Source organism: Tenrec ecaudatus, chromosome 7 (genome assembly GCF_050624435.1).
Source record: "Tenrec ecaudatus isolate mTenEca1 chromosome 7, mTenEca1.hap1, whole genome shotgun sequence".
Taxonomy (NCBI): Eukaryota; Metazoa; Chordata; class Mammalia; order Afrosoricida; family Tenrecidae; genus Tenrec; species Tenrec ecaudatus.
Window position 1 is genome coordinate 76,369,206 of NC_134536.1, and position 144,179 is coordinate 76,513,384.

Below are 144,179 nucleotides of genomic sequence, written 5' to 3' on the forward strand. Positions count from 1 at the left end.
GAACAAAAGCTAAATGATCTTAACAATATGAACAATGAGTATCATAGTCCTGTTTACTGAAAGTGGCATCAGTAGGACAAAGGAAGAATAGTAATTCTATTAGACAAATGTTCCAAACGGTTCTGGATCATGTGTTAGGGGAAGAGTAGATGGTGATATGGGTTAAGCAAGCTATAGCAACTGACTGGTAGAAAGAGCCGAGGAGCTGGTAACGATGAGTGGCTTCGTGGGAACGTGCGAAGGGCGCAGTCGGAGGGAAGCAGGAGCTGGTAGCCGTGAGCACGTGAAGGAAGAGAATGTTCTGGAGGTGAATGTGGTCCGTGTACAGTTTTTGTTACAACGATTGAAGTGCATGATGTGTGAATTGTTATGTCAGTGAAACTTTAAAAAGGAAAACGAAAAATGATGCATGGTAAGGGGAAACAGGATGAAGAGAGATTATCTCAGTCTTCGTAGATAAAAGTACCTGATTAAGCCTTGACCTCAACTTCCTTATTTAAAATCAAGATGAATCATTATTATCAAATGGCTTTATCTCCTTCTTCACTCACCGTGTCAGTATTAGTTGCTCACCATCCATCCATGGGCAGTGAGAATGGATAACCTTACAAGGCCTGGCTGTTGGAGCCCACCCTGAGTCCCCTTAGAAGAAAGGTTGTGCAAACATCTGGGGAGACCATGAGTTGGAAGGAACTCAATAGCAACTGGTGCTTACATATACCTAGGACAATTTTAAGGTGCTCTGATGGTGTAAGGGTTACACATTGGGCTGTTAACCACAAGATCGGCAATTGAAAACCACCAGCTGCTTCACCAGAGAAAGATGGGGCTTTCTACTCCTGTAATGAGTTAGCAAAAAACTGCCATCAAGTCACTTCTACCTCAGAGCTACAGGACAGAGTAGACACCTGTGTGCTTCCAACACTAACTCTATGGGTGTAGAAAGCCTCATTTCTCTCCTTTGGAGTGGCTGGTGGTTTTAAACTACAAACCTTGGGGTTAGAGGCCCAACTCATAACCACTACACCACCAGGGCACCTCTGTAAAGAGTTGCCATCTCAGAAGCCCACAGGGAAGTTCTACCCTATAGAATCACTGAATTGGAATTGACTCAATGGCTGAATTTGAGTACTATTTTAGGGGCAGGGAGCATGTCAATGAGCATGCTGATGTCCTTGGTCTCATTGCATCTATAGTACCTTTTAAATTAATTTATATCCTAAGACACTTTAGATCTGGCCACCCAAATCACAAAATACAACCCTCGTAGCCTCTACCATTGACCACCTGAGAATGACTCCTTTTCCAGAGGGCATTGCTTGGTCCACAGCTAATATTTGTGCACAGATAGGCCCTCCTCCATATTAGTTCAATGCCCAATGCCTTAGGCTGGGTTCTCTAGATAAGGAAAACTAGTGACACTTGATATAGATAATATATAATCACGAAAATGACTCACAGTTGTTAAAACAGACAAGCAGATTCTAAGTCTGTGGTTCTGATGCTAAGCTTCGACTTGAATAGCTTCAGGGGTTGATGGACCTCAAGTCATCAGGGAGACCACTGGTTGGTGCCTATAGAGGCAGGTCAGTCCAAGATCAGCAGATCAGGCTTGTGACTAGAGATGAATGAGTCCAAGGTCAGCAACTCAGATGGCAGGCTGCCAGTGGCTCCTTGGACTGGCAGGTAATATGGCTCCAAAGAACTTGAGGTTGATGAGAATGCAGGATTCAGACCTACTGAAAAAATAAGTGAGCTTTCCCATAGCGACCACTTATATACGAAGTAAGTCACATTTCAAGGAAACGTCCATTCAATTTTATCAGGGATGTGACCTAAGTAAGGGGGTTATATTCCAGCATAATCTTGCAACTGATTGGCTGTTCACAGCAGATACCATTATGCTGTATTTGGTCACATCGTGGGGGATTACTAGACTTCACATGCTGAACCATTGAGAATCCTGACCCAGCCAAGTTGACATAAAAGCTTAACGATCCCAATTACTGATCTTCGTTTTAAGGAGTGCTGGTGGTGTAGTGGCTATTAGTTTGGCTGGTGCTAACAGCAAAGACAGCAGCGGAAGCCACCAGCCACTCCGTGGGAGAAAGGCGGGGCTTCCTGCTCCTGTAAAGCTTACAACCTTGAAAACCCGTGCGACCTGCACTGCTCTGTCCTGTGAGTCAGAATGGAGTCAATGGCAGTGAGTGGAACATCCATAGCTGCAAATACAGGGAGCCATTGAGTAAACAGTAATTTCTCAAATAAGCGTCAGGGTATTTGCCATTACCCAAAGGATAATTACTGAGTTTAATGGATCTGTGTTTGGTAAAGGAGCCCTGGTGGCACAGTGATGAAAGGTCCCAGCTACCAAGCAAAAGGGGAGTGAGCCCTGGGCTGTGGGGGGCTTTAGTCCTTTCTGGGGGGATGGTGATGTGCACTCTGCTACTTTGCAGATGACTGCCTGCCTCCAACGCCGGCTTGGTATGTTTGGGAAAATCCCAATTATGGCTAATAGCACTTGAGCAAGTTGCCTTTTTTTTTTTTTTGGTGAGGGGAGGCTTTGTAGCACTTCTACAGGGGACACATCATAACCAAGATTTTCTTTCGCTGTCTTTCTGTATTTCAAGGTAAACACCATATCAATCATGCAATAATTTAACTGAACTGTATAATAAGGGTTCCTAGTTTTATTTCGCAATTAACTATGATTTCCCCTCATTTTTCCAAAGGTGCATTTGTGTGTAACATTTGTATTCTATTTTTGTGTGAGTTAGCCTTTTTCCTCCCAATATATGGTATATATTTATGTAAACAGTATGTGTGTAATAAACAAATGTTACCTTTTAATTGCCCAAGCAAGAAACCACACAAATGCGCCCCTAATTGTTTATATATTCAGATTCTTATTAGCACAGGGAAACCTTTACATTGTATATTCAACTCATATTACCCTTCTGGGTCTTCAACACTTTGGTCACTGTGCGTGCATTGCTCAGTCATCCCGATTAGCCTTCCTGCTGCCGGTGCTGCTCCGAGAGTGTGAGTAGGTGACAGAGAAGGAGTGGAAAAGCACTAGACCCTGGCCTCTAAAGCAGCTGTGATGTAGCCACAGTTAAGACTTGGCTACAAACTGGCATTTGACCCACAGGCCATCTCCACAGGAGAAAGACCATAAGCTCTCTTCTCATAAAGATCACAGCCCAGAAAGCCCCACGAAGCCATTGTGTGCTGTCACACAGAGCCATGAAGATCTGAAACCTATTTTATGGCACCACCAGCCACATTATCTATCCAAGCCTTCTCTGGGATAGCAGCTACTCAGGTTAACAGGCAGTATGATATTTCAATGCAGCTGCTGGAGGAAAAGAAGGGAGGAGGGGCGGAAAGAAAAAAGGAAGGAAAACAGGAAGGAGGGAAGGGGAGAAAACGTTATTGCCTAACACACTCCCAAGAAATACACATCTTCAAAGTAGAAGAGGACTTTTTCCCTCCTTGGTTATTTTTTTGTTATATTTTTCTCTTTTTTTGTTACTGGCTCTGATATTTCTGGTAGAATACCAAAAGTTAAGATTGAAAATGGATCATATTTAAGAGGTCCTAACACCTCAAAACAACATGCTTAATGAGACCTTTAATTATTTAGGTCATCACGTTCTATTTTTAAGAAACCCACTTCTAGGTTGGTTACATTTGTGACCCAAATCTCAACATACATATGGACTTAATAGCTTTAAAAAAAAGTAGCTTTAAAACATTGCATTCAAGCCAAAAAAAAAAAAAAAGGCTAAATAACCTATTTAAAGAAGTTGGCTTTTTAAATCATTTCTTTGGGTCAGTATTATTTACCTACCTATCCATTGACCACATATTTATTTGACCTGCCAGCCACTCTTCTAGATGCTTGGGCTTCAAGATCTGGAGAGTCCAGTGTCTCAGAACTAGTTGCTGTTCAAATGATCCAAGGGAACAAATCTGCCACTGGTGGCTGCAGGGTGAGCAAGGGGACGCTGGCCAGGACACTCAGAGAAGGCCTTGTGCTGACCAGAACTGGAGGAAGTAAGGGGATGAGCCATGTGGATATCAAAGGGAAGCACTTTCCAGCCAGAGGACTCAGGAAGTGCAAAGACCTATTGAACTGCAGCAGCAACATATTTCACTTACGTGAGTTTAATGGATCAGAGTAAGAACTGGTGAGTGGTAAGTGCTGAGGTTGAAAACATTTGTTAGGGAAGGTGGTGGGAAGATGGTATAGGGTAACAGAATCTTTTTCTTTAGTGTAATTCTTGGCATATCATTCACAGATCATACAATTTAATACTTCAGTCATATTCAGAGTTGTGCAGTCATCGCCACAATCCATGTCAGACCATTTCTTCTTTGTCGCCCTCAATGATTTAGCTCCCCGTTCTTCACCAACCTCCCTACCATGCCCTAGGCAATTATTAATCCAGCTTCTATAGATATGCCTCTCCATGGTTTCTTACACAGAAAACCAGACAAGATCAAAACAAGAAACAATTCAAGAGGAATTGAGAAATCATCCTAAAAAAGAATATTTCCATATCAATCTAGAAATATGTTGTCTGTGATAGGATATTACCTATAAGCCTAGAAAGAAATGGCCATCGAGTCAGCGGGCTCCTGTGGGTGTTAGAAACTAACTGTTTACAGGAATAGAAAGCCCAGTCTTTCTCCCTCAGAGCTGCTGATGGTTTCAAACTGCCAACCATGCAGATCACAGCCTAGTGCATAGCCACTATGCCACCAGCGCTCCTTACACCTATAAAGAAGTACAGGTAACACAACTGTTATTCAAAGATATGCACCAACCTCTAAAGTTGTTATTGTTGGGTTGGCTAGACCAGAGCATGTACATGGGTACAGATAAGAGCTGGAAACACAGGGACTACAGGACAGATAACTCCTCAGGACCAATATTGAGAGTAGCTATACCAGGAGGGGAAGGGGAAGGTAGGGGGAGAAAGGGGAAACCAATCCAATGACCTACCTTTAACCCCCTACCAGGGGGATGGACAAAAGATAAGGGAGTAAAGGGAGACACCAGACAGTGCAAGACATGAAATAAAAATAAAAGTTTATAAACTATCAAGGGTTCTTGAGGGAGGGATGGGGAAGGAGAGGGGAAATGAGCAGATAACAAAGACTCAAGTAGGAAGAAAATATTTTGAAAGTGATGATGGCAACAAATGTACAAATATGCTGACACAATAGATGGATGTATGGATTGTGATAAGAGTCGTATGAGTTCCCAATGAAATGATTTATAAAGAAAAAAAAGATCATTATCTGAGGGGCCGGCCCCAATCCGAACTATTACATGAATACCTGCCCTTCCCCCCCGAAAAATTTATTTCAAAGGACAGCATTGAATCTGCAGCTCCAGGAGAGAGACATATCTGATTGGAGCACATGGGAGCAGATGAAGGGGGGTGAGGAGAGAGTGGAGCACATCCTGGCCTACCAGGCCGTGAGGATGATGTTCCCAATTAGAGCAGCCAGTCCACACAGAGGACCACATGACCGGCCCACTATGAGACATGACATCCCTCACTGACCCATAGCCCCACAGGGGACAACACCGGAGACACAGTGTGGGAATTGTACCCGATCTGATCCCACCACACTGAGGCAAAACACTAAGGGGGTGCAACAAAACAGCAAGGGAATGGAGCAGCGAAGTCCCCAGGGAATGTTGAAGGTGCACTTTGGGGCCCGGGCAGATTGGACTGTAAAACACTCCTAAAGGCCAACAAACAGTCCTTGAACTAACTACAAGATTTCTTTCTTGTGGTGTTTTGGTGTGTTTTTTTTTTTTGTCATTGGTTTGTTGTTTTGTTTTATATTGTTGCTTGGTTTTGCTCTGTCTTGCTTTTGCGTATGTTACTATCTCCACAGGTCTGTCTAAATAAGATAGGCTGGATGAACAATCTGGAGGAGAACACAACAGGACCGACAGTTCCGGGGGACATGGGAGAGGGGGAAGTAGGGGGAAAGGTAGTGGTGTTAACAAACCCAGGGACAAGGGAACAGCAAGTGACCCAAATAGGTAGTGAGGAGGTTGTAGGAGGCCTGGTAGGGAGTGAACAAGGGTAATGTAACCAAGAGGAATTACTGAAACCCAAATGAAGACTGAGCATGTAGTGGGGCAAGAGGAAAGTCAAAGGAAATAGAGGAAAGAGCTAGGAGGCAAAGGGCATTTATAGAGGTCTAAATAAAGTCATGTATACATGCAAATATATTTATATATGAGGATGGGGAAATAGATCTATGTGCATATAGGTATAGGTTTAGTATTAAGGTAGCAGAAGGACATTGGGCCTGCTCCACTCAAGTACTCCCTCAATGCAAGAATACTTTCTTCTATTAAATTGGCATTCTATGATGCTCACCTTCCCAACACAAAGCAGGTGAATGAGCAAATGTGAAGAAAACTGATGGTGCCCAGTTATCAACAGATATAGCATCTGGGGTCTTAAAAGCTTGAAGGTAAACAAGCGGCCGTCTAGCCTAGAAGAAACAAAGCCCACATGGAGGAAGCACACCAGCCTGTGTGATCACCAGGTGCTGAAGGGATCAGTTATCAGGCATCAAAGAACAAAAAATCTTATCATTGTGTGCTCACCTCCATGATATGATTGCTGAAGACAAATGGGTGCATAAGTAAATGTGGCAAAGAAAGCTGGTGGTGCCCGGCTATCAAAAGAGATAGCATCTGGGGTCTTAAAGGCTTGAAGGCAAACAAGCAGCCATCTAGAATAGAAGTAACAGCCCACATGGATGAAGTGCACCAGCCTGTGTGATCACAAGGTGTCGAAGGGATCAGGTATCAGGCATCATCAGAACAAAAAATTTTATCATAGTAAATGAGGGGGAGGGAGTGCGGAGTGGAGACCCAAAGCCCATTTGTAGGCCATTGGACATCCCCTTACAGAAGGGTCTCAGGGAGGAGAGGAGCCAGTCAGGGTGTGATGTAGCAACAATGAAACATACAACTTTCCTCTAGTTCCTAAATGCTTCCTCCTCTCCCCACCACCACTATTATGATCCCAATTCTACCTTACAAATCTGCGGAAACACAAGGAATCCAGGATGTACGATCCTTCAGGACCAGTGGTGAGAGTGGTGGTACCTGGAGGGTGGAAGGAGGGTGGGGTAGAGAGGGGGAACCAATTACAAGGATCTACATATAACCTCCTCCCTGGGTCACAGACAACAGAAAAGTGGGTGAAGGGAGACGTTGGAGAGTGTAAGATATGACAAAATAATAATTTATAAATTATCAAGGGTTCATGAGGGAGGGGAGAGTGGGGAGGGAGAGGAAAAATGAGAAGCTGGTGCCAGGAACTTAGGTGGAGCGCAAATGTTTTGAGAATGATGAGGGCAATGACTGTACAAATGTGCTTTACACAATTGATGTATGTATGGATTGTGATAAGTATTGTATGAGCTCCTAATAAAAATTAAAAAAGAAGATAAATTCTAAATATTGACTTGGAGAAGATATTTCCAATAAGGATAAGAACTTCCATGAGGTGTAATGTATATGTAAGGTATAAGAAGAACTTGTATCAGGTATATATTCAGAACTCATAAAATTCAATAAAGAAAAGACAAACAACCTTATTTTTAAAATTAGCAAAAGACTTGCACATGCAGTTCACAAAGAGGATATCTAAAGACTAATCCTATGAAATGAGTTTCAAAAGCATTAACCTTTAGGGAAATGTAAACGAAAACCACAATGAGATACCACTACAATCCCATCAGAGTGACTGAAATTAGAAAGACTGACAATACTAAAGTTGGCAAAGATAGAGATAACTAGGACTTTTTTTTACATTTCTGGTTGGAATGTAAATTTTTGCAATCACACTAGAAAACTGGCAGTATCTATGAAAACAAAACATACTTATTCTATGCCTGCGCAGTACAATGCCTGTATGTATTTCCAAGAGAAATGAATGGCTATGCTAAGTAAATAATATGTTTAACTCTGATTCTGAATATTTTCCTCATATAATTCCAAAACTAAAACATTTCAGATGATCTATCAACATTTCAATAGGTTTATTAATTTTGACTTATTTTTTCAGTAGAATACCTGCACAGTAATAAAAATAATAGACCTGTGGAAAATGAGGTAACGTGTGTGACTCTCACAGAGTTGTTTTTTTTTTAAGTTACAGAAGCTGCACTCAAAGGAATACATACCGTATGGTTTCATTGATATAAATGTTAACACTGAGCAAAATGAATTGCTAGGACAGTTGTTATCTCTGCGTAGGGTAGATGAGAAAGGGTTATGGGAAGTAGTGAAGGTGCTCTGTCTATTAATCTAGTAGACAATGCATTTACATATGTACACAGTAAAGCTTCCATCAAGCTGTGCACATTAAAGCATCCCATGTCCTTTAAGATATTGTAGTGTGTTATTCTTAGATGCCAACTTACAACAGGATGAGCTAACAGCCTGGTGCTGCACCGTATGCATAATTGTTCTTATGTTTGAGCCCAATGTTACGTGTAGTGCGTCAAATAAAAATTTTGAAACTAAAATTCGTCAGCCTGGCCCTCAAACCGTGTTTTGTTCTCCTTCTTTTGGTTACTATGTTTGACAGTGATCCGCTTGTCTCTCAATTATCCAAACCCAAACCCACCCCATTGCTATTGAGTCCATCAGTTCACAAAGGCTTTACAGAGGGTTTCTGGGACTGTACGTCTTTAAGGGACCAGACAGCTTCCTTTTTCCAAGCTAATACTTCTAAGTAGTAGCTGTGGCTTCGAACTTCTGACCTTGAAGATTAACACCTAATGACACCATTAAGATACCTCTGAATCATCTTTAATTCTTTCCCAACCCCCATTTTCTGCCTTCAGTCATGACCCTCAGTAATTCATTTTCTATCAAGCGTGAAGACTAGTTTCCCCCCAAAATGGAAATGTGAAAATGTTGCTCCCCTGTTTTAAATTTTATCCATTACTCTTAGAATAAATCCTAAACTTCTTCACTTGGATTTTAAAGAGCTGCCTGATCTACTTCCTGGTTAACCTCCCCAGACTGTCATGGCTCTCTCAGTGTCAGCTCTTCAATGAAAGTGAATGCCCATTTGAGAGTGGTTGTACTTAAGTAAAGGTTGTTGGAGCGGCTCACACTGGATTGTCTTTCCTTAACGGATCCTTACCATTTTGCACTAGTTTATTTGGATCATTCTTCATTCCTGTCAATCATGTTGCCTTGCTCTTAAATCCCATTGCAGCTAGGAGGCAGCCTTCACCCACTCGAACACTGGATCTCACAAGGGCAAGAGGCTGGAACAGCAAACAACAGGGAGTCCTGGTGAAATTCCATGCACTGGGTTATGTGCAAAGGTCCTGTTCAATTCCAATTTGACTCCATCAAGTCGAATCTCAGGCACAACGCTGCCAGCACGTTGTCATTTACATAAGAAGGAGAAATTCAGATCTTGGTGTAGTATCTCCTGACCAATGGAGCACTGCATCCATGCATGTAAAAGCTGACAAAGAAAGGAAGCCGGGAGGAGCAGTGCATCCCTACGGCGTTGCTGCCCAAGAATACTGAGTGTACTGAAGAGTGGCAGGAGGACAAGCCAGTCAGACTTGGAAGAAGTGCAATCACCGGCCGCTCAGAAACAAGGAGGGCTTCTTTGGGCACCACCAGGAGAGAGCGGCAGCTAGATAGGACACCAAATTTGGTAAAGTCAGAAGAGATGAGGGAACTCCTCATTATCTGACGGAGGACGTTGTGGGTTGGTGTTGGCTTACTGCATTTGTAGATAGAGAAAAATGTGACACCTTGTGTGTTAGTCCAGGTAGACTAGAGAAACAAATTCATAGAAACTCATATGAGTATAAGACAGAGCTTTAAGAATTCACCAGGAGAATAATAAGCGAGTACACGGATTGGGAAAACATCTTTAGAAATGACACATCAGACAAAGGCCTTATTACTAAAATCTAAAATACTCTGCTAGCTTCCAAAAAGAAAAAAAACTAATTGCCCTCTGAGGAGGTGGGCAAAGGACCTGAACAAAAGTTTCACAGGGGCAGAAATCAGAATGGCCAACAAACATATGAGAAAATGTTCCCAATCTCTAGCCATAAGAGAAATGCAAATTAAACAACAATGAGGTACCACCTGACACCCTCAAAGATAGCCCAATTCAAAAAATCAGAAAGCAACAAGTGTTGGAGGGGCTGTGGGGTCACAGGAACTCTCATCCACTGCTGGTGGGCCTGTAAGTATGTATAGCCGAAATCGATCTGGTGATATCTAAAACAGATGGAAATCGAGTTACCATATGACCTAGAAATCCCCCTATTGGTCATATACCCAGAAGAGGCAAGAAACAAACCAAGGCCAGACATCTGTGCTCCAGTGTTCACTGAGGCACAGTTCACAATTGCAAGCAGTTGGAAACAACCCAAATTTCCATCAACTGACGATTGGATTAAAAAACTCTGGTATATACATACAATGAAGTACTATGCATCTCTAAAAAGTAATGATGAACGTATGAAGCACATTGCTGCATGGGAAGAACTGGAGGAAATCATGCTAAGCGAAGTAAGGCAAACACAAAAGGACAAGTCCAACATAAATCTGCTGAGGTAAGCTTTAAAAAAATGCAAAAGGGTCATAGGGAAAAAGCTACTGTATATAACCATTCCTGGGGTGAGGAGCAGGTAATATGGCAGGGACCAGACCAAATGCAGGGATGCACATGGTACACAACTAAAAAGGAGGTGGGGAAAGGGAAAAAATAATAATAAAAAAGAAATGGGTAGCGGGGGCACAGGGCACTAGCCCACCCAAGGGGAGGCTATTGTTTATATCTCCACAGGGAAAGAGGGACCAGACTTCACTTCAACCCAGTGCTCCACGATGTGAATGAAACATTCCGGTGTGGAGTAGGGAACCAGTGGAGAGGTCTGGGGGCTGGCCCCAATCCCAGCTACTAAGTGGACACCTGCCCCTCCCTCCAGAAGAATTTATTTCAAAGGACAGCATTGAATCTGCAGCTCCAGGAGAGGGACATATCTGATTGGAGCACACGGGAGCAGATGAAGGGGGAGGAGGAGAGAGTGGAACACAGCCTGGCCCACCAGGCCCTGAGGACGATGTTCCCAATTTGAGCAGCCAGTCCACAGAGAGAACCGCATGGCCGGCCCCACTATGAGACATGACATCCCTCACTGACCCGTAGCCCTACAGGGGACAACACTGGAGACACAGTGTGGGAATTGCACACGATCTGATCTCGCCACACTGAGGCAAAACACTAAGGGGGTGCAATAGAACAGCAAGGGAATAGAGCGGCAAGGTCCCCAGGGAATGTTGAAGGTGGACTTTGGGGCCCAGGCATGGTGCCCCAACAGACTGGACTGGAAATCACTCCTAAAGGCCAACAAACAGTCCTTGAACTAACTACAAGTTTTCTTTCTTGTTGTGTTTTGTTTTTTTTGTTGTTGTTTTGTTGTATATTGTTGCTTGGTTTTGCGGTGTCTTGTTTTTATGTATGTTATTATCTCTGCAGGTCTGTCTAAATAAGATAGGCTGGATGAACAATCTGGAGCAGAAAACAATGGGACCGACAGTTCCGGGGGAACATGGGAGAGGGAGAGGTGGGGGGAAAGGTAGTGGTGTTAACAAACCCAGGGACAAGGAACCACAAGTGACCCAAATCGGTGGTAAGGAGAATGTAGGAGGCCTGGTAGGGCATGATCAAGGGTAATGTAACCAAGAGGAATTACGGACACTCAAATGAAGGCTGAGCATGATAGTGGGACAGAAGGAAAGTCACAGGAAATAGAGGAAAGAGCTGTAAGGCAAAGGGCATTTATAGAGGTCTAGATAAAGACATGTACATAAAAAAAGAAAGAGCTTTATATAAAAGAGTAATTATATATTAAGAAAATATCCCAGCCCAGGCCAGATCAAGTCCATAAATCTGATATTAACCCATATGTCTGATACCAGTCTTTAAATCCCTCTTCAGACTCATGCAGCACATGCAATGATGCTGAGTGCAGGAAGAGCACAGGCCAGTGGAAAGTCTTTTGGATCCAGTGGCGGTGGAAGCATTTCCGCACTGGCATAGGTCTCCACGTGGCTCCTCCTGCTCCAGGGCTCTGGCTGCCATCAGCATAGCTCCCTGTGACTAGCCAACAGGAATGTCTCACAGGGAGTGAGTGTGCATCCCACCTCTAGCGAGCGGTTTATCTCCTTGGCACCTCCAAAGGAGATCATCCAGCTGCGACCTGGTTGACAGGCTAAACACCACCTCTTCACTCTTAAATCTCAAGTTGACACCAGATTATGTAACTACCACACCTTGTCATCGGCTCTCCCTCTTGATTCAATGTATAATTGTTCCAGTTTTTAATAGCCTCTAAGTTTTTTCTATTGGGGTTTTTCTCTGTTTTATTTTGTCACTGCTGTTGGGCCAGTTGTTTGGGTTCGGTTTTGAGTTTGCAAGTTTGATTTTGTAGGTACAGGTGTAATGTCTGCAACCCAGGCTAGTAAACCTGTAGCACCAGCAACTGGATGACTGGTTTCAAAGGGGCCTGGCAGGCGAGGCGGGTGGGAAACGGAGCTGAGAAGAAAGGTCCTGGGACTGACAGAGGTGGTCGCTTCACACCCTCATGAAGGTGATGGAATGAGTGAAATGTGAGTAGTTGGTAAAACTGTTAAATATAGATAATTTATTTTAAAATATGAGGGATTAATATGATGGATCGTTACAGCCACAGTGTTAGACTCATGATACCTATGATGATGAGGAACCCAAGACCATGCGGCCTTCCATTCCATTCCATACCACGTGGCCCTGAGTCAGAGCCAGCTCAGTGGCAACTGACAGCATTAACATCATCATCTGCGCACAGCAGTTCTAGTCTGAGAGATCGAATTTTTTAAAAATGAGTAAGACTGAAAATTAATGTACATGTAATTCCGTAGTAAACTAATGTACGTATAATTTCCCAGCTGAAATACATAGTTACCGATGTCTAAAATACAAATAATACTTCAGTGGTTTATGGAATGGTGCCTTCGTTCAATTTTGGCTGATGAGTATTGAAAGCAAGCCTCTGAGCAAGGTCCAGGGGTAAAGTTATAATAAGGAGTATACTCGGCCCCTGCTCCAGGTGAAGAGAAATGTACAAATTGTCCCACGACAGGGCCCAATGTAATAGGTGCCCTGTGGAGTATAACCGTAATACAGGGAGCTTTCACGGGAGAGAGGTCAGATGCAGTTACTCAGAGCTTACTTCCCTTAATTAATGCTATTGTCCCAAGGAGAATGCAGCTGCCAGTGAAGGGAAACATCACGTAAACATGATTCCTTCACTGAAGCATGGCAGCTCCCACAGAGCTCAAGCCTTTGTGTGGGTGGTGTGTTGGCATTTGTGCATGCAGCCTTCCACTCCCCACTCCTTGCTTCTTGAGGGGCCACTGAAAGGATTTGTCTTTTGTGAGATTTTGATACTCTTAAACTGAGACATGTTTCCACTTGAACGTTCTCCTCCCTCAGGCCACTGCTTTGGCTGGTTTAGTGTCCGGGGAGCCTCTTGCTGCGGTAGGCACAGTGGAACTTTTGTGACGAGCTCACTATCCTGAGAGATCGCTCCTTCCTGTTGATGGAGAAGCTTGTAGCCTCGGGCCAACTGCCAGAGCCTCACCTTTTCATTAGACGCTTCTTTTAGTTGCCGCCCATACTCTGAAACACAAGGGGTGGACCCTGCTCTGAAACACAAGGGGTGACCCTGCTCTGAAACACAAGGGGTGACCCTGCTCTGAAACACAAGGGGTGACCCTGCTCTGAAACACAAGGGGTGACCCTGCTCTGAAGCACAAGGGGTGACCCTGCGTGGGTATGAAACACCTAAACATTTGGCACATAGTGCTTCTACTTACATACAGAAAAACGAATCTATGCCAGAATTTAGCCACATATAGGTATTTTAGAAAGGATATTATTTGATCATTCCCTTTGTTCATTGTGTAAACATCAGGTTGGCTTAAGCTGCAGTGGGGACTACACATTTCTGTTCATAATCATTAGAACTTCTGCCCATTGAAACATCATGCAGACTGGATGGTATCTCAGTATTTAGTGCAACTCCTTCATTTTGCAGGTTGAAATATGGCCTCTACATCCAGCCAATTAAAGCAGTCTCGAACCCAGGTTGCTGCTCCTAAAATATAAAGTGAGTTGTTTCACCTAGCTTGTGATGTGCTGCTGAAGACGAACCAGAGTTGCTGCAAAAATTTAGACTCACTCTTCTGTCCCCCAAGGAGCTGTGGTGGTGTAGTGGTTATGAATTGGGCTGCGATTTGCATGGTCGGCAGTTCGAAACCACCAGCAGCCCTGAGGGAGAAAGATTGGACTTTCTACTCCCGTAAACAGTTATGCCTCAGAAACCCACAGGGGTCGCTATGAGTCAGCAGTGACTCGGTGACAGTGAGTTTGGTTTGGTGTGTCCTCTAGAATAAAAGTATTGCTAATTGTAGTTTTTGGTTTATGGCTTAAAATTACATTCTCATGCTTTGAAAATATGGTCACAAGGTACACTTTTGGTATTCATCATTTACCAAGCACGATGCTGAGTACTCTAAGTTGCTTATTTCATTTTACCTTCACAGTTACTCTACGAGGCAGTTTCTTAATTATCCCCAGTTTACAGATGAGAAAACTGAATGTTCGCGCTAAGTAGATGACCCAAGGTCATGTTGCAAGTCAGTCGGAGCCGAGCTTTCCCGTGTGCTTCTTGCACAAAGGGCAAGCCTCGACGGGGACAAGCTGCTTCACCTCTAGGACGCTTGCACTGCGCTTCTCATTCGCAGTTTCTAGAAAGCCAGACTCTCACTTTAAGGTTCAAGATGAGTCTGACCAATGCATGCAGCAACGTTTTGCAAAGCTGCAGTGGAAAGGGATGTGACAGGCCACCTCATTCGTGCAAGGGAAGCGATCATTAGCATGGACTTAAATGGGGAGGTAGAAATTCACCTAGAGAGGGTCCGAGCTTAGCAGTGAGGTAGGAAACATGGAAATGGTCAGTAGTTTTTTAACATCTGGGGTAATGGGACGCCTTGCTTTTTTTTTTTTAATTCCTCATCTCTCTGTTGCAGCACCAAGGATTACCTTATACCTTCAGTTTCTTTGGTTCTACAGCCTCGAAGGAATTAAATTATGATGTCTTGCTGGAAGATATCTGCCATGTTTGCTCTCTCAAGATGCTAGGCAGCTTGCTGCTTGTCTCCTCTTTGATGAATCATGCTGGCCTTGAGTTGGGCGCCCACGATTCTTGTGGTACCCTTGGCCGTCAGACACTGATGGAGGCTTTCAGTGCTGATTAATTAGACCTTCCATCCTCAGGCACTACAAGGAAGCAGGGAAGGAAGGCCGGGTCCCTAAATGAGACTCTAAAAGACAGACATCTATTGCTCTCTCCTCCCCACTCTTCTTACTATCCTTTATTGTGGCAGATCAGTTGTTAAGGGTGATATTTAGGGAAAGGGGGCTGAACACATAACGGGCGGTACAGGTATTGCTTTAAGGATGGCAAGGGCAGTTCTGGCATCTTTTTCAAAAGCTCGCGTTCTTTAAATGATCATTGCTACCAGGTCACGTATATCGCTGCTGGTATAAGTTCCACATTCAGTAAATATGACCTACAGATGCTTCAACAGGAAGAAAGGAATGCTGTTCTTGCACAATCCTGTCTTTCCATCCAATTAGCCGCTGCCATCATTTAACCCTCTCCCTGACCCTTAAGACCATGTTCTGAAAGCAACGCTCCTACATCATTCTTCTTCTTTCCTTTGCTACAGTATTTGGTTTTTGAGTTATTTCTCCTGCTCTTACATGTCTGATTAAAATATTTAAGTTGTAATATAATGGGGAAGATATGTACACACACATTCATCCAATTAGGTGATACAGATCATTATCATTCTTCAAGATTCACTTCCAGTGTTATTTGTATTGTTTTTTACTTCAAGAAAGATTAATTCTTATTTACTTCTCACGAGGAGACCCAAGATTGCTGCCAATGTGCCTCCCTCCCCTTGGTAAGAGCTCGGACTGAGTGGCACTCTGGGCCTCTCTGCACTCCAGTTGATTGGCACAGACTGGCTTTTTAAATGAACACCCGGTCAACCAGCCCTTGGAGTCAGTACAGGTCCCCGCTAGACAATTATTAGTAAGAAAAGTGAAGAATAACATTTCTCCAACTTTCTGCTACTTTGGGATTTTATGGGTTTGGCTGACACATAATTCTCGCCTCCATGAGGCTTCAAAGAATACAACAAAACAGTTGGATAAAAGAGGATTAGAAACCTTTTTGGACAAAAGGTGAAGGCAGAGAAGAAAGCTCTTGTATCCTGGTGTCTTCTGAAAATGTTTCTGGCCCATAGTCAGTGAGAAGATAGGAGATCAAATGTCTTTTTGAAAGGGAAAATATGAAAAGCTGCCAAGAATTTTAACTCACTCACTGCCATCCAGTCAATGCGGACTCATAACAACCCACTGTGGGTTTCTGAGACTAACTCAGAATGGGAGTAGAAAGCCCAGTCTTTTCCCCACAGAGCCTGACAGTTGCAAACTGCCGACCATGCAACTTGCAGCCTAATGGGTAACCACTACCCCACCAGGGCTCAAGACTTTTAAAGTGGCTTGAATTGTGTCTTTTCATGGAAAATAGTTATTTATCATCCTAAGAGGAAAAGAGAAGAAAATGATCATTTTCTAAGATGGGATAGTTAGTTAAGAATTATAGTACCAACCTTGCCAGTAAACACATGTGGGGAAATTGAAGGGTAGAGACAAATGGCTCAGTGAGCCTCACCTATCTAGTTTTTGGGTCTCTTACTTTGTGATGGTCCGAACAGGGTGCAGCTGCTTTAGCCAGTTCCCTGCTTCAGCTGGCAAGGCTTACTTCCTGTAGGACATCCCCAAGAAGAAGCCATATGGACCTATCCTGATGAAGCCCTGGGTGCTGGAGCAGCCGTGTGGAGACCCCTTCCAGGGCTGAGATGCTTACACATTCACTGATTCAGCTTTCCTCCTGTAGTCGGCATCATTGCGTGTGTTCTGTGAGATGGAGGAGGACTTCGTGGATTGGTGTCAGACGTATGGGTTAATGTTGGACTTGTGGGCTTGGGCAGCACTGGATTGGGATGCTTTCTTGATGTGCACTTACCGGTCTTACCCTTTATATAAACTCTCTCTTATACATGAGTTTCTGTGGATTTGTTTCTTGAATGTACCCAGACTGACACAATGGGTAAGCTAGAGCTCAAACTACAACTGGAAAAATTCTGAAGTCATGCAAATGTCTCTGACAGCCTTGATTTATTCCTATTGTCATGGCAAAGGGGATGTAGAGAGGAATTAAACTACTCGCCTCCTCTCGCATTCAACTTTCTTTCTCGGCAGCCAGTTTTTGAGAAATCCCAAATTGATGTTTATTTTTTAATGTTGTATGCAACTTATCCAATCAAGTATCGTTATTCATCATCTTGTACATTGAAGGCCTCAGAAAATAAGCACATCTGGTTCTCAGAAGGATTTCAGAAGAAACCAAAGCCACCAGATTTGTTTCCCTGTCTTCTCTCAGAAGAAGACGGCAGAATTGCCTAGGTATTTCTATTTTTACCCTCTCCTGAGGACGTTCCATCTCAAACTGCACGCAGCCTCGAGCTACTCCACTCTGGTCCAGCTAAGCCTGAACAAAGGATGAAGAGTTTCCGCAGTCAGACTGGGCAAAGCAGGCTTCAAGGCAGTGCCTGGCTTGTTACCGTCAGACTTCAGTGTTTATTTCCCATTGTAATGAGAAGAGCCTTCTGGCTGCCTCGCCAGCTGCATTTTTTCACCAGTTCTGAATAAACAGTTCCGAACACAATGAGTCCTTGTAGAGTTTGATGAGACCACGGAATCCTGGACAGAGTCAGTTACATCTGTGCGGACCACCCAGTAAAACTTTGCAACAAATGTGGATGAAGCAAGATCTTGTAAGGCAAAAAAGAAAGCTGTGATTTTTTTTTTCAAAGAAAAATAGCTGGAAAAGATGGCTGTCTGGGTACGTGATATCCAAATCGACTTCTCTGGGAAAGGAACAGATGAGCTTCAGTCCTGGCTGGGATGGTTGACTTGTTTGTGTTTGCACAACCTATGCAGCAACAAGAACCCCTTCCAGAGAGATGAAGCTGGAGCCCCAGAGAGAAACCAGTCAACCATTTGCCTGAGTCAGTTCCGACTCCTGATTCTGGTGACCTGTGAGTCTCAGAGTAAAACTGCATTTTTTCGTAAGACTTCCTGTGGCTCATCTTTCAGGAGCCGATCACCGTGTTTTTCTTCAGAAGCACCTCTTGATGGATTGGAACCTGGTACCTCTTGTTGGTAACCTAGCACTTAGTTCTTGGAACCCGCCAGGGGTCATGGAGGCAGGCCCTACCTATACAAAGTAGGAGTTGATTTCTATGGATTCATGCCTGTACTATGTTCCAGCAGCCTTCCCACCTTGAGGATTTGTCCATCTGGCCTTGAACGAGGGAAAGTGGAGCATGGCTAGTCCAGGATCAAAGAAGCCTGGGTCAGCACCCTTCCTCCAGGTGCAGCGTCCCAGGAGTCCCAGGAAATGCTGCCCCGGTGGGTGAGAGACTCCTTTGCAGAGCACCACAAATGCAGGACACTCCTGGGTGGTCCGAAGAATCCCTCTCTGGACCCAACCTTTCCTTCCTGGACACTTGCTGGGTCCCAGCCTGTCTCTCCGAGTTGCCCTTAAATCACAGGATTCATTTCTTGTTAATAATTACGGGAACATTCCACCTATGAGACAAGATGAGTCACGTTCTACAACCCTAGGGAAGACAAATTAAGCTTTTGCGCCTTGTCTGTGCCTTCAAAGTTCTGACAGTGGCACCCCTGAGCATGCCGTGTGTGTGTGTAATTGTATATTGGAGAGTGGAACTGGGGGCAAGGCTGAGGATCCTTGGTGTGGTCAGCGATGGCACAGGCCAGTGGACTGCCCCGAGGACAGATGGAGGAGAGGGGACTGGGCCTCCCTTCTGAGTGAGTGGGTGGGTTGGTAGGTGCCATGACCTCGCTCAGGAGCAGCTTGCGGCCTCAGAGCTTCCAGGTTCCCCTCGGCCTCCCTGCCCTCACAGAGATGGAGGACACAATTGGGCTTGGTTTTATATTCACTGTACGAATGTCTTTTAAACCCAGCTACATAGCAGAGCTGCAGTCTTAACGTAAATGGAGATGTTGTTAGCAACTGATTATTTAAATGAGTTTTCACTTTCCCAGGCTGCAAATCTTTCAGGGGGTTTTGTTTCCGAAGAACATTAGAAAATATTAGCATAGATCTTTTATTAAACAGCGAGGCAAGGGATAGCACTGAATCTTTTTCAAAATGACAGATTGTAAATCATTGGGTAAACCCATGGTTTATGTCTGTCAAGATTGTGCTTGGAAACCTCTTCCCGCTGCCGAAGCTGCGCTTGGTAGTGCTATTAGTTCATGTCCATTGCCACTTCCGGAAGGCAGGGATATGCACATGGTTTCTTTTTTATTAAATCAAGGCATACTTGTCATGCAGTGAAATGCTCCAAATGTAAACACACAGATATACGCAGGTGTATACGCATGTGCAACCACTACTGAGATCAAACTAGACCATTCCCACCATTCCAGAAAATTCCTTATACTCCTTCCACTTCAACAGTCAGAAATGTCCCAAATCTCCACTCCGATTTTAAACTCAACCCCATTGCTGACGGCAGCTGTTAGAAACCCCATGGTTTCAGAGTAGAATGGTACTCTCTAGAGCAGAGGTTCTCAGCCTGTGGGTTGCGACCCCTTTGGGGGTTGAACGACCTTTCACAGGAGTCGCCAGATTCATAACAGTAGCAAAATGACGGTTATGAAGCAGCAATGAAAATAATTTTATGGTTGGGGGGGTCACCACAACATGAGGAACTGTATTAAAGGGTCGCAGCATGAGGAAGGTTGAGAACCACTGCTCTAGAGGGCTTCCAATCGCTGTAATACTCCGGAAGCAAATTGTTCAACCTTTCTTCTCAGGCTCTGTTGAGTGGATTTGAACTAATGACCTTTTGGTTAGTAACTGTACTGCCCATGGGATTCTGCTCCCACCACAGTAGCTACTCTTTTGACTTCTACCGAATAGATTATTCTTGCTTGTTCTTGATATTCATATTAACGAAATCATTCAGTGTTTACGTTTTTGCCCAATGTATGTTTGAGGTTTTTTGTGTTATTGGGTGTACTAGTAGCTTGCCTTTTAAATTATTATATCAAATCCTATTGTATGAATATTCCATTTTCTTTTTATGGATATTTAGACACCACCCCCCACCCCCCAGTTACATCAGCTAGTATGAAAAGGCTGACATTAACATGCCCTTTTGTGGACATGAACTCATTTCTAGGACTGTCCTTCTCGGTCATGGAATGGGCATAGGCTTTGCTTTCATAGAAATTGCCTAGTGGTTATTGAAGTGGCTATAACATTTTACTCTCTCACCGTAAGAAAGCTGAAGCTGCTCTCCTGCCTTGCCTGGCATGGTCAGCAACTTTAGTCTTCTGGGTGGGGACGTAATTCTACTCCCATAAAGAGTTACAGTCTGAGGAAGTCACAGGGGCGGTGCTACCCTCTCCTATAGGGACACTACGGGTTGGCATCAACTTTGATTGTGTTGTGTTTGTTGTTGTTTTGATAATGCTGTTGTAATTTGTGTGTCCTTGATAAGTAGCGATTGCTGAACACCAATATTTTTATTTATTGGCCAATTGGATATCTTTTGCCAAGTATATTAATGTTTTGCACATTTTGCAAATCAGAGTGCCCTGTCTTCTCTATTACTTAGTCATGTTACTTTTTAAATTCCCAGTGCTCAGCATGGTGCCTAGCAATTAACACATATCTTAAAAGGTGTATTTTTAATACCACAGTGAAAGGAGTAAATAAAACTAGCTTTATATGCAATTTCTTTCTTACGCTGGCCACAGGAAATGGGTTGTGGAAGTAATTAGCCCCTTTGATACACTTAAATTAGTTCGTTTTTTGAAAATACCAAGACAGACGTTTTAAACACAGCTGGTTATACTTTTGAGAGACGCACTTGTAAAGTTGCTTATATTCTGGTTCATTCATGCTCTTTCAGTAGTCGTCGTCGCCGTCGTGTCTGGAAACCCAGAACAATTTTAGACGAGCATACAAATTGTAGCATTCCTCTCAGATCTTACTCTATTAGTTGCACCCGCTATCCGAGTTCTAGAATGTGCGTGCATCTTCGTTCATTGCTGACTGTCCTTTGAGCTGTGTAGGTCTTAAAACAAGTGGAAAACAAGAAACGTAGTCGAGTGAAGCCCATTTTATACAGTAACAGCTGCTTTCTACTTACAGAGGCAACAGCCGCCTCGTTTTGAACCTTTAGAAACCACGGAAATATGAAGAAGGTGACAGTCTTCGTCTGACCAGCTACACATTTCCCCTTCGAACATCTGGGCTTCTTCCTGTGTTTTGGATGTAAACCTGTGTGTGCGCATGCTGCTTGTACACAATCAACGGGTCTGTATGTTTATTTCTGCAGTTCAACTAATTTTGTCTACTGGTAGAATGGAGGACCATCTGCATCTGTACTTGTATAAAGAGAGAAGTTCGTGATATTAGGTACCTGGTGTCTTTTATATGGAGATCTTTGGGTCATGTGATGGGTGAATGTACTTGCTATTAACATCCAGGCTGATAGGGTCTCTTTAGGAAGAAAATTCTGGTGATTGACTTGATTAAAAAAAAATCAGCTGTTGAAAACTCTGCAGTCCACTCTGAGAAGGTTGCCATGAATCAGAATTGATTAGACCACTACCGCTATCTTTTGTATAATTCTGAGGTTTTTTTGCAGAAAAATAGGCTCGATGGTTGTGTTTGGCTGAGTTTTCTACAAATGAAAAGCCAGTGATGCTTGTACATGTATCTCCATATAGAAAGGACATTATATTCGGAAATGGTTCAACTGCTGTCAAAGTGGGCAAGTCTAGTCTGGCTCAGGTCTGTGGGTCTGATGTAAGGTGAGGCCTCTCCTGATCCGCATACCTGCAGGAATGGACAGACAGGAAGCAGGACAGTCTCCTGGTAGCTCCTGGGGCTGGAAAGGTGATACAGTAGGAGGCCCATGAACCAGATGAAGGAGCCTGCTCCAGCGGAAGGTGTGAGATAGCTTCTGCACGCCGTTACTCTAAACTAAGGGTAGTTACCATCCTCAATTGCACCGCAGCTGTGACCAGATAAGGAGGCGGTTCTGTGCCTATTCTTCCTGCAAACATTGGGTTGCTTCACGAAGGAGCCCGTCATGGAGCTGACTAAACTCTGTTGGATCATATCATGGGAGAGTCCTGTTCCCGTCAAGCTCACATGAAACCTAACTATCACAGCGATCCTTGCTTACTGTGCATGCTTCTTCCGTGTGGGCACTGTACCTATTTGTCCTACTCCCTAGCTCCTAACGCTGTATTTTGTGAACATAACAGCTACCCATAACCGGTTAATTTATTAATAGGTTCTGTTAGAGGCTTCCTATTGTGAGTAAGAGGCCAGATTGGAAGCAGGAACTCATATGTCTTAGGTTCTCGGGGAGCAGGGAAAGGTCCTTAAGCATCCATCTCATGCAAATATCTGCATCCAAGCAAATTATGGAACCAGTAATTCTCTCGAAGCTTTTAAAAGATGGAAACTGTTCAAATATTTTGTTCATCAAACACTATTTTGTGAGTAGGCTTAATCAGTGATTCAGTTATGTTTAAAACGGATCAACTTCAACTTCCACTTTCCCAGACTTCAAAGAGATAATTAAATTCCGTATGTAGATTGTGAGTAGGGAATTATCGCAGAAAACACTATGCTGAATGTACCCAGCAAGGAGATTCATGCTCTACTTTTAAATCTTAAGTATGTAAAATCATAGCCTTACAAATTAATGACCCACAATTATAGTTATAATAAAATAAGCAGATTAAGTGTGATTTTATATACTCTCATAGAGAAATAAACAAAAGACAGCTACATATAAAGATTATGATCTAAGTTTAAGACACGTTTTGGACATTTTAATATCAAGAAGTTCTTTGTGCTGAATGAAGAGGGAAGTGCAGAGTGGAGACCCAAAGCCCATTTGTCGGCCACTGGAGATCCCCTTACAGAGGGGTTTAGGGGAGGAGATGAGTCAGTCAGGGTGTGATATAGTACCGATGAAGAATACAGCTTTCCCCCAGATCCTGGATGCTTCCTTCCCCCAACTACCATGATCCGAATTCTACCTTGCAAGAATGGATAGAGCAGAGGTTGTACACTGGTGCATATAGGAGCTGGAGGCACAGGGAATCCAGGGTGGATGATACCTTCAGGACCAGGGCTGTGAGGGGCGATACTGGGAGGGTAGAGGGTGAGTGGGTTGGAAAGAGGGAACCGATTACAAGGATCTACATGTGACCTCCTCCCTGGGAGACAGACAACAGAGAAGGGGGTGAAGGGAGACGCCGGACAGGGCAAGATATGACAAAATAATAATCTATAAATTATCAAGGGCTCATGAGGGAGGGGGAAACGGGGAGGGAGGGGAAAATAAGAAAGAGGACCTCATGCAAAGGGCTTAAGTGGAGAGCAAATGCTTTGAAAATGATTAGGGCAAAGAATGTAGGGATGTGCTTTATAAAATTGATGTATGTATATATATGGATTGTGATAAGAGTTGTATGAGCCCCTCATAAAATGTTAAAAATAAAAAAGAAGTTCTTCGTGCATCATGGGGAGAAAGATGAGGCTTTCTACAGCCATTAAAACATTACGGTGTCATACACGGGCTCTACTCTGTCCCACAGGATCATTATGGGTCAGATTTGCCTCCACGGCAGTGAGTGAGCTGTGAATAATGTACCTTAACTTTTCCTTTTGAAAACGCATTTTCAGGAAATAATATACAATTCATATTGATTACTGATGGAAACTTACCTGAATGTATCATGTTGATTTTAAAATAAGATTTCAGAATTTTAATTATTATAAATGAAAATACATCCTGACCCCAGAGTTACCTTCATTAAAAGGGTGGTGTCGGGTGTGTAGAAGACGCCTCTATCTATATAATTATCTCCCACGAGTTTTTTACTAAGGGGGACTTATTCAAATCCTTTCATAGGCCAGCAAGGCTCTGAAGTTGCGCATATAACTGTTTCTGTTTTAGAGTTTACTGGGCATTATAATGATCAGACTATGGGGTTTGGGGGTGGGGTGGGGGCTACAATGGTAAGAATGCTCCCGCTATGCCTGTCTACTGACCCTGCTTTTTCTTTCAGTCTCCTCCCAACTCCCTAGCCCAGGCTCCATAAAGGTATCATTCTTTCATGGGAAAAAATTAATCTTCGGTGTATAAGAGATTGCATCTCTTAACATTTTTATTGATTGATAATTATGCAAATCCTTAGTCAGTTCCTAATAGAGGTGCTGGCATGCTGCTCTGGGAGAAGCTGCTGTGGACTTAGTTATTTCTACATCTGAAACTTCAATTCAACCATTTGCTGTACAGGAAAATTTAAAAAGTGAACGAATTCAGTGTGAAACGGAATGTGCATATTCCTGCTACCCATCACCACCTCGCCCAAGAGTAGAGACCATGATTGGATCTCTTTGTAAGTCCCTTAGTCAGATGCCCTGAGAAGGTGGTGGGTAAAGACTTTAAGAAACCACCTCAACAATTCATCTAAGGCAGCAGCTCGCTCCTCTCAGGCTCACAGAAGAAGGAAGGGGGTGCAAAAGAAGGGGGGCCCAGGATACCTTTTGTGGGGCACTGACGTTGAGCTGCCCCCAAAGTACTTACAGGTCTTGGTGTTTATATTCCTGCTGATTATAGCTCCCTGACATGCATGCTATTTTTAGAGTCTAGATCTTAGGTCCCCCAACTTGTGATCATTGGAAGCCCCTGAGGATCAGGTGAAATGGATCTGGGATCCATTTGCAATATAATGACCCAGAACACAAGGATCTGTATTTTCACCAGATCCCCAGGGGATTCCAGTGTTCACACAAGTTTGGGAACCCGGGGTCTAGATTGTAGACCGGCATCTTTCTCTTTTTTGAGAAAACAACATCAAGGCTTTTATAAGTCAACTGAAACTATGTGGTGAATTCACTTCCCTCCATTCCCCTGGTTGATTTTAAGAAAAGGCAAGTTACAGTAATTTTCACTGACATTGAGACAATTCCAACTCATCCCAAACTATAACTCTTTATGGGAGTAGCAAGCCTCACCTTTTTCCCACTAAGGAGTGACCCTTGATTTCTAACTACTCCCTTTGAGATTGATACACCCAACCTCGTAAAACACTATACCACTACGGCTCTTAGTTAGATTAAATCTTATCGACCCTTACAAATGAACTTAATTCCCCCAAACAGTTCCACCTTAACACACTTGGTAGGGTTAAAATATTGTTATAAGCCATATGTTCCATCCTATTCCATATTAACTACAGAGCATTAAAATTAGTGTGTGATTAGCCTGTGAGGTCATGAGGTATCAAAGGGATCAGGTATCAGGCTTCAAAGACCAGAAAAAACCAACTCAAAACACCAACATAGCATTGTGAATAAGGGGGAGTGTGGAGTGGGGACCCAGGGCCTATCTGTGGGAAACTGGACATCCCCTTGCAGAAGGGCTGCCATAGAGGAGATGAGCCAATCAAGGTGCAGTGTAGCAACGATGAAACATACAACTTTCCTCTAGTTCTTAAATGCTTCCTCCCCCCACTAACATGATCCCAATTCTACCTTACAAATCTGGCTAGACCAGAGGATGTACACTGGTACAGATAGGAACTGGAAACATAGGGGAATCCAGGACAGATGAACCCGTCAGGACCAGTTGTGAGAGTGGCAATCCTGGGAGGGGGGAGGGAAGGTGGGGGAAAAAGGGGGAGCAGATTACAAGGATCTACATGTAACCTCCTCCATGGGGGATGGACAGCGGAGAAGTGGGTGAAGGGAGACGTCAGATGGTGTAAGATATGACAAACTAATAATAATTTATAAATTATCAAGGGTTCATGGGAGCGAGGGGAGGCAGGGAAAAATGAGGACCTGATACCAAGGGCTCAAGTAGAAAGTAAATGTTTTGAGAATGATGATGGCAACAAATGTACAAATGTGCTTGAACCAATGGATGTATGTATTGATTGTGATTAAAGTTGTATGAGCCCCCAATAAGTGTTTTTTAAAAATTAGTGTGTAAACAAGAAGAGATCTTTATGTGGTTTATGTTTTAAATGCATCCTTATTTAAATATATCAAGTAGACACATTCTTTTATTAATCCCCAATGTTCCCTTTCTTGATCTACATCAGGTTCTGTTTATCACGCTCAGGAGACCTTTCTGGCCCCACGTGGCTTTAAAATTGCCAATTAGCAACATTACCCAGGTGCAGCTTGTTACCAGGGACAAAGGAGGAACACTTTGCAAAAAAAATCCAGGCAACTCATTTCTTCCATGATTGGGCCCAAAACATGGAAGTAGGGCAATATGAACAAAAGGACAGTTTTGAGGGTGCTGAAACGATCCTGGAGCTGAGAACGGTCTGCAAACATTGTCTCTGAGCTCCAGTACCGCTCTCCTCTGAGTATAAGTCCCTGGAGCTCAGAGACGTTGTTTTGCTTCACACAGGGCAAACTGCTTTGAGACTCTCTGACATCATTAAGCCAAATCTTAGCTCAGACAGTTTGTTCAGCCCTAAACTCGGAAGGACACTTAACTTGGGTTGGCTAAGAGGGAGCTACAAGACCTGGGAACTGCTTAAGATGTGATTATAATTTGGGGTTTTGCTTTTGGGAGCTTAAATATATTTGTGACTATACACGCATACATATGTGTGTTAGCTGTCACTGTTTTATTCTGCTGTGAAGGCTTTCTTCTGATCATTTTGTTCTGTGTTTATTAGTGGTTGTAGAGCTGTCCCCCAACTCGTGGTGACTCCACGCACAAGGGGACATTGTCCAGTTTTACATCATCGCCCAGAGTGTTGGGGGTTGGGTCATTCGGATTCACGGGCTCTTCACTGGCTGCCTTAAGGAAGTGGATTTTGACAGGCCCATCTCTTAGTCCACCGTAGTCTGGAAACTCTGTACGGAAACCTGTTTAGCGTCACAGCAACGTGCACCTCTCCACTGGCAGAAGGGTGGTAAATGACACGAGGGGCATTGCCCAGGGCTCCTGCATGGAAGACAAGACTTCTACATCTGACCCCCATTGCCCCTCCTGTCCCATTTCTGGCCTGGCTAATGGTGTCTCTGGGAACCCTACTGGAACAATGGTCAAAAGCTCAGCTGAGAAGCGTCGTGAGAGAAAGACCTAAAAATGTTCTCATTAAAATGATAGTTTAGAAAACCCAATAGAACAGTCCTACTCTGTTGGATGGGTCACTATGAGTCAAAATAGACTCAGTGGCACCTAACAAAATTAACAGTAATGATGTCTTTGAGTACTGGGTGTCTTCTGCTTCTCCCTCGTGTATGTACTCTCCCATGAAGAAGAATCGGACATGAGGATGGGAGAATGACTCATGTACAGTTTAAGAAATGCAGATGACACACCTGTCCTGTGAAAAGTGGAGAGGACTTTCAGCACTGACTGATACAGATCAAAGATGATGGCTTTCAGGATGGTCGACACCGGACTATGAAGTAAACCGCAGTCCTCCCCACTGGGCCAGCAAGCATCATCAAGGTAAGAGAAAAGATGGAAGTCGACAATATTTCATTTTGCTTGGATCCACAACCAATGCCCACAGAAGCAACAGTTAAAAAATCAAACAATGTCGTGTGTTGGACAGACCTGTACAAAGATCTCTCGACAATGATGAAAAGCAAAAACAGCACTTTGAGGCTTACGGTGTGCTCGACCGAAGCCATAGTCTTTCCAGTCATCTCATTTTCATTCAGGAGCTGGACAGGAAGGGAAGGCCGATTCTTCTGGATTGTGGCGTTGTTGAAGAACATGACAGAAACCACAAATTGATGATCGAATTAGCACATTGGTCTTGAAAAGAAGTAAGCCGTAATGTTTTCCTTAGAAACAAGGATGGACACGCTTGATCTCATGCACGTGGGGAATAGGGCCCTGGAGAAAGACATCAGGCTTGGTAAAGGGTCATCTAAAACCCTCAAGCAGATGCATTGGTCCAGAGGCGGCAACATTGGCTCAAACATAATGGCAGTCTTGAGGATGGACCACAGGACCAGGAAGTGTTTTGTTGGGCGGTGTGCAGAGTGGCCATGCGTTGGAACCATGCTCAGGGCAGCTAACAACAGCTTCCACCTGACTGTCTATTCTCCACGTAATGTGTCTTCTACGTTTCAAACGTTATGCTTCAGTAGTGGATATTGTGAATTTGCGTATGAACCTATACCAAAAATGAAAAGGCAACAGTAGAGTCATTTAGCCATTATCTGAAGCAGACAACAGAGGGACAAACAATGGCATCTAAACCTAGAGATTCATGTGGAAACAAGTGTTATACATTTAATTGTCTTTAAGGGACATATATTTATAAGTGAAATAATATCAACAAATAATAATGTTAATGTTTATTGCAATTTTATCTTGTGGCAAGCAGGCTGTAAAGTACAGCACACGCAGAATATTGATGATAAAATTCTAGGACCTTCATTTTTTAAATGAAGAAGCCAAAGCCTAGAAAGGTGCAATATACAGCCCCCAGTTGAGCAGGACAATTGGGATGATCCAGGTAAGGTCGCTTTGGACGGATCTGTCTTACTCACAGCTGGCGTGTGCTGTTGGTGGTGGAACAGTTTCCATTGAGTTAACTTCACCTTATGGAAATCCCGCCTGCATCAGAACGAGACACTGCCTGGTCCCAAACCAGCTTCCTGATTGTTGGAGTGCTAGAGTCTGATGTGGTCACTTTGTAGTTTGAGTGTCTTCCAACCCTGGGGACTCATATTCCAGCACTATGTCAGACAATAGTCTACTGCGATACAGAGTTTTCGATGGCTAATTTTTGAGAGTGGATCAGTAGGCCACCTAGGTTGGTGATTTGACTGGCATTTGAAATACCAGTGGCATAGCTTTCCCACCTTAGTAGAAATGCAGGAATATTATTAGCCTAAACATCAAACATCACAGTTCTGCTTAAGGTAATTATATCTCTATGGTGAAATATCTGTAGGCATTTAAAATATGATGCCAAGGAATGTTTGACCACATGAGTTTAATCATTTAATTAATACCCTAAACAGTTATTTTAATGCCTTTATTTTCATTTTACTTACCTTGTTTGGTCAGTAAATTTTAAAAACTTAAAAATGACAAAGAAAGTTTTGTTTTCAGTCTATTAAGTTGGATATTCCTTAGGGCATATTACAAACCATTGAACTTAAACTTAACTGTACACATTTTTCTGGTGATCATTAAATTCAGGTGATCACAAGATTTTACGATAACTGTTCACATTATTGCATGTTTGAGAGTTCACATAAGGTACGTGGAAGAATCTAAGAAAAGGGAGGACCATTGGAGACAGGAATGGCCAGGGAATATTTTCTGGAAAAGGCAAGTCCTCTTAAGAGTTTCCGAGTTGGCAATGTGAAGGGGGCTTCAAGAGCACTTGGTGAAAAATTTACATCGTATGCAAACCTGTGCAGGCTGCGTCTCATCGTGTCTGTCTGTGCTCCAGGTCCCAATGGTTTTGCCAATATCGTCAGGCAACCCGTGGGCCGGTGCCATCTGTGTCCCAGCAGCCATGCCCCTCGCTGGTCGTCTATGTTCAAAACCACTGACTTAAGAGTCCTTCGGTTCAACTAAGCAATCGTGTGCTTTGCCACATCTTTTACTGTTTACTTACCCTTTTCATGAAAATGATCTTATTTTGATCTTACCAAAGTAAAGTGGAGCTCAGAAAGCATTTTGTAAAGAAATGGAAGCTCAGAAAGCCTTTATTATACACTCTTATTTTTCCTAATTAATGAATCAGCATATTACTAAATTTCCTTAGCATCATTATTTCAAACACCTGCAAATATTTCATCAGGTAGGCCTAACATAATTGCAGGACTTTCTTGTTAGATGTTTTGGTTAATAATGTTCCCATCTTACGGTGTCGGGGAAAAGTCTCGATAGGTTGTGTCTGTGGTGGTTAACAATATCCGTGACAATGAAGATTGTGCATTCTTCCTGAACGAAGGACTTCCTTTTGGAATCACACACATACAACACACACTGAGACATGCCCAGCATCCGCGGCGTGAGCATTGTTTATATTTTCAGATGCATTAAGAGCAACTTAAATGTTCATCAATTACAGAGGAGCGAAGCTGTGATATAATTGACCCACTGCCATTGAGTCCATGACCACTCATAGCGCCCCTGTAGGACAGGGCAGAACTAACTGCCTCTGTGGGTTTCTGAGACTGTAACTCTTTACAGGAGGAGAAGCCTCATCTTTCTCCCACAGAGCTACTGGCAGTTTCAAACTGCTGACCTTGTGGTTAGCAGCCCAATGTGTAACCCACTAGGATATAGTCATGCAAATGACCCAAATGTGCTGCCATGGAAAACAAGTCAACATATGTATTGAATTAAAAACAAACAAACAACAACAACACTGGTGCAGGTAGGAGCTTGAGGCACAGGGAATCCAGGGCGGATGATCCCTTCAGGACCAGTGGTGTGAGTGGTAATGCTGGGAGGGTAGAGGGTGAGTGGGTTGGAAAGAGGGAACCAATTACAAGGATCTATATGTGACCTCCTCTCTGGGAGATGGACTACAGAAAAGGGGGTGAAGGGAGACGTCGGACAGGGCAAGATATGACAAAATAATAATTTATAAATTATCAAGGGCTCATGAGGGAGGTGGGAGCAGGGAGGGAGGGAGGGGGAAAAAAGAGGACCTGATGCAAAGGGCTTAAGTGGAGAGGAAATGCTTTGAAAATGATGAGGGCAAAGAATGTACAGATGTGCTTTACACAATTGATGTATGTATGGATTGTGATAAGAGTTGTATGAGTCCCTAATAAAATGTTTTTAAAAACCCAATAATGAAATAATAATCTTAATACATGCAGAACGGGAAATTTACAGATGCACAAAAGATGTCTGGAGTACTATCAACCAGGCCTTCCTTCACGGTCTTGGGCAAGTGTGCACTTGGGTGTGCACATGCATGCATTGGGCCAGGAGTTGGAAGGGGCTTTCTGTGTATTTTATGCATTTCTGGTTTTTCTTTAACTTTAATATTATCCGTGGGAGAAAATAAAAGAAAAAAGAAATGTTGTAATTTGACCTGGGCGTCCCTTGCTTTCCTACTAACCTCTCTCAATGTTAGTTGCCACTGGGCCAGCTCTGACCTGCAGGGACTTTATCGATCTATATACCAGACACTGTGGCAGTGTGTTATACCTCTTAACACAGCTCCGTCCAAGTCCTGCTGGTTTGCAGCCGCACGCCATTGCTGGCTCTTTGCTCAGTAGAGCTGCCCGTACCTTGATTCTTGCTTCCCCACAAACAGGTGCAAGGCAGGTGCCTGTCCCAGCCTGAGCCTACGAAGGCTGCTCTCCTCCTGCTGACCAAGAAGGACCAGGAGAGGCATAGTTTTCACACAAGCGATGTTCCATTAGAGAAAAAACCAGCGGGCAGCGATGAGGAGAACCCTCATCTCACCCTCCTCACTGAAGCTAGGGGGATTCAGGGTTAAATGTGCTCATGGAAATTTGAGGACATTTCTGGAGTAGGCTGGATTATGCTATCATCGTGCACACTCATTTGTTTCTCTGAGAGGAATCCTCCTTACGGGTGGTGAGTATGGGGTACCAGGCATGATTGCTGTAGTGTTTGGTGGGCAGGACCCCTCTTCACTGCACAACAGCACAGGGCCAGAGAAGCATTTCCTGTAAAAAACAAAACCTTTCAGAGGGGGTTGAGTACCCAAAGTACCCAGAGTACCCAGCTGCTCTGTGGGAGGCAAACGAAGCTTCCTCCTCCTGGAAAGAGTTACAATCTCCAAAGCTTATGGGGACAGTTCTACCCTGTCCTATAGGGTCACTATGAGTTGCAATCCACTCCATGGCACTGGGATTTTTTATTTCCCCTTTTGGCGTCGCTTTTAGCTACCTCAGAACTGGCTCGATGGCAGTGAGTTTGTTTTCAGCAACGTTGCATTTTGCTTTTTCAGTGGGGCTTCATTGCAGGCTCTGCCTATCTGCCATCCTTCCCCAAATAATTCCTAAGGTGATTTGATTTAGTGGCCCTTGGCATCTGTCTGGATGTTTCCATAAGGGATTCCTGGGTCCCTGCAATGATTAAGGGATCCTGGGATGCCTTCCTGTGCCACCACCCTCCCTTATCTTCCAACCCTGGGAGCAAAGCAGAGGGCCCCGTCCCTCTCACCCGCCCATCTCACTGGCAGCCTGCCTTTGCCCAGCACAAAGAGCTGTTTATGAGCCGCAGGAACTTTTTTCTACTTAATTTCCTGAGAGATCATGATGTTTCCTTGGTGTGATGAGTTGTGCATCCTCAATCTGGTCCCATTTGTCTGCTCTGCATCCAACAGACATCTCCTGAAACGTCTGGTAATTCCATGGCTCATTTCCCCAGCTTCCCCTACTGATGTCTCCATTCTGACATTTCCTTAATTGCTTTGGTCTGGATCAGAAAGGGGGCGTTCACTGTCTATGTTGCCAGTTTCACTCAGAAGTCACAGAGCCACAGATTGGAGGCCGGTGCCAGAAGGGTTGTGCCGGCAGAGGGACAAGCGTGGACAAGAAACAGAGGGCAAGAGAGGCGGGTCATCGGGCCTGGCTTGATTCAGCTGACAGAAATGTGGGATCTGGACTCCTAGCCTAAAGCTAGCCCTTCTTCATTTTCACAGAATCAGCTATTGTTTCTTTGGCAGGCATTACTGACACATTTTGGCAAGATTCTCAGAATCCTTTTCCACGGAGCCCTCCCTCCCCCAGGCACCTGGCATAGGAATCGGAATGTAACAGGAAAGTCATGTTTTCCATTTTGGCAGTAAAGGGTATGTATGAGCTTCCCTGAGGACCTGGATAAAGTTGATCCCTGGCAATTGCATGCTGACCATATTCCATAGTTGGTATTCATTCCAATGGGCTTTGTGAGTGAGTTTTTGTACTAGCCACTCTGATCCTCCTGGGAGGGCTGATGGCTGTCCCAGGACGTGACGCTTGCTTGGGGATCTGGAACTGCACGGCGCTGTGGCTGAAGCGGAAGCACGGGGCTAGGGGGTGAGCAAGTGAGAGCGAGCCAGCCAGTTTCCTCTCCTTATGTATGAATTGTCTCTTCCAGGTTTCCCAGTTTCCATTGGATTGATATTTCTTATTTTATTTACTGGAAAGAAAAGTATGATTCATGACGTGGAAATTCAGGCCATTAAAAATAAATGTTTTCATGTTAATATTTGAGATTCAAAGATATTTATTTTTTATGTCTGAAGCAATTTGGGATACATTGGGCTTTGTCTAGAAGTCCACTCTTTTTTATTATTAATCATTTTATTGGGGGCTCATACAGCTCTTTTCAAAATATATCCATCCGTTGTGAAAAACACATTTATACACATGTTGCCTTCCTTATTTTAAAAACTTTTTTCTTTCTACTTGAGCCCTCGGTATCAGCTCTTCATTTTTCCTCTCCTTCCCTCACAAACCCTTGATAATTTATACATTATTATTTTTTTCATGTCTTACAGTGTCTGTTGTTTCCCTTCACCCACTTTTCTGTTGTCCACGCAGGGGGATATATGTAGATCATTGTAATCGGTTCCCCCTTTCTCCTCCCACCTTCCCCTTCCCCTCCTGGTATCTCTATGCTCCTTGTTGGCCCTGAGGGGTTTATCTGTCCTGGATTCCCTGTGTTTCTGGCTATTATCTGTACCAGTGTACATGTTCTGATCTAGCTGGATTTGTAAGGTAGAACTGGGATCATGATAGTGGGGGTGCGGGGGAGGAGGGAGCATTAAAGAACGAGAACAGCGGTTCTCAACCTGTGGGTTGCAACCCTTTTGGGGATCAAATGACCCTTTCACAGGGGTCATCTGATTCATAAAAGTAGCAAAATGACAGTTATGAAGTAGCAGCAAAAATAACTTTATGGTTTGGGGTCACCACAACATGAGGAACTGTGTTAAAGGGTCATGGCATTAGGAAGTTTGAGAACCACTGAACTAGAAGAAAGTTGTATGTTTCATTGTTGCTGTACTGCACTCTGACTGGCTCATCTCCTCCTTGTGACCTTTCTGGAAGGGGATGTCCAATTGTCTACAGAAGGGCTTTGGGCCTCCACTCCGAGCTCTCCCTCATTCACATTGCTAGGACTTTTTGTTCTTTGATGCGTGAGACCTGATCCCATCGACACCTCGTGATCACACAGGCTGGTGTGCTTCTTCCACGGGGCAGTCCACTCTCAGAATGTTAGAATTTTGCAGGACTTTGCAGCCTGCAGAGCCATGCAACTATAGGCTGCGTCCAAATGTTAACCAGGCTCCTTTTTGTACCCTTCAAGTTCTTTCTGGTTTCATTTAGAAAGACTTTTAATGGTCACCACTGAAATGTCTACAGTTAAAGCTAAACTCAGTTATTTGTAACAACATGCCTTAAGCAACATTAACATACATACCCCCAAAACTATACTTTCCTAATCATTGTTATGGCTTTGAAATTTATAGACCAACAAGATAAATAAAAGCATCCTCTCCCAAGCTTAACTACCATCAAGTCGGCCCCCAACTCATGGCCACCTCTTTCATAAGGGAAGGAAATGCCACCCAGTCCCGCACGATCCCCAGGTTTGGTTGCAGGTCAGATCGAGATGATTCCCGGCTACTCTTTAGAAGTAGATTGCCAGCCCTTGCTTCCTACTTCACCGTAGTCTGGAAGTTCCACTGAACATGCAAGTCTCCATAGGCAGAGTGTCCCACAGCAGAGATGGATCAGCTGGGAGCCAGTCAGGTCTTCCACAGGAAGGTGAAAGCTGTGACCCTGAACTCCCACTACCGCCTCGCAAACTTATCTTCTTATCTTCCGACATATCTAACGGTCTTTATAAGAAAATAAAAATAATGATTCTGCCACATAGAAAAACAGGTTCATTATTTTGATATTAGGGCTTCAATCTTACTTATTGTGACCAAGCTACAAGTATTTATAAATGTCAACCCTTGTCATGGTTTCATATTTTCTCACCTTGAGATTTCTTGGATTCTTTACAAACTCATTTTTCTTTTTCCTTTTTCTGTTTTGTTTTTTCTCACTGAGTTTATATGTTCCATGGTCTCATCACTTATGAAAAGACTCCTCTATTAATAGTATGTCATAAAAGGCAAGGGAGTGATCAAATCCTTAATTGGTTGGCTTTTTGATAAATAGCAGTGGTCAGAACTTCCTCTTGCTCAATGCTGCAACCTGATAATAACTGAATTTTTGTTTTTAAAACATGACATTTATACCTTTCCCAGATATATATAATATATATATTATATATATATAAATGCTGACTGAAATTGAAATTGTCAAGGCCATCGGCACAGCAGATCCATGTTAGCTAAGGCAGAATGGGGTGAGGAGAAGTAGGTGTGTAATAGTTGGCTACAGAACCGGGCTATTGAGGTCAGGGACTTGGGTGATTCAGTGAAGAGGATGCTACAAGGAACTGCTCCTCCAGAAAGCCCGACACCAACGTACATTTGTTTCTTTAAAACACATTGACCTTGAAGACAGGACAAGCCTTTTTTATTGCCCCCTCCCCAGATACCACTGTTTGTTAATCATTAACAAAAAAAATTGGTATGATTACCATTTTTAGGCTTTCCACCAAGAAACATGGGAAAGAACATTTTTAGCTTTAAAATCAAGATTGAAATTGTTTTCTCTACTGCCAGGGCTTTAAATTTTCCTTACCTTTGTCACAATTGCATTGATTTTAGGAGATAAAGAATAACAATAAATAGTATCACCAAGAGCTTACTGTGCACAAGGTAATTGTCTAAAGATTTTTCAGTTAATTTAGTTGATCCTCATAAAGCCAAACAAAAAAGTCCTCCCTGTCTTAGATTTGATGCCAACTCATAGACTCTGTAGGACAGGGTAGAACTGCCCCTGTACATTTCTGAGACTGTAACTATTTTTGGCAGTAGAAAATTTCTACTGTCTCCCGTGGAGTGGCTGGTGGTTTTGAAATGTGGACTTTGCAGTTAGCAGTCCAATGTCTAACCACTGCACCCTAGAGCTCCTTGATCCTCATAGAGCCCCCTGTGAATTAGGCCCTGCCGTCATCCTCACTTTTCAGATGAGTTGACTGAGTGTAAGTACCTTGCTCACACTGAGTAGGGTCATCAGATGATGAATCCATGTGGTCCCACTCTTGAACTTACCATCCTGACCTTATAAATCACCTATAGCATGGCACAGGGTGAGAAAAGACTGTATGTTCCCAAGTCAGGAAATATTTGTTTTTAAAAATAAGCCTACAGCTACATTAAAAGGAAATGGATATAAAAAACATGTGATGTTTATTAATTTTGAACGCTTTAGAAAGTGTATTGAGTTTCACATTCCTTGTGAAATATAGTAAGACTTGCCTATTTTGTATCCCCCTTGTTGTTAGGCGCTGTTGGCTTGGCCATCACATATTGAGGTAGTTAGTTTATTGCACCAACCTGGCTGATAAACACATGTGGGGTTAATTGAAGGGCAGAGGGATAAATAGCTCGATGAGCCTCTCCTTTTGAGTTCTCCGGTCTCTTGCTTTCTGATGGACAGACTAGGGTGCAGCTGCCTTAGCCAGTTCCCTGCTTCAGCTGGCAAGGCTCACTTCCTACAAGATATCCCTGAGTAGAAGCCACATGGACCTACCCCGATGCAGCCCTGGGTGCTGGAGCAGGTGTGTGGAGACCCCTGCCAGCACTGAGATGCTTACACGTTCACTGACTTGGCTATCCTCCTGCAGTCGGCATCATTGCGTGTGTTTTGTGAGATGGAGGAGGACTTTGTGGATTGGTGTCGGACATATGGGCTAGTGTTGGGCTTGTGGGCTTGGGCAGCACTGGGTTGGGATGTTTTCTTGATGTGCACTTACCCTTTATATAAAACTCTCTCTTATACATATGAGTTTCTGTGGATTTGTTTCTCTACTGTACCCAGAGTATCAAAGTATATATTTTTGTTTTAAGTTCTCATTTTTCCAATGGTTTTTTATATAAAAATCAACATAATATACACGTCAGTAATTAAGACACTTTTAATGGGTTGTGTATATATATATATATATATATATCATCATAATCAGTTCTAGTGCATCCTTTCTCTCCCTATTGATTATTCCCCATTTCCCCTCAAAATCTCTCTCCCCACCACTATCCCTGATAAACTATTACATAAGATTGTTTGTTCTTTTGGCACTCCTAGAGAATTTGAAAATTTTTCACCAGCACCATAATTCAGTGAACCTTCTTTGATCTTCCTGATCCAATGCCCAACATCCACATGCATATGAGGCAGTGGAAAAGGCCAGGGCTTGGATCAGACACACCTTAGTCCTCAAAGTGACATCCTTGTTCTCCAACATCGGAAAGGGATCTCACGCAGCACATTTTCCCAATGCAATGAGCCTTTGGCTTTTTTGACTGCTCCTTCTATGAGCATCGATTGTGGATCCAAGCAAGGTGAAATCCTGGACAACTTCAAGCTTTCCTCCATTTATCTGATGGTCCTGTGGTGAGGGCTGTGAGGATTTTGGTTTTCTTTACGTGGAGTTTAATCCATTCTGAGGGCTGCAGTCCTTGATCTTTATCAGCAAGTACGTCAAGCCCTCCTTCCTTTCGGCAAAGAAAGTTGTGTCATCAGAAGGTTGTTAATAAGCCTTCAATCCTGATGCCACACTCATTTTCCCACAGCCCAGCTTCTCAAATTACTTGCTCAGCAAAAATATTGAGGAAATATGATGAGAGGATGCAACCAGGACACACAACTTTCCTGCTTTTAAACCATGCAGTATTTGAACAAACCACACACAGGTTCCACATAAGCACAATGAAGTGTTTGTAATTCACATGAAGTGTTCTGAATCCCCTTTCTTTTCAATGCTATACATGCTTGGTTATGATCCACACAGTCGAGTGCTTTTGCATAAGAAATATAACACTAGTAAGTATATTTTTTGGTATTCCCTGCTTTGAGTGAAGATCCATCTGTCATCAGCAATGACATCCTTTATTTCACATCCTCTTCTGACTAAGACCTGAATTGCTGGCAGTTCCTTGTCAATGCACTGCTACAACTTTTGTTGGATGATTTTCAGCAAAAGTTTACTTGCATGTGACAGTAATGATATTGTTTGATAAGGTCTACATTCTGTGGGGTTACCTGTCTCTGGAATATGCCCCAACAACAACATGGTGCTTTCCCCTTAGTTGGCCAGGTAACTGTCCTCCAAATTCCGTGGCCTAGACTAGTGCATGCCTCCAATGTTCCATTCGTGCACTGCAACATTCCAGTGGCATTTCATCCGTTCCTGGAGCTGTGCCTTTCACTAGTGCCCCAAGGGCCATGTGAACCTCTTCCTTCAGTGCCCTTGGTTTTTGGTCATATGCACTCTCTGGAAATGGCTGAATGTCAACTAATTCTTTTGAATGCAGTGACAGTGTATTCCTTCCATCCTCTTTTGCCGATTCCTGCATTGTTCAATAATTTGTCCATAGAATCTTTTAATGTTGAAATTTTGAATATTAAAATTTTCTTGAATTCTTTCAGTTCAAAAAATGCTGCGTGTGTCCTTCTAAATTTTTGATCTTCTAATTCCAAGCCTTTGAATATTTCATTATAATACTTTATTTTGTCTTCCTCACCTGCCCTTTGAAATTTTCTGTTCAACTCATTTACTTCATCATTTCGTCCATTTGATTTAGATACTCTATGATTAAGAGTGAGTTTCAAAGTCTCTTCTGATATTCAGTTTGATCTCTTCTTCCGCTCCTGTATTTTCAGTGACCTTTTGCTTTCCTCGTGTATTATGTTCTCGACATTATCCCACAGCTCATCAGTGTTCTGGCATTAGTGTTTAATGAATCAAATTGATTCTTGAGATATTCTCAAAATTCAGGTGGAATATACCCAAAGTTATAGTTTGGTTGTCATGTACTTAAACATTTTTTCTTCAACTTCAACTTGAACTTACATCTGAGCAGTTGATGATCTGTTCCACAGTCGTCCCTGGTATCCATATGGATAGTGATATTGAGCTTCTCTCTCTCTCTCTTTTATTTTTCAGGGGAGAGTGTGAACGCAGTCCCCCACTACCACATATTATGCAGTCGAGTTTCCCACATTTGGGAAAATCGCAGGGGTCAGCACACCCGGAGTGCAATGGGTGAGCCTTGTCCTGGGAAAACCACCTACATGATCATGGTATCTCCCCTGCCAGGTAAGTATGATATTGCCTCTTCCCACATATATAGTCAATTTGATTTCTGTGCATTCCATATGGAGAATCCACATGTATAATCATCATTTATGTTGTTGAAAAAAGATATCTGCGATGAAGAAGTTGTTAGTCTTGCAAAATTCTATCATGAGATATTCAGCTTTGTCTCTATCACCAAGAATGTATTTTACAACTACAGTGCCTTCCTCTTCATTTCCTACTTTTGCATTCCAATCACCAAGAATTGTCAATGCATCCTGACTGCGTGTGTGACAAATTCCAAACTGAAGGCACTGGTAAAATTTAGCATCATTACCGTTAGTGTTTGGTGCATAAATTCAAATAATAGTTGTACTGGCTGGATTCCCTTGCAGTAGATAGGTGATACTCTGTCACTAACAGCATTGTACTTCAGAATAGAACCTGACCTGTTTGTTTAGATGATGAATGCCATTCCTCTTGATAGTGTCATTCCAGCATAGTAAACCCTATGATTTTCTGATTCAAAATAGCCAATACCAGCCAATTTCAGCTCACCAATGCCTATATTATCAATCTTTATGGAGTCCATTTAATTAAAAAATCATTTTAATGGGGGCTCATACAACTCTGATCACAATCCATACATACATTAATTGTGTAAAGCACATTTGTACATTTGTTACCTTCATCATTCTCAAAACATTTGCTCTTCACTTAAGGTCTTGGCATCAGTTCCTCATTTTCCCCCCTCCCTCCCTGTTCCCCCATCCCTCAAGAACCCTTGATAATTTATAAATTATTATTTTGTCATATCTTACACTCTCCGATGTCTCCCTTCACCCACTTTTCTGTAGTCCATCCCCCAGGGAGGAGGTTATATATAGATCCTTATCATCGGTTCCCCCTTTCTACCCCACCCTCACTCTACCATTCCTGGTGTTGCCACTCTCACCATTCATCCTGAAGGGATCATGTGGATTCCCTGTGTTTCCAGTTCCTATCTGTACCAGTGTACATCTTCTGGTTCAGCTGGATTTTTAAGGTCGGATTGGGATCATGATAGTGGGGGTGGGGTGGTTGGGTGGAAGACACATTTAGGAACTAGAGGAAAAGTATGTGTTTCATCATTGCTAGACTACCCACTGATTGGCCCATCTCTTCCCTGTGATCCTCTGTAAGGGGATGTCCAGTTGCCTACAGATGGGTCTTGGGTCCTCAATCGGCACTCCCCCTCATTCACAATGATCTGATTTTTTTGTTCTTTGATGCCTAATACCTGATCTCTTCAACACCTCGTGACCACACAGGCTGGTGTGCTTCTGAGCTAGATGGCCGCTTGTTTATCTTCAAGCCTTTAAGACCCCAGAGGCTATATCTTTTGATAGCTGGGCACCATCAGCTTTCTTTACCACATTTGCTTATTCACCCGTTTGTCTTCAGTGATCATGTTGGGAAGGTGAGCATCATGTAATGCCAATTTAATAGAAGAAAGTAGTATTGCATTGAGGGAGTACTTGAGTGGAGGCCCAATGTCCTTCTCCTACTTTAATACTAAATCTATAAATATATGCACATAGATCTATTTCTCCATCCTCATATATAAATATGTTTACATATGTACATGCCTTTATTTATACCTTTGTAAATACCCTTTGTCTCCTAGTTCTTTTCTCTGTTTCCTTTTACTTTCCTCTTGTCCCACTATCCATCTGGAGAAGAAAACAATGGGACTGACTTTTTGGAGAGGACATGGGAGAGAGGGCAGTGGGGGGGGAAAGGAAGTAGTGTTGACAAACCCAGTGACACGGGAACAAGAAGTGATCCAAATCGGTGGTAAGGAGGGTGTAGGAGGCCTGGTAAGGCATGATCAAGGGTAATGTAACCGAGAGGAATTACTGAAACCTAAAGGAAGGCTGTCCATTTAATTTTTGATGATTTCTAATTTTCCCAGGTTCCTACCTCTACATTCCAAGTTCCAATTATTAATAGATGTCTGCAACGACTTCTTATTTGGAGTTGTGCTCCATCAACACATGATGCTCCTGCAAGCTTTATCCCACTCACATTCCTATGGTCCACTTGGCTTTGAGCGGCAACTCTGCCTCACTCATTCTCAACACCTTTCAACGTGAGGGATTCATCCCTGGCACTATCTTGGCCAATTCATGAGGTTTTCAGTATCTGACAGTGTTTTGATGCTGTTCACGGCTTCTCAGTGGCTACTTCCTCTGAGGTGAAGAGCTTATTCCTCCTTCTTCATGGTCTGGAAGCTCTGCAGAAATCTGTTCACTGTGGATCACCCTGCAGATATTTGAAATACAGTGACATAGCTTCCAGAATGACAGCCATACACAATCCAGCACATCCAGACAAAGTGACAGACAGGTGGTGCTTGCCTCTCTTCATGGGGATATTTTTATTTGCTTCACATGCATGTGAATAATGGACATTGAATAAGGAAGACCTAAGGAATATAGGCATTTGAATTAGGGTACTGGCAAAGAACATTAAAAGTACCATGGGCTGCCAAACAATTATCTTATGGTAGTTAGATTTTATGTCAACTGGCACCTATGTGAAAGTGAAGGGGTGGAGCCTGACCTATCAAGCAGGCCACTGCCTGATGAGGCCTCCTTTGGCTTGTGGCCATTTTATAAGAGAAACAGGGGGAACTTCTTTCCTTTCTGGTCATTTGCCTGCCTCCTTGCTGGGACTCTGTGTCTGCCTCCAAGGGTGACCTCATGAAGGCCACTGACCCTGGGAGCCCACCCTTGAGCTATTGGCTCCCTGCCATGTTCTCATCAACCCTGACTCCAGGCTACTCTGCACTCCCAGCCTGTGGTCTCCCTGCCTCCAGTTCCTCTTCTGCATCACAGAACTGCTGCCACCTGAGTCTGAAGAAACCCCGACTAGCATGCGGCCCATGGATTTGAGCTGGCCTGAGTTAAGGTGTCTTATTGATATTACATTACTTTTTGATATAAAGTTCTTTCCTATACATATGTAAATGTCACTTGTTTTCTTTCTCTAAACAATCCAGCTTAACACATCTATCCTGGAAAAAAATATATATATATATCCAGAATGCTCCTTAGACAAAAGGCAAGACTTCATTTCATGTATTTTGGGCATGTTATCAGGAGAGATCAGTCCCTGGCAAAGGACATCAAGTTTAGTTGAGTTGATGAGCAGCGAAAAAGGTGACCTTGAAGGAGAAGGAGGTGGATTGACCCAGTGGCTTCAATAATGGCCTCAGACATACCAACAATTATGAAGGCACTGGAGGGCCAGGCAGTGTTTCATATGTCATACACAGGGTCGGTGTAAGTCAGAACCAACAACTACAACGTAGGATGGAAAGAAGCTGCATGGGAGTGCTACTTTCACCGTGGAAGCAGCAGTGCATCTTATGACATTGAAGCTGCCTTCAGAGGTTGGGTAGAAGTCCTTTCAGGCTGCATTTTAACCTTGGATTCCAGATCACGCTGTGGGTGTCTTCACATAGGAGTGAGACCCAAAATGCTCCCCCTTGTTTTTCTTTCAACATAAATCATCTTCCGTTGTCTTTTCCTTCAATTAAGGATCATGACGTAATGCACAGCCTCATTTTCATGCTACTTGCCAACGCCTAGGCTTTAGCAGTTTGCCTGGAGCTCGCTCAGTCCAAGAAGAGCTCATCAGGATCCGGAGGAGGTCCATTTGAATCCCAGGCTCCTAAGCAAATTTCATGTTGTGAAGTTGTGTGTCAAAGAAACAAAGAGAGTCTAGCAGCAGAGTGCCTAAGTGTGGGGACGAAGCGAGCTCTTCAGGTTCTGCCCCAGGCCTGAGCAAGCCGCTCCCTCCCGCCAGGATTCCTGGCTTCTTCCTCCTCACTTGGCAAGAGCAGGGAGGGAGGAGTCCTGGTTTCCATGATGATATGGCTTTCCTCTGGGTCAGCGGATTGGGCTTCTTGAATCAAACCAGAGATGAATACCAAAGCTATACGCCAGCCTGTCTGGTTACGGCTATTTCACTTCTTGATGCCCTTCAGTGATGATGATGTCAGTCATCATCCTTGAAACCATGATGGTTTTCTTTACGGTCTGTGGAAGAAACAACTCCAAAACCATTGCTGCTGCAGTTGAGTTCATTTATATTATTTAAAACATCATCATAGGTGCTTGTCTCTATTTCCTTGGCACACCGAGGAGAGTTTGGAGGAGGAGGAGGAGAGGATCTGGAATGTGTGGCTAATGGCCTCCAGGAACTACTGCCTCCTTTGCATGAGAAAGAAGAACTAGATTCTGCTTGGTTTTCATGGCTGAATCTTTCCATCAAATATTCCATAAGAGAATTCTGTAGAAGAATATTTTATCAAAAAGCAAAAAAAACATGGAACAGAACTTCAAATTCTCACGGACACCAGGCTTTCCGGAATCATGGGAGAGGGTGAACCCCTAAAATGATTGCTCTGGAAAAATAATTAAACCTTAAACCAAAAATAAACCCTGAACTATTCTTAAAATAAAGCAACTACTAAACTCACAAATAAAACAAGCAAAAAAACACCTTGAGCACTGTGCTCTTTCAGAATAACTCAATCACTTAGGGAGGGAGCTTAGGAGTCAGTGAGTTTATGTCAATAATGAGGACCTCAGAAAAGGAGTCCGGGTATGGCCACACAAGTCAGAAACTAGAGTTACTATCATGGAACGCACGTGTAGGACACACAAGTCAGAAACTAGAGTTATTATCATGGAATTCACATGTAGGCCCAGTGCAATTGGTGCGTGCTTTGTTGAGCATACTCTTACCAATGGCAACTAAAGAGCAAATAAATAAATAAATAAAAATGGAATAACTAATTTAAGATCCAAAATTCAGCATCTTACTGGTCCCATTAGACTGAATACTTCTGATTAATGTGAAATATAAACAAAATTCTTTTTAATAGCTTATTTGATCTTGCTAGTAACCACAATGACACACATAAAAAAATAGGAGCAAAACCTCTCTCCTGTAAATTGGGGATGCTCCACGTTGGGGCTTGGGTTGGCTAATGGAAAAGTGAAAACCCACCTGGTACCAAGAGGGAAGAAGTCAGCAGAGGCCCTGACAAGAGCCAAGAATGCAAAGAGAGGATCTGAGTGTGTGCTGGCTCTTGGTGGGTGTTTTTTGTTATGTGCAGGCAGCATTGTTTTCATAGGAATGATCAATAATAGGAAAACCTGAGAGTCTTCAACATGCAATTTCAGGGCGGGGCCTTGTGCGGAATGAAGAGGATTGGTGCCACTCACCTACTGAGCTTTGCTAGCCTTTGTGGTTCCCCAGAGACTGGCCTCCTGGGGACGTAGAGCTGCTACTCCAAGTTCAGGTCAACCTGTCCCCCCTGAGGGGGACAGTAATCTCAGGGCAGGGAGGGCAGAGAGTCTCCAGAGGAAGGCATTGTCTTCTCAGGTGAGAGAAGGCACACACGTCTCATATTTATTTAGTCCTACTGGTAATTTTGACTCATAGAATTAATAACCTGTGCACAATAGAAAACCACTGGGGCTTCTGTATCTGGGATGTAGATATTGATGGGAAAAATCATCCCCACTGTATCTCTCACCCTAACAAGTGTTTTTACGTCCTTAAGATGCTCAAAAGAAAACAAAACCCAAATCCCAAACTAGTTACAATGGAGTCAGTACCGACTCACGGAGACCCGTCTGTGCGGACGAGAACTGAACTCCCGTGGGTTTTCCGGGCTGTGACCTGTCAGGAGCAGATCGCCAGGCCTTTCTTTCAAGGTGCCTCCTGGTGGATTTGAACTGGTAACCTTTCAGAGAGCAGCCAGGTGCTTAACTGTTTGTGCCACACTGGAGCTCCAAAGAAACCAAACAATTCAAACCAGATTCACTGTCATCGAATGAATGCTGACCATAGCTACACTACAGGACAGGGGAGAAGTGCCCTGTGTGTTTTCAAGACTACAACTCTACTCGGGGAGTAGAAAGCCCCTCTTTCTCCTGTGGAGCAGCTGGCAATTCGAATTACTGATCTTGTGGCTAGCAGCTCTTGTAATCTCTAGACTTCCTCCAAAGAAACCAGGAAGCAGGAGGAAATGGCTGGAGCAGAATAAAAATTTTAGAATAACGTGAAAGGAAACCGTGAAAGAGTTACAGGGGTGCGATGGAAAGGAATAGCTCTTGAAGTTGCTTGAGCTAGTCAACAGAGAAGGGGCGTGAAATTGTATGCCCTTTAGGCAGCTGAAAATGGTTGATGAAAGGAGTTCAGAAACAGAATGTGTAGATGTCGAATGGGAGGCGATTGTGCTTGTGAGGCACATATCTATTCAGTGCCGGGAAGGAAAACATGGACCGATCGGGATGTGAATGCGCAGTTGTTCCACTTAGATGCTGCTTTTTCCCCCCTTCTTCTTGATTCCTTATAAATACAAATGGCAACAATTCTCTCTTCAGGTGACTAGTGAGCTTTCATATTTTTACTGGTCACATATATTTTCTCTTCCATAGATATGTCTTTTGCATGCTTGACTGTTGAGTGTGTTCTTAGTACCTTGTATGACCTTGTTGTACAATGAAGTAATTAGTCTATTTTTATATTTGTTATATACATCATCAATTATGTGACAGATAGGTAGCTCGTTATCAAGAGAACTAAGTCTTTGTCTTTGTTGAGATGTATTTTCACTGTGAATATCTACCCTCTTTAGGTCCAGGTCAAATCCCATTTTGTCCTAAAAGTTTCCCAGGAACACTGAGGTGACATAAGCCTTCTCCCCTTCCACAAGACCACTACCCTGAGTTACCTTAGTCTGATTTAGAAAGCATTGCCTTCTTTAAAGAGCAATGGCTTGTTGCACTCAGCATTCAGCACAGTCCTTTGTACAAAACAGATGCCCAGCAAGGGCTTGTGGTGTTAAATAAAATAAAACTGGAATGATTGTAGCTTTACTTTTAGGGCCATAGATCCCTACCGTCCTGTAATTACATGGAGGGTGGATGTGAGAAAATCAGATACAAACTGGATGAATGATAAAACCTCACCTTAAAATTCTCCCCACAATCCAAGCTTTTTAGCAGTCTGCAGGCATTTATGGCTCTCATAGTAGTTTGGCTGAAGTTACTCACTCATATGAGCTTTTCTTAAATCCTTGAACCCATATAATTGAATTTCAGTGGGAAAAGTATATCAGAACAGCACTCTAAGTGACACACTTATAAAAAAGAGAAATAGATGCTAGAGATGTACATTTAATCACAACTTCTAATGGGGCTAGAAATATGAACACAACAGCTGTAACAGCAAAACGTCTCAGAATGCTGAGTTAAAATTTCCAGGAATGAGTGAATGGCACAATTTTGTTTTATTGGTACCTGGGACTTTTAAAGACACAGAGCAGAGTAGTAAACATAGCCAATAAATGGAACCGTGCCTACTACAGTAGCAGACAATGCACCAGGAATATAGGTATAAAAGGCTTTAATCATTGTGCTTTAAAACCAGTTGTATTGGCACAAAATCTACAGCTCGTGCAATGCAGTAGTTCAATCATATTAGGAAGAGTTGCACACTCATTATCACTATCAATTGTAGAACATTTCCTTCTTTCTTGCACTTGTTATTATACCCTCCCCATTTTACCTTAACCTTTCCTGCTACACCCACAAGAAGCAAGCAATCCGATGACTGTTTCCATAGATTTACCTTTTTGGACTTCATATATCAAAGAACATACAAAAACAAACAAAAATCCCCAAAATAACGACAGCAAAGTTAGAGCAAAACCTCAATCAAAATGAAAGTGAAAAATATTTTAAAATATATTAAAAACTAGAACAGCTTTAAAATGGGTCAAAAGGAAGCTCAAAATGACAAGGTGTTAGGTTTTAACCTATAACTACTTTTGCTGCCGTCCACTGTCCAATGCCCCCTGCAGGATGTAAGGCTGTTCACATCTCTAGTCGATGGCCACAGAGGTCTCACCAGAGGCTTACTCTGTACGTATTGTCCCTTCATTTTTTTTTACTTGCTTAAAAAAAATTAAACTTTAAACATCTTTTAAATGGGTCAAATGGGAGATCAAATAAGATATTGCATTTTAACCTAATGACATCTACCATGATCGTCTTTTCAATGCTTTCTGTCTGAAAGCAAGGCTGTTCACATCCCTAGACTATGCCAGAGGGAATGTACCGCCCCCCAGAACCACACAAATCATTCTATATCCAACCATTTCAGGAACGAATGAAGAGGTCCAGCTGCACAGAAGGTATTGGCATAAAACAAGGCGCAAGGAATTGATGGAATACCAAATGTAACTTTCAACAAATGGATATCACATCAGAATTGTTTACTCATTTGTGCCAAGAAATTTGGAAGACGGTCACCAGGTTAAATGACTAGAAAAGGTCTATGTATATGTTTATTCCAAAGAAAAATGATCCAACAGAACACATAGGCTATCAAACAACATCGTTAATATGACACACAAGTAAACTTTTGCTGAAGATTAGTAACAGAGGGCAGCAGCGATGCATATAAGAGGAACTGTCAGAGATCCCTACGAGAGTCAAAAGGACACAGAATGAGGAATGTCACGACTTAGGTCAGTTATAACCAAGAATAAGGGGACTCTGCATGTTTTAAAACTGCTACCTGAATGTCTGGATATTTGAACTCATGTGGGCACTACATAGGAGAAAGGCCTCATAAGACGTGTTCTTATAAAGATTACAGACTTGAAAATCCTAAGGGCATTTCTACAGCTTCACACGGGGTTGCTATGACCTAAAATAGACCAGATCGCTCCTAACAACAACAGCAGTGAGAAAGATTTGTTGTGGTTGTCTGTCTTTTTCATATCAACTTTCATGCAATACCTAACTGCATTACATGTTCATTGTCCTAGCACATTTTTGACCATTCCTTTTTTATTTTTAGAAGACTTTGAGTATTACTTGTTGCAGATAGTATATCCAAAGTTTTCTGGACCCACTTGCTCTTCCAGAACCTTGCCATTCTTGAACCTGTTTTTTCTCTTGCAGCTGGGTTGGCCTTTGAACCTGCTTCGAGGACTAGAGTACAGTGGAAATGGTGCTGCACACTATCAGTGTGTCTCTTCAAAGGGACCAACTTCTGCCTGACTCTTTCATTCTTGGTGCCGGTAAACGATCTAAAGAGAGATGCTCACTCACACACCAGACATGAGAAATAAGGGTCTTCAGATCATGGCAGGATCTGATGGTAACTACATGAAAGACTTCAGCAAGCATGCCCAGCGGAGCCTGGTCAATTGTACTATGAAAGATAATGCACAATGTTACTGTGTTAAACTACTAATTATCTTTTTATATATTCAAAATTTTTTCTCAAAATAAGATACTTTTTCTGAGATTTGTCTTTTGACTGTCTGCCACAGAATATATTTTATTTATTTTTAATAGTTTTAGGTTTATAGAAAAATGGAGATGCTAATGGAGAGAGCTCCTTATACCCAGCTTTCTCTGTCATTAACATCTTATATCAGTATGGTACATTTGTCACAACGAATGGACCAATAGCTATGCATTATTATTATTAACTAGGTCCTTAGCTTATTCAGATTTCCTTAGTTTTTACCGAATGACCCTTTTCTGCTCCAGGATCCCATCTAGAATACCACATTACAGTTAGTCGACATGTTTCCTTAGGTTCCTCTTGGCTGTGATAGTGTCCCACACTTTGCTTGTTTTTGAAAACTTTAGTCACTTTGAGATGTACCTCTCAGTTATTTTGTAGGCTGTCCTTCCATTGGAATTTGTCTGATTTTTTCCACCATCATGCCTACATTAGCATCATGGGTTTGTGGGGGAGTATCAAAGAAGTAAAGGGTGATGTCATAACATCCTAACAAGGGTACATACTGCCAATATGACTTACCACCATTGATGTTAATGTGGAGCGGCATGGCTTATACTGCTCTAGAGTTAGTGCCCTGTTCCCTTCCCATCCTGAGCTCTTTGGAAGGAAATCACTGTGTGTAGCTCACGCTTAAGCACTGGGCACTTATGCTCCCCATGGACTTTGACTTGATGTAAGCATTTTTCTTTATGGCATTCATAGTTCCCTTCTAAGAAGGCCTCCTCACCAATGCGATGTGACCATGGTCCTAAAATTTCTTCTAACACCTCTATGGTGTTCCTTTCATATTTAGATTTTTGTCCATTTGAAATTTATTTTTATGTTGGTATTCATTTCATGGTTAGACTTTTAAAGGTGCACCTTGTAAACAGGCCTACTCAATCCAAGTGAGGAATTCTCTCACATTTGTATTGCCTTAGACGCACCAGTCGGCTAGGAAGTGATGCGTGCACTGTATGTTATAAACCAGAAGTCTTGCTGTAGCTGATAAGAGAAAGGAGGAGGAGAAGGAGGACCTGTAAATGAAGGGTGAAAATTTCTGTTCACCAGCTTTCAATAGACCCCATGAAGGTGCAAGGGGTGTGATTGTCATGCCTTTAGAGTTCTGAGTGCTTCATGGAGTGTTTTTGTCTGTTAAAATCTTTGTGTATAGATGAACCTGAAATAGGAGTCTTAGTCTTACCACACAGATACAAATGAATAGTTAATTTTAAAACAGATTTTGTTTCAGTTTAAAATTAGGTTTTTCCCAGTTTCTCAAGATTCACCATGTCACAGCATGTCTCAGAACTTAATTTCTCCTAGGGCTGAATAATAGATTACTGTTTATGCGTTCATTTTGGGTTGCTTTCACCTTTGGGATTATTGTGAATAACACTGCAATGCACATTCGTAGAGGAGTGTGTTTGGGTCTTTGCTTTCAATTCTTATGATATATATAAAATTTCTGGATTATAAGGTAATTAATTCTAAAGTGTCATGCTGGTGCTGTGTGGATATAGTCATTGGTCGAGTAACTGCAAGGTTCAAACACAGCAGCCACCCCAGAGAGAAAAGATAAGGCTGTCTGTTCCCATAATGATGTACAGTCTTGGACACCTTGAAAGCTTGACTTGACAGTGCACTTGGGTTTCAGATAATTCCCTAGTGACGTTTTTGGTGAAGGGAGCCACCACATTTTCACTCTCAGTAACTACAACCTTCTATTTTCCCACCAGCAATGCACTTGTTAGTTTCTGTCTTCCCTGCATTCCTGGGATAAATTTCACTTGCTCCTGGTGTCAAAGCTTTTTATTATAGTGTTGAATTTGCTTTGTTAGTATATATATCTAATTTTTCTTCTGTATTGACTTCTAGTTTCATTCCACTGGGGTTGGAAGAGGGTTGTTGTTTGGTTGCATCCAGTTGGTCCCAAACCCTGTCAGCCTGTGCACAGCAGCAGGAAACAACACTGCCCGGCGGCCCCATCCTCATGACTGGTCCCAGCTTGAGCCCTCTGTGGCAGTCACTGTGTCAATCCATCTCAGTGGGGTCCTCCTCTTTTTGGTGCCCCTCCACTTTGCCAAGCATGATGTCTTTCCCCAGGAACTGGCTTCTCCTGATATTGTGCCCAAAATATATCAGACAAACCAAACTTTGGTAGGATATTTATCTTTTAAAATCTATTCACACTTGCTTTATCATCTAAAATGCATTCTATCCTGAGATCACAGGCACTAGAGAGGGAAGTGGATTCTATTTTTATTGGATGGGATTTTCTATATATGTTTTTATTTCTAACTGCTTTAAAGTCTCAGTCTACTCTGTTCTTGAGGGAACAATTCAAGACCATACTTTTTGAAGGTGAAAATTAAGTAGGATAAGATGCCCCCCACCATAAGATTTTTATTATTCTGTTTCTCAATTTCTTTTCTTCTTTTCTGTTTTCTTGGTATTGGGGTTGAAACAAACAAACAGACAAAAAGTCACGCAGCTGACAAGGTATTAATAGCTGTGACATTTACTATTGAAACCTAGAAGCAAATCCACTGCCGATCGAATCGATTCTGATTCCTAGCCACTGCGGGACAGAGAGGAACTGCTCCTCAGGGTTTCTGAGTCTGCTAATTGATGCTTTTCCCATAAACTGTGTGCACACGGACGCAGCTGAGGAGCGCCATCCCCTGAGGGAATGTGGAGTCCCCAGACGGTTGACAATAGCGCTATCTTCGTAAATATATAACTGGCTGTCAGTGAACGAACCATGAACGAACACCAGATGCTTTAAGACTACCCACGCAGTTAATTTATCCCTTATAATACATACTCCAAATCAATATATTTTTCAGGTATTTTATTGCTATCTTCAATTTTTTTAATTTCACAGCTATTCAGAAACAAATGTCTTCTGTAATGTCTTCAGAAAATAAAACAGTATATATGCGCCACAAGTTTTTTGACAGTTCTAATTTTGTTGTGAATTATTTAAATGTTGATATCTTGTACATGTACACTGACTGTTCTCTATGCTTCAAGCGGAAGGATGAGTCGGAAGTGTTGTTAGCATGCGATTTCCCCCAAGTCCCACCACTCATCCCTTTTGCCTCCGGGAGTTTCTTTGTTGCTAGTACAATATGTAGAGACAGGGTCAGAAACACACACTAAGTTCAACTATATGACCTAGGAGCTCAGGCTCTGCTTAGTGCTTGAATTGGACACGTCTGGGCTCCCGAGCGTCTCTCGCTGACTGCCAGGAAAGGACAGCGAAGTCAGCAAAGGAGACCATTCACTTCTGACTGGTCCACAGCCTATGATTGGATGACCATTACCCACCCCTACCCCCACCCCTGCCATCAAGTCGATTCTAATTCATAGTGACCCTGTGTAGGGTTTGTGAGGCTGTCACTGTGTATGGGAGCATCTTTCCCCCATGGAGAGAAGAGTGGGTGTGAACCATTGACCTTGTGCCACCCGGGCGCCACCGACAGTGGAGAAGTGTATTTTCTGGACACAGAGACAGAACCTGAAAGGCAGGAGTGGTTTCTTCCTTCCTGGAATGCTAGACCAGTGTGCGCGTTCGTTCATTGTGGCAGAAAGGGGGGTGAGCCATCCCGCAGGTATTTCCTGAGGATACCTCATGAGATTCCCAGATGGCTTTCACAAGCTAGAAGGACCTTTCTGAAAACTTGTGCTCCGAATCACGGGTGGCGCCCAGGGCCGAGCGGTGTGGCTGGGCAAGGTTGAGACGTGCTGCAGATCACAACGCAACCGGCTTCCTCTGGGCGGGCTTCTTTGAGCTCTTCAGATGCAGGAGGCGTTGGATTCTCCCATGGAGGCGGAGAAGGTGCTTCTCCTTTGCTTCCCTCACTGCCTATCTCATGACCAAACATTCGGAATTCACGACACCCGCGAACAATCAACTCGAGCGTTAACATTGCACATCTGGCAGCAATGAACTCTGAAGCGTGACAAGAGAGTATCGCTCTCGGGATGGTTAAAGGCAGTGTCAACGGGGCTGAGCCACGAATCTCCGGGCTTGGCAGTGATGCAATGATGTGCTCAATGATCTGATGTGCTGATTCTCCATTTTTCCATAACACCAGTGTTCGCGTAACTGCCTGGATTTTGTAACTTAATAGTATTGATTGAGCAGGGAGTGGGTACATTTCCCAAATGGAGTGAGCAAAGGCTTAACGTTTCACGGGCATAGTTTTTAAGATGCACGGAGCCACCTCTTCCACGGTCTCTTCTCTTCCTCTGCACTGGCCACCTAGATCCCGCAGTTCTTTGACTATTCCCGGATGGGAGAGTTCCTCCTTGCCTTCCTCCTGCCTGGAACAGGGTGGTCAAGGGAGTATACTTTCCTGTAACTTTTTTCTCTCTCGCTCTCTCAAAGGTTAGGGAGCACAAGTTCCAAAAGAGACGATACATATGATGCACTTCGATAAGAAAAATGGACATCCCATCACGATCTTAGGTTCATCTTCCATGCTCTTTTAGGATTCATTTATTACAGAAATCCATTCTTGACAAGAGTCCTGGGAACCTGAAACCTATTCCTCCACTTCACATTAAATGCTTGTAATTAAATGATAGTCAAATGGAACAATTCAACAGTGCTTATAATAATAAGCATAACGTTTATGCTTATGATACACATGCATAGCACAACAAAGCTAACTTGTTATGAAAATAACAGAATTAGAAAAACAGAACATGATACCATTCATGTTAGGCGAAAATCTTTTGAAAAAGTATGAAAGTTTGTGTCTAGCTTTTCTCATCTTTGAATTTTAAGAAGCGTTTGGTGTGAATGTAAAGTTTCCAGTTGGATTGGAACAATCTTTTAGGAACCCTTTCATTGAGGAAATTTTCACATCTAGTCCCCTCGGCACTTCCCGTTCCACGCTGCCAGCACCGCCAGTGCCTGTATGTCTGCCGAAGCCTCTTTCTAGCCTCTGCAGTTAGTTCGTGCCCAACACAGAGTAGGCCAGATATGGAAGAAAATTAGTGCTTTCCAAGAGCAATCCTCTAGGAACAGATGGGAGTTGCGGATGAACACCGGGCTCCCTCACTCCTGGGCAGGATAACTTGATGGTACTACCCCCCATCCCACTGGCCCAGACTTGTTCAGCAGCATCTAATTCCAGTTGCGTGCATTTGCACAGTTGATAGCAAACTCCTCAGTGGCTTGCTCGCCTTCCCACTCCCTGTTTCCGCCTCGTGTATTAGCTGCTTGCTCTCAAATCCTTGTCTCAGGACCTGCCTCGCAGGGAACTAGTCCCTTCAAGTGCCTTAGATTCCTCAACCACACAAAGTGAAGGTGCTGTGTGAAGGTATTTCAGATAACTGTGGTTTTCTATAAGCTTCTGGAAAATGTAAACCAGACATCAACTGATGCCTTCTTGCTCCTTATGAGCCAGATAAAATGAACTCAATCAGCTCGTGTCCAGCTTCATGGCCACGGAATGCCAAATCCTCAGGATTTCTGAAGAATTTATGCTTTTCTGATCATAACTGGACAGATACTCATGTCTGCTCTGTATAATCTCAACCAGACATCTCAACTTAAAAAAATCTTTACCTAAAACAAACAAAACAACTTTCTGAAAGCATATGTGGCGTTGGTCAAATTTAAATGAATTTCAGACGAGAAGCTGGAAAAGTGGGCTGGATTACAGTCGCACAAAACCTGAAGGAGAACAGCTCTGCTCGTGGGTCTGACAACGTCCTTTAGGGCCCCATGACTGAAGCTCCCTGAGGGCTGATCTTCCTTCTTGTCTGGGTGTGGGCTCCCCTCCTCCCTGGCTTCATCCCTTTGACTCTCCACGGTCCCGCTCTCGTGGTACTGTCAGGAGCGATGGCATCAGGCTCTCCCCCGTGCATGCATGCATTCTGTAAGGTGTTGCTTTACGTCTCAGTCTTAATAACGTGTTTCTATCAAGCGGCCTCATCAGTTTGTGCTCCTAGACAATGGCACCTTCTTCCTGACGGATCATTCTGACAAGCAAGAGATATATGTAATATATACATTTTCTTTCTCTTCCTCTTGTGGCCATGGGCATTATCTCTTTAACTTACTGAAACAGGCATCTTGGATTAGTTTTTACCTTTTCTGCTTCATACTCTTCCCAAACAAATGAAAAAGCTCACTGCCGTCTCTAAATAAGCATTAGTTATAGCAGCTGTTCTCAGCCTGTGGGTCGTGACCCCTTTTGGGGGTCGAACGATCGTTTCACAGGGGTTACCTGATTCATAACAGTCGCAAAATTACAGTTATGAAGTCTCAATGAAAATAATTTTATGGTTGGGGGTCACCGCAACACGAGGAACTGTATTAAAAGGTCGTGACATTAGGAAGGTTGACAACCACTGATTAATAGCATCTATGTCATCTATACATACCTGAATGTATTTCTTCATTTTTCTCTGTCCATATGGCTCACAGGAAGCCCAGGTGGAACTGTGGGCCTTATAAGCATTGAGCAGCTAACCACAAGGTCAGAGGTTCAAACACACCAGTTCCACTGCAGGAGAAAGATGAGGCTCCCTGCTCTCATAAGCACTCTGGGAAACCCTCACGGGGCAGTTCTGCTTTCTCCTATAGGCTGGCTGTGAGATGGGGTTGACATGAGGGCAGTGTTGGGGGTGGGGGGCCTCATGCCTTTAGTCCTCTCTTCCAGGCAGTTGTTGCTGCTGGTGCCTGCCTTGTTACACTTAAGGTTGCAGTTAGCTTTTTCACCCTTCCACACAAATGGTACATTTCAGTCCTTTAAAAAAAGTCTTTCTGTATAGAAAAAAGAAGTACACACGATCTACCTGGAGTGCCCCTAGACCGCGAATGTTTTACAATCTATCTATTGTCTCTAATCAAACGTCAACTACACTCTTATCATGGTTTCCTAGTTGTCAAGTTCAGAGGGTTAGTTTGTCTGGGCACACCAAGCAGGAGACACCAACATGGGATGAGTCCTGAGAGAAAGATATTGGTGGAAGTGTCTGTGAAAGATAAAAAGGAGAAATGAAGGAGAGTGGGGAGGGAGGAGGATGGACAAAGTTCTCACCCAACAGCGCAGTTCTAGGAGACTCTGGTTCTGCTGATGAGCCCCTGATGTCTGTGAAATGGGTCAAGCATCCTGGCTCAGCAGTCCTCTATGGACAGCGCGGAGCAGGGCACTGTGGCCTCGGTGCACCCTGGTGATGGTGGGTCCTCAGGGCAAGATGGAGGTTCCTGGAAGCCAGAAAGCAGTGGTCCTGCTTACGGACCTCACTCTGGGTTCGTACAGGATTCAATACCTTTCTTATGATTGCTATACTAATTTATGATTTTTTCCCATTACCTATGTAGCCATTTAAGATGAGCAGACACTTTTTGGAACATGGATATTATCTGTCAAATCTATCTATGATAAGAAACTAGAAGGATAATTTTACATAGTCACTTTGAAAACAATAAATTTTTTTCTAAAGTGGGGTGATTTTGACATATGACATTCAAGAATGCCAAACAATTGAACGAAATATATTCAAATTTAAATAAATGTTTCCCCACGATCTTACTTTAAAACTGCCCAAATCACCATGACTTTTTGATTTGTCAATAGTTTTTTTTAATACTCCTGAAGTAATGCCTTTTTAAGGGTAAGTTAGTTGTTTTCCAAATCTGTAGATCATATGTAAAACAAGTGAGTGCAAAAGAGATAATAAATGATAAAACTTACTCTCAGATGTGTGGGAACCACTTCACTTGGGAAATATTTCTGCCATTGGTGATAATAATAACAACCAATATTGTTAGTTGAATTGCTTGGTGGAAAGGAAGATGGTCAGAATTTCAAGTACTCAAATGTTTACATCAGCTCCCTTGATTCTACAACTTTCTAAAAGGGAGTTGGTTAAAAGAACATGCTGGAAAAACACAGACTCTGTGAATTAGTGACACTAACATATTAGTGATACTAACTATTAATAATCAATGAATGGACCAGGAGCCCTGGTCGCTTAGTGACGGCATGTTGGGCTACTGGCCACAAGGTCAGCAGATGGAGACCAGGAGCAACCCTGCAGGACAAAGACCGGGCTTTCTACTCCTGCGGAGAGACCGCCTTGGAAAGCCACAGGGGCAGTGGCATCTGCCCTGTCGGGTCGCTCACAGTGGGAAACGACTGGGTGACAGTGAATGCACGCACATGGATAGACATTTGTTTTCTCAGGGAATGTGTTAGGTGCATGTCTTATTCGATCCGCACAACACTGGTTTTCCTTTGTAGACGAGGAAACATCTTTAGGAGGTTAAATAACCACCTAGCTATGTTAGTCTGGTTACTTTAGAGAAACAAATCCACAGAAACCCATGTATAAGGGCGAGTTTTATATAAAGGTTGAGTGCACATCAAGAAAACATCCCAACCCAGTGCTGCCCAAGCCCACAAGTCCAACATTAACCCGTTAACCCATATGTCTAACACCAATCCACAAAGTCCTCCTCCATCTCACAAAACAGACGCAATGATGCCGGCTGCAGAAGGAAAGCCGAATCAGTGAACGTGCAAGCATCTACGCACTGGCTGGGGTCTACACACGGGTGCTCCAGCACCCAGGGCTGCATCCGGGTAGGTCCATGCAACTTCTTCTTGGGGATGTCTTGCCAGAAGTGAGCCTTACCAGCTAAAACAGGGAACTGGCTAAGGCAGCTGCACCCTGGTCGGACCATCAGAAAGCAAGAAACCCGAGAACTAGAAAGGTGAGACTCACCAAGCCATTTATCTCTCCGCTCTTCAATTAACCCCACATGTGTTTATCGGTCAGCTTGGCAAAATAAACTTTAACTCTCTCACTAGGTTATGGCAGAGCTAGCAGGAGAACTTGTGATGGTCAAATATGGAAGCATTTACTTAGCTACTTCACGATCATGCATTTTGAGTTAAGCCCCAGGTCAATAGACTTGTAGGGTGTGAGCTATGAGCCTCTTCCTTCTTGTATTAGTCATATTTTTATTCATTTAATATTTGTTAAAAATTAATTTGTTCTTACAAACCTATTCTTGTCCTAAGAAATAGTATCCATGAATTGGTGATGTTGATATGCCGGTCTATTTTCTTTTAAGTGGCTGCATATATGTCTTGTTGATGTCCACTGGCTGCTATAGGGGCTGCTCATGGTGACGTATGTATAATGAAGCAGTGCCTGGTCCTGGTTCAGCCTTAAAAGATTAGGAATGTTTGAGCCATTGTCGCAGATGTTGTTTCAATCAAGCTCTCAGTGTGGGAGAAACACTGCATTTAGAGATGAGCAGGTTGAGTGGCTGCTCTTCGGTCCCTTTTCTTAGTCGTGATATCCTGGACCTTATCGCTATCATGTCTATTTGGTGTGTGGCTAAGCGGCTGTGTGTGTGTGTGTGTGTGTGTGTGTGTGTGCCCATGTCCTCTTATGCTGAGGGATGGGAGAGAGTGTGATGGGGTAACATTTTAGAGGACAGAAGATCATGTCTCCTCTAAGGTTTACAAAAAAGATGGAAGTATCAAACTGGTTGGGTTTTTTTTGTTTGTTTTTGTTTTTCAAACTGGTTGTTTCCTATAGACTTGCCTGTAGACTTTGACAGGGACATGATAAATCAGGGAAAGTTAGCCCAAGCTAGTAATTTGACACCATTAATATGAGAAGAATCCCAACATGGAACTATTTGGAGAGAAGGTCGCTGCATCTGTGTGGGGTGGCCCTGTGCTCTCCTACAGAGACATTTAATGACACTTATTGACCACTCTGCTGACCCAATCCGTCATTACTGAGGCTCCTTAGAAAAAACTAACAAAGCTTTGTCCTCAGAGTCCAGTGAGTTGACAGATACCTTGAACTTTCCAGAGGTTACTGAATGTGACCATTGGTAAATATTGGTGTAAAAATGTTATAATTAAAGACTTTTAAGCCAACAAGGTTGTTTTTAAAGGTATTTATAAATGCAATCAGGATCAGACAAAATCAAGCTATGAATTTTAATAAAACTTAACTCAATATCAAGTAGAAGATTAAAACAAACCAAAAGAACCTTTGACATGGAGCTTCCCAAATATACGCAGTAGAATGACGAACCCTCACCTAACCATCCTGTAGCTTCATAAGCTATCAGTCTTTCTTCAGTCTATCCTTTCTTCCTTCCATTTATTTATTTATTTTAATGGAATGATACAATTCTCCATTATGCACCTGTCATAACACTTTGGTCTTCTCTTTAACTGCCACGCCATCCACTATCACATCTAACAAATGCAGTATCGCTGGTAGGCGCTCTTCCCGAGACCATATGCTGATTTCCTGTTTGTTTCGGGATTTTTGCACAGGTGGCTTATTCCAAATAGGACTTAGTTGACACATTGCATTTCATTATTGTGTTTTTGAAATTTCTTTGCAATCTGCCTTGTTGGTTTTTTTTATTTTTTCAAGCTCTTGGTATATTTGGTAGAGAAATGAGGTCATTTTCCTAATTGAATGGTCCACATTCTGGATTTGACTGGGGTAGTTTTCAAATTCATCCTCCATCCCTTGCATTTCCTTTGAAATCTAGAGTAGATTCAGATTTGCCTTCTTACACACGAAGACATCAGAGTACTTCTGGGACTTCTCATTTTGTCATCTCTTGAAGCACATAGTGTCAAATTGTCACACTTTTTTTTCCTTCTCCCTGTCTTAGTCACGCTCTCTCTTTGGGAAGATTCAAAATTATGCTACCTTTATTATGTTTCTCCAGTAGAAGTCTGGATTTACTAAGATGAAATGGACAAATATGCAAATTATCACATACATGTAAGAGGGATTCCAAACAGACTAACTCCCATGCCTGGGTGTTCATCCTGACTCCCAGTCCACTATAGGACATGGTGGACTGCCTCCTAGCATTTCCACGGCTGTACTCTGTACAGAAGAGGACTGCCTCATCTTTTTACTGTGGAGCTATTTGGTGGCTTTGAACCATTGACCTTTCAGCTTAACTACTGTGCCCATGGGCATACTCATAGCAGGGATGACTGTACTCAAAATTACAAAAAAGCTCATCACTAGTTACTATATTTAGAAGCCACACTATTACAAGTCAGGAAGAAAATAGCTGATATTTAATGAGTCATTTGCTAATTATTCAGTTTATAGATTTCTATTGCCATTTGTTCTGGTTTTTTCCCTTTTCCTTAGAGAGTTTTCAGTGGTGTTTTACTGCTTTTTAAAACCTCCAGGAACTACTGCATGCTGATCACTGATGGTATGTTGTACACGTGGAAAGACACATAGGAGACGATGACTCAGGATCTGTGTTGTGTTTCTGGTGGAGCTGAACTATGAGCAGTCTGTAACACCACTGAAGATTTTTCAGGCAGTGCAAAGCAATGCAGAGGCAAAAGTACCTAGACTTCATCTGTCCACCTAGCATGCTACCTACTGCTTGGCTAAGAAGTAGAAGCATAAATCATGAAGGTCAATGTGGCTTAGACACAGTATGTCACCAAGTCGCTCAGGTACTGTGTAACCCAGGCGTCCTCAGCCATGATGCCCTTCTGATGCTCAGACTGCACCCCAGAATCTGGGTCTCTGGGGGGTGGCCCTAGCCACTGGTATTTTAACAAGTTCTTTAGCAGATTCTAATGTGTAGACAGGAGTTGAAAGTTTTCCAATGTAATCAGCAAATTAGAGGTATGATTTATAGGCCTACCTATGTTTCAATCACCTCCAAAACATGTGAAAGTTGGACCTTGAATAAGGAAGGCCGAGGAAGAATCAATGGATGTGGATGAGGGTCCTGATGAAAAATCTTGAAAGGACACGGACTGCCAAAACGACTAACCAACCTGTCTTGGAGGAAATATGGCCAGAGTGCTCCTAGGAGACAAGACTCTTTGAATCTGAGGAGCTGCTGGGGGGGTTCCAACTGCTGTCCCTGCGGATCACAGCCCAGTGTCTGACCACGAGACCACCAGGGTTCCTCACAGGACAGTGTGGTGCATGAAGAAGCAAAGACACTGATACCAAGAGTACTGAACTGTTGGGAGGAGGACTAATAGATACTTAGTACTGCAATGCGCTACTTGCTGTTTGAAGATATGCATTATTCAGGCAGACCCATGACTGACACTGTCAGTGAATACTATTGTACGTTTTGCCTGACCACCAACTCCCATTGATTGTGCAAGTAGTACCCAATCTGTACAAGTGAATAATCCATGTATTGCAACTTGTAGCTAGCCCACACTTGTTCAATCTCCCTTTCTCAATAGTGTTTTATATTTACTATCATGGACTAATCAGTGCCACTATAAACAGAAGATCCTTATGCTCAAGGGAGATGATCAAGAAGATTCTATACCATAAATAACAAGCAAGACTCTAAGTTGAACCAGAGGCAGATAAAAAACAGATTCAGAAAGGGATCTGAGGCTCACATTTAATCCGAGCTCCAATATAAGAACAATCCGTTCTTACAGCATGGCCCTGCTCAATACGCATCCTCATGAAGGAAACAGAGAAGATATGGATGTGATAGGAAAGTGTGGCTAAGAAATTAGTTGATGCCTGGCTGTAAGAAAGAATTGCGTCTGGGGTCTTAAAAGCTTGTTTTCAAACAAGCAGCCATGTAAATGAGACATCCATTAAGCCTACATAGAGGAAGCACACCAGCATCCATGATCCAAGGATTATAAATTATATAATCCAAACCGAAGGGGGGAATAGTATCAGAGCTTAAAGTGTGAGATTCTGGTGTGCAGAAGGCTTAGGATGGTAGCAGAGGCCCACAATATGTTTGCAGGACCTACCCCCGGAATAAGCCTCGGGTGAGTTCCCTCTCGCCAGGATCGAGGGACAAGAATAGCCTGGTTATCAGACAAGGAGTATTGGACCGACGACTCTAGTAGATTAAAACGACAAATCTGACCTGAACGGTTAAAATTTTGTCACTTGATCTCCCTTCTGATACACTTCGGGCTTGATCTGGTTTTTAATATCTGTGAAGTTATTATTATTATTTTTCCCCCAAATGGGGTTTTCTCTGTTGTATTTTTGTCATTGTTGATAGCCTTCTTGACTCTGTTCTGTACTTTTCTATGTTTTTTGGTACAGATGGAACTATAGCGACAATAACTAGAATAAGGTTTTCTGGAGGGTGGGGGAGGGGGTAAGGTGGAGCTGATTTCAAGGAGTTCGAGAAGGAAGAAAATGTTTACAGACTGTGGTAGTGATGAACAACACTGCTTGTTATGATTGACTATGGAATGGTATGATGTCTGGGTTAGCTCCTTATAAGATGGTTTGTTAAAAGAAAAAAAAGAAGTTGAACTTTGTATTATTTGGATGCAGAAATGTTTGTTGATCCGAAAATGTTTTCAGGATGAACAGATGTACAAAGGGGCTTCAAAAAGTTCATGGAAACATTCCTTATCTTTTGATTCAATTTTCCAGGAAGTTTTTGAAGCCCCCTCACAGATGTAACAAGGAATTTTCATAGATGCCTAGCAAGTTGCACCTGTTACACAAATCATAGGCGTGGCGGGGTGGGGGTGGTATGGGCAGATTTACAAGATTTAAAGGAAAAACAATGAATGCAATGAAGTTTTAGGTACTTTTTGGCAAATGGTTTCTTAAACATTATGGAGAACCTTTCCAGTGGCTTCCGAGGCCAATGGATGTGGCCGGCTTGAGTTATGCAGCCACTAGAATCCTGCAGCCATCGACTGTCTCTTGATCTTGAGGGTACGGGCAAAAGGGGGAGCGAATGGTGAGTCCCTTTGGTGTGGTAGGGCGAGGACACTGCAGCTGGTACCCAAGGTCTTCATCCACTCCACAGCCCTTCCCCGCTCCTTTTCAGCGCTTCCATTTCCCTTTGGGTGGCTCATGTCCCCCACTTCGTCCATGGACTTTGCAAGGAAGGCACTCCTGCTGCCAGAGGTAAGCAAAATGGCCCCAGACTGGCAATGTGTATATATCCATTCTGATTGGTTAGTTCAGAGATCAGTATAGGATCCAAGTGGATCATTTCCCAGTCTGCTCCCCAGCAGATGGCCTGAGGGGCTCAGGTGGCTGGATGTAAGCCTGAAATTGCAGGTGGCCGAATTGCCCCAGCCTAGAGAAAATAAAACCAGTACAAAGGAAAGCACTGTTCAGATATGGAGAGAAACACCTCGGATACGCTTTGAGAATATGGAGAAAAAAACAAACAAACTCATATGTCTGTTTTTAGGTTTATTCTTAAGATTTATATGCATACAATACATAAATTCCAAACCCTTCTCCCACTGATTTTCTTAAGTCAGCTTGAGTGGAATGCCTGTCAAATACAGCAATCCCGATCAAAGGAGAGTTTATAAAAATTCAGAATAGCTGCAGTTCCCCCCCCCCCCCGCCCCCCTCACTGCTGACTTCCTCTCCTCTTCATTTCTGCTCCAGAAAGGACCGTCTTCTGTGTTTGTGGCATCCAGGGCTCAGGGTCTCTCTGGTAACAGAAGTTGCTCACACTTGTGTGTGTTTTATCCCCGACTACCTCCTCCAGAAGTTCAGTGTGTGCTTACTGCATGGCTGGGGTTAGCAGGGGGCAGAACTAAGCTGTTCGGGTCTAGTCTCAGGCAACTGCTGACACATGCAGATGTCTTTGAATTAGAGCGTGGCATTCCCTCTGAACAGATGTAGTCCTGGGGAGGCATGTGTTGGAGCCCATGCTGAACCTCAAGTTCAGATTGCCTGTTTATCTTCCCCTAACAGTAGGATTCTAATAACAAACAGCAAAAAGCAACTCTAGGCCCAGAACCATTAAGAAGGAAGGGCTGGAGTCATAAGATAGAGAAAGGGGTAGCAGGCACTCTGTGGCCCCCTCATCACTGGGACTGGTAAAGCGATCTTAGTTCTTGGTGCTTTGTGACTCTAGGGCATCTTCAGGATTCTGGTTGTGGGCTCAGCCAAGAACACAAATACTGGGGAGAGCTGGAAAACAATGTGAGGTTCCTTTTCTATTTGTTAATCCAAAGCAACATTTGTCAATATCCTTCCGACCTTCAAAGGGATCAGGTATCAGGCATCAAAGAACAAAAAAAAACATAACATTGTGAATGAGGGGGAGTGGGGAGTGGGGACTCAAAGCCCATCTGTAGGAAACTGGACATCCCTTTACAGAAGGTTGGCAGGGAGAAATTGAGCCCGTCAGTGTGCAGGGTAGCAACGATGAAACATAGAACTTTCCTCTGGTTCTTTAATGCTTCCTCCCTCCCCCACTATTATGATCCCAATTCTACGTAACAAATCCGACTAGACCAGATAGGAACTGGAAACACAGGGTATCCAGGGCAGATGAACCCCTCAGGACCAGTGGTGAGAGTGGTGATATCGGGAGGGTGGAGCGAAGGTGGGGTAGAAAGGGGGAACTGATTATAAAGATCTACATATAACCTCCCTGGGGGATGGACAACAGAAAAATGGACGAAGGGAGACATGGGACAGTGTAAGACATGACAAAATAATAATAATTTATAAATTATCAAGGATTCATGGGGGGAGGGAGGGGAAAATGAGTAGCCAATAGCAAGGGCTCAAGTAGAAAGCAAATATTTTGAGAATGATGATGGCAACAAATGTACAAATGTGCTTGACACAATGGATGGATGTATGGATTGCGATGAGTTGTATGAGCCCCCAATAAAATGATTAAAAATATATAGCCTTCCGACCGTAAGTCAGTATCTTTTCCGGGGGACCTCCTTCAGTCCAGTTTGGCCATTTCGATGACAATGGAAAGAACCTACACTTTATGGACTAGTCCGTCAAGTCCAGGGGGAGCCCGGCTGGCAGTCTGCCAGTGCAAGACTGCCCAGCCCGGGCTAACGCTGGGCTCTGGCAAGTCCGCTGGGCCACACATCCATGACTGTTTCGGGGGCTCAGTCTAGGGCCCCGGTCGGACTTTGGGTGTTTATCTCACGGGGTGAGACCCACATTCCTGTGGAGGGGGTAGAAGGGGCCTGGGATTAGGGAGGAAACACCAGCAGCCCTGGGGTGCACAATTTCCCTGGGCAGCCCGCAGCGCGGCGCTTAGACTCTGGGGGTGTCCTGCGAGGGTGGTGCCGCAGTGGGGACAGGGAGCCGAGACGCCAGAAGGGATGCGGGCTGGGAAGCAGAGGAGTGAGGTTCCGGGGACCACGCACGGGCGGAGGTCGCCCGCGAGGGCGGCCCCCCTTGCAGGCTCCGGCACTCGCTCTCCCCTCGGTGCCGCTGCGCGGGCGGCGGGGGCCGGCGAGGCCGTTCCGGGCTGCGCGCCCCCGGCCTCCCCGCATCTCTCTGCGCCTCTCCCCTCCCCGCTCCCCTCTCCCTCGGTCCCAAACGCGCGCGGGCGCCTTTAAGAGGCAGCTTCGGTGCTCGGGGGCGGGCACCCCTCGGCAGTTCGCGGGGGAGGGAGGGCGGCGGCGCGGGTCCGCGATGCTCCGCTCCGCACTTTCGGCTCCAGCTCCCGCCCCCCGGCCGCCGCCGCCGCGCTTCCTGCTCGCGCTCGGAAGCACTGCTTCCCGCGGCGGGGAAGAGGAGTGCCATGCCAGGAAAGTTCCGGGAGGCGCCGGAGCGGGCCGCGCTCCCGGGGCTCCCCGTCCCCGCCGCCGCCCGCGCGTCGCCCTTGGTACGAGGTGAGATCCGGGGTCCCCTGCGCCCCGGCCGGCAGCCGCGCGGCGCGGACCGGGTGCGGGCAGCGAAGTTGGGCGGCCGGGCTCGGCTCCTCCCGCAGCGGCGGCGCTTCCCTCCGCGGCCCCGGCTCGCCCGCCCGGCGCCGGGCCTTCTAGGAAACGGGTCCGCCGCTGGGCGGCCGGGCGCCTCGGGCGGTGTCCCCGGATTTCCCGCCTGGGCGCGGGCGCGGGGCGCGGGCGCCGAGGGCACGCGCTTGAACTTTTGCTGGGTGGGCTGGGCACCCCCGGGGGACGCCGCCCGCCCGCGTGCGGGGCTCCCTGTCCGCGCGGCGCAGCCTGCCCGCCGTGTGGCTTTCCCTGCGTTGGTCAGTTTCTGGCCGTCGCCTGGGTTTTAGTCCTTTGGGGAAATTATGTATTTAAGAAACCAAACCAAACCTCTAGGCTTGGGCTGCCTGTAAACAAACACCTCTTCCTCGGTGGGATTCCCCCTCGGCCCCAAGTGTGGCAGGCGGTCGTGTTCGTCGCTGAAGAAATATGTAGACTCCGCCAGTGCAGGTGGGATGCACATTCCCAGTGGGTAGGATGGGATTTTTAACCATCCTCTCGGTAAGACTTACCTGTAGGTTTGCGTTTGTACTTACTGAGTAGTGAGTTTAGCTTTCGTTGATCTTAGATTAACAATAAGGCTCCAACGAATTGTGGGAGTGGCATTTCTAAGAACCATCACGTCTGGGTTTTTTATGTAATCTAGCGCTGCTTGTGGACAGTCATCCTCGGATGAAGTATGCAGTATATGTGCCCATTCAACGAAACCCAATTTATTAATACTCTAATGAGCAACTTTTCACTTTTCAGGTGCCCTCTGGGTACAGAACGAGGAACCCTGGTGGCATAGTGTTTAGGAGTTGGGCTGCTGACCACAAGGTCAGCAGTTTGAAACCTCCAGCCGCTCCTCGGGAGAAAGAGGAGGCTTTCTACTCCCGAAAAATGTTACAACCTCCGGAACCCACAGAGGCAGTTCTACCCTGCCCTTTAGGGTCGCTGTGAGTCAGTGGGTTTGGGATTGTATTTGTTTGTTTGTGGGTCTAGTGCCCCCCCTTTTTTCCAGCCGCAGATGTCTTCCACACCTGTCTCACTTATCTGTAGCCTCAACTCAATGCGTACATCTGATGTCAGCTACAAATCAACGGCTGATGAAATGTCACTACATTTTGTGAGGCATTTTTAGGCAAAGTGACACGATTGATTGTATTGTCCAGATAATTTTGAACAGTATAACTAGAAAGCAGGGTCTTATTTAAAGCGTGCTGTGTAGTATTTAGGCGCCATGGTGGCGCAGTGATTAGGACTCGGGCGGCAGTGCACCCTCTCTGCGGGCAAGACTGGGCTTTCTACTCTGCTAAGGAGTTACAGCCTGAGAAGCTCATAGGGGGCACTTCTACTCTGTCCTGTAGGGGGCTATTGAATGTGATATTGACTTCATTTCAGTTTTGAAATATAATATAAATAGAATTTTGTGTGCGACAAAAGAACTATGTTTGCAAAGCGGACAGGGAATGTTGTAGGTAAGAGCACATTAGGAATAGGGACGCTCTGAAAGAAAAACATTCCCGAATAGCTATTCATCTTGTCAAATTTTGCTTCCCAGATAGCTTTTCCTGTCTGAGCATTCTGCTGTCACATATGTCAGAAGCGGATGTTTATTAGAGAATTCAACAGCTAGGCATGTTCTGGACGCTACAGAAAGGAGGACATTCTCAGAAAAATACTGCTTAGAAATATCACCTACTTGAACCTCTAGCAGCACTTTTAACTTAGCTGGGCTTCAGGCAAGAAAGGACTGCAGTCAGTTGGACTTTGGACTGTTAGGGTGGGTGTTAATTAGCTCCTAGAATGATATTGATTAATGTGTGTGTATGCTGAGTGTGTGTATATAGCTTATTTGGTTGGGCTGCTTGTTATGTGCATCATTCTTTCTGAAACAAGCTGTTTTACATATATGTAACCACCGTAGGGACAACCATTCAGTGACGATAATATAGAAGCGCTAAGAACAGTAGGTCTACACAGACCAGAAGTTAAAAATAGCTCATGTTAAGGGCTGATCCTCTCTTGAGCATTTTGAGTTCGTATCACTTGACACTGAGAAACACGGTTTATCATCTCTTTCTTCTTCTGTCACAAGGCTTGGATGAGAGAGCCATCTGCTGGGGTCCTAACCAAATATATATCCACTAAGATGGACTGAAATACCCCACCAAGGATAGATGAACAAGGCAGTCTGAATTTGCTTCAGCGGCACCGTGGGTTTGCAGTAGTGCGCTCGGTGCCTGCTGTTTTTATGGGAGATCAAGGTGATTCCCACTCACTCTTGAGACGCAGTGTCACAGTAGACCGCAACACTGCCCGACCCTGCACCAGCCTCGCAAGCATGAGGTCCTTTTGGACAGGAGACCAGCTCTCACCTTCCTGGCTTCCAAGTTGAGCTTCATCCGAGGCAGATTGATTTGCTTGTTCTTCTGGCCGTTCATGCTACTTTCAATATTCTTCCCCCATACCATAATTCAAATGCGTCCATTCTTCATCGGTCTTTCTTACTCACCGTCCAACTTTCAAATCCACGTGAAGCAAAGGAACACACCATGGCTACTGATCACACAGTTGGAGGTGGCAGTGCACCCCGAGGTGCCCCTACTGTTTCCATGAGTTGGATCAGCTCAGTGGTAACTGGTAACTGATGGCGGAACCCACAGGTAACATGCGCTGCCAATAGCATGTTTCTTTTATTAAACACTTAGAACATTATCCTCAGGACACTCTCCATAGCTCTGGGATCGGACAGCAGACCTGTAAGGTAACGCAGGCAAATCTTGGGAGAGTTTTGTGACTTGGTTTTGTCAAACAATGTCTTAAATTGATTTGAGAGAGCCAGCCATTAAAACTTTGACAAATAATACCGATAGTGCAATTCTCCAGTCACTGTAAGCAAAAATTCTCCAGTCACTGTAAGCAAAGCTGTCTGCCTGCCTTTGAAATATTTCTTTGTATGCTCCATACTGATGCTGCTACATTTCAGCAGATAGATGACAATGCCAAATGAAATGAAGTAACCTTTCAAATTAGCTTTTGCTTTTATGTGTGAGGCATTGACCAGAAATGTGCTTATATTTGGCATACCTACCCTTTATTTATTTATTTAGCATTTTCTTGGGAGCCTATACAGCTCTCATCACAATCCATCCATCCATACATCATGTCAAGCACGCTTGTACATTTTTTGCCATCATCATTTTCAAAACATTTTCTTTCTACTTGAGCCCTTGGTATTGGCTCCACATTTTTTGTTCCCTCCCTCTTCTACCTTCCCTCCCTCATGGATCCTTGATTATAAATTATTAGTATTTTTTCATGTCTTACACTGACCGATGTCTCCCTTCACCCACTTTTCTGGGGTGATATGTAGATTGTTGTGATCAGTTCCCCCTCCCCCCCCCACTCCCTTTACCCTCCCTGTCTGACTACTCTCATTATTGGCCCTGAGGGGTTGATCTGTCCTAGATTTCCCGTGTTTCCAGCTCTTATCTGTACCTGTGTACATCCTCTGGTCTAGCCAGATTCGTAAGGTAGAACTGGGATCATAATAGTGGGGGGTAGGAAGCATTACAGAACTCGAGGAAAGTTGTATATTTCATCGGCACAATACTGCACCCTGACTGGCTTGTTTCTTACTTGTGACCCACCTATAAAGGATGTCCAGTTATCTACAGATGGGCTTTGGGTCTCTACTCTGCACTCCACTCTCATTCACACTGATAAGATTTTTTGTTCTTAGTCTTTGAAGCCTGATACCTGTTCCCATCAACACCTCGTGATCACATAGGCTGGTGTACTTCTTCCATGTGGGCTTTGTTGCTTCTCAGCTAAATGTCCACTTATTTATCTTCAAGCATTTAAGACCCCAGATGCTATATCTTTTTATAGCTGGGCACCATCAGCTTTCTTCACCACATTTGCTTATGCACCCGCTTTGTCTTCAGGGATCATGAGGAGGGCATATGTACCCTTTACTTTAATGCATTTTCTTCTTTTAGCCATTCTGGCAGGAATGTGTATAGGGTGAGTACTTAATGTGCACTTACAAATGATAATACTTCATATAGTCCGCATTGTGTCTCTTCAGCTTTCAAAATATAACTTCTTTTTATGTTTGACTGGGAGCCTGAAATCATAGACTTCAACAGCGGACAGGATTTTGGTCAATTATAGTTTCTGTTCCATGGGAATCTTGTGCTTAAGATCGATTGTGTCCCTAATTTTAACCAAATGATCTTCAAAATAGATATTTTTGCAACCACAAAACATAGAGAACATACCAAATAATTTGCAGTGTGGGCAGCCCGACATGTTTTGGTGTGTAGTTGGCTTGAGGCAGTGTGCCATACTTAAAAAAAAAAAAGTTTTCTGAAGCTGACAGCAAGCTTTGTGTTTGATCCATAGTATACAATGCTTTCAGTCTATCTGCCAGTAAATAGGGACAGGATTGGAAAACGCAATTTGTTTTCACTTCTTTCTATGTGACAGAAGATTAAGGAACTGAAGCGTGAAAACACAGCATTAAATATTAGACTGATAATTCATGTTCACTAAAGCCTACTAAAAAGTTAGATCCATGGGGTTTCAAGAGTGTTTCTGTATTTGCAATTAAGAGGGTACTTTTGTCACGTGGTGGTGCTCTTGGGTAAGTGATGAACTGCAAGGTCAGTGGTTCAAACTTACCAGCCATACCATGGGAGGAAGTGGGGGGCGGGATGGTGGCATCTGCTTTAGTAAAGATTTACAGCCTAGGGAGCCAACTAGGCTTGCTGGAAGTTGGAATGACTTGATGGCTGTGGGTTTGGGCTGTAGGTTTTGGGATTTAAAACCACTATTCTTATCAGTATTCTCTCTAGTTGATGTTGCTCAGAAATTCTCTCTCTTAGGCTCCGTTAGGAGCCCTGGTGGCACAGTGGTTAAGCTCTTGGCAGCTCACTGGATGGTGAATGGCAAGAGCCCACCAGCAGCTCTGGAAGAGAACGGCCCTTGCCATTTCCTGTACCGATTAGCGCATAAGGGAGCCCCATGGAGCAGTGCATCTCTGTCCTACAGGGTAGCCATGAGTCTGCATCCGCTCGGCGACACGCAGCAAGAGATATAACTTAGGTTGAAACACACTCCCAGGTAGGCACCGTGCCCATCACCTGGCACGTATGTTGTTTGATCTTAGGTATTTTTGGTTAAAATCATCTCAGTCATTACAGTCATAGACTTGGCATACTTTTTGAAGTATTTTTACTAAAGCGACTTCGTTTTATTTTTTTTCTCTCTTTTTATTTGACTTAGTCATATAATTAAAACACTTGAAACATGTTTTTAGGCAATTCTTCTGTGTGGATGCTTTTTAAGGCCCTGCCTTGAGGAGGTGGTGCAGAAGGGACACAGGAGTCTACCCTTCTACACGATGGCGGTTACTTTGCAAAGAGAAGCGTTTTTTTTTCAATTTGTTTTGTTTTTTTAAATATACACAAAAATGCATAAGTAACTTTAGAGAAAGAATATTCGCAGGCATTGAAGCTTGGATCAGAAGAGTTTCATCTAAAAATAGTTAAGACTCAGCTAAGCATATGTGCCAGGTGATTGATTGGTAAGGGGTCTGCTTTAGGTTACTGTTGTAAAGTCCGAGTTGGGTCCAGGAAGTGCACATATCAGTGGGACTTGTGGTGGAAAGGGGGATATTGCCGTCCAGAGGGGCCAAATGCTTGCTGAAGTGTGTACATGTCATAAAGTGCATTGCTTTCATCCTTTTAGCTTTTTAGGCCCGTCTCCTCTAGCATTCGGAGAAAGTGTCTTCTTGCGTCCTTCCAGCTCATTCCTACTTATTACAATTTCAAAATTTTCCCTTCTTTAAAAAAATGTCAAGCTCTTTAATGATACATTATGACTTGTGAATTTAAGATTCCCATGTTTCCCCTAATAAGTATTGGGTGCATTTGCTCTCACTTAAAGGTATAATTATGTTGGGAACTTCTCATTTTTGCTTCTAGTGTTATGTACTGTTTCTATTGTAATATTCACATTTTGTTATATTCTAAAGCTATGAAATGCCATTTTTCTTGTTCTGGTGTTCACACATTGTAGAAATCAGTGTAGAAGCAATCTTACCATGCAAACTCATCTGACACTAGTCTAAATTAATTACTTTAATCTTTAAAATGGACACATTTCAATTTTTAAAAAGCTGTGACACTTTTTTCCAATGCATATGTTATTACTGTTGAGTCTTTGAGCCCTAGCCTGTTTTTCCTTCTCATAAATTAGACATTTCTGTTTTCATATACTTATATTTAAACACATTTATCATTTTTTATTACTGCTTCTTCTAAAATATCCAGATCTTCTGCTTGGAATCATTTACTTCCGACAATCAGATTCTTGGCTTTTTTATTACTAAAAAGAGGCAAAGAAGGAAGAAGGAAGGGGCAGCGATGGAAAGACACTGTATCATTGTTTGGGCTGACAGTCCCTTTACTTCACCTTTATTTCGTAAAAGAGCAATTCCCAGATTCTGAATTCTAGTCTTCAGCCCAACAAAGAATATCATTCCGTTGTCTTCTACGTTGTATTGCTGCCCTTGAGAATTAATCAATTGACTGAATTTGTTATCCTGTGTAGGTGATCTCTCTTTTCCTTTTGGTTGCTTTTAAGATCTTAAGAATTTTATGATTTTCTTCTAAACTCCAACTTTATGTTTGCTAGACCTTCTGAAATTGTTTTCCTTGTCTCTTTTATCACTTATCTTTTCTCATTGTTTTTTAATTTTCTGGAGAATGCCTTCTCTTATAACTGGTAGTTTAATAATTTAGCTATGTTTGATGTACAACGTTGGTGAATTAGTTTTCAATACTATTTATATTTTCAGTGTTAGATATGTATTTGGTTCCTCATCAATTGTGTTTTTCACTGCATGTTATTTGAACCTTCTTAATTAAAAAAGTATTTTATGTTCTTTGAGTAATAATTTCAGTCAGTGAAGATTTTTCTACACCTGTTTCTGCCCCCCTTTCCCATTGACCCAAGCTATTGCTGTTTAGCTTACTTTTTGGTTTTGAGATTTTCTCCTCTGAGCTGGTCATTTTCTGTAAAATTGATCTGTGCTTGCTCACAGGCCTGGTTGAAGGTGATTTCCCCTGAGGGGAAACACATTTGCTTCTGCTGTTATGAGTGTGCAGAGCCACTGTTCCAAACAGAATAGGGGTCGTTCAACTATTTCAAGAGGTAGCATGGGATCCAGAGCCATTGGTCTTGAAGGAAGAAGGCCACGATGCACAGGAAATATTGAAGAAAAGCAAGGCTTCAAGAGTTGACGAAAGGTCAGCTGAAGCACTCAGGGGTCTATGCCAAGAAACTTGGAAGACAGCCACCTGGCCGAATGACTGGAAAAGATCCATATCAGCGCCAATTCTTAGGGTGCTCCAGTGGAATGTTCAAAATATCAAACAGTATCACTAACACCACATGTAAGTAAACTTTTGCTGAAGATAATTTTAAAACGGTGGTAGCAATGAACCAGCAAAGCTGTCAGAAATGTAAGCATCATTCAGAAGAGGGTATGGCACACGGAATATCACTGCTGATGGCAGGTGGATCTTGGCTGCAAGCTGAGGATGCCAGTGTGCTAGGCAGGTTCTCTAGGGAAGCGAAACCAACGATGCTCACGTGTGTATGTAAAGAAATAAATGCGCATTAGTAACATGGCGCACACAGTTGCAGAAGCAGCTAAGTCCAGTCTGGTTCAGTCTGCAGGTCAGATGCTAAACTGGAGGTTTGTTTCGGAACTATGGAGCTGCTGGAGATGATGAACCCGGAAGCCGGAAAACAATCAGGGAGCAAGCAGGGAAACCACAGGTTGGAGAAGGCAGAGATAGAGGGATGTGAGGTCAGCAGGTCAGGCTCCTGGTCGCACAGTTGAATGAATACAACATCTTTAGAGCCAAAGTAGATGAAACAAATGCAGGATCCAGACCAGAAAGGAGGGAAAGTATCTATATGTATGAAGTAGGCCACACCCCTGAGAAAGCATCAGCAGGTCTGTCTTGAAGGGGTTTGATTGTACTCCGCATTAATCTTCCTCAGACTACTGGGCTGCACACAGCAGATCCCATCATGAAGGCCGTCTCAACTGCCAGGCCACTGAGACCCTGGCCTAGCCGAGTTCACACAAAACCTAGCTCTTATAATTAGATATATATTTACTTGTGTTTTATTGAGCATGTAAAGGCATTAAACTATGTGGATCATAGCAAACTAGGGATCACATCGAGAAGAATGGGAAGTCCTGAATACTTAACTGTGCTCATGTGGAAACTGTACACATGAGTGCCAAGAGGCACTCCTTTGTACAGAACACTGAAATACTATTCGGTTCAAATCAGGAAAGATGTGCCTCTGGGTTTGAGTTCGTTTATTGTGCCAACCTGGCCGATAAACAAATGTGGGGTTAATTGGATGTCGGAGAGATAAATGGCTCTGTGAGCCTCACCTTTCGGGTTCTCAAGTCTCTTGCTTTGTGATGGTCGGACTGGGGTGCTGCTACCTTAGCCAGTTCCCTGTTTTATCTGGCAAGGCTCACTTTCTGCAAGACATCCTCAAGGAGAAGACATGTGGACCTACCCTGATGCAGCCCTGGGTGCTGGAGCAGCCTTGTACAGACCCATGCCAGCACTGAGATGCTTACACACTCACTGACTCTGCTTTCCTCTTGCAGTTGACGTCATTGCGTGTGTTTTGTGAGATGGAGGAGGACTTTTTTGATTGGTGTTGGACATATGGGTTAATGTTGGACTTGTGGGAATGGGTAGCACTAGGTTGGGACGTTTTCTTGATGTGCACTTACCATTTATAAGTGAGTTTCTGTTGATTTGTTTCTCTAAAGTACCCAGACTGTCACAGGGTTGTAGCCTTTCATCATACTTATTCGATCTGTATGTTATGCAAACATTCCAAGAAGCTGGTCTCTATGAAGAAGAATGTGGCATCAGAATTGGAGGAAAGCATATTAAGCGCTTGTAGTGTGCAGATGACACATCCTTGGCTGCTGAAGGTGAAGAGGGTTTGAAGCGCTTGCTGATGGAAATAAAAGATGGCAGCCTTCAATATTGATGGCAACTCAATGTAAAGAAAACCCAAAGTCTCCCAATGGGACCAGTAGACTGTCATAAGAAACAGAGAAGAAATTGGAGTTGTTGAGGGCGTCATTTTGTTTGGCTCTACGTTTATCAATGCCTGTGAAAGTAGCAATCAAGAAATCGAAAGCCTTCCTGCATTGAGTAAATCTGCTGCTTAAGAATTCTTTAAAGTGTTGAAGAGCAGGGGTGTTCTCTTGGAGGGCTCACGTGTGCCCGATCCAAGCCATGGCATTTCCATCCACCTCCTATAGATGGGAAAGTTGGGCAGTCTTAGAATAAGGAAGAAAGAAGAGGGATCGGTGCATGTGAATTTTGGTGTTGCGGAAGACTATTGAAAGTACCATGGGCCCCAGAACAGAAAACATCTGTCTTGGAAGAAGGACAACCAGAATGCTTAAGAGCATGCAGATGGCAAGACTCCATCTCATGGCCGCTGGACCCTCTTATCAGGAGAGCCCACTCCCTGAAAGAGACCGTCATGCTTGGAGAGGTAGAAGGCTCTGGGCCACAATAGCTGCAGCGCTGGCCACAGACAATTGTGGGGGTGACACAGACACAGGCAGTGCTTAGTTCTGTTGCAAATAGGGTTGCTGTGAGTTGGAAGTAAACTGACAGCACCTAACAATAACAACAGTTTTTATTTCTAGTTCTCCATTGACTTGAGTATGTTTTAAATTTTACTTCTGCTTGAGCTTTTAAAATTTCTAGACATATTTGCATAGATCCATAGTTATTGACTTTAGATTGCTCGATTTTAGCTGATTTTACTCCCATAAATGTCTAGCAGTATTCAATAGTAAAATGGGATGGGAGAGTTTGAATTACTGAGTTTTTATTTTTATTTATTATTTTTTTTCTGAGTCTCGCATTATTTATTTTTTTCCTCTTTGAAAAGAGCATTGAATCAAAAGTATTTTGAGTTTTTACTTCATTTGGTTTTGGGTTTGTTTTTTTTTAACATGTTGGTATTTTACATTGCTAGATGTACAAACTTTATATAGAAGCACAACCCTATGATTTTTAAATAAACAGGGAAATGATTTAATGAACCTAGGGTGGTTTTCCCTAAGTCATTGCCTTTCAAAAAAATGGTTTTCCTGCACGTGACTGACCTACGGAAGACAAGGAACATCAAGAATGTGGTTTGATACTGAATGCAAAGGCTGGTGCACAGTGCTAACAGATCCCATTTCTACAAGACGCGTGGAAGATGTGGTTTACTTGGGTTTCATACTCTGAATTACTTCATCCATCAGTTTTTTCACTTCTTTGTGTCTTGTAACTGCTCGGGTCAGGCAGTCCTGCAGTTTAGTGCCAGTCAGTCCACTCCCACCTGGTTTGTGCAGACTGCACAGTTTGCCCTCCTCATCCATCACTATCGTTAAGGCTCCGGTGGCCAGATGTTCCTCTTCTCCAGTTGGGTCAACTATAAGTAAAGTGTCATCAAATATGGCAAAGGAAGTTGCAACTGGATAATGTCTAATATTTAAATGGCTCCTCTTCTTTAAATTAACTTTGGCTAAGGCAGTTTCTTCACTTATGGTGACTTCCGGCAGCTGTACATTTTTTAAAGCAGCTAACAAAGCAAACGTGCAGGCGTCCAAAATGTTCCCATCATAGTCCAGACAAAGGAGATCGCAGTACAGAACCCAAGCCAGCTTTCCTTGAGAAATGCATAAGTCCTCTTTCTGAATTATCTGTGAATTTTCAATGACATCTGCAATGAACTGGCTAGCCACTTGGGCGTCTTCCCCAGGAGGTCCAGACCGAAACCTCGGTGAGCACAGGGGTGGCAGATCCACGTTAGGAACTACATATCCTTTATCAGGGGCATCTGTTGGTGGTGCTGCAAATTCTGCTTTAATTCCACAAATAACTGTAGTATTTCCTAGCTTCACCAAAGCCGAACCATCTGCAGTACTAATTGAACCTATGTTGACAGTGGTGGTCCTAAATTCACCAAGTTCTCTTCCATCAGGGCGGCAGTTCTCCTTCAAAAACCTCCTGTAGTACTCCAGCGGCTCCACAGTTTTGAACCCGGCCGCCATCTTCCCGCGCGCATGCGCTGTCCCCCCGAATTACTGAGTTTTTAAAACCTCCCCCCTGTACAATTGACTGGTAATCATGAAGTGTATATTTCTAAATAGGCTTAGGGACAGGTTTTAGACAGTCATAAAGCATCTTTTCACATAATTGTATATGTGTGCATATATATTTATTACTTTTTCCTTTTTCAGGACTAGCTTGTAGTTATAGGTTCTCTGAAAATCTATATAACACCACAATCAAGGATTGTAATTTTATTACTATCCCTTCCTACATGGTCCATATTTTTTTGTTCACTTTTAATACATAAAATATAACCTTTCTAAGCCCTTGGTTGCAGTTGGGGTTTTTGGACAGAGGTAATTTTATAATTCCAATCTATTATTTAAAATTGTACTAAATGAAATGTTTTGTGGACAGTAAATTAATAAGCATATCTTAACCAGGAACTATAGGTTGTTTGCTTTTGTCAAGAGAAAGCAAACATTTATGTGTCAAGGTATGATACAAGATGCTTTCTTTTATCTCCTCAGTACTCATTTCATCATTTGTCATTTGCCTCTGCTGATAAGAGTTTAAGTTTCTGTACAGGATGTTGCCATCAGTACTCTCTTCCCTTAAGCCCCAAACTTCATCTTATTTATAGTCTTCGGTTTTTAGTTTTGCATTTTTGTTCTTTAGTGTTTTCGTGTACACATTTCATTTTCAGCCGTTGGTCTTCAACTTTGACCATGAAAGACATGGCCAGCAACATGTAGTTTCTGTTACATCCATTACTTCAAATGGAATTAGTAGTCATCGTTGCCTTTAGGTAGAGTGCAGGAGCAAGTTAAAGATGACCAACTGGGAGGCTCTTCATGTTTGTTACTATTGAAAGGAGAATTTTTCTATGCTTATTTAAGAGTTATTTAAAAAAAACCACACCCTGCTTTTTATGGTGAATTACATGAAGATTTACTGAGCAGATCATCATTTTTGTTTGCATTCAACAATTCATATACCCTTTGCTTTGTCTTATTCATTGGAATCTCATCAACGTAACCACGTATTGCACTCTCTCCCTGACGCTCCTGCTCCCGTTCCTCCTTCCAGACCCTTCTGAACTTTGTCCTTGGACGAATGCTGCCCTCTGGCCCTCAGTTGGTGGATTACTCAAAGGCATGCTTGCCTCACTCATGTTTCCCCGTCTGTTATACTTTGGGTGGAAATTGAGCCATAAAGTGAGTTCTGTTTCAGACTTGCCAAGGGACTAGAAGCCATAGTCTTGGAGGTTATGTCGGCCTCCATCCAATTGGGAATCCTGGTCACATTTATGGATTAGAGTCTTTTTATTTTTACACCTCAATTTGCCAAGCATGAAAGGATTTTATTCCACCCTAGAATCTAAGTATAAGCAAAGAACTCAACAGAATGAGATTCTCGAGCAGAAATTCCCAAATTTATTTTGGCTACCACCCCTTTTTCAAGAAAGAAAACACGACTCCGTGCAAGCCTAGCGATCGAAAGCTCTTGCAGGCTAGCTCAGAATCCCGGTTCTCGGGGAGCCTCTACCTCGGCGGTCCTCCTGGATCGCTCCACCTCCCAGGGCGGCATGGCCCACTCTGGGAAACGTGCATGGCTCTAGAGTGGAAGCTTCAGAGATTGTTTCTATTCTTCTGGAAGATGAGGACAAATTAGTAAAACAAAAAAGCTGACCAAGAGGTCAGCAGTTTGAAACCACCAGCAGCCCCATGGGAGGAAGGTGAGGCTTTCTACTCCGGGAAAGAGTTTCAGTCCTACCCTGCCCTGCATGGTTGCTGTGAATCTGAATGGGCTTGGCGGCAGTGAGTGCGTGTTATATAAAGCATTGACTTATTTTACAGGAGGACATTTTCTTATTCAAGTATAATATAAACTTGAGACCTGAGTGAAGATTTCACTACACACTGTGCTTTGCAAACTAAATAAAATTCATTTTCTACTTAATTCCAGCATAAGCAATATTCCACATATAAAAAGTATTTCTACATTCTTTTCCTTAACCATTAAGCAGATCTGAAATTTGGGTCATGTAGTTTAGTGTACTATTATGGAATATGTAATGAACCCCCCCCCCACTTTCTGGTGTCAGTCATTCTCTCATAAACAAACAGATAGAGAGACCCCGCATCCGTTGCTGATGAGTTGATTCTGACTTACACTGGCCACAGACTAGAAATTTCCCATAAATTTCCAAGGCTACTGGTGGTGTAGTGGTTCCTCATGGAGCTGCGATCAGCAAGGTTAGAAGTTGGAAACCAGCAGCTGCTCCAAGTGGGAAAGAAGGCCCCCCCCCCCCCCATATAAACAGCTACAGTCTTGGAAACTCCTGCGCTCTCTACCCGGCTCTGTAGGGTCGCTGTGAGTCATCATAGGCTTGATGGCGGTGCTTTTGTTTTTAAACTTCTGTCTGAAGCAAACTACCTCCTCTTCTTTCTCCCATTGGGCACTTTGGGGATAGCTGCCAGAGGTGCTTTCCTCTCATAACAACAACAACAGAGTCGCTGCCTGCCGTCAGTGCGGCCTCAGAGCCTCTCCCTGTGGCTTTCCCAGACCGTAACTGGCCCAGCGCACTGCTGATGGTTTCAAACTGCTGACCTAGGACGCTATGCGGGTCGGAGCCACTCTCAGAGTCCTATCTCTTAGGAGAAATGGACTGGCAGTGGAATGAGTGAACTATTCTTTAAGACTGACAAACCTCCACAAAATGTGAGTAGTGTTGATTATCCGCCTGTGTTCAGTGTTTCTCTTGCCCCCTTTTTGGACAAATGCAAATCCAGGAATTGCCATTCTGATTCTTACCCGACAGCAGGCCAATAACCCCCCAAGGATCCCTGGTTGTTAGTCGCGGGCCAGTTGCATCAGCGCTTTGTGAACTGCAGCGCTCTTGTGATGCCTTCTTCTTTGAGCTGAGGGCCAACCGATTGCAGGCGCCTCACTGTGACACTGTCAGTGGGAAGCTCATTAATGAGCCAAGCACCACCAGGGCCGCTCCCCCCCCCCCCCGCCCCTGCATCCCTGGGGATTTTGTGAGAGGCGGTGAGAAATTATTCTTCGGCATATAGCAAAGGGCCATTTCATCACCTTGATTTTTTCCCCTAATATTTCAAAATGAGTAGTCCATATTTTCTGTAACAAAATTCTTTTTAAAGGTATTTTTAAGGGGGATAGGGTGGATCATGGGAGATGTTTTGCAGTCCTTTGGATTGACATATGTGGAATTCTTTCCACTTGGTTGGTTGCCCAGTAAACTTGATTTAAAATTGAGATACATAAAAGAAATGGAGTTGGGTTATATGACATAGGCAGTTTATAGGTGAATCCTGTTTTATATCATGATTAAGTAGAGGTTCCTTCAACTTGGGAGGTTTCAAGAAACAGGAAATTTTACTGAATTTAAAGTAATTAATGAATCCTTTGACTTTTATCCATTTTTGTAACGAAATATCTTTCATTTCCTCCCAATTGGTTACTCTCGCCCACCTGTCCCCACCCAAAAATACAAGTTAAAAAACAACAGCAACCTATAACTTGAAAACCAGAGCACACTAGTTTCCAGTCTAGGACATTTTGGATTCCTCTTAACGGATAATACCCCGGGACAGGGCATGAGGGCTAGAGGAGGCTGCACTAAAATACGGACACATAAATGCGAATTCTGCCTTTCATTCTCAGAGCATCTTGCAGTTTCCTTGCAAGCACATGCCACTCAGTCTATCCCATTGCTTATTTTTGCCTTTGATATTCAGAGCCTTTCTACTAGAAGTGTAAGTTCCTCAAGGCCAGGGAGCATCACAGAAAACAAACCCAACCACTCACTGCCATCAAGTCAATGCTGACTCGTAGCGACCCGTGGTGGGTTTCCCAACCTGTTCCAGTCTTTCTCACTTGGAGCCGGGGCGTTTCGAACTGCTGATCCTGCAGATCACAGCCCACCGTGTACCCGCTACAGCACCAGGGCGCTGTTCGTCATTTTATATGGTATTTTATCAGAAGCTGGCTTATGGTCGATGCTTAATAACATAGTTGTTAAAGAAGAGGAGGAAGGGACTGGATTTAAGGAAGATTATAAATCAAGTCCAAAAGTTAGGTCAAAATTAGTTCCATAAAGTGCACATGAATGCCAATGTGAGAAACTAAGCATTAGGGTTTGCAAACTATGTAAGATCCCTTCAGCTGGTAGCTGACGAGTCTGGCTTGACATTTTGTCTTCATGTGGTGGCCATTTGGAATGCCAAAACCAAAGTCCTACTTCATCTATTTTGAGTCCTCAATATTTTAAGTATGACCTTTAAATTTTTCACAGCCTTCCCAAGTGAACCGGGAGTATTTTGGTCGTGGCAGTGATTCAAGGTCAAACATATTTGCCATGAGTTCTGAGGGTGAGTCAGCACTGCTCTCCTGCAGTGCTGTTTACAGTGGTGCACTGAGGACAGGATGCACTTTAATGTAGTTCTGGTTCTCATCCACTATTTTTTAACTTCCCACTCTAGAAAAAATTCAGGAAATCCATATTTCACCCCATGCTTGTTACTGGAATTTGCTATGGTAATGACTTAGGGTCATTACAGTGGAGCCACGGACTTGGACGTCTCTGACTTTCTTTAAAAAGAGCTGGATGCGTGGTTGACTGTTGTGCATATAGTCATTGAGGATTTTGTGATGGTACAGATTCTCATGGTTCCATATTCCGTGGAATTCCTATACCACGAGAGACGATATCTCAGGCGGTGGCAGTGAGGTGGGTTGATGGGGTAAGGAATATGGAAGAATTTTCTCTCAGGCAATGGCTAACTGAAACGTTACACTTCGACTCTACTCTGCAGCCTCAGGACAGAAAGACCTGGGGGTGGAGCTCCCCCTGCAGAGAGGAGAGCCTAAGAAACCCTCTGTGGAGCAGTTTCACTCTGTCACATTAGGTTGTTAGCGTTGTGTGCTAATCACAAGGTCAGAAGTGCCACCCAAGGGTTCCTAGCAGAGAAACTAATAGTAGAGAATTTGAGTTACTTTTAACAGTAGAGGTAGGGAAAACACATTTAAATTTTGTGCATTTAGGGATAATCAAACTTTATTTTACTCAAAAGTCAGTATGCCCCGTATTGCTGAGATTCTCTTTCTTGCATAATAGCAACGGTGACTTAAAGGATGAGGTCGATTTGAGTAGTTCCTCCTGCTACAACTTGGCAAACTTAAATACACCCATGGGTAATGGAACTGGAAAATGTTTAATTTTGCTTCCTTAACCATTCTCCTAAGCAGCCCAGGAGGTGTAATGGGTTAGTGATTTGCTGCTCATGGAAAGGGTGGTAGTTTGATCCCACCCCATGGCTTTTTCTGGGAGAAAAATCTGGTTATCTGCTTCCATCCATACTACAGCCTGGAAAACCTATGGGTCCGCTCTGCGCCCTCACATGGGGTGAGTTTGAATCAGAAGCGTCAACAGCAACCTCTAAGGAAGGGGGTTAAAACTATTAAGATATTTTCTCAAAAATAATGTTCTTTTATTGAAGGTAAGAGAACACTGCACTAAAATAAGATTAGAAAAATACAGAAAAAAAAGAAAGAGGTGTCCCTTACACTGCTGATGATCAGAAACATCTGTGAATATGCTACAATGCATTTCACTTTGAACCTTGCAAAGTGAAGCACACACTGTGCATGCAGCCTCGGCGTCATAATATGCAGAAGCGGTGTTGATGCTTGTGCAACATGCTTTAGTCATGTCATTAATCTTTTCCCTTACTTTGAACATTTAACTTGATTTTAATTCCTTGTTGCCATGAACTGGAACATTTTGTATCATCTTATTGAAATATATTTTATATACTTTTATATTCTATATAGTAGAAGAATGTACCCATCTCGAGTATGTAATTCAGCTATTAAAGTTTTTTTCACTTACCATGCAACCACAAATCGGCCGTAGAGCACCTAAATTCATTCAGCAAAGTCCCTCGGGACCACTCACCTCCTTGAATCCTCATTCCTGCCCTCACACTCTCACTGCCACCGAGTGGATTCCAACTCATAGAGACCCTGAGGACAGTGTAGAACCGACCCTGTGGGTTTCCAAGATTGTAATTGCTTACAGGAATAGGAAGCCTCATCTTTCCCCTTTACAGTGGCTGGTGGCTCCAAACTGCTGACATTGCAGTTAGCAGCCCAATCACTCGTTTCCTCTTGGCCCATAAACTGGCTGTTTCACATAGTTCTGCATTGCAGACTTGCACCTGACTTTTGGTGCACATGTGTGAGTATATACCCACCTAGATGTAGGCTTAGTGTGCCACCGAGTAGGCATGTCTGTTATTCATAGAAAGGTACAAATTTCCATTCCCATTTGTTCCACATTTTCATCAGCACTTGGTAATTCTTTTTTAAATCATTTTATTGGGGCTTATACAATTCTTATCACAATCCATACATACATCCATTGTGTCAAGAACATATGTACATTTGTTGCCATCATCATTCTCAAAACATTTGCCTTCTACTTGAGCCCTTAAAATCTGCTGCTCATTTTCCCCCTCACTCCCCACTGCCCCCTACCTCATGAACCCTTCATCATTTATATTATTATTATTTTGTCATATATTACACTGTCTGACGTCTCCCCCTGCCCTATTCTCTGCTGTCCCTTCCCCAGGGAGGAGGCTATATGTAGATTCCTGTAATCAGTTCCCCCTTTCTACCCCACATTCTCTCCACCCTCCAGGCATCGCCACTCTCATCACTGGTTCTGGAGGCGTCATCTGTCCTGGATTCCCTGTGTTTCCAGTTGCTATCTGTACCAATGTACATCCTCTGGTCTAGCCAGATTTGCAAGGTAGAATTGGGATCATGATAGTGGGGCGGGGGGAAGTTATTTAAGAACTAGAGGAAAGTTATATGTTTCTTCGTTGATACCCTGCACCCTGCCTGGTTCATCTCCTCCCCACAACTCCTCAGCAAGGGGTGTCTGGTTGGCTGCCATTGGGCTTTGAATCTCCACTCTGCACTCACCCACATTTTAAATGGTATGATTTTTTTGTTCCTTTATGCTTGATACCTAATCCCTTCGAAAGCTCATGGTCACACAGGCTGGTGTGTTTCTTCCATGTGGGCTTTTTTGCTTCTGAGCTAGATGGCCACTTGTTTATCTTCGAGCCTTTAAGACCCCAGATGCTATTTTTTTGGATAGCTGGGCACCATCAGCTTTCTTCACCACATTTGCAGATGCACACGTTTGTCTTCAGTGGTTGTGTCAGGAAGGTGGGCACCCTTTGATTTGGTTTTTAGCTCTTTGATGTCTGATAACTGGTCCCTTCTACACCTCGTGGTCAGCCAAGCTGGTGTGCTTCTTCGATGTGGGCTTTGATGCTTCTCAGCTAGATGGCCTCTTGTTTATCTTCAAGCCTTTAAGACCCCAGATGCTATATCTTTTGGTAGCCGGGCACTGTCAACTTTCTTCACCACATTTGCTTATGCACACATTTTTCTTCAGCGATCATGTCGGGAAGGTTTGCATCCTGGAATGCCAATTTATTAGAACAAAGTGGTATTGCATTGAGTAAGCACTTGGTAGTTATTTTTGAAATTTTAGTCACTCTGTTGGTTTTGTTTGTCATTTAGGTTTTTATTTGCATTTCCCCTATGAGTTTGGTGAATAATGAGATCTTCCCCTGTGAAATTTTTATTTCTTTCTTTTGCTCATCTTTCAATTGAGTTGTCTTTTTCTTAGACCTTTATTGGCATTGACATATATGTATGTGTGCACATGATGTGGACTCTTGGTCAGTTAGATGATTGGAAATAGCTGCTGTCTGCTGTTTATGCATGCCGTTTTAGTCTCATTTTGGTCAGCTTATCAATCTTTCCTTTATAGCTAGTACTTTCAGGGTCCTGCCTGTATCTCAAAAATAATTTGAACTGGAAGCTTACACCCCTCTGGGGGGAAGAACAACAGAAACCATGGGGGAAGGGAGACAGTGGTCGGTGTGAGATATGAAAATAATAATAATTTATAATCTATCAAGGGGCCACGAGGTTGGGAGGGAGTGGAGGGGAGGAAAAAAAGAGGAGATGATACCAAGGGCTCGATATAAAGTAAAAGTCTAGAAAAAAACAATGGCAACATATGTACAAATATGCCTGATGCAATTGATGTATGGATTATAATAAAATGATGTTTTAATAAAAAAAAGACCAAGGACTTTAAACTTGAGCTGATTGGAAGGTGGCCTTTGGTTCTTCTGTGAACTCCCCTGTTTCGTCTGCAACCACATTCCTGGCGTGAAGTCCTTCAGAAGTTGTGCTAGCACCTGGCCCTCTTGCTTCCCCTCCTCTGCCATGGTGGGCTCCGGACTCTAGCGTCCAGTTCTTTTGAGACTGCTGGAGATTCTGTGCCACTTCTCAGCATCCCGGGTGCCTATTTTACTCCGTGTTGAAGTGTCTCAGTTGTCTGTAAGCCGCTTGGCTGCCACTTTTCAGACTCTCAGCTTCTCAGCTGCCTTGAGGCAACCTCAGAGCTGCTATTTTGGAATTGGCACATGTCTCCAGGGGAAAAGTATAACCAAATGTTGAGTTCACCTTTCCATAATTTCATTCTGTCTGAGATCTTGCCTGCTCAAGTGCTCCCTGCCTTGGTAGCTTTTAGGTGTCATCAGAAATATTAAAAAAAAAAAAGATCCAGGTTTCCTGGTTGTTCTAGAAGGAAGGGTTTGTATGCCATAAGCAGCCAGGAGAGGATGTCCCTAGTAAAAATTTTAAATGTCAATAACTGGCTGTATTTCCATCAGCGGAGTATCAGTGTGCTAGTATTATGTTCATCTTTGAAAATTTGGTATGCCAAAATTAACATTGTGTTATAATTTCTACTCTACTGAGAATGAACACTTGTTTCAAGGATGATGGATTTTTTTGTGTCGTCTATGATTTCTCTGTTAATATCTATAACTTTAAATTGAAGTGTAAGAACTATGTAACATTGTACTAAATAAGAATTTTTTCCTTCCAAGGTAAAGGGTTCTTTCCTTAGTTGACTTTAAATAATTGGTCTTCCCTGTTGATCCGAGTAAGGTTGTAAGACTTTTTGAAGACACAGACTGTTGGCTGTGCGTTTTTTATTCTTGCTTGGAATTTGGTGCCTGGCACAGTACAAATGACACCGACTGTTAACAGCCTTTGAAAACCCCATGGAGTCCCATTCTACTCTGCTACACTGTGGGTCACTGTGGGTTGGAACAGACTCAATGACAACTGGGAGGCCTCTTTTCATGTAGCATCTTAAAATGCCAAATGATGGCCTTACCAGTTGTATCTTGCAGGAATTTAGAGCAAGGCTGATTTGACAATTCTAAAGCTTGCACCAACCTTATGTTTCAAATGAAAAGCGCTTTCAGTGTTTGCATGTCATGAAATCCTACAGACCAAGGTGAGCATCATGTCAGCAAGGTGATAATTGAAGACAAAGTGGGTGCATAAGCAAATGTGAAGAAAGCTGATGGTGCCCGGCTATCAAAAGATATAGCATCTGGGGTCTTAAAGGCTCGAAGATAAACAAGGAGCCATCTAGCTCAGAAGCAATAAAACCCACATGGAAGCAGCACACCAGCCTGTGTGATCATGAGGTGTTGATGGGATTAGGTATTAGGCATCTAAGACCCAAAATAAAACCATACCCAAGATGAATGGAAGGGGGGCATGGACTGGAGACCCAATGCCCATCTGTAGACAATTGGACATCCCCTCACAGAGGGTTCACAGGGAAGAGATGAGCCAGTCAGGGTGCAGTGTAGCACCGATGAAACACTACTTTCCTTTAGTTCTTTGATGCTTCCTTTACCTCACTATCATGACCTCAATTCTACCTTAAAAATCAGATTAGAGCAGAGCATGCACACTGCTACAGATAAGAGCCTGCAACACAAGGAATCCAGGATAGAGAAACCCCCCAGGGCCAACAAAGAGAATCCAGATACCAGGAGGATTAGGGGAGGGGAGGGGGAGAAAAGGGGATTGATCACAAGGATCAATCTAGAACAACCCCCTCCCAGGGGGAGGAATAATGGAAAAGTGGGTGAGGGGTGACGGAGGACGATGTAAGATATGGAAATAATAATCTATAACTTATCAAGGGTTCATGAGGGAGGGCGATGGGGGAGGGAGGGGGAAGAAATGGGTAGCTGATATTAGAGCCTCAAGTGGGAAGAGAATGCTTTGAAAATGATGATGGTGACATGTGCAAATGTGCTTGACACACTGGATGAATGTATGGATTGTGATAAGAGATGTAAGAGCCCCCAATAAAAGTATTTTTAAAAAAAGAAAGTAAAGGTTTAGAAAAGAATGGTGACGTAAGTACAAATATGCTTGATGTATGGATTGTTGTAATGTCTGTAAGAGCTCCCAATAAAGTGATCTTAAAAACAAAACAAACAAAAAAGGAAATCCTACAGACGAATTAAATTTTTACCAGGACTATGAAAACTGTCTGAGGACAAGGAATGGTTATAGTTTTCCTTACTGCGTGAGACGTACTTTTTCTTTTAATCGCGGGAGTATAATTTTAGTCACAGAAGTGTCCTTGTTGCAGTCATTGCCCTACTTTCCTGTATGTGCAGGGGTAATTTCAGTGACTGTGCGTAAAACATGATGTCTGTTCTCCTGCAGCCTGTGGCCCTCAGGGAATAGTAGTGCTCTGAAGAAAAATCCCCTTGGGGATGACTGGGCTAAAAATAAAATCCTCAAGGCATGGACCAGATCTAGGGACAGTATCTTTAACTTTACCAGTTGGTATACAAAATAAAATAGAAGTCACTCTTTTCTAAGATGATGAGAGCGGCAGCATAGCTTTGATAAAGAACAGACTTCCTACCAGTGACATGGCTGGAGGCGTGTCACTGAGCCTAGTTATGAGTTCAGCTGCGAACTGCAAGATCAGCAGTTCAAAACCACCAGCCGATTCGCAGGCGAAAGATGAGGCTTTCTACTCCTGTAAAGAGTTACAGTTTTGCACACCCACAGAGGCAGTTCATAGGGTCTCATAGAGATCCTATGTGTCCAAATAACTCAATGGCAGTGAGTTTGGTTTTTGGTTTCAGTGCCAGCTATGGGCCAAGAAGCATGACACAGCCTCGATTTCCTTATCTTAGAAAAAATACGCTCCCTTGTCAAGAGCAGCACTAGACCTACCCTTCACTTATCCATAAAGTTAGGTTTCAAAGAGCAGGTTATGAAATTGGCATTACACCAGTGCTGGGGCCATCTTTGGTGCTAGTGTTGATAATCACTGTTGCCCTGACCCTGGGGCTCACCACTCCATTGAGTGCTTCTGGGGCATCTTAGGAGGCATGTGGAACAATAGGTCCTCTACTCTCCTACCCTAACTTCTTCGCTACTGTGGAGCCCCCAGGTTGTGAGAAGTGGTGGTGGTAAGATGCCCATCACCTGTTACTACCTGGCACCTGCAATGACAAGAAACCCCACTAATCCGCCTGACACCCATCCGGTGTGGGAACCTTGCTCACCCTCTTGACTATGTCAACCCTGCAGCCCTGCATGAGCCAGCACTTTCGGGTTCTCATCTGGCTTCCCCTTGCCTGTGTGTGACTTCTCATCATCCCATAACTTGGATGAACCAAGAGATTGTGGATGAACAGGAGAAGGTGTCTCACAGCTGGTCTGTCACTGGCCATCCTGCAACCTGGGCCTCTGATGTATCACGTGGGTTGGTGTGCAAAGGGTACCGTGGGCCTGGCCAGGACACCTTATTGGACCTGGACCATCAGACCAACTGTCTGAGAGTTTTTTGAACATTGCATTAATGTCAGTGTTGGATGAGATAATAGATAAATGATGAGCAAGTACAATATACGAGGGAAATACCCCTCAAAATGAATTTTATTTTCCCAAAGCTATGTATTTGACTTTTTTTTTTTTTTTTTACAAAACAGCCATATAACCTTCAAAATGTTCTCCATTACACTTAATACACTTGTCAAATCTATGCTTCTGTTCTTGGAAACGTTTTTCAAACTCATCTGTTTGGATGGCAGGTAACATTCCCTTCCTTGTTTTTTTCTTCATCTCTTCTGTGTCCTCAAATTGCTGGCCTTTGATGTCCCTCTGCATTTGCAGAAACAAAAAGAAGTCAAACGGAGCAAGGCCAGGTGAGCAAGGTACATGGGGTAAGAGAGGCATGCTGTTTTTAGCCCCATACTGAGATGCACTGAGATGGCTGCATGAGCAGGAGCATGGTCATGGTGGCAAAACCAGTCCCCATCTGCCACAACCAGGCCTTTTTTGGTCGCATACTGTTATGCAATCTTTTCAGAATATCTAAATAGAAAGTTTGATTAACAGTCTGACCTTGTGGAAAGAACTGCAAATGCTTTATGAGTCAACATTTTTGTCCGTTGGGAAGTTGACAGGCATCTGGAACAAGGTTTGTCATCAATCGATATTTCACCTTTTCTGAAATGAAAAAACAAGTTGTACACATCAGTTTTTCCCATAGCACTGTTCTTGTAAGCTATGTTCAACATCACAGCAGTTTCTGTGGCATTTTTCGTAAGCAGGAAAACAAAATTTCACAGCCCCATGCTTTTCTCTAAAATCAGCCATCATGAAAAAGGAGGTTTTAGCGAAATTGCTTTTATGAAAAAATTCACTATGTCCAGAGAGAACCTTCCCAGGTGATGCCACTGAGTGCACTAACTCAGAGCGAGTTGGTTGATGCTTGTCTAGTGGGAAAAATGCTTACTGTAAAAGTTCCACCCAGCGGAGTATTTTTCTGTTTGTGCAGGGGTACTCCCTTGTATTTCAATGTCTGGCCCATGGTGGGTGGTTAAGACATATCTGTAATTGCACATGTTATTTTTCTCATATTCTAAAATATGACTTTTAATCCCTACCCCTAATTGAGGATGATTCACAGACAGAGCCAGGTTACTTGTGTCTTAATCCTTATCCTACTCTTACTACCTAATACAGTTTGGGCAAAGCCAAAAAGGCAAACCCATTTCTATGAGTAGGTATAATATGCGATTCCAATATTCCAGTTCCTGGAGACCCTGTAGAACAATGTAGAACTGCTCCTGGTCAGGAAAAGCCCTAGACCCACCCCTCACCTATTCATCATGTTAGGTTTCAGAGACCAAGTTATTACATGAAAGTTTCATTAAACCAGAGTTGGGGCCAATGGATTTACAAGTAGCTCCTGTGGGTTTCTGAGACTGAAACTCTTTAAAAGAGTAGAAAGCCTTCTTTCTCCCATGGAGCAGGTGGTGGTTCAAACAACTGACCTTGCGATTATAGCCCAATGTGAAACTACTACACTACTAGGGCTTTTGGACCTTGGCAAGTTAAGTAGACCCTTTGTGCCTTAGAGTCTTCATCTGAAAATGAAGGTAGTAAAGATGAGTACATTCTAAAGTTGTTAATTGTGTTAATACCATAACATTCTCAGAATAGTGTCTCACTCATATATGTACTAGGTGAGCATTTGATAAATAAGAATAAACATTAGAAGTGGTACAAGAAAAGGAAATAGAGGAAAGAACTAGGAGGCAAAGGACATATATAAAGATCTAAATATAGGCATGTACATATGTAAATATGTTTATACATAACTATAGGGGAATAGATCTATGTACACATATTTATATGTTAAGGATCAAGGTAGCAGACAGGCATTAGGCCTCTACTTAAGTACACCCTCAACTCAAGAACGCTTTGCTCTAATAACCTGGCATTCGTGATGCTCACCAAAGATATTATGTCTGGGCTCTTAAAGGCTTGAAGATAAACAAGCAGCCATCTAACTCAGAAGCAACAAAGCCCACATGGAAGAAGCACACCAGCCTATGTGATCATGAGGTATCAATGGAATCAGGCATCAAAGACCCAGAGCAGAAAATCATGTGAATGTGGGCGGGGGCGGGGTGGGGGGAGTGCTGAGTGGAGGCCCAAAGCCAATCTGTAAGTAATTGGACATCCCCTTACAGAAGGGTTGTGGGGAGAAGACGGGTTTCATTTCTTGACTGCTGCTTCTATAAGCATTTATTGTGATCCAAGTATAATGCAATTCTTGACAATTTCAACCTTTCCTCTGTTTATCACGATGTAGTCTATTGGTCCAGTTGTGAGGATTTGTGTTTTGTTTGCATTGAGTTGCAACCTGTACTGAAGGCTGAGGTTTTGATCACCATCAGTAAGCGCTTCAAGTCTTGTTGACTTTCAGTGAGCAAGGTTGTACTATCTAGGTAACGAAGGTTAGTAAGCCTTCCTCCAATCTTGATGCTTTGTTCTTTATACAATCGAGTTTCTTGTATTATTCGTTCATCATGCCGATCACAAATGTGTGGTTAGCTTGTGGGTTGGAATGAACACAACGAGGTGCTCTGTAATTCTCATTCTTTGTAACGTTCTTTATAGTTTGTTATGATCCACACAGTTGAGTGCCTTTGCGTAGTCAGTGAAGCACAAGTAAACTCTGGGTGCTGTCTGCTTTCAGTCAAGCTCTGTCTGGTGCCATCGATGGTATAATCCCTGTCGTTCAACAACTTCTTCTGAATCCAACATGACTCTTGTCAATTTAGTGCTGCAGCTGTTTTTGAAATATGTTCAGCAAAAATTTCCTTGCATGGGATATTCGTTGTCTGCTTGATGATTTATTTCTATATTCTGTTAGATTACCTTCCTTTGGAATGGGCATAGATATGGATCACTTCTATTCATTTGCCTGGTAGCTGTACTCCAAAATTTTTGGCATAGATTACTGAGTACATCAGTTTGTTGAAACATTTCAATTAGTATTCCATCAATTCCTGGAGCCTTGTTTTTTTGCTAATGTCTTCTATAAAACTTAGAATTTTTTCTTTCATACTGTCTGTGCTTGATCATCTGTTGCCTCTTGAAATCACTGAACATCAACCAATTCTTTTTAGTATAGTGACTGTGTTTTGCTTCCATATTTTTTTCGATGTTTCCTGAATCTATCAATATTTTGTCCATAGAATGCTTCAACTTCCTTCAATATTTCAACTTAAGGCTTGACTTTTTTCCTTCGTTGCTTTCAGTTTGATGTATGTTGATTGTGTTTTTCCTTTGGAGGGAACTCCAGGCCTTTGTATATTTTATAGTAATACTTGTATATTTTAAAATATATACAATTATATATTCTTCTTTATCTTCTTTAGCTACTTTGCTTTTCTCTTCTTTATGTTACAATTTCTTCCTTCACTTTAGCTACATTCAATAACAAGTTTCAGAGTACCCACATCCATTCTGATCATTTCTTTCTTTCCTATCTTTTGGTTTCTATGTGTTCTCAATGTAGGATGTTCTTGGTACTATTCCAGAATTCGAGATGAGTGTCCAGTGCATCAACCTCATTTATGAGATGTTCTCTAAATTCAGATGGGACATACTCATGTTTCCCATCTGATGGACTTGTTTGTTTGTGTGTGTGTGTATGTGTGTTTATATTTTTTTTCACTTTACAACATATTTGGAAAATCATGGGCATTGACTTATTAAAATCTTGATTTTTTTTGAAAAAGTTCCATAATATTATTGCAGTGTGGATTAAAAATTTCACTCAGTCTCCTAAATAGGCATGTAGGTTTTTTTGAATTGCCTTTGCATTCATTGTTTGCAATGTATAAACCTTGTGTGTATGTCATTTTATGTTTATGAAGGCATTTTTAGGGTAAAATTTTGGAAGTAGATTTCCTGGATGAGAGAATAAATGCGTATAGTGTTTAGTTAGATACTGCCAAATTACTCTTTGTACAGGCTTTATAAATTTTTACTTGCACAAAAATATATAGAAGACCTGCACCTTTATTAGTTTTTTATTTGCCTTTCTCTTATTAAAAATGTAGTTGAACATTTTTATATGTTAAGTCGTGTGTCTCTTTTTGTGAAGTCTGTTCACGTGTTTTGTCTATTTTGTCTTTCTCATTCTTTTTAACATATGAAGATACTTCTTTTGTAAACTTTTAAAATATATAACATGTTCCTGCATTAAAATGCACAAATAATTGAGTTATAGAGCTTGATAATTGTTTTAAATATACCCAGGTAACTACCAGCAGATTAAGGCAGAAAACAGTACCAGCCTCCCAGAAGTCTTCTCTGAACGTCTTCTCATCTTTACTTCACCCCTCTACAAAGGTATCTGATTTTATGAAAAGCCCAGTGATGAGATATTGTGCTCACTTAAATACAAACAACAGCAGGACGCACCTGGCTTCATATTCAAGACCTATCATTTCAAATGCAAGCGTGGGAGAAATGGTGGGAGACGGAAGGCAGCGGCAGAAATGAGGGGGGTGGAGGAGTGAGTAACAGAGTTCAGGGAGAAGTGCTTCGGGGGCATCAGACTGCTCTGTGGGAGTGGAGTGCCCCAGTGAGGGAGGAAGCTGAAGACAAAGCATGGGGAGCACCTGGGGGACAGAAGTCGGGATAGGTCTGCTGGGCGGATAGGCCGAGTGATAGGCTAGCTGCTATTCTCTTCCGATTGTGCCTATTAAAGCGTAGGCAGTGGGGACCTCCTTAAGACGTGCAACAGGATTTGGGCTTCCCATGTATTTCATTAACTCCCAGAGGCAACCATAGGTGACCTTGGGCAGAGCCAGCCATTCATCTGTAGGAAGTCATTTGTACAGTACAGATTGTCTTACACAGCTCTTTGTCTCTTTCCGCTCATCGCCGCGTAGGCAAAGCGGCCAGGGAAGTGAGGACCACTTAGTGGACTACACCCGCCAGTCACTAGCTCGAGGGTTAGCCTGCGCCACTCAGCTTCAAAACATAGTTCTTCTAGATTGAAGTTTTGCCATATTAGATTTAATGAGGCCTGATTTTACACTTCTAAATATATTGAAAATGTTCTTGTAGCTTCAAGTTACTATTATTTTCTCATAAAAATGATGAAAGTCAATATAATGGTAAAAAAAATGGACACATATTTTCAGCATTTGTGTGATTATTTTCCTTGAGTTACACGAGTGCTTGCAACAGTGTTAGGGTTTTACTAGAAATGTTATGTTGCATTCTACTTTTTATTACATCACATTACAAGATGACAAGCCTTTACCGTGTTTTTCCAGTCTTCATAATTAAATAGGTACCTGAATTGTACCTTATCAAGGTGTTTCACTGGGCCTCTAAGAATCGGTCATTTAGGATGAAATGTCTAAAGAACTTCCAGCATTTGGAACATATTCATGTGTGGGGAAATGTGGAATGGAGGAAAAAGACGTGATGGAAGGAAATGACTTTCCTTGTTTTAGTTTTTGCTCCATGTTTAAAATTATCCCTAAATTCTGAGAAGTATGAGACGGTTATGTTACTTCATTAAAGGGATTCATGCTAATGAGTATTTTACTGGATTGGTAGTTATATTTAACAGAATATATTTAAACCAGAGGAATTCCAGCTTGCTGAGCTCGTTTTAAAATCAGTCATCCCCTGTTTCTTGGTCTTAGTTAAAGACCGAATAAAAAACTTCCCAACAGGTGCTTTGTTCTTGAGAAGACAATGTTCATGGAACACAGGGCTTACCTGAGAAGGCACTTGGAGAGCACTAGCCTGCTTATTCAAACTGTAGGCTTCCTGGGAAGAATTATGCCTGAATCAGAATGAGAGTGTAAGAGTAGCCTGCTGGAGAAGGATCAGTAGACATTGTGAGAAAATAAATTCTGATTCTCTAAAGTGCTATACTTAATAGTGAAGCATTAATATAGTGGTTGAAATTTATTCAATGTGTAAATTGCACATTGGGGCAACATTTTTTTATGAGACAGTAAAAAAATGCTTCAAAGAAGATCCTATACTGATCATTACACCCCAGAGCTTCTGAATTCATTGGCATGGAAACAGGCTAAAATGAAGATTACAAAATAACTTGTGGACATACTGAATTTCAGACAGAATTTCCTTGAAGAACAATTCAAATAATTACTGGTGGACTTTAAAGCGTGCTTTCTAGCGTGACCTTTGAAATTGCTTTGGCCACAACTGATCACGGTTTGCTAATTCACTGACAGAGCTTCGTGCTCCATGTGTCGTAGGTGCTTGGCTAATTACCCGCAGAGCGTTGTTGGACTTCAGGAAAGGGCTTGTCACTCACAGGTGAAGGCTCTCAGAGTGCTCCAGGGCAGTGGTTTTCAGTGGGCCACGTTGACCTCAGAGGCTCCGGAAAGCCAAGATTTCAGGAGGATTAGAATTTCTATTCCTTTTCAGACACCCACTTGTGGTACTTTTTGCTGGGGCACCACTGGAAAACTAAGACAGTGAGCATCTCTTTTCCAGTGCCTTTTCGCTTTCTTAGTTTGGGTTCCCTAGAAACCATGCTCAATGCAAATCTATTATCTAATGCCATATTGGGAGCTACACTCTCAGCACATCAAAATCCCCCCAAAACTCCCACTAAACTCACTGCCATCTGTTCAGTGCTGACTCGCAGCGAGTACTGTGGCTTTGGGGCAGTAGAAAGCCCAGGCTTTCTCCGGTAGGGCTGCTGGTGTTTTCAGACCGTGCACCATGCAAACTGCAGCCTAAGGAACACTGCTGAACCACCAGGGCTCCTTTAAAAGGCCGAGAGGGAGAAGACACGAGCACAAGGCTGTGCTACTGACCTGGCCGCAACTTACCATATGGGATGTCTTCCAGACAGGCTTTAAAGAATTCTTCATCCATCTGGGGAGTCCATGGGTGCTGCAGATGGTTAATGAGCTCTGCTGCTAATTTAACAATTAAAAGTTTGAGTCTATCCAGAGGCGCTGTGGAGGGAAGGCATATATAAAACTTCCTGTGTTACTCTGGGTGGATGAGAAAAACAAATTCATAGACATGCATATGTGTATAAGAAAGAACTTTATATTCAAGAGCAGTTGAATATTAAGAAAACATCCCAGCTCAATTCAGATCAAGCCCATAAGTCCACTAGGTAGAAAGTCTTTGGACCCAGTGGCGTTGTAAGCATCTCAGTGCTGGCAGGGGTCTGCATGTGGCTTTTCCAGTTCCCAGGGCATGGGGTCTATCAGCGTATTGCCATGTGTCTCATCAGTAGAGCATCTCTCAGGGAGTCAGCAGTGAGAGAGAATGGCTCCTGCCTCCAAGGAGGAAAAATACAGGAGTTCCCAGAATTCTCAGGAGAAAGCCATGCCCACAGAGAGGCATCATTGGATATGACCCGATTGACAGACTAGACTCCATCCCTTCACTCTTAATCCTTCAAGTCCCAAATTGACACCAGATGATGTAACTACCACCCTTCCTTCCTTCCTTCCTTCCTTTCTTCCTTCCTTCCTTCCTTCCTTCCTTCCTTCCTTCCTTCCTTCCTTCCTTCCTTCCTTCCTTCCTTCCTTCCTTCCTTCCTTCCTTCTTTCCGTATTCCACGGAAAGCCCTAGAGAGCACAGCTCTGTTCTGACACAGCTTGCCATGGATGGGAGTTCATTTCTCAACTGATTTTCATCAACTTGCTGGGCAATCAGGGGAGGAAGGGAGGCCCATGTATGTGCCAGTTCTCTTCTGTTTCTCACACAGGTCGGCCTCTAGGGTATTAGTTGATCCTTTCTTTGGAAATGGGTCAAACAGCCACTCCAGGCTACCACCGCGAAGGCAGCGCCCGTGCCCCACAGTGAGGAATAAGAGAAGTGAGTTGAAAGGAGATTAGAGACATCGACCTTTGTGGGTTCCTCGGGTCAGGCTTGGGCAGGCAGCTCTGGCCTGGGTGGCAGGTGGGATGAGTGAGCAGACAGGGCAACATCTGAATGAGTCCAAAGCACGTTTTCAACTTCCTTCAACCCAACTCTCTTTTTCTTGGTTGTCCACTTATAGTTTATAAGAGTTTTCTAATGCACTGATTTATATGCTACTGTTTCCTTCTTACTGATTTATATGATTCAATATAATAAAGACTCCAAGATACTGAAACAACGTTTATTCTAAGCAATTATTCATAAACCTATAGGGAGGTCATTCAGATTCCACAAGCAAAACAAATCATATGAAGCAGGCTAGTTACAATGAGGCTTATAAAGAGAAGAGGCAAGAGAATGCAAGAACCGTGAACGAATCTTAACATGACTGATTAAGCTGTGCCTGCCCCCTTTTACGGAGATAACCAGGTCGTCTCTGACCTGGCAGCTGAAAATTTGGTTGTGGGGTTAACAAAAGCTTTAATATCGCAGTAAGATGTCCGTTACTAATTTTTCTATTTAATAGTTTTCGTTTGAGAGCAATAGCCCTCTAGATCAGGAGATATACTGGGTAAGTGCTTGGCTGCCAACTGAAAGGCCAGTTCAAATCTGTCAGTGACTATGTGGGACGAATGATCCCATGATCGCTTCCCCAAAAGGTTACAGGCTAGGAAACCCCAAGGGGCAGCTCTACTTTGTTATGCAGCGTAACTGTCAGTTGGAAACACCACTGTGTCAGTTAGTCATGCCGTGGTACTTTGCGTGTTGCTGTGATGCTGGAAGCGATGTCACTGCTATTTCCCATGCCAGCACAGCCACACAAATGGAACGTGTTGAATTCAGCAGGGCGGAAGAGACTACAAAGAAGGAATACGCTGCCCACTTCAGAGGAACTAGCCATTGAAAGCCTTATAGATAGCATTGAAACTTTGTCAGATACTGAAAACCTCATGGATAGAAGCAGAGCACTGTCAGAGATAATGCCGAAAGATGGGTTGCTCAGGCCAGAAGACACTCAAAATCTGAGTGAGGAAGAGCTGCCTTCTCCAAGTGGAGCTGACCAGAATGATGCGGATGGAGGAAAGCCTATGGGAGGAAAGCCTATGGGAGGAAAGCCTTCAGCAGCTCCATTTCCTGATGTGACCTGACCCAAAATGACAAGCAGCTTCAAGCATCAATTAACCATTGGAACTGGGCATGTAGGCAGTATGAATCAAGGGAACTTGAGATTTAACAAATGAAATGGCACACATAAAGATCAATGTTCTGTCATTAGTGAGCTGAGCTGGGCTGTTAGGGCCACCACGAATCAGAAAAGCATATAGTTTATTATGCCAGGAAGGACAGGGTCAAGAGGAATGGGATTGCATTCATCAACAGAAAGAACATATCGATCTATATCTGGTGTCAGTACAGGTATTATTCAAATGTATGCACCAGCGACTACAGCTAGTGATGAAGAAAATGGAAGAATCTTAGCAACTTCTTCAGTCTAAAATTGACCAAGCGTGCAGTAAAGATGCATTGATCACTATTGTTTATTGGAACGCACACGTTGGAAACAAAGGCGAAGGAACCATAGTTGGAAAATATGGTCTGGTGACAGAAATAAAGATGGAGATCACATGACAGAATTTTGCAAGACCAATGATTTTTTCATAGCAAATACCCCTTTTCGACACTTCAAATGGCAGCTATACATGTGAACTTCTCTAGGTGGAATTGAAAGAAATCCAGTTGTGTGTGTCTGTGGGAAGAGACGATGGACAAGCTCAGGATCAGCAGCTAAAATGAGGCCAGAGGCCAGCTGGAACAGACCATCAGTTGCTCATATGTTAGTTTAATTAAAGCTGGAAAGAATGAAGACAATCCCACAGGAGCCAAAGAATGACTGTGATGGTCCAGGTGGACTAGAGAAACAAACCCATAGAACGCATATGTGTATAGAGAGGTTTTATATGAAGGGTAAGTGTACATTAAGAAAGCATCCCAACCCAGTCCAGTCCAACCCCAAAAGTCCGATATTAGCCCATATGTCCGATACCAATCTATAAAGTCCTCTTCTAACTCAAAAAACTCATGCAATGACGCCGAATGCAGGACGATAAGAGGCCAGTGGGTAGAAAGTCTTTGGATCCAGTGGCGTTGTAAGCATCTCGGTGCTGGCAGGGGTCTCCACGTGGCTTCTCCAGTTCCCAGGGGATGGGGTCTATCACCATAGTGCCGTGTGTCTTGTCAATAGAGTGTCTCTAAGGGAGTGAGCAGAGTGAAAATATTTCCCATCTCCAAGGAGGAAAATAGGAGTTCCCAGAATTCTCAGGAGAAGGCCATGTCTACACAGAGGCCTCATTGGTTATATCTTGATTGACAGGCCAGACTCCATCCCTTCACTCATAATCCTTTTAAATTGACACCAGATTAGGTAACTACCCCATGACCATGAGTTTATCCCACCTGAATTTTGAGAACATCTCAAGAACATAATTGATGCATTTAGCACTAGCAACAGAAGACAGTCATTCTGTGAGCTGGGGAATGACATCCAGAACATCATCCATGAAGAAAACAAAGTCATTAAAAATAAAAAAAGATCAAAGTAGGTGTCCGAAGAGACTCCAAAACTTGCTCTTGATTATAGAGTGGCTGAAGCAAATGGAAGAAATTATGAAGTCAGTGAGCTTAACAGTAAAATATTTCAAAAGGCATTTTCAAAAGAAAAGTTAAAGTATTATAATGAAACGTGCAAAGACCTAGAGTTAGAAATCCAAAAAAGGAAGAACACATTCAGCATATCTTGAACTGAAAGAACTCAAGAAAAATTCAAGCCTCAAGTTGCAATAGTGAAAAAGATAAACTATTGAATTATGCAGGGTACATCAAAAGAAGACAGAAGGAATACACCATCACTGTATCAAAAAGAACTAAGTAGTCAGCATCCAGCCATTTCAAGAGGTAGCATATGATCAAGAAACAATGGAACTGAAGGAAGAAGTTCCAATTGCACCAAAGACATTAGCCAAAAACCATGCTCTCAGAATTGGTGGAACATCAGTCAAAAGGTTTCAAAGGGCTGATGAAGCACTCACTGGTCTACACCAAGAAATTTGGAAGACAGCTACTTGGCCAATTGACTGGAAGATAGCTATATTTGTACATAATCCAAAGAAAAGTGACCCAACAGAGTGCTCAAATTATAGAACAATATCATTGATATCACATGCAAATACAGTTTTGCTGAAGATCATCTAATAATGGTTGTAACGGGGAGTTGCCAGAGGTTCAGGCTAGTTTCAAAGAGCTATCATTAGTGATTTCAGATGGATCTTGGGGCTGAAAGTAGCGGATACCAGAAAGATGTCTGCTTGTCTTTTATTGACTATGCTAAGTCCTTCTACTGTGTGGACCTAAAGAAACTATGAATGGCCTTGAGAAAAATGGAATTCCAGTACATTTAGGTGTGTTCATGTGGAACCTGTACATGGACCAACAGGCAGTTGTGCAAATAGAATAAGGACATACTACATAGTTTAATATCAGAAAAGATGTGCATGGGTTGTATCCTGTCACCAAACTTATTCAAACTATAGGTTGTACAGATAATCAGAGAGGCTGACTATATATATATATATATATATATATATATATATAAGCTTTTTTATTAAATACTTTTATTGGGGGGTCTTACATTTCTTATCACAATCCATACGTTCATCCATTGTGTCAAGCACATTTGTACATAGGTTCCATCATCATTTTCAAAGCATTTTTGTTCTACTTGAGTTCTTGATATCAGCTCCTCATTTTTCCTCTCCCTCCCTCATGAACCCTTGATAAGTTGTAGATTATTATTTTCATATCTTATATCGTCCTATGTTACCCTTCACCCACTTTTATGTTGTTAATCCCCCTGGGAGGGAATTATATATGTTGATCCTTGTGATCGATTCTCCTTTTCTCCCCCCACCTTCCCGTATCCTCCTGGTGTCTCTAATCTCATGGTTGGCCCTGAGGGGTTTATCTCTCCTGGATTCCCTGTGTTGCAGGTTCTTATCTGTAACAATGTGCATGTTCTGGTCTAGTCCGATTTGTAAGGTAGAATTGAGATCATGATGGGGGCAGTGGGGAAAGCACTAAAGAACTCGAGGAAAAATTGTGTGTTTCATTGGTGCCATTCTGCATCCTGACTGGCTCATCTCTTCCATGTGACCCTTCTGTAAGGGGATGTCCAACTGGAGCCTGCCTTATATTAAGAGGAGTGTAGTGTTGGGATTGGAGGGAGCCTTGTTAACAAATATGCAGATAACAACTGTGCTTGCTTAAAGTGCATAGGATTTGAAGCACTTGCTGATGAAGGTAGAGGATTACAGCCTCAGTATGGATTGCAACTCAGTGTAAAGAAAACCAAAATTCTCAAACTGTGTCATTAGGGAACATCATGATAAATGAAGAAAAGATTGAGGTTTTCAAATATTTCACCATGGCAAAGCAAGCTAACTCTCCCCCCACTATTATCAATTATAGGACTTGTCAGCAGTCATCTTACAACTATCCTATCATTCCTGGATTTATACCCAACCCCAGCACACCTTGACTATAGAATAAACTCCAAGGAATCAGAAACGTGACTGCTAAAATATTTTTGACATGCAGACTCAACTAAATGCTACTCAGTCATTAATTTAAAAATCCAAAGGTATTCATTTAGAACTTTACCTTCAGAAATTCTAATGTTCTGATTTCTATTGGTCTTCAATAGCGTTTTATTTTAACATTTGGTGACTCTTCTTCCATGTGGGAGGCATGAACACAGAGGTTAGCTTGGTAATAACCAAGGAACAATGAAGTAAGTACCCAGAGATCTGTCCAACCTTCAGGGCAGTTTTCTGTCCAACCTTCAGGGCAGTTTTCTGTCCAACCTTCAGGGCAGTTTTCTGTCCTCTACCTAATGAGCAAGAGAGTAAGCAGAACACAATGACATTGAACTCACATTGGTTTTGATTTTTGGTGCACTTAAGTCTTTACTGACTCATAATGACACTGTGTGCAGCAGAACAAACACTCCTGGATCCAGTACTGTCCTCGAATCCATCGATGTCTTTCAGCCATGTGTTGCAGCCACAGTGAAATCCAACTCTGCAGAGGGCTTCCTCTTTTTATTGACCTTCTGCTTAGCAAGCTTGATGTTCTTCTCCATGGATAAAATGTCCTTCCCGATAAAATGCCCAAGGCAAATGAAATGAAGCCCCCATCCTCATGTTAAGGGGCACGTTGGCAGTACTTCTTCCATGAAATTATATTAACCTGCATTTTCCGCAGTACAGTTTGAAGTCAGGTAGAGGTTTGAATTCTCGGTGAAGTAGTGAGCAGAGGAAGGCGAGCTAAAAACAAGAAGCCGGAGACTAAGAATATGAAGAAAACGAATCACCCATGAAGCTCATCGTTGTTTGTGCTTTTCATTTCTCGGGAGGTTCCCGAGAGGTAATGTTCTATTAGTGATTTTAAAATGATTTTTTCTAGTTGTAATTATAATAAACTTACTGTTCTGTTCAACACTAGCCTTTCTTGCCACTCAAGTTTCCCTTTTAATTGTCATCAGAAGTCACTTGTAGAATAGCCTCCCCTGAAACAGAATTAAATGTTTCTTGAGATATTAATGAGAATATTCCTTCTTTTTTTGCAGTGAATGTTCTGATTGGAATTTGAAATGTATTAGGAATGGAACAGTGTTATAAATGGAACATTGCTATGGTTCATATTTAAAATATGCACACAGTATTTTTCCCATTAACTTTATTGCTTATAGGTTTTAAGTTATATATTCTTGAAAGTAATGATTTTTAAAAGCAATTATAATTTTATCTTCATTAAAAATAGCATCAGTAAACCCTCACTCACCTCTACTCTATTCCACCTCACTGAATCCTTGAAAGTCCTCTTTCATTCATTCCCCTCCCCCCAATTCTTTTACTCTGTTTACAAACAAGCCAAAGAATAACAGGATTCAGCAAAATCCAAGCAAGAGTAGATGTTGCTTTATCAATGTGGACTACAAACTGGGTTGTAAAAACTTATTTTTAGTTATTAAGTACGATAAAGTTGAATTTTGGTGAAAGGCTGTTTATGAACTTATGCTTCCACACTCCCCATTTTTCAAAAAAGAAGGACACTCACAAGGGTGTTCTTGTTTCCATTCTGATATGCCCCGTGACTACTATTTCCCTCTGTCAGTCGGACCTCCATATTCTGGTGACCCTGTGGGTTACTTACCTACTGGGTGGCTCCAAGGGGGAGGATGAGGATTCCTATTCTTGTAAAGATCAATAGGCTCGGAAACCCAGAGTGGCAGCTCAGCTCTGTCTTCTAGGGTCACTGTGAGTTGGAATTGACTAGATAGCCATGAGATAGAAAGTCCAGTGGGTTCTCATTAGATAGTTCCTGCAGTACAGAGTTGAACTGCGCCATAAAGTTTCTTCCAAGTCTGTAAATCTTGATGAAGCCAGACAGTCTCATCTTTCTCCTGTAGAGCAGTCAATGTGTTTGACCCTCCCACCTTTTGGTTCGCAGATCTATGTGTAATCCACGGTGCCTCCAAGGCTCCTAGTGACCTAATAGGGACACGGAATGTGGATATATGTGTGATGATCTCCCTCCTGTGTTAGTTTGAATTTTGTTCCTTTCCTGAAAGACAAGAAAGATAAGGATGAAGTGAAATTCTTCAAAGGACCCCTCGTGGTACGGTGGTTAAGCACCCCACTGCTAACTAAAAGGTCGATGGTTTGAATCCACCGGCTGCTTTCCTGGAGAAAGATGTGGCAGACTGCTTTTGTAAAGATGACAGTCTTGGAAATCTTAAGAAAAGCTTCTTCCCTGTGGTCGCGTGCAATGAATTGACTTGATGGCAATGGACTCGGTTTGGTTGGGGAATTCTTCTTGGCTAAGAATGTGACAACTGGCCGTAAGGATGGTGTGTGACACCCATACTCCTTATGCATAGTCTGCAGAGCCCGGGACGGAAGCGAATACCCAATTAGGCAACATCAGAACTCTTCTTCCCTCTTGGGCATGTACTGGGGCTTCAGAAAGGCTGTAGAAAACTTCCATTATCTTTCAATTCCATTTCCCCATGAGCTTTTGGAAGCCATTTTTGTAGATACTTTGTTTAAAACAGATGCAGCCTGTCTCCATCATTTGCAGATTCTGTGTTTGTGAACGTGCTCTTTGCTGAACTGTATTCGGAAACCAGAATCCAGATTCTGGGTGGGAACGTGTTCCTTCGTGGCTCGAAGCTGAGTGGTATCAACGTGGAGCCATGCAACATGCACGTTTCCAGCGGAGCCTGGAGCCTTCTTCGTTCGGCTCTTGAATGAAAAACCATTGTCCTTGGTAGGCTCTGTGGGGAGCCCTGTGTATGTTCCCCTGTGCTGTCTGTGGTAATCTGCTTTGAAGTGCTGCTTAGCGTGACCCGGAGCCCGTGTTTCTTCGTGTGAGAAGGTGGTGCTCATCCGCCTGGGGAACCCACATGTGAGATCAAACGAGCGCAGGCTTGAGTCACGCTGCTGCTGGTCCTGAGGTCACTGTACAACAATCAACAGTCCACATGAAAAAAAACGTATCTTCAAACCAAAACACACATAAGCCCAGTGTTTTATTGATGGTTGATGAAAATGTGACCCTCAACCCCAGGCTTCTCTCGTTGCCACCATTCAGTCGTCGCTGAGTCAGTGTGCACCATGGCTTTGTAGAACCCAGCGACCACCAAGAACGAGAATCTCCTGGAGTTCAAATTCCAGTTAAGGGTATTCCGCCATGTCGGTTCTGTCTTCGTGGACAGGCGTTGCCGTGCTTACTTTGCTTCTGAAGGCAGGGGAGAGATCTAGAGCTGCTGCCATTTTAATCCTTCCCGCTAGCCTGTGACCAGTGGCATCAAGGACAACCGATAGTGCTTGTGCAGTGAACATAGTGGGGCTGGGAGCTCTGAGACGGGGCCCTTCCAGAGCCCGAGGCCTTTGCTGAGCCCTGCTGTAGACAGGCTCCTCTGTGATTGGCTCCTCAGGCGATGAAGGGGTGGGATGGCTGGCTGCCTGTTAACCTGGCATCACTAGAGTACGCAGCTCTGTGATCGGCGTGGCAGATTACAAATAAGATGGGTGGGGGCTTGCATCCTCGAGGACTTTCATACAGGAAAGAGGTCAAGAGCAGCGTGGCAGTACTTAAATAACCAACATGGGCTTCGTATCAAAATGCTCTACAAAAGCTAGAAGGCAAAGAGGAAAACATATTCCCCCTCTTGATTCCCCGTCAGAGAGGAAACCCTTGTTGTCAGTTTGGTGTGTTGCCTGCCTATGTACGTATATTCGGGGTAGGTGGGTGGGTGAGGTGGGATTGGTTCCTCAAAAGTTAGTGGGGAAAATTCCATGATGCTTTCATTCCATTTTCCCCCATGAACATTTTGAAGCCCCCTCACGTGTGTGAGTACATGTGTAACACAGTATATACACACAGACAGACATTTGCACACACAGTCAACAGTGGGACCGTGGGCATGTTATTCTCCCTGTGTTGATTTTATCTCTCAGCATATAATCAACATGATTTGGTATCTTGACTACAGATTGGCTTATTGCTGTGATAATTTAGTGGTTGATAGTTCCAAGTATGTATGCAGCACAATTCATTAACTGTTACCGTGTTGTTGTGTAAATAGACAGGGCCTAGGTTTTACGATTAAATGATGCTCTAGTGAACATCTTTATCTGCATGTTTGGGCCATTATTTCTGTTGTACAGAATTCTCAACAAGATTTAAAATGTTCTTTTTCATTTCAAAAATGTTATCTTGTTATCCACCCCCCCAAAGAAAGCTATCTATTCATCTATAAGGATATGCACACAAAAATAGATTTTGCTTACTTAGAAAATGTATTAAGAGTTTCCACTAAATGCCAACTAAAGACAATTTTAAATGAGGATCCAATGTCAGGCTGTTATGTAAATATTACCAACTAAGTGGATGGTCTGTCATGCTGTTACTGTGCCCAAAGTTGGGAATTAAAATGATAAACACAAGACTTTTATTTAGTTTTATTTAAAATTCAAAGGACATTCAAGTCGCAAGCCTGTTTGATGATGATAATTTCGGAGAGGAAAGACTCTTTTGACCTAGTTACTATGACAATCCAAAAGCACTGCTTTGATCATTACACGGCCTGTTATGAAGAGGGAGCCAGGACGAGAGCACTGACGTTCTGATGAGCGGGAGTGTAGCAGTCAAGGGCACTGTACAGATGTTGGGACAAAGGCGTTGTTAAGTCTCTGCATGCCATGCTGTGTTGCCTGCGATCACAACTCCTAGCTTTTTAGTGCTTAACTGCAAGCCTGCCATTGTTTAATCCCGCTGTAAACTGTGTACATGAGGAGGCTTCAAAAAGTATATGGATAAATGTGATGATCCTGTAATTGCATCTCCCCATGAGCTTTTTGAAGTTCCCTTATAGCAGAGAAACTGATCATTCATATTTGTAGGCACTGCAAAACTAACTCGATCCTCTGTGTGCATGGTCTTGGCTTGACAGTGGGTGGGTATCAGTACAAGGTGACCAATCTGGCCTTTTCTTGGGGTAGTCACAAATGTCAGTGTGTAGAATGTGTTCATCCAGGGCTGTTCCCCAGATGCAACTTGGCCTTTCTCTACATATTGTATGTCTCGCTCTGGGAGTTGGGAATCTTGTGGTGGGGGGGGCGGATAGGTTCTTATGTTGACTATGCTCACATTCCTTGAGGCCCCTCTATTTTCAGCCCCGCACTGATGTGCTCAAGTTGATGATTCTCAGAGAAAGTTGTATCCCCAAATTGGGCTAGTAGGATGGGGGTATATGCTTTCATATGGCTTTATGTCCTAGGGAAGGGGGCCTTGCGGGGATTGGTGTCCCAGCAGCTCTGTATCGAAGTTCCTAGTCAGTTTATCACATGCGCGTTCTGTGGTAACTAGTGCCTCCCCATGCAAAGACTGTAGCTTTAGAGCTGTTCCGCTCCTTGTAAGCATCTTCCCCTGGCACTATGGAGGACAGCGTTCTCTGTTCTGCTCTGTTCAGCTAGTTGCTACAATACCATCTGCTTACTGCCTTTAAAAGTTCTTGTTGTAAGTTGATTATTTATTGGTGTTTCTTTCAGCCCTATCCCCCCCCCCCCTTTGGGGTTGATACACTTTGTTAACAACAACAACAACAACAAGTACTTTATGGCTAGTTCAGTGAGCTCATGATGAAGTGTCTGAGGGCCATCTACTTTGTTTAACCCGAAACCCGGGAACGGTTTGTTCAACATTTTCTCTCTAGTTCTTGTCACCTCGTACATTCTTACATACATATTCAATGAATGAATAATTGGATGGATTGAATTTGAAGTTTTTGTGGTAAACAGAGCTTTGGGAGAACAATAAAATGCGAGGACTAAACATACAACAACTTCAAAACCATCTTTAAAATTATGGTTGCCTTTGGACCCCACTCCACATTCTACTTTCTTTCCTCAAACGTGATCAGGACAGTTAACTATTGTTTGTTTATTGTTCTTGGGGTATATTTGTTTATTTATTCAAATACAATTATAATGGTTACATTTGGCTTATGATATGCATTGCCCTGTTACACATTTTCTCTGGAGGTGTACTTGTGGCTCCGTTTTCCTTAATGATATGTGTTACATAGGTATTTTTTTTTGGAGGGAGGCAAGTCTATATTTAAAATCATTTTATTGGGGGCTCATACAACTCATCACAGTCCATACATACACCAGTTGTATAAAGCATATTTGTACATTCGTTGCCCTCAACATTCTCAAAGCATGTGCTCTCCACGTGCTGACAACATGGAGGCCACTGCCCATCCCTGCTCACCTTCGGCACTTATTAATGTTTGCTATTGCGGTAAAGTGAAATTTCTTAATATATCGCTTCTATCCATGTCTCTGTAGCTCCCACGGACTGATTGGGGGCCACACAAATAGGGTGTGTCAAACACTAAGAGGCGATTGGTTAGTTTTAGTTGCCATTCCTTGTGTATGTAAGAGTCGTCTCAGAAGCAGGAGCAGAGAGGAATCCTGTCACCATCAGAGAAGAAGAACCACAGGTGGAGCACATTCCAAATGCCTGCCAGTCTGGGACCAGAGGCTGAGGCGAGAAGACCTGGCAACAGAGCAGAGGAACAGTGCAGAGACTGGGACAGTGAGGCAGAGGACAGAGGCAGAGGCCAGGGGGCCACGGGGCCAGGTGGCTGTTGAGCTATAGACCAGAGAGAGAGACTTAGCTGCTGCCTAAAGAGGGGTTTCTGGGGACCGGGAACTCTATTTATAATGCTTTCTGATCCTCGTGTGTGGTATCCTGATAGCCTCCCTCCTACCCTCCATCACCGTTTTCCGGGTGTTCCGCGTGACCATTGCAGTGAGTTATCAAACAGCAGGAACGTGTCATAACATGAGAGACGTGGTTGGTGTCAGAATCGGGTCAGGAAAGAGGGAGCGCGGAGGCATGTCTGACCTCTGCCTAGTGGCAGTTGGCCTCAGGTTGGTGTGGAAATGGACACTGCTTCTCCCTTGCGCTGGGAAAGGAGGTCAAATGTGGCCCTATGTCATTTTCTCTGCCACCCTGTGACTTAGGGTGACCTCCCATCCAGTGTGGTTTTCATCTTAAAAGCACCTCGAGGCGGCTAGCATCTAATGGGTTCATAGAAATTACAATGTAAAGGTAAGAATAGCGAGATTAATATTTTGAATATTATTTGAATAATTTTGAATAATATTTTGAACAACAAAAATGTGTATTCTCTTTATTCACAGAGACAGCCTTTGGCACGAGAGGTTTTGTAAACAGTTACAAGCATGAAAGAGAGCCTCTGATTAGATTAGTGGTGGATCATGGGATATCCCCCATACCTCCTGTACTCTAGAAATGAATAAAGGAACCTTAGTAGTGTCTCTATAAACGCTGACTAATTCTAAGGACAAATAATGTACTACGTTGCTGTTTGTAAGCTTTTGGATATTCCGCACTCCAAATTAAAAAGGATTTTTCTAAAGAAAGGTATCAGATTTCTAGAGTTCTTTCCAATTAGAGAGGTTGCATCTCCAAGAATGATCTTTTGAAGGATGAACTCACACCATGTAGTGGTTTAATAAAATAGATTTAGAAAGGCTTCCCCAGAAAACTCAATGGATTTAAAAATTGGTAAGACAATGAGGGCAAAGGTGAGAGAAAGGTGCAAAAGAGTTTTTTTTTTTTTTGAGGAAAATGACTAAATAGCTTTCAATTTTTCTAAAGCCAATTTTCCAACAACTGAATATATTTGTCTTTCAGTCCCCCTCAACATCCGTATCTTTGTTGTGTGGTTGATGTCTTCTATTAAGATATTAACACAAATAAGATAGGTTCTAGTGAGAAGAAATAGAAAGGATAGAAATTCACATGTCAGAAAAGAACAAAAATGAGGGAAAAGAGAACATGTAAAGCGAAGAGGGCTTCAGAAAAATGGAAAAAGTCTTCAAAATATAACTAATGCTATATTTATGTATGGAGTTATATGTTACGGCACCTAACAACAACAAATGTTTCTTCAATATGGCTGGTGGTGGGATTTCTGGAAGGAAAAAGGTACGAAACAAGAATATCAGCCAACTTCCCAAACTTCGTCAACCGTATCCTCTTGGAAGAGAGTTAGAATGAGAATGAGAAGGTTGTGATTATCTGGTGTTAAGCAGAAAGGTGCTCAAGTTTCTTCTTCGCAAATCAGATTTACCTTAGCCTAAAAATGGCAGAGGAATCAATATTAAATAGGTATTTCCAAAAAAAAAGTAAAACTTGGGAAAAGCAGATAAAATCTATATTAATCTCACAACCATTGAGTCAATTCTGGCTCATATTAATAGTGACTGTAAACAGGGAATCCAGGACAGTAAACCCCTTGGGACCAATAATGAGAGTAGAGATACCAGGAGGGTCGGGGTAAGGTGAGGTTTGAAAGGGGGAACTGATCACAAGGATCTACATATAACCCCCTCCCTGGGAGATGGACAACAGAAAAGTGGGTGAAGGGAGACGTTGGACAATATAAGACATGGCAAAATAATAATAATTTATAAATGATCAAGGGTTCATGCGGGAGGGTGTGCGGGAGGGAGGGTGAAAAATGAGCTGAATCCCAAGGGCTCAGGTAGAAAGCAAATGTTTTGAGAATGATGATGACAACATATGTACAATGTGCGTGACACAATGTGTGGATATATGAATTGTGATAAGAGTTGTATGAGCCCCCAATAAAATGATTTAAAAAGAATCTGTGATGTTGAAAAAATAACCAAATGAGAAACGCCGACTAAATGATCAGTCTGTCTTTGGGATGGTCATGCACTCGAGGATCCTTTTCGCTTTCAGTTTCCATAAGAATGTCACGCTGCCATCACGATTGATTAGAAATAACAAAAGCAGATTTTAGCATTGACGGGGTCAGACAGGAAAGTCTTCTTAAAGGTTAGGAAGAGAAGTCTGATCCTCCAAGGCAAAGGAGTCTCATGTGATTCACAACACACTTCTCAGTGGCTCTTTCTGTTTGGCCTCGTTTCCAGGTCTCGGACGCCTGTGGATGATGGAACTCTCTGTCGATTTCCCGGAGTGTGCTTCCAGGCCCCCCAAGGGAACATGATCCTCCTGCTCTGTGTTGACATGCTAGAAGAACGTCCACCCCTCAGCCTGTGCCTCCCAGCCCAGCCTCACCATGGTCCTCTCAGCAGTGTGGACTGCGTCCCGCACCGCGGCCCCCAACACCACAGTGGTGGTCTGTGAAAATGCCTACCTGAATGTGACGGCTCCTCCACCGTTGCAACACCCTGGCTTCGGGCCAGTGCTTAGACACAGTCTCGAATCCATGGCTCCCACTGGGCTCAGCTGGACGGCGAACAGCACTGTGGGACCCTCCACCCCACCAGTCTCTAAGAGCCTAAACTTGCCTCTCCAGATCTTTTTGTCCGCTGTCATGATGTTTATCCTGGTGGTGTCTTTTCTGGGGAACCTGGTGGTTTGCCTCATGGTTTACCAAAAAGCCGCCATGCGATCTGCAATTAACATCCTCCTTGCCAGCCTGGCTTTTGCAGACATGTTGCTTGCAGCACTGAACATGCCCTTCGCCCTGGTCTCTATTCTCGCCACCAGATGGGTTTTTGGGAAGTTCTTCTGTCGGTTGTCTGCTATGTTCTTCTGGCTGTTTGTGATCGAGGGCGTCGCCATCCTGCTCATCATTAGCATCGATCGCTTCCTTATTATAGTGCAGAGGCAGGATAAGCTCAGTCCGCACAGGGCGAAGGTTCTCATCGCTGTTTCTTGGGCCACTTCCTTTTGCATAGCTTTCCCTTTGGCTGTAGGAAGCCCTGACCTCCAGATACCCCCCCGAGCCCCCCAGTGCATATTTGGATTCACAACGAATCCTGGATACCAAGCTTATGTGATCTTGATTGCCCTCATTTCCTTCTTTATACCATTTCTGGTGATCCTGTATTCATTCATGGGCATATTCAACACCCTTCGGCACAACGCCCTGAGGATCCACAGCTATCCCGAGGGCATATGCCTCAGCCAGGCCAGCAAACTGGGTCTGATGAGTCTCCAGAGACCTTTCCAGGTGAGCATCGACATGGGCTTTAAAACACGTGCCTTCACCACCATCTTGATTCTCTTCGCTGTCTTCATCGTCTGCTGGGCACCGTTCACCGCGTACAGCCTGGTGGCCACGTTCAATGAGCACTTTTACTACAAGCACACCTTTTTTGAGATCAGCACCTGGTTTCTCTGGCTCTGCTACCTCAAGTCTGCCTTGAACCCGCTGATTTACTACTGGAGGATTAAGAAATTCCATGATGCCTGCCTGGACATGATGCCCAAGTCTTTCAAGTGTTTGCCTCGTCTGCCTGGTCACACACGGCGACGAATACGCCCCAGTGCCGTCTACGTGTGTGAGCACCGGACCGTGGTGTGACTGTTGGAACAGTTGGACCTTTCGGGTGATGGTTGTCATTGGTTTGACCTTGAATTTTCTTTCACATGGCTTTCTCACGTAGACTCTATTGTTTCCATATATTTGTGGGGTGTGCGCGCGCGTGAGTGTGTGCGGTGTGAAAAGGGATGCTGATCCTTCTAATTCTGTGACCAAGAATAGGTGTCAGGTTTGTGGAGTTGATTCCCACTCCTGGCCCCTCACTGTGTGGTGAGTACACAGTGGTTTCGATGGCTGTGACCTCTCCGAGGCACATCTCCAGGCCTGCCCTCCAAGACACCGCTGCACGGGTTTTGGGCTGCCAGCCTCGGGGCTCGCGGTCCAGCATTTAATCGTTTGTGCCGCCCAAGCGTCCCTGTTCCACAGGGGACACACTAGGAAAGGGACCACAAATTTTACCTCCCGAGTTGAAGAGAAAGCCGTGCTTTAAGGTGGACAGTCATTTCTTTGCTTGATTTTATTTTTGAAACGAGAATCAAGATTACACGTTCTTGAGCCTGAGATTGCGTTACATTGTAGGTGTTTTTATATGCTGCTAAAGTGTGCTTAACAGTTGAATTTATCAGTTTTTTTCTTTCTCCTGGAAGACACTGCTGCTTTTTGCCATCACATTGGAGCCAAAACCCCATAATATTAATAGGTTAGTCTTCAGTTTTATTAAAGAAATAACTCAAGGGGGTTAGTGACATTTCAAAGGTCATTAATATTTACTTTGGTGCACTTTAAGAAACAATGTACAAAATAATTCAGTCATATTTTGGAGAATTGTTTTTGTACCTAACCTGTGCTTTGAGAAACCTGTGCATTATCAGTTTTAGGTTGATAGTTCCTTTAAATTTTTTTTATCTGCATGTACAACTTTAAAGGAGAGAACTTATAAATTTAACCATTTTCCTAAGCACAATAGTGACTCTTTAGAGCAATAGGGGAAAGTCTAGAAGACAAAGCGCCCTTGCGAATCTGAAAGGACATGTCTTCAGGGGACAGCCCACACAGGCTGTAAGGCGTCGTTGGGTGTAGCGGGGATGAGGGGAAGGGGCTACCATTTATTGGACACCGTACCATGTGCCAGGCACTGTGCATCATTTCAGCTTCACAGCATCCTGTGAGGTAGGTATTATTCCAACCCCACCTTTACCCCACCCCCGATGAAGAAAGCAGGCCTCTGGTTAAAATCCTGCCCCAGTTCAGTGGTGGAGCTGGAACCCCCAAATCTGCCAGTCTTGGGACGGCAGTTACGCTGTGTGCCACACTGACACCTCGCTGGGATTTAGCTGCATGCCCCCTTTATGTCTGTAGACTAAATCGATCTACAAAAAGACAGTGTGATTGTTCTAACTGCCCAAGGAAATATGCTAGCATTCCAGAAAGGCTTGGAGGTAGAAAAGGGAAAGTAAAGTCACAGTGGTACTAGCCTTGTACAGTAGAACCTTCAAATCATGGATCAGTGGGGCTCACAGGACATAGGGTGGCTCTTTGATTTGCCAAGAAAATGACTGGCAGCGACCGAGAAGTTAAATACTATCTGGATGTCGTGGAGTTGTGGGTTCCCTGCTTTCAGCTACCCAGCTGTGCTCTTTCTAAATGTGCTGGGCAAAACAGCATTGCCTCAGTACCGAACCCATAGCCAGGTTGCAGCTTGAGAATGTGCTTGGAGCTGTGTCTCCCACAGAGAGGGAGACTTGGGCCATGGTCCCCATCTAGGGGAAGCTTTAATAGGGCAGGGCAGTTTTCAAATTCTTCTCCTACTGATGATCTGTCCCTCGGAGCATCCAGAGCTGCTGGTCACACGTCTGTCACCATTCACACACTTCCTAAAGCCACCAGCCAGGATGGGACTGCAGACGGGCCATCAAGGAGGAAGGAAGCGCTTGTATGTAGGCACGTTCACTAGGGGAAAAACAAACAAACCAAGAACAAACTTGGGAGTTAGAGGGTTTTCCCCCCCGAATTTTTAGTGCTTTGTGAGCTAATGGAAAAACGAACCTTCATTTCTTGAGTTGTAAAATCAGAGTTGGATTAGATGACTCCCCTAGGTCCTGTCCAACTCTGTACTTTTCTCCACAGGAGTGGATGGCTCTTTGAAGAGCCGGCTGACGTCAGCGTCACTCTCTGGTCTGCAGTATTACTTGGTCACATTTTACTTCATTAGCTGTGTCTCGCCACTGAAGGGTGTGGCGCGTGGTGTCAGGATTTGGGACTTTGAGGGATTGATGACATCAAGAAAGATGAGGAAAACTCTGCTCTTGATCTGCTGGATCTGTACGGGAACTCACGGTTGGCTAGAGAACTCAAGTTTTGGTATCATCTTCAGATGATAGCCACCTACCTCTTTAATTTCACTTTTATATTATTCTTAGTTGCAGGTCAGATTGTCCATAGAGATCTTAACAGAGCTTACATACTGTAGTAGATACAAGAAGCATGTTGAATTGTACCAAGCTTCTCATCATTGCTCCAATCTGGATTCAAAGCTGATCAATTATATATATATCTATGACATTAGACTTTCTCTCAGGAAAGCTGGCATCCTCTGTGCTCATCTTATGGATTCACAGTGGGAGTTGACACTCCTTTTGTGGCTGGCGTTGAAATGGAAGTTCGCTTTCTTTGTTCATCTTTGTTTATTTAAACAAGCTGCACATGGTTGAGGTGAGCAGTCTTTGGGTACTTTTGTGCTGCTGCGGCTGGGCTCCGGACGGCCCGCTGCAGTGACTGACCCCCGGTGCGAGAACGAAGAGCACCGGGACCTCGGTGCAAGTTCAGCAACCACATGGGACTGCCGTTCTCGTGACACGGGCCCTCGTGCTTAGAGGACAGTGTACACGCCGTTTTGAAACTTTCAATTATGTGTGTCCATTTGAAAGCACCAGAGGTCCTACGCCGGACCTTTGTGATGCTGAGGTGCAGAATCATCCTGTGTTGCCTGGGTTCCTTCAGACTCTCTCGAGGGGAAGGAAATGCCACTCCTGATGTCACTGCTGACCTACTGAGGGAGGAGTTGCTGGTTTGGGTTGACCCCTCTCCCCCCAATAAGGAAGAAGCATGAACGTGATAGTGAGGTATAGAGATCCCAAGTCGTCTCAAAAAGGGATCTTCAAACGTTAGCCCTCGCAGAGCCACTCCACTGTTAACCATGCAGGTTCTTGGGTCCCCCCTGCGCCTAGGGTTCAGCCCGAGGATCCACATTTTTAAATGACTACGCACTCTTCCCAATTCCGATTCAGGTGGTCCCCCTGGCAGATTTCAAGAAGCACCCCTGTAGAAAATATGCCTGTTACGGCATCTGTTTCATCTGAAAATGTTTGCCTTGTGCTGGAAGCCTCTGCCTCGGAAATGCATGGATAATCCACCTTGAGAGGAAAATCCACCCATCTTTGTGCCTACTGTGCTGCCGAGTGTGTTCGTGTTGAGTTCCGCCCGTGTTCGCGTCCCTTCCCTTCAGCGGGCAAGCCCTGATCGACCACCTCATTGACGGTAGAGCGGAAGGACACAAAGGTGGAAGTTCTGACTTTCAGGAGTCTTACTGACTCTCTTGCTTTTCCCTTAGAAGGATTTCTTTCTGTATGTAACGTACTGACACACGTGTGAGAGGAATGTCAAGATGCGGCTAAATCTATTGCTTCTGCTTATGCCAGTTGTGTCCAGTGGAAGCATGAAGTAAAATAAAATAATCTTTTTAATCTATGTATTTCTGTTGCTGACAGCAATGTCTAATTCTTCTCCATCTCTGTGTTTACATGAAAACATTGGTGTATATATCAAGGACAATTCTTGGATTTTCAGTTTAAGTTTAAAGGACTGCTGAATTTGAATTTGTTTTTTACAGGCATAATCCTTATAAACTGCCTTCATCAAAACTCAGTTTTTATGAGTGAACAGATTTATGAAAGCACATGTTTGTTATAGCAAGCAAATGGTAACAAATTTCTTCACTATTCTATCTACTGGTACTAGTCCTTTGTCACGAAAATTAATTTATTGTAAAATGGTTGATGTGTATGGGAGACATGCCCCTGGAATTTTGGGTGGTAATATTTAAATCTGAAGAGAATTATGGTTCTTTGTGCATATTCTTGCTACCACCAGGAAAATCCTCCCAAGCAAGAAAAGCCTTCCTTGTTGAAGCATTTCTAAAGTGGAGTTTTCCTGGTTTTGGTTTTTTTTTTAAAGGACTACGTCACCTTTCCTTAGAAAAGTTTGTCATGAATCATACTTTCTGTTACATTAAAATGTGAATCTAACATCAATTGCTGCTTCCTCTGGAGTCTTATTTTTAGATCAGCGCTGAAATCCTGTGTGTGCTTGACAATATCTGCATCTTAGAAGCTGTCAGGTCGATTCAGGATGAAATGAAACTGGGCAAAAGAAACTGTTTGGAGAAATTCTGGGGAATAATGAGGATTGCACTGCTGAGTCACTGGAAATTCCATTTTCTTGTTGCAAAACAAGAGCAAGCCTGCTCTCGCCGTGATGAAATTCCTTCACGCTGCATTTTCCTTCCTCAAATCTAGACCTTCCTAACAGCCGCTGTCTTATAAAGACATAGCACATGTATGTATGAAGCCCTTGTATGTAAGGGCTTTGATTTTGTGCTAATTGCACATGATTTTTAACGTCTCTTTCTCTTGACATGTATGCGGTAGCTAATTATACTTCTTTCTGACCTGTGAAAAGGCTGAGCTAGGAAAGGAGGGTGTCCTTGCGCCCCAAGTGGAAAGGTATGAAAAGGTAGCAAAATAGAGCAACGTGTTGACATCAGTGCACTCCACCTCTTCAGTGAAAATGATGCGCCTCCCTCGACTCATCCCCCATGAAGGGAACTTTTGTGGAGGAAGTTCTATCTTAAATAGTAAGCTTTAATCCGATTTAATGAAAAAAATGCATGTCTAGTTCTGACAGCTTTAATCAGAGAGGCAGAACCACTAGAAGGTGTACATTATGGATTCACTGCAAAGAATTTGATTATGTGATCGTGTGGGGGGGGTACGCGCAGGGGTGTCTCATCTAATAAGTCTGAAATCTGTACAGCAGAGGACTGGAAAGGGCAGTCTGGAACTCTGGCACTAACTGAATTTCCTCTTTCTCAGGGAAGCCTCAGCTTTGTTTTGAGGGCCTTTCAACTTACTAAGGAACCCTGATAGCTGAGTGGGTTACCCATTCGACTGCTAACTGCAAGTTTGGCAGTTCCAAACCACCAGCTGCTCAGCAGGAGACGTTGGTGCTTTCTACTCCCATAAAGGTATAGCCTTGGAAACCCATAGGGAAGTTCTTTGCTCTGTCCTATAGGGTCTCCATGAGTTTGCATCAACTTGATGGAAGTAAGTTTCGACCGATGCGGGCATATTCAGGTTCTGTAGGGCACTTTCCCTTACGTAAAGCAGATGGCTTATGAACTTTAATCACCTCTACAAAATACCTGCATGGTAACACCTAGATAAGTGTCTGAGTGCTGTTAATTGCAAGGTCACATGTTAAAACCCACTAGCTGCTCTGCAGGTGAAAGATGAGGCTGCCAGATCTCATACATGGAAATGTAAGAAAAAAAAACAGAACAGCAACACGTTCAGTTAAATGCATTCCTCATCTTCCATAAAATAACCTCACAGCTCATCCATGATAAAGATGCTTAGTAGGAAAATTTCTATCTTAAATATTATAACCAGTTAGATTTAATGGGGGAAATATATGGCTTAGTTTGTCAGGGTTTGATCAAAGGAGCAGAACCAGTGGGAGGTATATAAAGATTTATAGTCTGGCAGCTCCTGTGGAGCAGTTCCATTCTGTCCGAGAAGGTCGCTGTGTCAGAATTGCCTCAGGGGCAGTAGGTGGTTAGCCAAGTTGACACATCAAATGGCCATCACAATGGCAATCTCCAAATTTAAAATGTAATAAAATCCTCTGTCATGCTGTCTGTAGTGGTCCAAAAACTTTAATCACCTAAATGTCAGTGTTGTATTTCATTCCAAGCACACTGCCATCCAGTAGGTTCCAACTCCTGGTGAATCCGGAGCTGTAAATCTTCGCTGGAGCAGAGAGCCTCATCAGGGAATTGTTGGGAGGTGCGCCGAGTAGGTTTCCACCCATAGCGACCCTATGCACAACAGAATGAAGTCCTGCCCAGACCTGTGCCTTCCTCGAGAAGTTAAAAATTGTGTGTAATTAGCACAAAATCAAAGCCCTTAAATACAAGCCCTATGCGGGAGCCCACCGTTGCAGCCACAGTGCCAGTCCATCTCCTGGGGGCCTTCCTCCTTTTGGCTGCCCCTCCACTGTACCAAGCACCACGTCCTTCTCCAGCGGCTGCCCTCTCCTGACAACAGGTCCAAGGCGCTGGGTGTGGATCGTTGACATTGTGGGGCGCAGTCCAATGCCCCAGGGCTCTTCATGGTTATTCCTCAAGCCCACTGCCAGAGAGTCGGTTCCGACTCACGGTGACCCCGTAGAGGATCGCTACGGCTGTCAGTCTGTGGGAACACGTGGGCTCAACTTTCTCTCCTCCGCTTTCGGCCTGACTCGGGGCTCCTGACACCATACAGTTGATAAGAAATAAGCACAGGAGTAAACGCTTGTCAACGTTTCAGATTCTAACTGTAAACTCCAGTTTGCTTGCTCTTTGTTTTATTTGATAATGGTATTTGGCCAAGTCAGAAACTGCCAGGCTGATTGTACTCTTGGCAGGCAGGCAGGGACACACTACCTCCAATGTCAGAATTCTCAGGCCACCAGCGGACTCTGGCACAATGTTGAGGTATAATCTCATGCTCAGCCATTCCTAAAACTCCTTTGGAAAAGCCTCCACTCTGGGGCACCGCGGGGTTTAACTACGTGCAGATAAGTGTGGAGCTGTGGCTTACCTGACCTAGCCAAGGCTGGGACATGAGGACGTTGGGCAGAGAGGACAGGACTGGTCATGGTGGGGGGAGGGGGGCGGGGAGAGGCTTCCCTCACCACCCCTTCTCCCTGGGCCTTACTGTTGCTGGGCGCACCGGACTGGCCTTTCTGAACAAGAACAGCTCAGCGTAAAGCAGACTGGTCACTACCATGCCAACAGTTTGAGGTGGAAATGCCGCTGAGAAGCAGTGACGGTCACCCAGCTTGTGTGCCCCTTGAGGTGGGACCATGCCTGTTTTTGCTCACGGCTGCATCCCAGTGCAGACACGCAACAAATAGTGTCAACACGTGCGCTTTCTGACAATGGCTGACAGTGACTTGTGTTTGTCTCTCTGGAGCGATTGGTATCAGGAATCAGAAGTTGGCACCTTCATCTCTGAGCTGACCCATTGGGACTGTTCTGAGTATCACTTAAGTATCTGCCTGTATTACGTATCAACACAATAGCTCATCAGTTTGGAATTTGTGTAAGTAGAGAATGGGTTCTCTATGGTTAATCTTTCCCCAAAAGATTGATTAAAAAATCAATTATGTAAATAAAGTTGGAGAGTAGTACTAAGCTATCCCCGATAACAGATCAGCGACTCTGCTGCGATAAAGTGGTAGTCAATGCCCTAGCTGAATTGTGAGTTTCTCGCTGCATCGCGGGTCTTCTTCCAGGTTTATGGCCGTTGGGGTAATAAATCCACAGTATTTGTATAATTGAAGCTTTCATACCAAAAACAAAATTAAAACACACAAACAAGTATATATACATATCAAAGCATAAATCGTGTTACTATATCTTGTATATTTTAAGTGAATATTTTAATTGTGCAACTTATTTTTAATTGTATGTACATTTTTAATGAAATAAATTATTATCACCTTTAGAGAATGGTCTATTCCACATTGCTCACAGGACCTGGTTGGTATACTCACTGCCATTGAGTCAGTGCTGACTCATAGCAAACCCCTGTGGATTTCTGAGACTGTAACTGTTTTTTTTAAATAATTAATTGTTTTATTAGGGGCTTGTACAGTTCTTATCACAATCCACACAGACATCAATTGGGTAAATGTGCAACTTATTAAGTACATTTTTCTGTGGTGGCAGTATTGTCCTTAAAGATATTCAAATACACTCTTTACTAAATAAATAAATGCGAGCAATGAGTTGATTCACCCAAATCCTCACGGCAGTTGGGATTCAGAACTGGAATTTACACCTGAATTGTCACCTCCCAACGTTGCGCTCTTACACGCATCAGGACCCCAGGTCAGGGAGATGTTCCCGGCAGAAGAGAAGAGCTAGAACAAGAGTGGCAGAGTTGGGGGAAACAGTAGTCAAGAGAGCAGAGAGCGGAGGGAAGAACCTAAAAGTATCTGACTTTAATAGGTGCATTTTAATAGTAGGAAAAACTGGTAAATTTAGAACATTTTTTAAGAAAACGACCCTACTTTTGAGTCCATCACTGAAACCTAACCTTAATTTTTTTTTTTAACTGCTTGTGGAGAAGATAATTTGGGCAGGTCGATGTGTTGAGGCCAGAGATTGCAGCTTCCCAGGGTTTGTACCAGCGGTTTGTCCTCAGTCTGGATGGAAACGGGGAGAAGTCCAGGTTGGACTCCCTGATAAGTATCGTCATTACTCCTGTCCCCAGGGGCTCGTGCTGGAAGAGCTTTTCCATTGAGGGAAGCCAAGTACTCTGGAAAGTTCTCACCTACCTTTCTTGGGACTTGTCTAATGAGAAAGGTAAGGATAAATGGTAAAACTCTCTGGCAGGAAGACAGATTGAGTTTCCTTAGATGACGCCCCATAGGTATTCATAGTCTCAAACGCTGTGATTATCAGAACTCAAGACATCACAAGATCTTATGCTAGTCTGTGCGAAGACTACTTTTACCAAGGAACTGGATCTATTTGATATCTCTTGAGGGCAAAAGGCTTGTCAATGGAAGCAAACATCAAGCAAAACGAGATGCACCATGAAGAGAAGTGTAGAACCAAAGTCTGACAGGGAGCCCATGGCAGCCCCACAGGGCGCATCAGGGCAAGAGTTCGTTCTCCAGCCTCACCTTTCCCCTGGACTCACATGTGCGTGTCTCCCTCTTGGCATGAAGCTCCCAGAGGACATTGTACATGTTCATTGTTTCCCTAGCACTTAGCATGTTGCTCAAAGCCTAGACATGGACCCTTTGATTTGGAATCTTGGTTAAAAAAATAAAAACCTGATGGAAGTATCCAAAGCAAGTAAATTTTAAATAGCAAGAACTGGGATTCGGGCCAGGACTTCAGTCTCCAAGTCCAGTGCTCTGGCCACTTTGCACTTGCTTTATTCTGACTTGCCAATTCCAGTTGCCATGGAGCCAATTCCAACTGTACATCAGAGTAAGAAGTGCACGGCCAAGGGTTTTCAGTGCCTAATAATTCGGAAGTCCATCACCAGCCCTTTCTCCCAAGGCATGTATGGAAGGACTAGGCCCTCCGATCTTTGCGTTGGCAATGGAGGTACAGTAACCATTTATACTACCCAGAAATTCTCTCCTTGTCTTAGATGGAAAATAATCTAGCATTTTTCTGATGTCTTCTCATGGTGAGTTGGGGATCAAATGGACAGAGTGGATAGGGTTGCTGCATTTCTGTTTGCTAAAGCTCTTAAGGGAGGCCTGGTCATCTGTCCGGTCAGCAAGGTTAGCAGTTTGAAACCACCCATTACTCCTCAGGAGAATGATGAGGATTTCTATTCCCGTAAAGACTGACAGTGTCAGGAACTTAAAGGGGCAGCTCCATTCTGCCTGTAAGGTGGCTGTGTCAGAATCAACTCAATGGCAACGAGTTTTTTGAGTTTAATACTCTTAAAGTAGCTTTGAAACAACTGTATGGTGTAGCATAATATTTTTAACCCAAGATCTCCAAATCATGAAGAGATCCTCCACCATACTGATTTGTAAGGTTCCTTCTGACTACATCTCCTGGCGGAGACTAAGTATCCCTGCGCTCATGCTCTGCAAAGGATAGAGAGCAGTGAAAGTGTGCTTCTGTGATGGCTTTGTAGAGGCTCCCCCTGAAGAAGAAGGAGAAAGAGAAGAGGACCATAATGCGTGTGATGGTGTGAATACGACAGATAACCATTCCCCTGCAGGAGATTTTGGTTAGGGAAACTTTTCTGTGGATGGAATTGGATATCCATATGTAGAATGTCGTTCTGAATACTTGCAACAGCTCGTCAGGGTTTAAATCAGTGTTACCATAGTTTTGGCAGGACTGTGAACACGTTTCTTCAGCTGTTCTTCCTGATGGGAGCTATAAATAGCTCTGGGGAAGTATATAATTATCTCAAAGTAGAAGCTAAAGATAAAAGCTGCTTGAGATTTCAAAGGAACATTTAATGGTTATTATTATGTAACATTTATTAAGTATGCACACTGACTGTGCTCATTGTCTTTGCCAGGAAGAAACTTGGACTACAAAGTCAATCCAAGATATGACATGTATCACTTTACCAAAAGGTCTCGGAGCAGAGGCCAGAACAATGAACGGGTGGGTCAACAGAAAGAAAGACAAGTAGAACAAGAGGTAGCCAACACCGTCTAGACTGTCCAGGAGTGAACAAAACATATTTAATAATAAAAAATGGCATACTGATGGTTTAAAACAAACAAAAAAGGGATAATCATATATACAACAGGAAACATGGTGTGTGCGTGGATCCAAGTTGTCTTTTAGGCAAGTAGTTCAGATTTTTACATTATTATGTAAAAATAATACCTTGTTCAACAAAGGAGTACATACTGAATGATTTCAATATTCCATGTTTATGCTGGCTGAAGCAAAGTAAGCCTTATAAACAATGATTTCAGTTACCAGTTCTTGACCAAGACTGCCCTATGAGACCCATAGAAAGAGTCAACCATTAAATTGTCATGTTAATGATAATATGACAGCCATCGTCTCACTGATGCCTCCTGGATGCCAAACACTGTAGCTATATGAATATATGAATCTTCTAAATAAGTCTAGGTGATAGTTGTCCTGCTTTGAATAGCTTTCAAGGTGTCACGTGGTTAGTTGGATTTTAAAAGGCCATAGAACTCATGAAATAAAAGACAAAAGATTTTAAATCAGTGAGGATGCCAAAACTCAGGCTGTTTTCACGTGTTCCTGTTCTTGATTTCACCCCCTGCCTCACCTTGCTTGTTTCCTCCACTGTCCTTTCCCCTCCTTCATGGAATCTGATTCTTGCGCTCAACCCAGTTTAGACCCTGTGACTCTTTCTGCGCCTTCTGGTCTTGTCCCAGCTTGTTTTTAGTTCCATAGTTTCCTGGTCCTCAGCTTTAGGTTCTAAGCTTTCATTTCCACTTCTTCAGTGTAACAGGTTATGCACTGGGCTGCTAAAAGCAAGGTTGACAGTTCAAACCCCAGTCATTCTGCAAAGGGTAGCTCTGCCCTGTCTTCTAGGGACACGATGAGTTGGAATCAACTCCGTGGCAGTGGGTTTGGTTTGGGGAAGACTCGGTGGGCTATGGACATCACTCACATCTTGATCTGGATATACCGTCCAGCATTGCTGCTCTATCTGGGCTGCTAATTTCTGATAACTAGTGGTATCTCACAAGCTTTGACACAGAGAAAACTTTAATAGCCATATTGTTGTATTTACCAAGAGCAAGTGGCACAGGAAATAAACCAAGTATCCTTATACAAGGGCATCATTGGCCTTTGTATCCTTCAATAAATTCTAAACAGAAGAGAAGAAATAGGCAGGCCAGCCAGGCACGTAGCTTCTGGAGGCCAAAGTCAATGAAAACTCAGAACTGAAACAAATCAAACGATGGTAGTTTTGTGTGTGTGTGTGTGTGCGCGCGCGCGTGTGTGTGTGTGTGTGTGTGCAGGAGTTCTTCCTGGGAAGAAGGACAGACATATAGACTAGTAGACACGCAGGTGAGTTGTGGGTAGTGGAGAGGGATTCAGAATGACAAGGTCTTTCCTCCAGCTTTTCAGCAAACACTCAATGGCTCTCTCTTTTTTTTTTTTTTAAAGGAATGCTAACTTGAATAAGAGGTCATGGAGAACCTAGAGGCTGTGGCTCTCCTGTCAGGATGCCTGATACCGCAGGGACCTGGTCTCATGGGAATTAGGCTTCTTTGGCCATCTTGGTGCTCATCTGGTTGCTTTTGATTTTAGAAAGGACTGGCACCATTTTTATTTTCATGAGAGTTAGAAGTGTTATAAATAACAGTGGAGTGAAAGCGGTGTCTTCTGCTCCTGGACTAGGGGAAATTACGCAGAGCAATCCAGTCTTCAGGAATTGTCAACTTATCAGCACAGTACCCAGCTGAGGCACGGCATATGGTGAGAACTCAGACAGGGAGCATGAAAACTTGTCAGTGGGTGGCAGGTGTAGATGAAGGTTAGATAAAAGAGATTGGGAAAGGAGCCACCTTGAAGGAGATTTGTAGGTCTGAGGCCAGCAGGTAGGGGACCCATCAAGCTAAGTCCGTAAACATACAGTCTCATAAATCCACAGTGGGCGGGGGGGGGGGGGTCATTATGAGTTGGATTGGCTGAATGGCAGCGAGTTTCTATGCCTTCACGTCTCCTGAGGAAAGCTGTCCCAGCTGCTCTGCATCTTTTGTACCCTTGCCCTAGACATGCACTCCGATCTCCCTGCTCGCTGGACCTCAGGGTGGTCTCCCTTGGGAAGGCGTCCTTCCCCCCCCCCCCACCTTGTCTCCTGAGGACCCCTTTCTAGCAGTTCGTTTTGCTTCCTTCTTCCCCTACAGTGAAAGTCCTCTCTCCAGCCACGGGTCCACAACCGTCCTAGATAATCATCTTTCCTTTGAGTGTGATTACACTTCCCCACAAGTAAGACACAAACAGATCTGCGTTCCTTAACGTAGTGGTAGCTCGGAGGGAAACAAGCCCCTATCATTAGCGTGTTAGGAACTTAACACAAGAAGAGTTGATTTCTTTTTTACTTAGCATTGTTACTTCGGCTGTTCCTGGTTGACTTCAAGCAGTCATGTGGGAGAACAGATCAGTGGATGCTTGACAATCTTCAGTATCTAAGCTCCAGTATACCAATATCTGGCCCATAAAATGGATAAAGGAGGTTTAACCCTTGGGTCCCTGGAATATTCTTATGGTCCGAATATGAATGTGGCATTCATTACTTCCATGTGGGCTCTCCTGGACAGCATTCAGATCCACGGATACACCTGCTTACAACGGAGGCTGAGAATTGTGCTCTCAATATGCATCTTGGGTGAAGAGGAAATGGATTTAGGTGAAGATATGATGCTTTCTGTCACCGTACAGACAGTCGTCACCTCTTTGCTTTTGGTCAGTTTACCAAAGACAGGAACCCTCCTCCTGAGACTGTAGACTTCACTGACTGATAGTGGACAAGAAGGGTCATGCCATGTGCAGCCCGCCCCTCCCTGTAGATGACCTTTCCAGGTAGATTTTCCTGCACACTGTCCAAGCCCTGGGCGTTCATATGCCATTGATGAACCCTGCCCCAGGGCATGCAATGCATGGATCAGGATGAGTAATCTTATGCTCATAACTGACGGGACTCCTTCGAGAGCACAAGGCAGGGTCTCCCCTGGCACTCCGAGCAGATGAGTTCATCTTTCCCTGGAAGGAAATAACTCCACCATCACTTGCTGCCTCTGCTAGAGCATCAGTCAAGGTATTAATGTATCTTGGAATTGTGGCTGCTGCCACAGATTTTATTAAGAACCTAAGTTCCTGATGCCAGGACAGGTGTTTGGATACTTATATGATCCTTGGTATGACTGACTACTAAGTCTGTCTGTTATCTGTGTGTACAGTTAGCTGGCCAGCCAACTATAATATTCTGGATGGTGGAAGGCAGGAGAGAAACCACGTAAGCGGAGGAAGCATGTTCCTGGCACGGGAAAGTGCAATCAGTGGGCTCCTTACCCACATATCCCAGGGCAATCAGTGACTGCCATCAGCATTCCCCTCTATCTGTTGATGAGAAAGGCTGCTGGCTTTTCTCTTCCAGCTCCTAGTTTACTCTTCTCTTTTATCTCTCCCAATCAGCCAGCGAGTAGAGGGTGCTCGTGGAATGAAACTGAGCTGGGTACAGACCCAAAGAATTGCAGTTGTTGCAACTATTGTCCTCGGGGCCTTGGTGCATGGACCCAGCTACTGCGCCAAGTGCACATCTTTAAATATCCCTGATTTCCTGTTGTAGACGGACAATGTGGGAGGGCGGAGGATCATGTAGGACTAGTGGTGGGTGAGATCAACTATGAATCACAGAAGCACCATATAAAAGTGGATTTAAATATCCTCTTGTTGCTCCTGACCTTGACCTCCATGATGACTAATAAATGAGATTCTAGCTTCTGACTTCATAACCTAATTCTTCCACTGATGAATTCACTTTGCTCCCAGGACCTGACCCTTGGCTCGAATTTCCTTCGGTATTTCTTTGATTATGATTCAAATTATTCTCTGGAGTCAAGGTAGCTTCCTTGGGAAAAACACTTGACAAGGTTCACAATTTTCCCCGATCTCTATGGATCCCCTAACTTGAATCAGCCTCTCTTCCTGCAGAAGTTTCCCAAGCCACAGGAGAGATCATGGGAACATGGAGACCAATGTGCGAAAATATTTAAATCTCAGGCTCTGTTAGATCTCTCCCTCTCTTGGGGGAGAGACACCTTAGTCCTTGGCTCTGCAGGAGGAAGATTTCACTCCCAAGCCTGGTTTGTGATCCAAGTGAGTTTATGGAGAATAGAGGTGTAAGTGCGTCAGACAGTGGCTGGGCCACTCAGCTGCAGCCTGGTCACACTGGGACCGCAACCCAGTTCCCACAAAAGTATGGGTCTGAGCTCCTGGGAGAGCAGCCAGAGCAGAACCTCTGGCTTTTTAAGTGTCCTGCCGGGAGGCGTGGTCGATGATGCTGGTCAACCCCATTGGTTGAATCAAACTCACCTGGCCTAGGTGGGCCAATCCCGGTGTAAGGCCCACCTAGGTGTGCCCCCACTTCTTGGCCAGGAGCTTGAACCTTAACAGTTCTTTTGTCTCTAAAGTAGTGGACTCCAAATATTCTTGTGAATGGAACCAGCCCATTCAGTTTATTAAAAGCACAGAGGTTTGAGCCTGATCGAGACTTATTGAACTGAAATGTTTAATGCTCATCTAACCCTTATTGGGGTTTTTAAGGTTCATTCTTTCCCATGGCCTTCTCTGGCTAATTCCCAGACACGCATGTGTTCCAGAGGATGAGTTTCCAGGAGTTTTATTCTGAAGCAGTCAGCTCGGGGTTAGTCAAGTTTCAGGGTCCTAGGGGTGAATTTACGACATAAAAAAACACCTTCTTTAACAATTGATGAGGCTGTTCAGCCATCAACCCCATTTCCATGCCCAAATTGAGACATCTTGTCAAGACAAGCCTGGAACAGTGAATTGAAGTGTGAGCATTTCAGGCCTTCAGCGGTGGCTTTCCTTTACACATGGCGATTTTCACTCACGCACTTGGTGCTCAGATTCATGTCTGCCATTTTGGCCTTCCCAGTGATCAAATGAAACTAGGCACCTAGAATCTGCTCTTCTTTCCCCTAGACCACATCTCGGCAACTCCGTCTCCTTTAGGACTTTGTGATGCACAAAGAGGAATTCTGGAATTCTCTGTCTTCTTCGTGTTGACTGAGGCTGAAGCCAATGAAGAAGAGGAAACCCAGGAATATCTCAGTGAAGCAGAGTGCTGCGTCCCGTCCCGTTAGTGGTGCAACCACACCACTGTTGGACTGCGCGTTGTCTGTGCCAATGAGCATCTTTATTGGAAGTAGGTGGAGCTGTACTGCCTTTTTGGTCAGATGCGCTGTATTTAAGCTATATGCCCGGTCCCTAACACTCAACAAATCCTTAATGAACTGAATAAAAAGTCGCCCGTGTGTTGCATGACATCTCCCCGGAATCTTGTTTGCCTTTTCTTCCCTTGCTCTTTAAAAAAAGAGTTTTGTTTGATAATATAGGTTCCATTCTGAAAGTCAAAGCAAGTTGGAAATATGTAGGGTGTCTTACTCTCTCTTACATTTTTGCTTTCTAATTGTACCTTCCTGGAATAGACAGTGTTAAACAACGGGCTGTGTGTATTTCTGTGTTTTCCCTAGAAAAGCGTACTTTTGCTTACCTTTTCAATTTACTAAAATGGAGTCACACTGCTTAGCTACCATTTAGTTTAGCATGTGAAATGTAAGATGTATTTTTCTTTCTTTTACATCTAATAACTGGACAGTTTGAATTTTTTCCCTTTGCAAGACAATCTGCCTGGAAAACATCCTGAGGGAGACTTTCCACAGGTCCCAGGTAATCAAAGAATCGGTTTCCAAGGGAGCGAAAAATTAGATGAAAACCAGCAATATCTATCATTTTAACCCAACTCAGCAAATCTGGACTTCTTTTCCTTTGAAATGATGTAACTCATACACACGTCAATCCATTTGTCGTCTGTGAGATGTACACATTTTATAGTTTGATGACTCTGTTCTTTATAGCCTTTCTCTCTGATTAGGAAAAGTTCATTTCTTGTTAGTAGAGATGCAATTATTGAAAGGATGAGTGGTAAATTACTTTTTAAGGGTTGTTTCCTCTCATCACTTCCCTTCGAAGATATGGAAGAACAGACACCTGTAATTTTAGACTGAAGGGAAACCAAAGCTACAATGGACAATCGAGATGTTTTCTAGTTTCCCTAAATAATAATTAATTTGGTGCAATAGCCAAAAAACCCTAATTTCCGAAGGACGGGAGAGACAGAAGTTGCTGACTCTGAACCCAATTCAATGCAATTGGGACATGACACAGGTAAGTGACACCATGTTTCTAAATAGTTTTCATCAGGTAAATAATAGCAAAGAGAAGCAGACAGACACTCCCTGTGGTGAATTAAGCTATAAGCCAGATAGATGAAGGCAGCTGTGGTTTCTCCATCTGATCAAAGCCCAGGTGAGAATTAGCTCCTCGGGGTATAGGACTGTCAGGCTCTGGGAACGTTGGCAATTTTCTGAGGCTGGAACTATTGTAAAAAGAAAACAGAATTTTTTTTTCCCCTGAGTTGACTAGTCTCAGCTTGTCTACTTGTGAAAGGATTCGAAGCTGAGGGAGGGTAAACCCCAAGTTGTTCATGGAGTCATTGAAAACAGAAATTTAATAAAGAAAAAAGGAAACCTTAGACTAGCTCTAAGCATATTTGGGTGTCCTCAGTTGTGATTTCTCTCTCTCCCCACAATAAAGGGGCTAAAGTTTGTTTTGTGAAATACACGTTTTTGATGGAATGGAATGATATGTAGAGGCTGGTGAGACTTGTTTTTATTTGCTATCAAGTTAATTCAGACTTCTGGAGGCTCGTGTCATGTGGTGGAGGGTAGAACCACCCCACAGGGTTTGCACTGTGACCTTTTAGAAGCCAACGGTCAGGCGTATTTTCTCTGGTGTGTTCAAGGCACCGACGTTTGCTGGACTTTGAAGCCAGGAGCCCTGGTGGCAGTGTGGACCAAGCATTGAACTGCTAACTGCCAAGCTGGCATTTCAAACCCCTCTCTCAGGGATTCCAAAGGTTGAGACCGGAGGAACATTCTCTTAATTGCGAATGAAAGCAGGATAGCGAGCAGGCCCTCAAGAGTCCACGTGGCTGCTTTTCAGGAGAGCCATTTTCTGTTCTGTGTCAAGACAGAGTTGAAAATGATTTTCCAGATGAGCTTACTTTTCTCTTTGGATGATTTTCTGGTAGCACCTTGGGGCCCTTGCCTTTCTAGGATGATTGTATATTGAGTATCCATTTCTATTTTGAAAGCTTCCATGTCGGTTGGTTCCAGAGGTTAATAGCAGATAAATAGCATGACTTTGATTTTGCCTGGTAGCAGTTGACATGCCAGACGATTTTCATAGGCTGAGAAGTGAAAGGGGCCCTGACACTTCTTTTACCGGATGAATGAATAATCATACATTTTTAGTGAGGACTTCTGGGCTAATCCAAAGTGAAAGGATCCAGTGAAATTCTGGTGCAGTTGAAGTAAACTTTACTAACTCAGTTCATTTGAGTCATAATTTGGATTCACTTGAGTTCCAATCTGGAGTCTCTGGGTCTACAAATTATGTGCTGGCCTACTCAAAGCTTAGCGGTTTGAAACCACCCAAAGATAACTCAGAAGAAAGGCCTTGAAGTCTATGTCCAGAAGGCTGTATCTATTCAAAACTGCAGGGAGCATGATTCAACTGTAAACACAGGGGCTCACTAGGAAACAGAATTTATTCAAAAGGATCTTGTTACAGTTCCAATCGTGGCACTTTTGCAATGTTAGCAAGAAAAATAAAAAACACCTAAAGATGTGATAATTGACTTGAATATTTATTTGTACTCTGATTTTAAGGTAATTTAGGGTACAAAGCAATACACACAAGAAGGCCTGGTACTATAGTGGGTTACACTTGAGCTGATAACCATAAAGTCAGCAATTCAAAACCACGGTTTGCCTGGAGGGAGAAAGACAAGGCTTTAGATGTTGCCATGCATATTTACAGACTAGACAACTTGAACAGGCAGTTAGTTCTACTCTGGTCTACAGAGTCTCTATGAGTTGGAATCAATTTGGTGGCAGTGGGTCTCATATAATAAAATTCACCCAGTTTAGCAAGATAAAACAAGAACTATGAGGAAGACAAGAGGAAGGAAGTAAATTAGAGTTGGAAGTGAACTGGGAACACTTATTGAGTGTGTGGGCTCTAGATTCCCAGCTGGCTTTGCAGCGAACTCAAAGAGGGAAACCACGAGTCTCAGTGTCCACGGGTACACGAATCCACTATTTCAGTAGAAATAAAGCCAGGCACCACTTTCCGTTTTCTCTCGAAGACCCCAGGTTCCATGTTAAATAGCATCCTTGATAGCTCCTTAACCATAAGCCCAGTTTTCTAGAATTTCTAAAGATTGTTTATTATAATCTCACCATAGATCAAGAATGTCACAGAAGATCAAATTTAATCAAAACAACTGCTCAGGAGCGAGCACTCTGAAGTGGGACGGGCACATTTCGTTCTGTCAGTCTGGATTATTCTGGGACTAGATCTTCCTGAGCACAATGAGGAGAATCAGCACTCAGCAGAGCCCTTGCGAAGTCTTCCCCAGTGACTGCTCCTCTTAGCAGAGCTGGTAGATGTGGTGACTGTGAAGTCATATCGCCTGACAAGCAGTTGGCCATGGCAATCTAGGCTTCATTACGGGCATATCCAGGAACTGAGCTCCGTGGTGTTGCTAGGGCAGGTGACAACCGTGGGTGAAACTGCCCTGGTGCTTGGACAAGAGCCTGAAAGTTAATTCTCTCAAAAATAAATGAGACTTGGCTTCAAGTCCAAAGAGAGAAGACAGCCCTCTCTGCCTTGTGACTCGCCTTTTTAATTGAAGCCATGAGCCCTGGTGGCAGTGTGGACTAACAACTGAACTGCTAACTGCAAACTTGGCGGGTCAAACCCCCAGTCTCTCTGAAGGAAAAAAACGATGCTGTCTACTCGTGTAGGACTGATGGTCTCAGAAATACTAAGGAGAAGCCCTACTCTGGGCCATGTAGGATTACAGTGTGTCAGAATTGGTCCAATCACAATGTTTTAAGGTTTTTAAAAATTAGTGTATATATCATATTATTCCATAGTTAATCACGTTGAGCAGACTTGTACAATTGCTACCACAATCAGTTTCCAAACATTCTTTTTCTACATGGACTCCTTGAAATCATCTCCCCTTTACCCTGCCCACCCCCCACCACTGAATCCCCCTCCCTCTGAAACCCTTATTCTACCCGCTGTCTCTATAGGCTCATCAATCCTGGGTTTCATATATCAAAAAAGGGGAAAACACATAATTCAACTTCAAGAGGGTGACCATCAGTGATGGGACACCTCTGAGATACATCCGAATATGGGCACGCGAACACCAAACAGAACAAGACAAACCAAAGATACCGACAATTTAGGAAATCCGATCAGGTGTTTTAAGTTTTGGGTTGGGTTGTTGCAGCTGTACCTTTTCTGTGTCTGCTATGAGTTTAGGTTTTTCAGGACCACTGGGACTGTAGGATGGGGGCTCGATGCTTGTGGAGACACTTTTACAGGTAGGCATCCTGGACAATTTTAGTTAAACTAACTTTCAAATTCTCTTCTGTAAAGTGGGAATGGAAATGAGATCTGTACTTCACAGACTTGTTGTGAGGATAAGATACACTCAACAAAATACATCATGAAAAGTTAGGTCAGCTATGTTGCTGTTAGGAGTGATCAAGTCAGTTCCAACCCAGCGCGAGGCTATACGCACCCAAAGGGAACCCTGCCTGGCTCTGAGCCATCCTCATGCTGGCTGTTACGTCTGAGTCCCTTGCTGCAGTCACCAAGCCTCTCCTTGAGGATTGGTTTGTTCAGTGTCCTTCTACTTCACCAAGCACGGTGTCCTTCTTCAGGGACTGGTCTCTCCTGACAGCATGTCCAAAGTACATGAGGCAAAGTCATACTTGCTTGTAAGGAGCGTTTCGGCCGTACTTCTTCCAAGACAAATGTGTTTGCTTGTTTGGCACGCCACAGTGCTTGCGATATCTGTGTCCAGGATCACATTCGAAGGCATCAGGTCTTCTTCAGTCTTCCTTATCCAGAGTCCTACCTTCACACGCATATGAGGCAATGAAAACGCCATGGCTCTGCTCAGTCTCACTTAGTCCTCAGAGTGACATCGCTGCTCTTCAGCACTTTAAAGAGACCGTGTCAGATTCACTCAGTGCAGTGTGGCACTTGATTTCTTGACTGTGGCTTTTAGAGCATTGATTTTGGATCTAAGCCAGATGGAAGCCTTGACAACTTCAGTCTTCCTTTTGTTTATCACGATGCTACCTATGGGTCCAGTTGGAGGATGTTGGCTTTCTTCCCATTGAGTTGTAATCCATTCTGATGGCTGCTGTCCTTGACCTTCATCACAGGTGCTTCAACCCCTCTTAGCGTTCACCAAGCAAAGTTGTATCATCTGCATACCCAAGGCTGTTAATAAGCCTTCCTCCAATCAGGATGCCAAGTTCTGCCTCATTTACTTCACCTTCTTGGATTATTTGCTCACCTTACAAATGGAATAAATGTGGTGAGAGGACACAGCCTTGACATGGACACTTTTCCTGATTTTAATCCATGCAGTATTTCCTTCTATTTGAATGAATGCCTTGTGGTTCATGTCCAAGTTCCACATGAGCAAAATGAAGTGTTCTGGAATTCCCATTCTTTTCATAATTTTAAATTAATACACACAATAAAGTACATTGGCATAATCAATAACATACAAGTAAATATTTTTCTGGCATTCTGTTTTTGGCTAAGATCCATCTGACATCAGCCATGAAATCCCTTGTTCCACATCCCCTTCTGAATCCAGGTTGAATTTATGACAGAATCCTGTTAATATACTGAGGCCAATGTTGTTGACCTTCAGCAAAATTTTACTTGCATGTGATATTAATTATACTATTGGATTATTTCTGCATTCTGTGAGGTTGCCTTTCTTTGGAATGTGTACAAATATGGATCTCTTCCAATTGGCTCTGATCAGATTTGTGTAGTCTTGGATGATTTATGTATCAGTCTTATAATTCAGTGGTCTTATATGTAAAATAAGGGCCTGCTAAAAAGTAATGAACCAAACTGACAACAATTCCAGCCTGCAATTGTTTCTTTTCTAGTAAAGCCACTCCTTGTTCGTTCACAAAGATGTTTCTGTGTTTATCCAATGGGACGCAGTGTTGGAGAAGCCTTGATGGGGAAACTCTAAATAGGGTGACCCCCAAAGGTCCATGGCACTGCGTATACTAGGAGTAGTAGTATATGCAGTAGAATATGCAGTAGTATATCCAGTAGAATATGCAGTAGTATGTGCAGTAGAATATGCAGTAGTAGATGCAGTAGAATGTGCAGTAGAATATGCAGTAGTATATGCGGTAGTATATGCGGTAGAATATGCAGTAGTATATGCAGTAGTATATGCAGTAGTATATGCAGTAGAATGTGCAGTAGTATGTGCAGTAGTATATGCAGTAGTATATGCAGTAGTATATGCAGTAGTATATGCAGTAGAATATGCAGTAGTATATGCAGTAGAATGCTAGCTAATAAGCTTCAATCGGTGAGCCAAGCAGCTCCGCGTAGGTGAGAGGCAGCAGGCAGAGACGGAGCACTGTATCCTTTTACTGCATGGTGCTTTATGAGGGGGAGTCTCCCCGCCGCAGGCTGCCCAGAGAGGCCACAATAAAGTGCACTCCTTAACCCGCCATCTCATTTCTCATCTTTTTATTCCTTCTGCTCCCAGTTCTCCATTTTCCCAGGACTTATGCTTCTCTACAGAGGTGATCGGTCATTCTAATGTTGAAATTCAAGTAGACTCTTAATATCAATGGCTTTTTCCTTTCCTAGGGCTCTGGTTTTACTGAGAAAGGACAATCAGGTTCAAGTCTAGTAGAGGCAGAGTACGTCAAGTGTGTGTGTGTGTGTGTGTGTGTGTGTGTGTGTGGTTAGCCATGCTCTTGGCTCTGGCTAGATTTCCCTTAAAGCTTTTGAAATCAAATACTACAGCTAAAATTTCAGGTTTAATGTCTTTCTGAGGAGAGCCATTGGATTGCTGGAGAGATCTACAAGGCTCCTATTATTAATACAAATTTATCATGATTTATTGAAAATACTAATATTTTTAATACTTGGAATCTCTTTGCCCTCCATAAACCTCCAGTGGATATTAACTGACTTATAGAACATACTGTAGAATTTGTTTACCCCTTCGTGCCTAAGCTTATTTCCTGAGTACAGAGGTAGGGAGAATGGAGAAGCGGTTGAGTGGCTGCCACTGTGTGGGGACTGGGTAGCTCGGCTTGGACCTGCCACACCCTCAAAGCCGGAGAGCTGGGTTAGGACGCTTGCCAATTGCTGGTTTTTCCATAGTCTATGGGAGAACATTTCATTTTCCATCAAAGCAAGCAGAATGTTGTTCAATCCTATGTATATGAAACACTCAGAATAGGCAAACGCACATAGACCAAAGTTATTAATGGTTACCAGGTGCAGGTGGGTGGAAAGAGTGAAATATTTATTAAGGAGTACTGAGTTTCTGCTAAAAGTGATGACATTTGGAAACCAAAGTGATGATCATTAAGAAGCACAGGGAACATTATTGTCTTGGAATTTTACATGCAAAAATGCTTGAAATGGCAAGTGTTTGCTTATAGCTATTTCAACACAAGTAAATTTATTATTGAGAGCTGTTGATTTTCTATGAAGGAATTGTATAAGTGTAACTCATCTTTCTGAACTGTTTCTGAGATGCTCTCGTCACCGTTACGGGTTTATATAATCCCCTGGAATATCTAGTTTCGGCAAAGTGGTCCTTTATGTGAGCGGGGATAGTGGACGAGGAACAAGGACAAGCTAGCCTGAATTAGCAGAAAGATTCTTAGAAGAGATGATATTTATTTAAAAAAAAACAAATAGAAGACTGTGAAGCCTACTCATGAAAACTCTCTTTGAAGAGAGTCTAAGGAATACAAAGATTCTGTTTTTGTACTTAATAGGGAACATGAAGTTCAATACAGTCACACAGTGCTTTGCCATATTCCAACGTAATCCCTTGACAGTAAGCAATTTTAGCCCTTGCCTGTTTAAGGAAGAATTCCAAAACCTAATTAATATTGCCAGGAGCATTTGCTAGACTCCTGAGCAAGTAGAAACCAATGCTACTGACTCAGAATTTGTGTGATATCATTTGATTATCATAAAAATCAGTAACTAAATATACAAATTTATGCTCCTGTTTCTGAGGTCAAATGTCATAGGGCTCCTCTCAACTACTGCCCACCGGGGCTGGTTTTCTCAGTGACTGGAGCAAACACAAGGGCTGCCCTTCCTAATGGGAGAAAGGACTTTTGAAAGAACAAATGCTGTAGTGACCTTTATTTTTGAGAAGTTCTACTTACTTATTTTAAATGTCTCATAACTGAAATTAATACCATATTGTATGAAGAGGCTTCAAAAAATTTATGGAGAAATTCCATTATCTTTCATTCCATTTTTTTGCACAATCTTTCTGAAGCCCTCTCATATAGGCAGAGTCATTTTCTTCAGTAAACATAATGTAAGTTTCACCCTCTTAAGTTTAAAAGTACAGAAAAACGATGGTTAAAAAAAACAATGGTAAAAGTGTGCATGTATGTATACCCTGTGGTTTTGAATAATTGCTGCAGCCGTGGTGGAAAGAGACCACTTTTGCCAACTTCCTGGGTGCACATGATCAAGCACATGACTACCAGCTAAAGGGCTGGCCGTTCAAACTTATTCAGAAGAACCTTGCGAGAAAGGCCGGGTGATCTGCTTACCAAATAAACCCCATGGAGCAAAGCTTTACCCGGCAGACACTGAGCTCTCCAAAAGCTGGATGCGACCGGATGGCAAGCACCACCTGTACTCAAAAAAGCAAAACAAAAATAAAAACAAAAACCTTTGCATTTTTATTTCAGGATGCGTTCATTTGGAAGGAGAGGATGTCCACATTCTTGGTGAGGCCAAAAAGGGGGCGTGGTTCTTCGGTGCATGAGTCGGCTAGTGTTTTACCTACGGCCAGAAAAAAGGACTGAGCTGTTATAATGATAGGACATTACTGAGGGAATGGCTGTGTGCATGAGATCCCTAGTTGATGGCCGCCGTTACCGTGTTCAGTCGCTGAGCAAAGACTTGAATCCCTCCTGAAAGGCCTTGGAAGAAAGGCCAGGTGATGCACTTTGGAAAAAGCAGCCATGGAAAACTCTATGGAGCAAAGCGCGTCTCTAAACACCGGGGTGGCGATGAGTTGGAATCGACTTGAAGGCATCTGGCTGTCTGTGTGTATGCTTTGCAGATCTGGTCACTTGCAAGGACGCTTCACATTTCCGCATGAGATTTGTGTGTGCCATTATGTGTGACTGGGGGGGGGGGGGAAATAGAAGCCTTTGGGGCCTGAATAGGGTGGAAATAGGTCCAGGGTTTGACATTTGTACATTCTGTTTTACCTTCCCATTAGTTTATGAGCAAAATATGGTAGTGTTTTTGTTGGAAAATTTGTGAAGAGGAAAAATTTATACTCTTTTTAAAAATGACCTGGGTCCTGTGGGGAAGGCTGGGCTGGACTGCTCTTTCGGAGACTGGTTATTTAGGTCTTGATGGAGATGTAGGTTTCACGGGTGACTGCATTTTTGGTATATCAAGATTCGTGATTTCATTCATGCAAATTAAAACCTGCTCAATGATATGCATGCAGCAGATATAGGAACGAAGTGTTTGAGGCATGAAGTAATTTTGAGTTTTGAAATTTTATATTTAATTTTATATTGAAATATTAAAAAATATTTTAAAAACAAACAATGCACTGATGGGGGCATTCTGTATGGTTTACAGTCAGGAATGCTGTGCGCTAGGATTGTATTCTCTCCCCCATACTTATTCAATATGTATGCTGAGCAAACCATCAGAGAAGCTGGCATCTATGAAGAAGAGGGCAGCATCAGGACTGAAGAAGGCTGATTAGCCACACGCAATATGCAGAGGCCATAGCCTTGCTGGCTGAACGTGAGGAGGACCTGAAGCACTTGCTGGTGAAGATCAAGGACTATAGTCTTCAGTATGGATTACAATTCAATGTAAAGAAGATGAGACGCCTTATACTTTGGACATGTTGCCAGGAGGTACCCACCAGTTCCTGAACAAGGATATCCATCATACTCGGTCGAGAAGAGAGGCAGCCAAAAAGAAGGTCTTCACGGAGATGATTGACACAGCGATTCCAACAAAGGACTCAGGCTTAGGAACAATTGTGAGGATGGTGGAAGGCGGGAGTGCTTCATTCTGTCGTGCGTAGGATTGCTGGGAGTCAGAACTGATTCATTGACCTCTATCCACCACCGCCAATAACAGTGGCTATTGACGACAAGCATTTCTTCATGTGGTTTTGGCTGCATGAATGTTGTCACGGGTGAAGAGTCTGAGCACGTCCTCTGCCCATCTTATTGGATTATTTCGGGTTTTGTTGTTGAGACATTGAAGTTTCCCACCAATTTTAGAGGCTGGTTCCTTGTCTGATAGATCATTATCAGCCTTTCTTCCCCCCAGGCTGTGGGATTTCTCTTTACTCCTTCGGTGACTCTTTGGATGAGGCCTGTGTGTCACGTTTCAGGCGCTCTCCGTCATTTAGTTTGTCTTTGCTCTGAGAGTGGTTTTAGTTAGAGTTGAGAGTATATTGTTGCCATTTTAGGACTCTGACGTCTCTTACTAAGCTTTCACCGAGAGTCTTTATAGTTTCAGGTTTTATATTTCAGTTTTTGATCCATTTTGAGTTTATTTTTGAATATGGTATGAGATCATGTCTCATTTCAATGCAAATGGATACCCCATTTTGCCTGCATCCTTTGTTAAACATGCTATCTCTTTCCAGTCTGATGAGTTTTGGTCCTTGGTGAAAGATCAGTTAGTGAATAGATTTACTTCTGGGTTCTCAATTTGTTCCATTGGTCTACGTGTCTGTTGCTGTGCCAATACCATGCTCCTTTACTTACCGTGGCTAGAGAGTGGACCTGTGAGACTGTGATAGCTTATTGTGCCAGCCTGGCCGATAAACACAAGTAGCATTAATTGAAGGGAGGAGAGATAAATGGCTCGGTGAGCCTTGCCTTGCTAGTTCTGTGCCTCAATTTAAAGGGTACACTACCTGTGGAACGCCTAGCCTATGGACTGTGTCACTGTAAGTTAAGGTCCTTTTAAGCCCACACAATTGGAATGTTCATCTCTGGAGCTGGGGACTGACAATTGGGGACCTGCCTTGCTGTTTGCTGCCTGGGTGTATATAGCCTACCTCTCTCTACAGAAAATGGACTGGCGGCCCTCAAGACTTAAATGACTGCTAGTGTCTCACTGGTTTATAATTTAACTATTAATTTCTTGTATTATCTATCTATCTGTATATAATTTAATGGTTCATTTCTTGTGTTATATATTTATCTTTATAAGTATATATATATAATCACTAGCAATCTGGTTTTGTCTCTCTAGAGAACCCTGCCTAACACAGAGACCTACTACTTTCTCCTTCTGTGGTAGTGCTTTGCTTATCGAGGGTCACTTTTCATTAATGATGTTGGAATTTGGATAAAGATTGCAATATATCTGTAGATGGCTTTATATCATGTTATCATTTTCACCATGCTAAATCTTCCTATGAATGACACGTGAATAAATTATATACATAATATATGTAGGTTTATTTTGTTTTCTTGAAGCAGTGTGCTATAGTTTTCTTTGTATAATTTTTATTTGTTTGTTTCTCTGCTTAAAGTTATTCTTAAGTCTTTAATTTTTTGAGTAGCTATTGTAAATTATATTCTTTTCCTGACTTCCTTTTCAGAATGCTCTTTGTAGTGTACTAAATCCAGCGAGCCTTCTTATGTGCATGTTATACCCACGCTGAATCTCTCAATTGGTAATTTTCTTCCTGTGTCATTGGCCTTTTAATGTCCAGGGGTCATTTCATTTCTTCACTACTACTTTCATGGTCATTCATTGTGCGTCCACGTAAAATGAAATCCTTGGCAACTTCAATTTATCTTTTTTTACATCATGTTTCATATTAGTCCAGTGAAATTTTTTTCTTTATCTTGGAGTATTATTTGTACTAAAGGATGTAAATTTGACCTTCATCGGTAAGTACTTCAAGTTCTTTTCCGTTTTCACAAGCAAGGCTCTTATCTGCCTGCCTCAGGTTGTTAACGACGCTTTCCCCAACCCTCATGTTGCCTTCTTCATGGAGCCCAGCTTCTCAGATTTGCTCAGTATACACATTGAAGGGTGAAAGGATATAACCCTGACATCCACTTTTCTTGATTTTAAATCATGTGGTATCCTCTTGTACTGTTCTCACAACTATCTTTTGGTCTATGTACAAATTCCATTTATTAGCCTTCTGGAATCCCTGTGTTTTGGAATACTACTCATGATCTGTTACGGTCTACACAGTTGAATGCCTCCGTATAGTCAGCAAAACACAGGTAAACATCTTTCTGTAGTCGCTGCTTTCAACCAACATGCAACCATCTGACATCAGCAACACTCTCTCCTCTCTCGTCCTCTTCTGACTGTGTGCATTCTTGGGAGTTCCCTCCTAATGTGCTGCTGCTGTCATTTCTTATTTGTAAATGATATTAATGACGCTGTTTGATAATTTCAACGTTCCATTGGCTCACTTTAGAATGGGCGCGGTTATGGATGTGCTCCACTCATTTGCCCAGGCAGATTTCTTCACCATTTCCTGGCGTAGACAAAGGATGGCTTCCAGCATTGCGTTTGTTTGCTAAAACACCTCAATTGCTCTTCTGCCAATTTTTGGCGTATGTTTTTTTCTGCCAATGGCTTCAGTGAAGCTTGGACTTCTTCACTGATCTAATGCTGTCTCCTGAAATGATTAAATGTTGGTTACATGTTTTTGTTCAGCAACTCTTATTACTTTCATTTTTTGATATTTCCTATGATGTCCAATATTTTTCTCCTAGAATTTAACTTAAGGCTTGATTTTTTCCTTCAGTTTTTTTCCAGAATAAGAAATGTTGAACATTTCCTCTTCCTTCTCCTCCTCCAGCTCCTCTTCTTCTTTATGATTTTCTAATAAGATCTCTGCATATTTCATCCTAATACACTTTACTTTGTCTTCTTGAGCAATCCTTTGAAATCAGATTTTTTTTCTTTCCTTCCCCCCTCCCATGTGCTTTAGTTACTCTGTTCAAGACAAAATTTCAGAATATCTTCTGACACCCATTTTGGTGTTTTCTTTATTTTCTGTCTTTTAATGATCTTTTGCTTTGTTTATGTGTGATGTCCTTGATGCCACCTAGCTCATCAGATCTTCAGTTATTAATGTTCAATTTGTCAAATCTATTTTTGAGATGGTCTCTGAATTCAGGTGGGATATAACTCAAGGTCATACTTCGAGTCTTATGAACTTTTATTTTCATCAAGTTCCATTTCAATACATACCCATATACCTACCACCAACAAGTTCAACTTCACAATCAGAAGATTCTTTCAACTTTTGGCACATTTTAATATAAAGCATTGGTCTGTGTGACAAGGAGGAATTAGATAACAAACACATCGATTTTTAACTCTTTAAATGGAAAACACTTTAACACAGACAGAATACAGAAAGACGTGGGAAATAAGTAATTTCTCAATGACCATCCTTTGCGTCCCCTTGCTCACCTTCATTGGGTTCTTTGGGCTAAGGATGAGGAGACTTGGGGAGAGAAGAAAATAATTTGGTGCAGCAGAGTGACAGAAAAAGACTTGCAACCTGTCCCTCATCTATACTCCACCCAATCTGAGAGGCAGGCCAGGGATTCCACCGAAAAGGATGCCACTTTAATAATGTCTGAATACCGAAGGTTGCACGGTAACACGACACAGCCCCTGAACGTTGGTCACATTCCCCTCCCTTCTTGGAGATAAGGCAGGACTGAAATGAGACCAGACGATCCAGGGGGTTCATGGTTGTAAAGACCAGACTCAGCTCTTCATAGCTGCATGAAACTATGGTGCTGGAAATGCCACCGATTACAGACATGCCCAGGAGATCACTCAGGATGAAGACAGAGTCTGAGTATGGTTTCTGATGTCAGCACAGGCCCGCAGCAGGCCAGACACTTCTCTCGCACTGTAGCACCTCCGGGGCAGGCAAACCACGGTGTTGGTGGTACAGCGGGGAGCATAGCTGCCTTTCAGAGTCCACGTGCCACAAATGGGCGAGAAGATGCTGATCTATCAGGACAGAGATGGACTTGAACACCTTTGTGTACACCCGTGTCTGCAGCGCAGTATCTATTTTTGAGTTGGTATTAACAAGCGTAGGCTTTTTAACCATCCGCTTTTTATTCACTGTCTCTGCTTTCTTTCCCTAATACCTCTGTAGCCCCATTCTGTCTAGTCTGGACTCCTTCCTCTCACTGTCAGCTCTTGCTAACCTCAGCCGTGAAGTCCATGACACCAGATCAAAAGGATGCTTTTAATAATTATTTTACTTGTTCTTCCCGCCTCAGTTGACATCCCTGACTTTTTCTTCCTACTAAAAATATCTAATTATGCAAAATTTCAAAATGGATAATAGCTCAGAAAAGAATATGATAAAGAGCCATGTACACACTACCCTATTCAACATGTTAGCATTTTGCCATACTTGCCTCAGGTTGCTAACTTAGAAAAATCCTATAATTTTAACTAAGCCCTCCATCATTTCTATAATTTGTGTCTAATATCACCATGCAGATAATATACTCCTATTTTGTACTCTTATGTCAAATATGTACCTATTAATAACAAGAATTATTGTTTTTCATGTCTTAATAATTTTAGGTAAATGCAATCATATGTTCAATATCCCTGTGGAATTTATTTTCTTTTCTCAGTATTTTGTTTTTAGATTGATATCTATATAATAATATAGTCCATTTAAGTGCTGTATGAAGTTATATTTTTCTATTCTGTAAGTAAGATAGTTAGGTTGTCTCTGTTTCTTTTATCATGACAATGAACAATACTACAATAGATGATTGTGAAATGTCTATTTCTGTGCACAAGCAAGGATGCCTTTAGAATAAATAACTGTTATAATATAATTTGGTCCTATGAAGGAGTCTTGGTTGGATAGTGGTTACTCATGCATCTGTGATATAATCTACAGGCTTAGCAGTTCAAAACCAGCTTTGCTGGGAAATGATGGGCTTTCTACTCCCATGAGCAGTTACTCACAGGGGCAGAAACTCACACGGGCAGCTCTACCCAGTCTTATGAAGCCACGGTGAGTCAGCATGGGCTCGATGGCAGTGAGCCACCATTTTGAGTGAAATGGCATATTGCTGTTCGCTGCCATCGCGCCCATTCCAACCTACAGTTTATGTGCCGCAGAATGCAACACTTTGCGTCATGTGCCATCTTCACAGTTGTTCTTAGGCTTGAGCCCAATGTTGCAGCTTCCGTGTCAATCCAATTTGTCAAGGGACTTCCTCTTTTTGCTGCCCAGGTGCTTGACCAAGCATGGTGTTCTTTTCTAGGGCCTAGTCTCTCCTGACACATGTCCAAAATACAGGGGTCAAGGTCTTGCTTCTAAGGAGCATTCTGGCTGTACTCGTTCCAAGACAGATGTGTTTGTTATAGACGTGTTTGTTACAGTGCTTTCAATATTCTTTGCCAGCACCATAATCCAAATGCACTGATTCTTACTCAGCTTTCCTTATTCAATGTCCACCTTCTGCATGCATGACAGGTGATTGTCAATATCATGGCCTATGGCATATATATCCAACAACAGGGAACTTCCAGAGGTTGAGGCCAGATTCAAAAGAAGTCTGGATTAAAGGATATCATTGCTGACATCAGAAGAATCTTGGCTCAACGCAGAGAATAGAAGAAAGATGTTTACTTGTGTTTTATTGATTATGCCAAAGCACTTGACTGGGTGGATTATATCAAATGATGGATAACTTTAAGCAGAATTATTTTTCTAGAATATTAGATTGTGCTCGTGAGGAATATGTATGTGGATCAAGAGACAGTGGTGAGAACAGAATAAGGGGACACTGCATTGCTTAAAATCATGCATGGTGTGCATCAGGCTTGTATCTTCTCACCCTACTTGTTCAATCAGTATGCTGAATAAATGATCATTGAAGCAGACTGTCATGAAGAAGAAAGTGGCATCAGGATTGGAGGCAGGCTTATTAACAACCTGTGATATGCAGATGACACAATGTTGCTTGCTGTCAGTGAGGAAGACTTGAGACACTTGCTGATGAAGATCAAGCATTTCAACCTGCAATCTGGATTCCAACTTAATGTAAAGAAGACCAAATCCTCACAGCTGGACCCATAGGTAACATCATGATACATGAAGACAAGATAGAAGTTGTCAAGGATTTTGTCTTGCTTGGCTCCACAATCAATGCTCATGGAAGCAGCATTCCAGCGATCAAAATATGCATTGCCTAGGAAAATCTGTTGCACAAAACCTCTTCAGAGTCTTGAAATGGGGGATGTTACTTGGAGGACCAAGGTGTGCCTAACCCAAGCCATGGTATTTTTCCATTGCCTCACATGCATGTGACAGTTGGACGCCTAATAAAAACCAAAGAAGAATCCATGCATTTGAATTGAGGTGCTGGAGTAGAATATTAAAAATACAATGGCTGCTGAAGAGACAGGTAAATCTGTCTTAGAAGAGGTAAGGCCAGAGTGCTCCTTAGAGGCGAGGATGGTGAGACTTTGTTTTACGTATTTTGGACATGTTGTCAAGAGAAACCAGTCCCTAAAGAAGGACATCATGTTTGGTAACGTGGAGAGGCAGCCAGAGAGAGGACACCCTTCAAGGAGACTGGGTGACCCTGGGTTGTGAGCAAGGGCTCAAGCGTCGGAACAATAGTGAGGATGACGCAGCACTGGGCAGCGCTTCCGGCTTTGGGGCACAGGTTCGTTTGGGTTTCAACCGACTCAATGGCGTCTGACAGCAGCAACATGGTAGCTACTTCCTCCAGGGTACTAGTTCTCCTGATGCGATGTTACTAACGCGTCCCCCTAACAGCAATGCAAAGGCGGTCATTCTTACCGCATCACCCCTAATATGTGAGTCAGCAGGATTGTTTTT

The 144,179-nt window shown here is 43.1% G+C and overlaps 3 protein-coding genes and 1 non-coding gene across 6 annotated transcripts in view; 2 read left to right on the forward strand and 2 right to left on the reverse strand.

The window, feature by feature from the left end:
• NDUFAF4 (NADH:ubiquinone oxidoreductase complex assembly factor 4) overlaps positions 1-4,981 on the forward strand; it is a 14,954-nt gene extending 9,973 nt beyond the window's left edge. The window contains exon 3 of the mRNA XM_075554750.1: positions 1-4,981. This exon is cut by the window's left edge and continues 4,946 nt beyond it. The gene's annotated coding sequence lies outside the window, so the exon portion shown is untranslated.
• Positions 4,982-39,409: 34,428 nt separating this feature from the next.
• Positions 39,410-39,573, reverse strand: LOC142454160 (U1 spliceosomal RNA). The gene has a single exon (XR_012785679.1). It is a non-coding gene; the product is annotated as a U1 spliceosomal RNA (small nuclear RNA).
• A 25,729-nt stretch (positions 39,574-65,302) lies between these two features.
• GPR63 (G protein-coupled receptor 63) lies at positions 65,303-115,805 on the forward strand. Of its 3 annotated transcripts, XM_075554752.1 has the most exons (3): positions 65,303-65,550; positions 92,898-92,990; positions 110,135-115,805. In XM_075554752.1, the coding sequence occupies exon 3, from the start codon at positions 110,284-110,286 to the stop codon at positions 111,535-111,537; it is 1,254 nt and encodes a 417-aa protein (XP_075410867.1). In that variant the 5' UTR covers positions 65,303-65,550; positions 92,898-92,990; positions 110,135-110,283; the 3' UTR covers positions 111,538-115,805. The 3 variants fall into 3 exon arrangements, with proteins under 3 accessions (XP_075410867.1, XP_075410866.1, XP_075410869.1); XM_075554751.1 differs by lacking the exon at positions 92,898-92,990; XM_075554754.1 differs by lacking the exon at positions 92,898-92,990 and having other exon boundaries at positions 65,303-65,543.
• LOC142452815 (exosome complex component RRP43) lies at positions 75,629-76,836 on the reverse strand. Its single transcript, XM_075554016.1, has one exon. It carries the CDS (start codon positions 76,814-76,816, stop codon positions 75,986-75,988), a length of 831 nt encoding a protein of 276 aa, XP_075410131.1. The 5' UTR covers positions 76,817-76,836; the 3' UTR covers positions 75,629-75,985.
• Positions 115,806-144,179: the final 28,374 nt, after the last annotated feature.

Bases quoted from the DNA above. Each gene is read 5' to 3' on its own strand.
- LOC142452815 (XM_075554016.1), bottom strand. From the start codon at position 76,816: ATGGCGGCCGGGTTCAAAACTGTGGAGCCGCTGGAGTACTACAGGAGG.
- GPR63 (XM_075554752.1), top strand. From the start codon at position 110,284: ATGGTCCTCTCAGCAGTGTGGACTGCGTCCCGCACCGCGGCCCCCAAC.